At 53.6% G+C, this 104,793-nt stretch overlaps 3 protein-coding genes across 4 annotated transcripts; all 3 read right to left on the bottom strand.

Moving 5' to 3' along the window:
• Nucleotides 1–22,840: 22,840 nt before the first annotated feature.
• On the bottom strand, nucleotides 22,841–63,449 carry DUSP8 (dual specificity phosphatase 8). Of its 2 annotated transcripts, none has more exons than XM_063158664.1 (7): nucleotides 63,389–63,449; nucleotides 49,015–49,408; nucleotides 42,527–42,665; nucleotides 25,903–26,069; nucleotides 24,665–24,824; nucleotides 24,354–24,477; nucleotides 22,841–23,967 (listed from the first exon to the last, which is right to left on the bottom strand). In XM_063158664.1, exons 2-7 carry the CDS (start codon nucleotides 49,243–49,245, stop codon nucleotides 22,875–22,877), a joined length of 1,914 nt encoding a protein of 637 aa, XP_063014734.1. In that variant the 5' UTR covers nucleotides 49,246–49,408; nucleotides 63,389–63,449; the 3' UTR covers nucleotides 22,841–22,874. The 2 variants fall into 2 exon arrangements, with proteins under 2 accessions (XP_063014734.1, XP_063014735.1); XM_063158665.1 differs by lacking the exon at nucleotides 63,389–63,449 and adding an exon at nucleotides 62,930–62,970.
• Nucleotides 63,450–72,288: 8,839 nt separating this feature from the next.
• Nucleotides 72,289–83,317, bottom strand: IFITM10 (interferon induced transmembrane protein 10). Its single transcript, XM_063158663.1, has 3 exons — nucleotides 83,076–83,317; nucleotides 81,621–82,035; nucleotides 72,289–73,173 (listed from the first exon to the last, which is right to left on the bottom strand). The coding sequence occupies exons 1-3, from the start codon at nucleotides 83,183–83,185 to the stop codon at nucleotides 73,024–73,026; spliced, it is 675 nt and encodes a 224-aa protein (XP_063014733.1). The 5' UTR covers nucleotides 83,186–83,317; the 3' UTR covers nucleotides 72,289–73,023.
• Nucleotides 83,318–87,342: 4,025 nt separating this feature from the next.
• Nucleotides 87,343–102,926, bottom strand: CTSD (cathepsin D). The gene is made up of 9 exons (XM_063158661.1): nucleotides 102,727–102,926; nucleotides 102,120–102,276; nucleotides 99,787–99,910; nucleotides 98,069–98,187; nucleotides 94,372–94,571; nucleotides 93,104–93,226; nucleotides 91,798–91,948; nucleotides 90,749–90,847; nucleotides 87,343–90,092 (listed from the first exon to the last, which is right to left on the bottom strand). The coding sequence occupies exons 1-9, from the start codon at nucleotides 102,786–102,788 to the stop codon at nucleotides 89,931–89,933; spliced, it is 1,197 nt and encodes a 398-aa protein (XP_063014731.1). The 5' UTR covers nucleotides 102,789–102,926; the 3' UTR covers nucleotides 87,343–89,930.
• Nucleotides 102,927–104,793: the final 1,867 nt, after the last annotated feature.

Genomic DNA, 104,793 nt, shown 5'->3' with positions numbered 1-104,793 from the left:
GGGATATGCCTATCCCCAGACAGCCCAACACTGCACCATTTGAGATTTACACAACCATAACTTTTAAAAGTAAACCCTTCCCATGCGGTTCGCTGATGCACAGCATTCCCAGAGGCTCCGTGATGTCCTCTCGAGTTCCCCGATCGGCACCTGCTCGGGTGGGCACGGTCACAAGGACAGAGCTGCTGGGGACGAGCCCAGCTTTGACACGTGTATTTGTTAGAACCTGCCTTGGGGGAGACTGCTGGTCATTGCAGCCACCAGTTTTCCAAGGGAAGGACCTGCCTTCAGAGGCTGCAGGAGCCATCCCCTCCTTCCCTGCCCTGCTTCCTCCCCGTGCTGTGCCAGGGGCTCCGAGGGCCCTCCCGGCCCCATGGTGTCCCCAGGGCCCCTCGCCCACAGGCTCCCACCTGTAACCCCACTTTTCGGGGTGCGTGAGTCAGCCCAGCCAGCACACAGGCTCCAAAGACAGCCCCAACAAAGCAGCGTTATCCTGGGGCTAATTCTGCATGGCAAGGGGGTGTCAGTGGGTGACTTAACAAGAATGTTTCTCTGTCATACTTGTTTTGTACCTCTCTGTCTTAAGAGAGTAGAGTTATTTGTATTAAAAACTATATTGTGGTAGAGTTATTTGTGTTAAAAACCATATTGTGGCAGAGTTATTTGTATTTAAAAGCCTATTGTGGTGTAGTTTTGGGGACGGACCTTCCCTTTGAAATCTGCTTTGCACAACACATAACTGCTTTATTTTGCCATTCTCCTATAATGAAACTTCAGCCTGAGAATTATCTGGGTATATGGCAGTGTAACATAAGAACTTGAAAATGTATGTTGCCTGTGTTCCAATGAAGTGTTTCTCTTTAATACATTTTGTCTTCTAATTGGTTTTAGTTTTACTTATTCTTGCATTTAGGAAATGTAGCAGAGGATAGGAAAAAGGTCTTGCAGCAAAACTCCCCATACTTTCCTGAGTGGCTGGGGCAAGGATTTTTTACAGTGTTTAAAATACCAGATCAAACCATCTGCAGAAAATAATTATCCTTTATGCAGACACTCGATCCAGTCATTATCTGCAAACATTTGAGAACAGATGTCCCTCATTTGAATTATGTTTTCTTGTTGCCCTTTGTTATGGGTATTTTTAGCAGGGCATTTGAGGATGAGCTCCATCCAAATTTACTGTGGGATGCATTGTACCAGGAGTAGGGTGTTTAGTCATACGACACATGTTTTAAGATGACTTCTGATACAATGAGTTTGTCATGTCAGATTAGCTGTTTTCCTCCTGATTGTATCAAGGAAAATATACAGCAACTGGCACTAGGAGAACAACTGGTGCAAAAAAAATCAGACAAGGAACATCTATTTCATTTATCTTTTGTATCCTACCTTCCAAGGGCACAAGGCCTTTATCTACATCTCACCTAAGGTGATTATTTTATAATGTTTTTTTTTCTTCTTGACATTACACTTCCATTGACGTTACTGTTTTGTTTGGGGTTTTTTGGTCTGTTTTGTTTTGTTTTTTTTTTTTTTCCTTCTTCCTTCAGCCACTGGAAACTGCAGAAATCCCTCCAGCAGACTGAGCAATTCCCATCCATCCCAGTTCAGCCAGGCCCCTCCGTGAGCAGCTCTGAAGGGCAGAGGATGTGCCAGCCCCAGAGCAGTGCCCGGTGGCTGTCCCACAGCTCCCCTTCCAAGCCCTCCGTAAAATGCATCACAGCAATTATTTATTTGGCAGCAGCGAGCCTGGGAGGCTGCAGGGCTCCTTTGTGCTCAGCCCTGTGCACATGGACAAAGAAAGGGCGCTCCCTGCCCAGGGCTTGTTGGGAGCAGGCCCTGCAGGACATGAGGATAAGGTGCTTAAGCAGCGCTGCTGCCGCATACAGATGTGGTGGGGAGCGCGCAGGATCCGGAGGTTTACAGTGCTTGATGTTGCAGGGGTTTGCATCGACTCTTCCCTGGATTACTGCTCCACAGCTTACTCGTGTCTAACAGGATTTAAAATGTGAGATTATTGACAGGCAGCCTGGGCAGAACGTGTGCCCCGTGGGCTTGTGGGACCTGCACTGTAGGGCTTTTGGCCTGTGGCACATAGCAAGAAATACTGCATTCACCTGCTGCTCTCCTCCTTGTTCTGCCGCTCGTGTCCCCTGGCCTGGCTGGCGAAACAGGAACCAAAAAAGTGCATTCCCTGCTCCTCCTGACCTCCAGGCATAGTGTGGCTTTGTTTCCAGATGTTCCTCAGCAGCACCAGTGCTTTTCAGAATCTGATGGGAGGCTGGAGGGGATCCCATGCAGCCCAGAGCATAGGAGTTGGGGCGGACAAACATCTCACATGAGGATTTGGCAGTTGTGTAAAGCTCTGCAGGGCTCAGTGTAAAAGCCAAAGTACAAGACAGCATGGACCTGAGGGCTGTCCCTGTCTGTGAGAAGGCTCTGTAATGTCTCATAACCCCGAAGAAAGACACGGCAGTCCCAAAAGTGACTCAGCGCTGGCTGAGAGCTGCCTTGAAATAGCAAGTGTGAACATTTACTTCCTTTATTTTGTCCCACAGTTCTCATGACTAGACTGTGTGAAACAGGAGGTTTTATAGCCATCCAGACAACAGCTGTCTTATCTACCTGATTTTCATGTTCCCTTTTAGTCGACTTGCTCTGCCTGTCTGATAATAAAGTGCTACCGTGGAGGGTGAGTGGCTATGAGGAAGTAATCAAGGCACCAGTCTCTTTGCAACTGTCCCTTTACTGCCTCTGATTTGTCACTCCCTCCTGCAGTGGGAATAGTGCAGCGTGCAGGTGGGCAAACACCACCGTGCAGAGCCAGCACCAAGGAGTGGGGGTGAACTTTGCTCCTTTATTGCACCAGAAACACCTGTCCCTCCTTCACCAGCCCGTGCTGGTGTGAGGCTGGGCAGCCTCAGACCTGACACCTCGACATCAGCCTCGCATGTTCCCTCTTCTCTCCCTGCTCTATAGGAATGGAGCAGTGGTCAGTGCTCTATGAGTTTTCCTCCCTTGATCTGAAGCAGTGTCATTCCCATGGAGCTCATCTTACCCTGCACAGCTGAGAGGCCTCAACAGGCAGAGATGTGAACCCATTTGCCGAGCTGAGACATTTCCAGTGGGTGGCAGGGAAGCAGAGCAGGTGATGGCTGCCCTGACACAGAGGGGGTGTGACATTTTTCAGCGAGCTGCAAATCTGCAGCTCCGATCTGGGTGTTCAGCAACAGAGGAGATCCACCCTGTGCAGTGTATCTCCAGGAGATGGGGCAGGCCGATGGGCTTGGGTTCAAAGTGGTTCTGTTTGTGAAGCCCTGAATGTGGTGCTGGCTCTTTAAGTCAAAAACATCCACACACTCCTTCCCTGAGACAAAACCTCTTTGTCCCTGAGCGTGAAACATATTACGGTTCAAATTCCTGCAGAGCCATTAGAAAAAGAAAAGTGTGTGAGTCTGACAGCGTGGGCCTGCCTGCAACTCTGGATATGGTTATTAATCATGCTAGATATTAATAAAAGCATCTCTTCTTGGTTGGAACGTTTGATTTTTTTATATATAAATAAACACTGTGAGTGGTTATAAATATTGATTGCTGCCAGTAATAGTAGGACCTTTTACATATAGTCTTGCAACAAGACAATCAATCTGGCTGAGGATCAGACTGGAAACAATAAATGGCATTTTGGGTCCTAAACTGTCTGGGAAATATAGCTTTTATTCTGATGTCTAAAAGAGAGGTGAAACTTTAGGGAAGAAGGCTGCAAAATCTGCCCTTGGGTGTCTGCATTTCTAGGGATGTTGACTAGGGTTCAGTTGCTCTCTCAAAGTCACAGAAGAACAGAATTATTAGGTATTTCCTCTTTCAGACAACTTAGTGGTTGTCAAAACATGAGACTGGTGGTGACTGGCACTTAATTTTCCCCCCATTAATTAGGTATTACTGTGCAGTGTCTGCCTTTTGCCTCAGCTTCCATATCTGGAAAATGAAAAAAATCCCACTTCCCTCTGCATCAAGTCTTGTGAGAGATGATGTGTAAATGCTCAGAAACCTCCAGTGCTTAGGAGTGCTAAAAATTAGGTGGATTTCTCTGTTCCTTCAAGTGTAGAACACAAGAATTATGCTAAAATGAATTTTAAAGAAGAGGGAGTTCTAGTTTCAGCTGGGAAGCTTGGGAAATGCCACTCGTGGGGTCAGCATGCCTGGGTTGGTCTGCGTGTGTCAGAGAGCTCTGTAAGGGGATGAGCGTGGGTTTCCTTTTGTCCCAGTGCTGGCAATTCTGTGTCATTGTGGACAGGCTGTAGCCAAAGGGACGCTCCCAGCACGCCTGACCAGTACCAGCCCATTTGAACGGCCCCATGGAAAGGGGAAGCAGGAGACACACCCCAGCTCTGTGGTGCTGTTCCTCCCTGCTGATAAGCTCTTCCCTGAACATGTCTTAATCTACTGGAGAAAAGGGCGCAGAGTGAGAAGTGGGACATATATTTTCAAGTTTGGAGAGGGATGTTCACTGTGGGGTTGGGATGTGGGCTACCCATAAGCAAATGGTGTTGCGTGTAACTGGAAGCCAGGGCTTGTCCATCCCCACTGGTTTTGTAGGAAGATGGAGACTGCCGGAAATTGTTTGCATTATTTTCCTAATGCTGCATCCCTCTCACAGATGGCAAAACTCCCTCTAGGCCTCCTCCTTGAAAAAACCCAGCAGGCTGCAAAAAGCCTGCAAGGCTGGTTTTTTTTTTTTTTTAGAGTCCTGGCTGCTTTTAACCACTCCTTGACATTATTTACAAAGGCAAGGAACAACTGTCTGGCACGTCTTGTCCTCTGGTACAACTGCATGGACAGCAGTTCACCAAATAACCTTTGAAGCAGCTCAGAGCCTGCATCACAGTCACATCTCCTGCAGACCGAGGAGACGGGCAGCTCACCTGCGCACACACGCAGGGCTCATCCCGTGCAGGGCAGAGATGCAGCCAAATGCCCAAATGGGAGCAGCTGCATTTGCAAACCACGGGAGGATGGTCAGACTGCGCCAGGATCACACCCAGGCTCCTCTGTGGGTCCTGTGTGCCCGGCTCCGAAGGAGGTGGGTGAGGACGAGCAGTGCTTGGGCACAGCCCGCTGCCCTCTGCCCGCCCTGCCGGGGCTCGGATCCCGCGGGCAGCCTTGGTGCCTGCAGTACAAATGAGGCCTCCAAATGATGGCTGCATTAAAGTGTTCCCAGCCCCCACCGATTACAAAGGGTGCCTGGCAGAACAGGAGTCTGTTTGTCTGCTGCGCTCTGCACAAACAGTCGCCTCTGTAAATACATCTCACATGAGCAATTAGCCCCGACAATAAAGAGGTCCCATCTCTGCTGAGCTGTGCGGGGAAGCTGCTCCTCACCGGGCACCGAAGAGGGCTCAAACAGCAATCCCCCACCTGCTGCCTTCCCTGGGAGACCACGGTGCTGGGTCTGCGGAGCATCCCCTCCATTCTGCTCCAGCCCTCTTGGCCGGGTCTCGGTGCCTTGGCACGACACCCGCCGGTGATGGGACTGCTCTCAAAACAGCCCCTGGGTGATAACCGAGCACCCAGCGGCCTGGGGCTGCACAGGGAGGGGGCACACATTGCTCTCCAGCTCCTCTGGCACCCTGGGGGCAGGGAGAAGTTATTTTAAGGGTGCAGGAAATATTATGCTGTGAAATTGAAGCTGGCTCCCACTGTGCTTGGAAGCCACCCAGCCCAGCTCAGCAGCCATTCTTATCACTGACTAAATGCACTTGTAATGATTTCTCCTTTCCCTCCTTCCTCACGTTACTAGCATTTTTCTCCTCTTTCATCTTGCACAATTAAATATGAAAACCAGCCCAGGAAAAGCACTAATCTGTTGTTAATCATGCATATTTGCAATGCCAGGTAGAGGCCTCGGCTGGACAGCAGGGCTCTCGGTGCCAGGCTCTGGCCATTGCAAAATCCACAGGGAATTATAAGCACCAAAGCCCTGGAAGTCCTGGCCCCACATGCGGAGGGGAGATGTCAGATGTGATGAGCATACTGTGGGCAACGTGCCTTGATGCCTCTTCTTTTTACAGCACACTCTGTGCTAAAAATAAAATAAAATAAAATAAAATAAAATAAAATAAAATAAAATAAAATAAAATAAAATAAAATAAAATAAAATAAAATAAAATAAAATAAAATAAAAGGTAGAGGGAAGAGGCAGGGAGAGGTAGCAATGAGACAGTCACCCCCAGGCATCGCGCAGCCTCCTGCCGGCTAGCTTTCCAAGGAGGGCAAGTCCTGTGTTCCATATACCGCTGTTGTGGAGGGGAAAGGAGCTTTTGCTAATGCTGCTCCCTCTTTAATTTCTAGCCTTGCTGCCTGAAAGCAGTTCGTCCTCTCTAAATCCTTCCGGAAATGAACACGTCCTTTTCTTGGAGCAGAAATTGAAGTGCTCCTATACTGGTCTGGTTGTTCCTGCACTGGTATCACTGGAGTGCAGCTCCAAGAAATAGCCAGTCTTGCAAAACTTGCGCAAAACAAATAACCAACCAGACAAAAATAAACAGAAAAAAACAGTGACACATATCTTGGTTAATTTATTTGAGAATACCGGAATATTTCTGTATCAGTACCAGTAACTGAGGAATTAAGCGCTGTTCCCTGCCCTTGAGGTGGAGCAAGAAGCCAGTGTGATCCCTGGCGGCAGCCTGCTGTCCTCCGGGCTCCACATCCTAAGGAGACTCAATGGCACCATCTGATGGTTGAGAGGAAACACTCATATTCATGAGTGCTCCTCCATTCAAAGTTATTCCCAGTCAGTAACAAGGTTTCTAGCTAGGTGCAGGTGGGTTAGTGGTCTTTCCAGGTGGCGTTGGGAGCGATCCAGGGGCATGGAGAGGTGGGAGAGTTTGGCCTGCATGGGGGCAACACCACCCTCTTCCTCACTTGGCTCCTTCAGGGCTGACGCAAGGGAAACAGCAGCACCTCTGGAGAAGGTTTGTGAGAAACGGGTGACAGTGAGCTTGTAGGGCACAATCACAAAAATGTAGGATGCTGCTGAGGCTCCCCCAAACCAGCACAGAGCAGAGTGCACTGTGCTAGACTGGTGTGCTAGTAGAAACTAAGAAAAAACCCTGCCACAGCAGCCCAGACAGGGGAAAGCTGAGCTGGAGCTGCTGGAGAGGGTTTGGGGTGCATAGATGGCCATGTAAGTCTCTGTTGATGCAGGTGGTTCAGACCAATGGGGATTTGTTTGGTAAGTGCCCTCCATTGATTTTTCTATGTATAGGAAGTGTTGATTTCTCCAGCAAAGGCTGCAAAGGAAGGTCAGGTTTATTCCATGTCTGCTTTGCAGCGTTAGCAGCAGAAGGTGACCTGTCCTCTTTGACTCTGATGACTGCAAGGGCAGTAAGTGCAAGGAGTCAGCTAAATTTGCCCCCTGCTCACAGTAATCTGCTACTACATGAAATCCAGGAGGATTGGGTGACAGGTAAGGGAGCTTTGCCCAGGGCAACTTCCTCAGATTTGTTGGGGTACAATGCTGCCATGAATGAGTCATCACTTAAAACAGATAGCACCATTTGCTTCCTCAGCATGATTTGTGTGTGTGGAACCAGCTGAAACAAGTCCCTGGAGTTTATCTTTGTGGGAGTATGGAAGTACATCCATTGGTCTTTTCATGGGATCAGGCCTGTGTGTCTCATGTGCAAACTGGGGCCACATGAGCAGCTTTTAAAGGAAGACATGAAAACTCCTGTGTTGGGCACGCTGGGGATCTGGCTGAGTGTGGATGTTTCCTCACAGCATCCGCAGGCTCTGTTCTCCACAAACTTACCCAAAAATGAATGACTTCTCTCTGCTAGTCCTAATCCATCTGCAGGGAAAAACCACTACCAAATCCCTGCCAGGTCTGCAGTGGGGGCTATAGCAAGATGTGAGTTTTCCTCCATCTGCAGAGGGTCAGTCCTTCCCACACACTGCCTGCCTGGGCCTGCCTGGTCCAGCACGGGGCAGTTGTTGTCAGCCTGTTGTCAAAGGGAAGTCTGCTTCCTGGGTGGAGCTGATGGATGCAAGGGAAGGCTTGATCTCAATCTGCTTCTGGCAGCCAGCACCAGTGCTAATGCTTTAGATGGCTCATTAGTCATTTCTAGAGTGCACCAAGGCACCTGAAAGTCTTCCTGGGGATGTGGGGAGAGTGAGGCAACACATTTTGTAAGGGGCTGGGCAGCAAGTTGTTTGCATCATACCTAGGAAATCAGCCCAGAGCAGAGATGTGGTTTCTGGCTGTAGCTCCACCAGGTTTTTTTGATGCCCCAGCTGCCCAGCATGGTTCCTCACCCTACCACCTGATTGCTTGGGCAAGGTGAGCCTGAAGGGATGGGAGAAGCAGCCCGAGGGGTGTAGGATTGTCCTTCAGGAGTAGCAGGATGCCACTGAGCTGCTCATTACCATAGGTAATTTCCCCAGAAGACTCAGACCTATCTGCTTGTGCCATCAGTGTGAGCCTGCACAGAGATGCAGTCACCTGTTAACCAGCTGGTCCAAGTCATGCTGGCAGCCCTGAAATATGGAGAGGGTGGAGGGGGCACTTCCATGGACACAGCCCCTTCAGGGAGTCCATGCCATGGATGAGCAGAGACCATGGAGGTTGCATTCCCATGAAAGGCATCAAGCTTTCCCTCCCCTGATCTGCAGCCCTAACCTAGGGGAAATGTCCTCCCCTTCCTCCACTGAGGAAGATGGAGGTGATTAATAAATAAAGCCACACACAGCCAGCCAAAGCAAACAGGCAGTTCTGGCCAGGCTGAATCCCTGGCCCTCTCACTGCAGCTCCTGTTACTTTTCCCTTCACTCTCAGCTTCAAGGTCCCTCAGAAAAGCATTCCTGGAGGTTGCAGAGAAGAAACAAGGAGAGGACAGGCAAAGAGGTTTCCTGAAACCAAAGGGCTGAGGGGGGCATGTAAGAGGCATGGATCAATAGCTGCACTTCTGAGAGCCTCCAGGCTCCCTGGATCAGCAATAATAGCGGGCTGAGCTCATTGCTAATGGCTTTGGTGGCTGAGAGAGCCAAGGGCAGCCTGTCTGCTCTGGAGAAAGCCTTGGTGCTGTCTGTGCCTCTGTCAGCAGCGCTGCCTGGTGCAGGAGGAAGCAGGAGGATCCTTTTTCATTACTTCTCTGTACGTGGATCCTGGTTTTTGGTGAGGAGCGGTATCAAGACTTGGTGCTATCAAAAGAAGAGTAGAACTGGCAAAACCACAGAGGTTATCTGAACTAGATTACTCCCTGCTGTGATCTGAGTTATCTTGCTGCTTGTGTTCCCTTTAATCCATCCTGATATAAAAATACCCCAAGGAAGGATGATTGCCCTGCACAGGGAAGTTATTCCCCTTCCTAAGAGATCTCCATACTGCCACTGCTGCTCTGCCAGGCCCCAGATTGCCTGGCTTTGAAGGAGTTCAAGGTGCACACTTGTGGAACTGGGGTGAAACCAATTACCATCAGGAGCCCAGGGCCTGGTGCAGAAGGCACCAAAGCTTCATGATTCCTGTTTACTGCCTGCTCCTGCTTTGCCTGGCAGGGTTTACCTCCCCTGTGCCAGCCCTGCACCCAGTGCTGCAGCAAGGAGAACCAGGGTAATGTGGGTGATAGGATTTTCAGAGGAATACTGAATTTTCCTTTTTTTCCCCTTTCCTTAGGTTTCCACAGCTAAACAAACTCCTCAGGGATGAAAGCACTTTGGGAGCCCTGAGTGACCCAGAGGACTAATTATGGGGCCAAGGGGGAAGAGGAGAGGGCAGAAAGTTCAGCCATCAGAATGCCATCCTGCTGTGCTGTCTCAGTGACATTACAGCCTCAGCTACAGCCCTCACAGGCACCACTTAGCCAGCCAGTGCCTTCACCCTGATGGAAATTGCACTTCTTCCAGCTCCAGCTTCTCCAAACCCTCTGTGCCCTGCCCTCAGCATGGCGCCCAGGGCTGAACCCACAGCTGTCTGCAGCAGGGGTAAGCACCACAGAGCCCTGAGTGCCTGGGTGTTTCCTCAGGGGCTGCACAACAAAAATATCCTGGTCATCTGTGCCAGTCTGCCCCAGAGGTTTGTAGCAAGTGAGAGGCAAGCATGCCAGGTGCCTGTGGGGAGCATCTTCCGCACATCCTGGCTGTTGCTCCCTGATGGATGCTCTGGTCAGCAATTAACAGGGAAGGCAGAGCAGGGAGAGGCAGCCCTGGCAGCGCTCTGACTCTGTGATGTGCTTTTGCAAGTACAAGCAAGGTCTGAGGAATGTCTCTGCTGGGGGAAGGTTAATGCTGCCTGGCTGGAGACGAGGCAGTCTGGCCCTTGCTCGGGCACCACCAAGTCTGCTGGACAGGGGCTGGGTGGGGGTGCCCAAATGCAGACTGGGCTCAGGGGATGCCAGGCCAAAGCCAAAGCCAAGCCCTGAGACAGGCTGAAGGCAGCAGCGTTCCTGCCCATCCCAGAGTGATGTGCTGAGCCAGAGGGGATTGTTGCTGGGCATTTCTCACCTCCTGAGGTTTGAGGGGACCGCACATGTGTGTCACAGCTGGCACGTGGAATCTGTAAGGCAGTGGTCACTTGTCACTGACCTCTCTAATGAAGGAGACAGGCTGGGATGTCAATAAAAAAAGAGATTTTGGGATGCAGAGGACGGTCTCCTAGAAGTGAACTGCAGCATCTTTTACAGCCATCTGTCCACAGCCCAACAGTTGGTGTCTTGAGTTTATCAGTGCTGCAACCAAATCTGGTCCTCAGTGGGTTCAGAGATGTAAAAGACTTGAACCACATGGTTCAAGGGAATGGAGCAGGACACATGTGGCTCTTAGGAGCACATGGAGCCCTTCCCTTCTCCAGTACCTGATGTAGCCTGGAGATGAGATGGGAGCTGGATACTGCAAACATTAGGGTTGGCACGTTCTTCCCAGCCGTGCTGATGAAGGACAGGTTGCTTGCAGGGGCACTGAACCTCCCCAGCCTTGTTCCTAATGCTCTTAGTTTGCAGCTGTAGGGTGCAAGAGATTCCAGAGCTGAAGTGCAGAGTGGCACCAGCCCTTCCTCAAGTCACAGCCAGCTGGGGGCTCCTGGCCCATCGTGGGCTGTGGCCTTGCAGACATCTTCCCTCTCCAGACCTCTGTCCTGCATGGCTCCAACAGGATGTGTGAGCAGCTGTTTGCCCTCGTCCCTCTTTCCTCTCCTCCTCCTCCTCTTTGTGCCAACACCTGCAGCAGCGCTTCAGCCTTGCCGAAAGGGCACCGAGTGTCGCCCCGACTCTCCTGAGGGACATGCAACGAGGGTAAATCCCTTTCGCTGGTGCGGCACAGACAGAGCTGCGGCGGTGCGAGGGCTCCCAGCAGAGGCCAGCAGAGGCTGCTCGCTCGCCTCGCTGCAGGGCCAGTGCGCGGTGCCTGCGATGGCACAGCCCAGGGACTGCCCTCCCCTCCTCAGCACGGCTCAGGTGCCAGGGAAAGGTGTCCCACAAAGCTTGCTGGAGCTGGCCCCCGTTGCCTCCTCTGACACGGCCTGGCTTTGCTGTGGCCCCAGCTCCCGGCGTGGAGCAGCCCTCGGCAGTGATGGATGCTGTGGGCTGCCATGGGGTCTGTAAGAAAGAACCGAACCGGGCAGGTCGGTCCTGTTCTCCTACAACACCCTTCCCCCAGATGGCCCCAGGGGTTGTTATCGAGGGGAGGTCACTGGGATGGAGGGAGCACACAAATATGTGTTTGCCAGGACATGCAGGATCCCATTTCCAGCCCAAGGTGGATGTTCAGGCTCCCGCTTCCTTCTTCCTGCATCCCTGGCTGCTGCCAGCCTTGACTGAGATGGAGACACCATGTCCTTGTTCCTGTGAGGAACAAGCCCCCAGCTCTCCTGTGCTGGGCTTTGGGGAGAGGCACTGGGAGCCCACTCATCATGGATGGATGGATGGATGGATGGATGGATGGATGGATGGATGGATGGATGGATGGATGTGAAGGCTCCCTTGGGGCCAGCAGTGCAGGATCAGAACCTCAGCATGTGTTATGTGGAGACCCAGGGCATGGTGGTGAGAAGTGCCACAGCCAGAGCCCAAATCCAGACCAGCTGCCCACTGCCATGCAAGGTGGATCCATTTACACCCAACACACCTCTCTCCAGAACACAAACCACACTTGGCTTGGGATACTCAGGTTGTGAGGTTGTGCCTGGTCCCAGGAGGCCCTCTAGGTGCTGTTGAGGCCTCATGAAGCATCTTGGAGCAGAGTGCTGGGATCCCTGATGACAGCAGGGTTGAAGAGTGATGCCATGAAGCAGCAGGATTGGAAAAACTGTAAGAAAAACCTGAACAATGGCAAAAAAGGGAAACTATGGGGCTGAAGCAGCAGAAAGAGAACAAAATGCCATTCCTACAAACCTCCAATTCCTCTGCCAATGCCACGCTTTCCTGATCCCAAGCAGCCATGCCTGTGTCCTCCCTGTGAGGCAGTGCCTTGCAGACACAGATGTGCCCTGCTCAGGATGCAGCTCTGCTCCCAGCACGGCTGGCTGTGACTCACAGGATGCCTCAGGGGAGCAAACCAGATGAGGAAGATGCTGCCTTTTTGTTGTTTGGAAATGAAGCCACTTTTTTTAAAAATTGAGGCCTTTTTTAATTTGCTGAGGTGCTTTGCCCAGTGGGCAGTGACACACTCTGTGGAGAGGAAGGAGGATTGCAATTAGTGTGGGCTGTGGGCAAGACGGGAGCAGCTGGGCCATGCCATGGGCATCTGAGAGGCCAGCTGGATTTGGGCACAGTCACATCCACACTGGTATTCAACACAGATGGTTCCTGCAGGAGAGAATTTTTGTTTTCATTGTCACTCTGGTGCCACAAAATGCAATTTTGGGAGGCATTATCATTTGCCCTGTTCCTGCCAGCACAGCTCCTTCCTGGCAAGGCAGTGAGAAGGAGCAATGCTGGGCTGCCAGTGTGATCTGTAGGGGTTGCAGCATTTTGGGTCAGGGCACACGTATTTAGAGGTAAATCTACAGCAGGAAAACTACATCTCCTTGTGCATGGTGGCTTTATTAAATAGAAATAAATAAAGTATCTTTAAAGGAGACGCAAATGAGAGACACAAACCCCATCCTTGGGGCAATGCAGACAGATGAGTAATGGGGCCCTTTGAGTAAGTGCCTGCCTGGCCAGCTCTGAGTCACTGAGCAAACAGCACCAGCCTGGAGCCAGAGGCAGGGCTATTCTTAGCACTCGCTTGTCAGGAGATGCTGCTGAGGGAGAGCAGGCAGGTTAAGGGGTGTCAGAGGGGGAAAATATTTGATTTCCAGCTAGAAAGCCCTCAAAAGCCAGCCTGAGGCTCAGTTGCAGTAACCCAGACTGGAGATGACAAGAGTGAGGATGAGGAGGGGGACCACTGCCATGCTAGGGAGCACAGGACAAATTTCTCAGGTAGTTGAAGGGAAGTAAAAGGACACCTGGAGGGACAAGTGCATTGCCCAGAGGGAGCTGGAGATTCCTCTGCCTGGGAACTTCTGGCAGCACACATCACCTGCACCACCCTCACCTGCCCCTAACAGCATCTCCCTTTCCCACCTGCCTGGCAAGGTGCCCTTTTGAACCACCTCTTCTCAGGCATCCTGATGTCCCTGCTGCCAGTGGGATTGCATCAGCAGGGAAGGGAGGTGGCAGAGGGGTGCTGCAAAGACCTGGACTCAGTTGCACTTGGGCTCCTTCTAAGTAAAGAATCTCCAGTCATACTGGCTCGAGCTGCTGGCTCAGCCCAGAAGCCTGGAAAATGAAATGACATCATCTGGGTACTGCCGACAGACAATATTTCCACTCAGACACCCAGTGCCTGGGTTTCAGCTGAGGAGTGTGCCCAGGGAACATTGATGGCTTTATGGAACCCCCTAAAGCTGCCCTTCCTCTCTGCAAGAGACCCAGGGAAGCAGCTGACCCTCATTTTGGTCTCCACTTTAACCTGGGGCATCCTAGTGCAGACCCTCTGTGCCCCTGGAGGGACCCCAGTAGCATCTCAGCCTGCTAAGCCTGCCTTGTCCCAATGCCACATGGCTGGCACAACCATCCCATCAACTCCTTTCCCACTCTGGGGTGCTCTGGCCACAGCTGTGGAGGCCACTCCACAGTGACTGGGGGCTGGTGGGATCTATCACACATGGCATCAGGTCTGGGGCTGTTATTCCAGAAGGGGAGGTCACTCTGTGTGGGAATTTTGTGACTTGCTGCAGTCGTGCTCCAATCGATCTGCTCATCAGCCTTGTCAGCACCTTCTGCCATGGAGGGTAGGGTATCTCTCTAACCACCTTGAGAAGGGACATTGAGGACAGGAAGGTAAGCAGCAATACAGAACATCTGCATCCCATGGGTATCCTGCAGGTGAGGACCTGAAGGGACCAGAATTACCCTGTCAGTTGTGGAATTATATTCTGGTGTGTAGGAGAAAGACTGGGAGCAAGAATTGCCCCCCAGCCCCTCCTTCACTCCACAGAGGCTCCAACTCTGCCTTCCTGGGTGGCCTTTGGCAAATAACCTGCTCCATCCTGGCTCCAGGTTTCCTATTTGTACAAGCTGGGATGAGTGGGATTCTTCTCTCATTTCCAGAGCTCTCTGGACCCCCATCTGCAGGGGTACATGGAAAAGGAAAAATTAAGTCCAATAACAATAATTACTTTTCTCCTTCCCATGGGTGTTGTAAGGATTAGCTCATGTTTAGCAAAACCCTCTGTAAGTGCTAAACATTATTAATGTTCTTGGATTGCTCCAGGAGCAAATGTGGCTTTCCAGGGAGTGACGGGGTTTTTTCCTTGGCTGGCACGCAGCTGCAGTGAATTCCTCACAGCCCAAGGAAAGCAGCATCCCATTCCTGTCAGGCTCAGGGTGTAGAAGGGTGTCTACAGCACAGAGCAGTACTCACCTTGTTTTCCATCAGCCTTTGAGAGGTGAAGCCCACCCCTTCTTGCATCAGTGCACAACCAGGAGTACCCTGGAGGAACATGCATCCCACGGAGCCTCTCTGAGTGTGGGGCCCTCATAAGGGCTCATCTCACCAGTGTGGCAAAGGGCATCTCCCAGGCTGCTCCCAGACACACCACGAGGTGGGATAGCCCCTGGAGGGGACATGGGTGCAGCACTGCCTCGAGACCACCCAGCAGCTGAGGCCAGAGACCAGGTCAGAGCCACAGCACAGCTTACGAGTTTGAGCGTCCTGGCTCAAGTAGGGGCGCAAGGGTGGGGGTCAATTCATGCCCCTGGCTGTCCTAAGTGTCCTAACACACAGCAGCTCTGTGCACCAGGAGTATTTATGGTCCTGCTAAGTGTGGAAAAGCAATGCACACCACCTAATGCTGGAAAGCCTGGGGGATATGACAGATAGATTCTCTTTTCCAGGCTCTGGTGCTGGAAAAAGACACCAAGTCCTCACAGGAGAGGAAACTGGCTTGTGACTGGTTCAGCCCTGCCTGACTGCTCCAACAAATGTCCCTCCTGGGGACCCCCAGCTCTCTGGGCAGGGATACAGGGTGCTGAAGCTCCTCCAGCTGCCAGACCCTGTCCCCCTGGCTCTCCTGCCCTGCAGAGCTGGGGCTGACTCTTTGTGACCCCTTCTCCCCGTGCTGACTCAGCCATGCCCCCGAGGTGGGTGGCCACAGCCCCGGGTGGGACTGAAGGTAAAGGCAGTATGGACTGGCAGGCTTTCAAAGAGGCCACAAGCTAAATAAATAGCCAGCAGCCTATTTCAGTGGCTGCTATATTTAGCTCAAGGAACATTTATTTATAGGCTTGGCAGCCTTTCTGAGTCAATAAAAGCCAGAGAGCTGGAAAAAGGACGTTCCTGGGTTTCTCGTTGCAGTAATGGTTTGTGCCGTGCAAACCATGAGGAACAAGAGGAGAGGGGAGGAAGCTGTGCTGGCTGCACACCCATGGGTGCCTCTGCCAGGGGACAGGGCCCCCACACACCTATAGCCCCAGGTAAGAGCAGCTTCACCTGGGTTTCCTCCCACCTGGGTGCTGCTGCCAGTCCCCTGGCACGGAGGGAGTCTCTCTGTGAAACATGAGAGGATTTAATTGTGCCTGTGGAGATAGTGACACAAGACATCAACTCTGGGGACTCTACTGCAGCATTACTCTTCCCCTGGGTAGTGAGTTTGGAAAAACTAAGCCAGGGGCAGGTAAATTGGGAGGGAGATGGGAGCAGTGTTCATGTTTCTCTATTAAATAATTGTCCCTTCCCATGTCACACATGGCAGCAAGTGGTTGAGAGAGGAGGACAAACAGCCTCTCTGGAGCTGCTAGGGGTGTCAGATGCACAGGAGGCCAAGGCTGCACACTGAGCTTCTACCCTAACAGCAGGTGATGGCAGTAGTTTTGTGAAGCTTTACAAAACACCCAGCAGTTGCAGCTGGATAAGGGGAATGCATTTATAAAAGACACAGGGGTTTAGCCCAGCCTGTGGAAAGCAGCTGTGAGGATGGATGTCCCTTCTGCATACACGTCAATAAGTGCTGAGGCTTTCTGGAGCCAGAGCTGCAGGGAGCCTGCTCACGCCTTCTCCTCCCTCCAAAGAAAACCTGCTGCAGGGGGGAGCAGGGAAATGCCTCCACCAGCTTCCACTTGGGCACAGTCCAGTCAAAATGGGGCTGCTGCTTGGCTCCTGCCAGCTGTCCCCTGAGCACAGCGTGGCTCAGTTGGCCATGGGTGAGCAGGGAATGTTTATAGGGTTTTGGGTAGTGCACAGCAAGTGTGTGGCTACATGCTGCTATTATGTCAGGAGCAAGGTGGGAGCAGAGCACAGCTGGGAAGCAAAATAATAATAATGGTAGTAACAATAATAATAAAACCAACAATGGTATATTTCAATGCAAACAGTGCATATCTTTGTGCTCTTTAGCCTGGCGATCTGCACCATTACCTACATGTGTGTCCCCATATGGAGCAGGACTGGGACAGTCCTTTCCATTAGAAAGGGGATGCTTAGCACCTGACTACAGCTTCAGAGCCCCTAGAGTGGCAGTTTGCAGTATGAGTGCCCATGAATGCCCCCATTAAGTTTTATGCCACTACTCTCACGAGCCTTACTTCTGCTTTGAATTAGTTCAGCTGCAGCTTTCAGCTGCTGGGCCCTGTACACACACACGGGTCTGGCTGTGCATCCAGGTCTGTCTGTGTCCAGGTCTGCCTCTATGCCCAGCTCTCCACCAGCTCTAGGCCCCAGCACTGCAACCAAAGGTCCACTGCCCTCCCCAGACTCCCAAAGAGCCCCATCCTGAGGTCTGACCCTCAAAAACCAAGGCTGACACCAGCTGTTAAAACACCTATTCGGGTATTTATTACAACACGTTGTTCCAAAATACAAAAGAAAGGAAAAGAAAGTAGAGGGTAGAAAAGCACTGCTGTTTACAGCCTCTGGTAATAAATAAATAAAGACGAGGCAGGGGCAGAGTCTCTCCCCGGGTCCGACGCCGGCGCTGGCCAAATGGACAGCGAGGAAGGGAGTGTGGTGGGGCTGGAGGCCAGACCCTCTCTTCCATGCTTGGGAGTCCCCAGGTACACCAGGGTGGGTACAGACCCCTCTCTGTGTTGTGCTTGCTGAGGAAGGGTCTGATCCTACAGGGATGAGGAAGGGAGAAGAGGGCCAGTCCCGGCATGGTCGGAGCCTGCCTGCTCCCTCCCTGTCCACGGCTGCTCCAAAGGCAGGTGAGGTAGGAAGGGTGATGCTGGACCGGGACCCCAGCAGAGATCTACCAGGGTCCCCCAAGAGAGGGGTGAGACCTGAGCTCTCTCCTCTCCAGTGTGGTCTCAGAGCAACCTTGGAAATGTGTTCAGCACAGCATGATGAGAAGGACCCCGACCCATGACAAAGTGAAGTCATGACAGAGACAAGAAACTGTGCCTGGGCCACTTGGAGAAGGGCAGTGTTAAACTCCGCAAATGAAAATGACTCTTCATGGGGCTGGCGCAGTACAGGGAGCGTTTTGTACCACAGTGCAGATGGGGGTCCTCTTCCCTTCCCCTAATGTCTCCTCCTACACCTTACAGTCATCTGGAAAGCTCCAGGTTGTACAAGGAGCACAGGCAATGGGTGCAAAAAACCAGCACCAGTGTCTGTCTGCTCATGACACCACGATTTATCAGTGTTTGATAAAGACCACACCAAGGCCCATGCTGGGAGCTATTCCCAGCCTGTCTAAATCCCTCCAGGTACCAGAGGCCTCTCACATGTCTCCCTGTGGCTCTGCCACTGGGCTTGTTCTAGCACTGTCCATGTGTCTTCTCCAGGCTGTGCTGCTCCTGGGCAGGGGAACCACCAGCATGAGGAGGACACTCAAGCCCAGGAAGGCCAGGGGACATGGCTAAAGCAGCAGCCAATGTCCCCGGCTCAGCTGAGCAGGACAGCTTTGCAAAGCAGGTGTGATGCCAGAGCAAGAAGCCCCTGTGGGTGAAGATGCAGCCTGCAGCTGCAGCCAGCTGGAGAAGGTGAGAGGACCATGACCTGGAGGGAGCTGACTCCATGAACTGGATGTCTGGCCAATGCTCCTTAAAGCTTTAAGCTTTTACCATTTAATCCTCTGTTGTTGGTGCCAGTGGGTTCCTGCCCCTTGCAAAGATGGGCAGGAACGTGTATGGGGGAGAGGAGCTGTGGGAAGGGAAGAGTTAAGGGAATGGATCTGCCCCGGGTTTGGGTGCCTTTATATCCTTAGGAAGCACCTCCCTCCAGCTCCTCTGACAAGGGTTTGCCTCCTGAGGCTTGGGGCAGCCAGGAGTCAGCCACAGCCGGGCTGCGGGGAGCAGAGAGAAGGTGAGATGGGGCCTTGCTTTTATTCACAACAGAGAAACAAAGAGCAACATACAAAGAGTAAGAAGCAAAAAAGTACAGAATCATAACCATAATAATCATAATAATAATCATAAATACTCAAATCTATCATTCATAGATTGCAATGACAACACTGATAGCTTATTATCATTAGTATTAAGAATGGGAGGGGAAAGGGGACAGCAGGAGGGGTTTCTGAGGGGCATTGTCTCCTAAGGGGCAGATGTAACGGGGATGGACATCCAAAGAAACAAGCAGACAAAGGGAAGGGCTGGAAAAGCAGCAGGTGCTGGGGGTGCTGCTGCTGAGGCCAGGGACGAGCCTGCTCTGACCCAAGCCTCTGGCTCGGTGTTGCCAACCTGATCACTGCCCTCCTGCCAGCCTTGCTCAGCTGGACAGAGGTGGCCGGGAGGCTCAGCCCTGAGGACAGGCAGAGGCTGGAGGGAAAGGAGCAAAATGTCCTTTCTAGTCTGAAGGAGAGCTGTGATTTGCTCAGTCCTTCATGTGGTGGTAAGTGCAGGCATTGCCATCAGATACTCAGCAGCTTTGTTGGTTCCTCCCTTGAAAGAAGAGACCTTTCCTCTCCTCTGCTCACACTCCCACCTCTGTAGGTCCCTACAAATGAATGCACCCTCATCAGATCGGCATGGAAATGTGATTTTTGGTTCCAGTGAGGCTTTGGGATGGGTCAGCTGGCTGTGACAGCCCACAAAAAAGAATTGGCTGACAGATGATGTGGAGGATTACCACCCAGCACATCCGTCCTCATGACAATTTACAGCTCTCTGACTCATGGACAAAGTGGTTCATTAGACAGAGTTTGATTAAAATAAAAACTAAGTTAATTGCATGCCACTTGGTGACCCTGATGGCTTTGGATCAGGATGGGCAGGAGACACTTGGGCAGGCTGCTCCATCAAGGCTTATTTTCTGGATATAGACTTAAAATATTCTGATGCACATGCCCAATGTGTAAAGGAGAGGGATGAATGCAAAGGCTGCAGAGGTGGGTCATGAATATCTATGATCTACAAATCTTAAAATATACTTATCTTTGTTCTGGTTTCAGAGAAGAGAGGAGTCCACAGTGTGTAAAACCTCAAACAAGTCTCAGAAGCATCCAGGCGATGGCAGAGTGTAGATGACAAAAAGCAAACCACTGCCTCTTTGCAGACATTCAGGGTCTCATTTGCAAAATGCTCCCTCTCCTTCCTGACTTCAGGTCAGCAGCTCCATCTGCTTTTTTGTGCTTGCAACACACTGTGTCACTTAACAGGAGGAATTAGATGGGAGCTTGCTAGTGTTTTGTCTCATCTCCCCACCTGGTTTTGGCCACCTGTTGTCCTTTCTATTACATCTCTTGGGAAGCCATTTAACCTCTCTCCATTGCTCAAAGCTACACCAGCTCCTGCCAGCAACTTGCCTGACCTGAGCTCAGTAAGTCCATGCTGGCACCAACCCTGGAGGACCATGGGATGGGCAGGGACTGAGTGCTACGGGGCAGAGATCAGCAGACAATCACCACTGGCATGCTTGGGAAGAGATGCCACCACTGAGGCCAGAGAAGGGGAAGGAGGACCAGACTCCTTGGACAGGAGGCAGGTGACACTAACACTATGCCCAGCGAGGAGGCACCAGAGGAAGGATGAAGCCTTCTTCTTCTCCCTCCTTGGACTTGACACTGATGCCTACTTAGGACAGCCTGCTGCAAGTGGAGCTCCTGAAATAGCTGCCTGGCTCATGGGGTGGACCTAAATGCCTTCTGGAGTCTAGAAAGGGAGTTTAGGAAATAGTGTCATCACTGCTTCATGATGAGAAGAGAGCAATGTTCAGGTTGGCAACACTGAGCAGGTTTGAGGTGGTTGCTGGAGGCAGTGATGGGTGGTGGTAGGCTTTTCAGGACTGACTCTGAGATCTCTCACTCTCATCCAAAGTGATGTGGGGAGAGGAGCAGGTGGTCCCTGGCTCTCCATCCACCCCCATCCCTCCCTGCCACACTGTGGGGAACCACCCAGGAGCATCTGGGGGTCCCCAGCATCTCACCAAAGAGCTCCATGGAAAAGCAGAAAAACTAAAGCCAGAAGAGAGCAAGGAGTCTCCAGGGAGACTTGCCTCAACTGCAAACACAGAGGTGGCTGAGGAAGCGACGAGCTGAAGCGAGCAGCCCCTCCTCGTGTGATTGCAGCTCCTCACGCCTCTGCTTTATGTTCAGTTTTAAACCTGAGATCATTTGGTTTTGTCACGGGTAGTTTGATTTAAATATAGAAACGAATGACAAGAGGAAGAATAAGGGAAAGGGAGAGAAACCATGTGGACCCAGAAAAGAAAAAGAAAACAACACTCCAAGGATGACACAGGACACAGACATGCACGAACACAGACCCCTGAGGTATCAGCTTTGCAAACTAGTGCGAGACAAAGGAGAAAGCGAAGAGAGCTGCAGGGAGAGATGTGCTTTGCAGTGGAGGCAGCTCAGTGCCTCCAGCTTCAGAAAGCAGCTTCTCAGCAATCCTGACATTGGGGTTTGGGGGCAAGAGCTTGGCCTCCCACCAGATGGGAGGAAGCAGCCGACCATCTCCAAAAATAAGTCACTTGTGCCCCTCCATGTGCTTGCAGAGCTTCATGTCTGGACAGCTTATCATCCGCTGGATGGAGGGGAGCTGGCCTGGAGGGCAACAGGACCGGGAGAGTCCCGGCACCGGCAAACGCGCTGCCCCTGAGTTTCTCAGGTGTGAAACAAAGGATGTGGGAAGCCAAAAGAACTGCCGCCCCCAAAGGCAGAGTGGTGCCCATACCACCCAAGCAAGGTAGCTGAGGTGAGGGGGAGCTGAAGGGCTGGAGCAGGCAGGCAAGAACCTCCCAACAAGAAATCCCAACTACCACCAGCCTCCCATCCCTCCCTCTGCTGTGGCAGCTTCCGACGCCTTCCCCACGCAGCTGGAGGTGACATCCTGCAGCCTTCCATCCACTTCAGGTGACTCCCACCTCTCCCCCTCCAGCAAGGATGGGCAGCCAAAAGGAGGGGAGGGGAGGAGAGGGGGTATGACTGGGATTGCGTGACGGCCAGGATGGGGACAATGCCTAGGACGGGGTGATGGCTGGGACGGTGGTAATGGCTGGGATGGAGATGAGGAGAAACAAACAGAGACCAAGGTGGGAAAAAGAGGCAGCAGCTTCCAGAAGAGTTTTCTGGCTCAGTTTGTGTCATAAGAAGGTTTTATGGTTTGCTCGTTTACTTGTTCATTTCTAGAAAAAGTGCCCAGAAGAGTCTCCTGTCCCCTTGTTGGTATGCCCAGAGAGAAGGGGGGAAATCTATGTTGTGGACATTAACTATAGAAGGAGCCACAGGCCTCAGATATTGCTTAGAAACTCGTATTTCAGATTTAAATACCATACACAGTAAAAATAGAGCTGAAAGTACCGCCCCACATTGTCTGCAAATCATTGCCAGAATGAACAGCTTCAATAAATTAAAAACAAAACAAAAAAATTGAAATATTATTTACGTCTCAATAAAAATTGCAGTAAAACCATTTACCTTTTCTTTTGTGTGTGTGTTTTCGGGTTTTTTTTCTTTATATTATATATAATATATATTTATATATGTATAGGGCTGCTCCAGTGCAGCATTTTTAGGATACTTAGCCAGAGAAACACAGCGGAGCATGCTTAGTGCACCAGGGTGCAGGGAAGGGGCAGCTGTGGTCCCCCCTCCAGGTGCTGTGCCCCATCACCACAGCCAAAACTGCAATCCCTGCCACTTCCCCAACTCTTCCCACTTGAGTTTTAGGCCCGAATTTTGAGTGTGGGGTCTCTGAGGGCTGGGGCGCCCTGGGGATGGGCGGGGAAGGACCAGGGTGAGTGCAGGAGGGACACTAAGCATCCGCCGCTATGTTTCCCGACTCTGGAAAGACTCGTCCACCTTCGCTTCGGTTTCAGCGCTTGCGCTCCCGAAAATGCACGCGCAAGTATAAATACACCCCCGAGCCCACCGCCCCCCTTCCCGCTCCCCCCGGCTTAAATATCCCCCCTCCCCAGCCCCGTCCCAGGTCTCCAGGCACCCCGGATGAGTGTCAGGACACCTCGATGATCTCCATGCTGCCCGAAAAGCTGGACTGTTTGCTGATTTTGCCCAGCTCTTCCCGAGCCCTGCCCTCCGACATGGTCTCCTCGAATTCCATCTGGCAGCTCCTTCGCTTGAATTGCTTCTCGGCGCCGGCCTCCTCATGCCAGCTGTGCCGCCCGTCCCGCGGCTCGGCCCGCGCCTTGTCCCTCAGTCTGATCTCGCAGCCGGCCGCCGCTGCGCCGCAGCCGAACGGCGGCGGGTACGGGCCGGCGCTGGCAAACAGGCCCCCGCCCGTGCTGCCGCCAGCGCTGCCGGAGTCCTTGCCGAAGTACCAGCCAGCCTCGCCCGAGGCAGCGCTGGGGGACTCCAGGTGCGCCCCGCTCCAGGCATTGGTGGCGGCGCCGGGCGCGGCGGGCGGCTGGCCGAGCCGCGGGGGCAGCCCGTCCTCGGCGCCGGGGCTCTTGCGCGTGGCGCAGGTCCCGCCGACGTTGAGGCTGAGCCCGTGGGCCGGCGAGCCCGCTGCGTGCCGGTGCTTCCGCCGCTGCCTCACCTTGGCCTCCAGCAGCAGCTCGGGCCCCGTGGGCCGGTCAGGGCTGTCCGCCCCTGGGGAGAAGGGGCTCAGGCTGCCCGAGCCCGAAGGGCTGTCCAGCTTGCAGAGTTTGGGGGCTTCCCCAGGTCCAGGGGGGCCAGGGGGGTCCTGCCGCAGGCCGGGGGAGTAGGCGGACTTGATGTCCAGGGAGAAGGAGCGCTTCAGGCGGTTGGTGTCCTGGATGCGCTCGGAGGAGAGGTGCAGGCCATTGAGCCCCTGCTGCAAGCTGGTGGGTGACAGGACCTTTGGGGTCCCGCCCTGCCGCTCGGGGTCACTGGTGGGGGACGCCGAGCCGGTGCTCCTCGGCACATCCTCGGCCTTCTCTGAGGTAGGTGTTGGGGGATGCCGGCTGCTCTCAGCCACCTCTGCCGGGTCCTGCTGCGCGTCCCCCTCGCTCCAGTCGCCCTTGGACTTCAGGGCCTTGAGGAGCTTCAGGCTCCTCTCGTACTCCAGGAGCTGGCCCAGGAAGTTGAAGTTTGGCGAGATGGATGGGCGACGGTCCTTAACAAACCTGCCGAGAGGCACAGACAGCCCCGTTGGTGCTTGGTCCTTCAGCGGGCAACCCCTCCTCTCTCAGCCTCTTTAGGGAGAAGAGGCATCATCAAGAACCTTCTGACCAGACCCTCCAAAGAAAAGGATCTTGGGGAATCACGGGGCCTTGAGATGTCTGAGGATTAGAGCTGGGACTGCCTCCCCACTCCCTTTTACCACTCCCAACCATTCCTTGTTGCATGCATTTTATGACGGGAGGTTTGGTTTGGTTTTACTGGGACCCAACCAAGGCAAGACAGAGCTTCAAGGAGCCCTGATCCTCTCCTTCTGGGCTTAGCCTGCTTTCCTTCCCTGGAGTGAAGCATACTGGCATAACCCCCCCAGTACTCTCAGGAGAAAACTCACCTGTAAGCATCATCTGATGACATACCCATGGTCTTCATGATGTAGGCGATGGCAATGGTGGCTGACCGGGAGATCCCAGCCAAGCAGTGCACAATCACCTGGCAGCTGGACACCTTAGCTTTGTCTGGAGCATGGCAGAGGAAACAGAGAGAACAATGATGGTGAGCAAAATGGTTCCAGCCTCCCTCCCCAAGCCCCAGCCCCTTTGTGTGACAGGACAACAGTTGCTGCGAGCAAGACCAGGGAGGACAGAAGAGTTCAGGTTGTGAAGGCTGAGAATTGGAGGGTCTGCAACCATAAGAAAAGCTCACCAATGAATTCAATGGACTTGTCCAGCCAGGGAAGCAGCTTCTCACAGTAGTTGTCATTGACAGGAATGCGCATGAAGTGACTATCACAGATGAAGTCTGGCTTGGGACAGGAGTTGCTGGCATTTAGGACATAGCTTATCCCATTCTGTGTCATCAGGTCCTGGTGGGAAAGAAGCCATCAAATGATCAGCTGAGTTCAGCCCTCACCATGTACTGAAGGTCTGTCTTGCCATGCACACTCCCTGCCTTTTCCCATCCCAACATTTTCTCCCGTGGGTCTCCTAGTGCTGCCTTGGCCTAGTTGATGATAATACAGCAGAGATGAGCTGAAAAGATTGTATCAATTTAGATGACACAGGTTTCAACCTCAGCAGATCTTTATTTTGGTCTAAGTAAAGCGAGCAAGGCCAAAGACACCTGGAAAGGGGTTCCAGAGGGAAAAACCCAACAACCCCAGTATGAGAGAAATAGGAAAATACAAGAAAAAGAAAATAGCAAAAACTCTGTCTGAACGCTGTGAATGTATCAGCTGAGGGAGAAAGGAGACATCGCACCAACAGGGTGGAGTGAGTCCCTGGTAGCACCCTACATTAACCAGTGTGGCCAGAAGATGCTCTATCCATAGACAACTGTGAGGCCTTGTGTGGGCAATGCTTCTCTTCTCCAGCACGTGGCCACATTGTGGGGACAGCAGAAAACAGTTCCAAAACATGGACAAAACCCTCCAAGGAGGTAGGGAGGGAAGAAACCATCAATTTCCGTGCCTGGCATTGGCTGCTCAAGATTTTGGCCCCAGGATTTCAGCCCTGTGTCTCCAGTGGCCCATTCCTGCCCTTCCAGCAGGCTTGATGGAGCCAGTCCAGCTCCCAGGCTCACATTCTTGTCATTTTTTTCTTTCCTTTCCTTCTACTCCCTGCACATAATTTCTCTCTCCCTCCTTTCTGTCTCCAACTCCAGTCTGGTGTCATGGTCTCCCTCCCTCCTTGCCTACCATGGATGAGGACGCCTGGCTGGCTTCCTCATGGCTGCAGTAGGCAGATGCTTGGCAGCACTTTATCTACAATTCCTCTTTCTTTCTTCTCATCATTACTTTTCCTTTAAACAAAATTCCTTCCCTGGTGTGACATCACAGCACAGCCTTTCTGGCACCTTTCAAAGGGCACTTAACACCTTCACCCCTCTGCATGACAGGGGTCCCCAGTGGGACAGGGCAGAGTGTCCCCTCAAGAGGGCTGTACCTTGTTCAGGACATCCTTCTGGGAGCCCAGGTAGAGATGTGGCAGGATGCGCGTGGGGCCAACGTTGGCCACAGGCAAGCACGGCTGGGAGATGCTCATCGGCAGAATGGCAGCTGGCTTCCCCTCACAGAGCCCTGGGAAGCAGGAGGAGAAGGTGGCAAAGCCTCCTGTGGAGAAAATGAGGACATTGAGCTTGGAGCAGTACAGCTGAGGTCATCAGTAGCTGGCATCCCGAGGCCCGGGCTGGGGACAAAGTGGGGACAACCCTGCAGCCCTGAGAACAGAGCCTCCAGGGGCAAGAAGCCACCAGCCACCACCAACCAGTGCACATACATTGTGATGGCCATGACACACACATAGAAAGGAATGGAGAACCAGCTCTGACTTCTCCCTGTCACAGCTGGATATTAATGCACACGTGAGGCATCTCACACCCTCTCCAATGAAGTTGGCTCTTCTCAACTTCATTCAGACAAATAACAGGAAGAGACAGTCCTTTTCTTGGCTCTCTACTATTCTGAGGACAGGATCACCTTCTGATACCAAAATCCATCAGGGCAGGATGACAACAAGCCAACCCACTGAGACACAAAGCTCCTGGGGCCTGGGAGGTCAGCCCAAACCTTTCTGCACTGGCTACACACACATCATGATTTCTGAGAGACACTCCCTCTGCCCAGCCCTGCCAAGCCCATGATTTCTGACACACCATGGTGACATAATGGTACTTGCAGGCCACTGCTGTTTCTCATGCTCTGATCTTGCTGAATGTGGCAGCAAGCAGTGTCCAGTTTACTGAACTGGGCTGTTGGGCAGTCACACTCAGCCTGAGCATCTTGAAACCCAGTGTTGAAAGAAAACCCCCAGCTGAGGTTGCAGTAGCTGGCATGTGACAGCCAGAGGTATTGTCACAGTGTCTGCCATGGTCAAAAGCCTGAGAGCCAGTCCTGAAAGCTTAAGCAGGGCTGCAAGCCTGGCCCTGCTTGCACAGCAGGCAGCAAGGAGAGCTGGAAAACTCCCAGTGCTGTTGCATGTCCTGCACAGTTGCATAAGACCACTGATCCTGATTTGCTCTCACTTGCTGATCCTATACTCCAGGACAGAGCCAGGTCTGGCTGGCAGTGGCCTAATTCCACTCCCCTCCAGCTGAGGACATCTGGGTGGCAGCTTCATGCAATGGAGAGGAGCTTGAGTCATATCTGCCTCAAGTCTCCCTTGAGGTTTTCCCAGTCATGTGAATGAGCAGATGCAGCTTGACATCACCCAAAGGGCAGAGAGGACTTGGGGGCTTGAGTGCCTTTGATTGTCAAAGGGACCAGTATGCTCCCACAAGATCCTTCTGAAAGCCCAAGTCTCCGGACTGAGCGCTCTGAGAATCCCTGGCCCATCTCCACAGCTTAACAAGACCTTTTAACAAGCCAGTCCCTCTCCCCTTTGGAAGCAGGGCAGCCTTGGCATATTCTCAGTTTACCTTCTCCAGCACTTTGGCAACATTTCTGCTGATCCTCCTGGAGCACCCTTCTGGCTGCTGGTGTGGCACCCACACTCTAGAGAGGCATGACTGGTGCTGCAGACAACTCATCTGACATGTTTGTGAGATGAAGGTGATGGAGAAGCCAAAGCAGTGCACAAAATCATGCTCACACCACTTGGGAACATCCAAAGTCCTCCATCACACTCCATCTCAGCACGTCCTGGTGTCAGCTCCCACTGGCCTAAGGAAAAGGCATCATTCAACAAACCTCTTTCCTCCCCTCTGTTTTCTTGTCTGGCAGCTAACACACCTCCCAGCTTTAAAACCCAGTAAAGACAGGAGTAGAGTTAAAGCACCTTATCTTTTCCAGCACTTCTTTTTCTCTTGCTCCCTCCGAAATGACATCACCCCTCAACTGGGACATTAAATCAGAGCAAAAGCAGGAGGCCCAGCACAGGTGTAGCATAGCTCTGGTTACTGCTCATCCCTGCACTGTGGCCCCATTGCCAAGGGCTGTCCATCGCTAGCCAGAGCTCTGCATGGACACACGTGAGCTCCCTGCTTTGCCCCGTGCTGATGCCTGGGGGATGCTGGGGCAGAAACCCTTGGGAAGTGTTTCCTTCAGCTCCCCCTAGAGAAGCCTGCAGCACTTGAGCTTGAGTGGGGCACAGATCTGACCCTGGGCTTGTGTGAAACAATGTGGGAATTTTTCTTGAAGGAACACAACACGTTTTTGGGGAGTAGGGTGCCAGGGATCAGTGCCTGCTCTGGTCCATAGGTGCCCAGCCTCTTGCACTCACTCACATCCATCAGGAGCTACCCAGGGCAGTGGATGGGTCTGTATGGCTCTTTAAGGTGATCTCATAGTTCAAGCAGGTCAGGGCATGCTGCTCTCTGCCCATTGCCTGTGCCCACCACACTCAGCTGGCAGCAGATCCTCTGCCTGGGGGAATCCAGGCAGGAGCTAAGGGGGCTGTGAAGCAGGCAGGGATGTCTGGAGAGTGGCAGCAGCACCCTCAGCTGCAGTGCCTACCTGGGCAGGTTGCCACAACTGGAGGATGCTGGCACCTGAAATGATGCCCATAGCTGAGCTCACTTGTCCTAAGCAAAGCCTCAGCCCAGTGTCTGGGAGTCCAGGCATGCTCCCAGTCCCCCTGTCCTCATCTCCCCCATACTTGCAGCTGCTGAGGGCAGTCTGGGCTTGGGGGAAACCCTAGAGATGGGGCCAGGTACTTGACACCATCCCAACATGGAAGTGACGCTCACCCCACCCTGCAGCGGCTGCTCCCGCGTGCCTTTCATTTTTAGAAAGTGAAGCAGCTCTTCAAACAATCCCAAAGGCAGTGAATGTCCCTGGCTGGGCTCCAACTGATACTTGGGCTTTCCTCCCCTCTATGCCCCAGGCCATGGATCCCAGGTTTTGCTGGCAGAGAGCAGCAGAGCACAATGAGGTGAGGAGCCAGGGTAGCACCAGTTCTAACCTTTCCTCTTTTATTCACAATGCTCAGGCCAGGAGCACCATTTCTCTTGGCACGTGTGGAATTAAGCCTAGGAAGGATTTGTATCTGTCATGGAGTGGGTGTTTGGGGATCTCTGGTTTCTTTTGGATGCTCCCCCACCCTGGTGAGGGCTTGTTGGGTAGGAGCTGGTCCTTGTATGGCACAGCCCAGTGAGCTGCTCCTGGTCCAGCATGGAGGGCTCTCAAAATCATTCTCTGGAAAAAACACTGCCTGCCTCCTACTGCAATTACCTGAGGCAGAAATGATGCCCAGGAAGAGAAGTGGGAACTGGAAGGGAAGGGAACCAGAACAAAAGTGGGGACGCTTTCACTGCTGCTGCTGCTGAAAATGGAGGAAAGAGGAGCCAAGAACCAGCATCAGACCGGTTCTAGGAGGTCTAGAAAGTGAAAATCACCCTCCTGCAAGTGACAATCACACTGATGCACAGGGTGTTGCAGCAACTTAGTGCCAGAAGAGTGCAACAACGGGGAACTTGTATCTCCCTACCCAAGGTTTCACTCACAGGGTGTTGACCACCCTTCCACCTCCTGCTGTGTCCTGCAGAGACCCCTCTGGGCCAGCCCCCAGCCCTGCTCTGCATGGCCCTTCTGTCAAACAGAGGAGAGGGGAAAACACCACAACTTCTCCCCTATCCCCATCTCTGCCAGGCCCTCCCCTCTGCACATTTTCCAGCTGAGCATCTATGATAACCACCAGTGAAACTGGATTTATTGTGAGAACAGATGCTGCAGAGGGAAGGCAAAGAGCCTGGCAATCTCCCCGAGCCTGTCCATCAGGCTGGGGGAAGATGCCAGCAGCATCTTTGAGCAGGCTCCTGTGGTACCTGCACTGCTGCAGCTGTTGGGAGCTGTGTGACTCCTCCCCTCCAGCAGCAAAGGGCACAGGGAGGAGGCTCTGCCCTCTGCCAGGCCCTGCACCAGTGCCTGCCTACGGCTGCAACCAAAGGGAACAAAGACAGGGAAGGAGATTACAAGATGTAAAGACAGAGATGTTGCACTCCTGAGCTGGGACCCTGACACAGCTGGGGAAGTCTCCACTGCCCTGGCTGTCACCTTCAGCTGGTTTCTGGGGACATCCTAGTCATAGCTGGGTCACTGACACCTGTGAGTTGCACTGTGCCCTTCTCTGCCAAGGCTGGACAGCAGTGGTGGTGCAGAGAAGGTGACACAGAGGGTGACAAAGTCCTGGCTAGGGACAGGGATGTGGTGTGGCATTATTTTCTTCTGGTGGTAAGCCTTAGCTTTAGGGATTTACAGTCCATTTACAATCCATGCATGAGATGCTAACAGAGACACTGCTGAGGATAAAAGGAAGGTGTGGGACACATGAAGCATGGACATCCCAGCTCCCTGTTGTTTCCTGTGTCCTTCCCTGCACTGAGGCCATCTTTTTAGGCCGGAGGTGTAAAGTGGAGCTGGGGCTTGAGAAACCTCTTACACCTTGCTCTGATGGCTGCACTCTGCACATTCATCTCCAGCCCCATGGACTCACCACCTCCTTCAGAGGCCTCTGAAAAAACCCAGCAGCTCTGGCCTTAGTGCTGTGTCCCGCTGACAGCAAAAAGCTGCAAAAGAGCTACCCAGGGCACCTGCCTCACCCCAAAACTGCTCTTTAAGAGAGCCACATGCCTCTTGAACACCCCCAGCCCCATGAGTCTCACAGAAGTTCCCCTAGAGACACACTGAGCAGCATGTCCTATTCAGCAGCCTCCTCTATGCATTGCAGGCTCAAAGATCCCCACCAAGATACAAGGAAGAGGTGACATGTCACAACTGCTGTGCCATCAGTTTGTGGTAGCAAGGAGGAGGGGATCCAGAGCTGGAAATCCTCCTGGGCCAGCAGCTGCCACCCCCCACTCCTCACCTCCAGCTGTCACACCGGAAGCTAGAAGGAGACCTGCAGGGCTATTAAAGATGTGTTTTACAGCCCACCCTCATGGCTGCAATAATGAGAGCTGGAGAGCAGCAGCCGGAGCTGTTCAGAGAGCGGCTCCCCAAGCAGCTGCCAGAGGTTTTGCGGCAGCCCACAGCCTCACCAAGGAGTTTCGCGCCCGTGCCTGTGCTGAGACCCTCTGCCCCGCTAGAGCTGCTGGCAGCTGAGGGGGCAGAGGGAGGCCAGGCTCTGCCCAGCTCTCATTAAAATGCCTGTGGTGGCTGGGAGCTGCTGCCAGGGCGGCACGTGGCAAGGAGCAGCGGGGCATGCAAGCGAGCACGCGCCTCGGCTTGCTGCTGGAGCAGCCGCCACGCCGGCATGGCTCCCTCATCACTGCGTTGTCTTGGTGGCCACGGTGGTGCCTGGATACCCCCTCTCCATCAGCCCAGCCCCTCGGGGGACATGCTGCTCCCAGCACTCTGACCCATCCATCCCCAAGTGTTTGTTAAAGCACCTTGCTGAACTGAGGTACAGCAGGAGATGACAAGAGCTGGGGGGACCTGAAAAACCCCAGCCCTCACCTGCTTTATGCTCAGCTTGCTTATGACAATGAGCCTTAGTCCTCGGCCGAGCATCTCTGCCGCAGGTTGAATTGAAGGACAGAAAATGGAGGAGTCTGGCAGGCTGCACATCAGCCCCCAGAGCCGCTGGGAAAATCCCTCTTTGCAAACGCCATCTCCCTGGCTCTCGTGCTGGGAGGGAGCCTGTTGGAGCCGGCAGCTAAACCGGGCGGGATGATGAAACACTGCTTACTGCCACCCTTACTCACTGTGCTCCAGGGAGCTCCGGGGCTTTGTCAGCATTTCCTGCTGCCTGGGATGTGTCTGAATTTTCCCCCTGCCTCCATCCTCACTGTTTCCCCGGGTACTGTAGTCCCCTTTGATTCAGCCCATCCTCCCAGCAATGCCTGATGTGGACACAGCCCATTTGCTTGCGCATCCTTCCCACAAGCCTGGTGAAATCCTGGTGCTCCGCAGCCTGCCCAGCTTGCCCTCTCCTGGCCGATGCTCTTTCGTGTCCCCCCATCTCAATGCATTGGAGAGAGATGTCCAGTTTTCAACCAGTCTCTTTTTCCACTCCCCCAGTCCCGTGCCCAGGTTTTACCATCCCCTCATTTGGCACAAAATTTCATCACCCCACTGTTGGCTCGTTTCTGTTTTTTTTTTTCTCCCAGGCAGTGGGGATGAGAAAGCCGATGAATCAGCCCTATTATGGATTCATGTGCATTCCCTGTTTCCTCAACGGTCACCCCGAACAGCCTCTGTCCATCTGCTGCTACAGTGCCCTGCTGCCTCCCAACCTGTGCCAGCCCCCCATGCCTTGCAGGCTGGTTCCAGAGCCTGCTCCCATTCTCCCAAAGAAACAGAAAACATCTTTAAAAAAATGAAAAGCAGCAGAAAGGAAGCCCTCCGCCTACACAACTACGGACACACTCCTCGAGCTGTTGAGCTTGATTTTCCTCTGGTGACTGTGCCTGCTTTGGACCAGCCTTACTCGTTCTAAGTAAAGAAAAATGTGTCATTTCCAGGAGTGACTTATTACTAATGACACCATCACTGGGTTATGTGCTTCATGCCACAAAAACCTGTCAGGCACTTTTAGCAGCCTCCCATTTTAAGTGGTGATGGAGGGGAAGTTGCTTGATTCAACCCTTCGGTAATCTAGGTCATCCCAGGCTCGGCATATTTTTAAGCTGCTCCAGTTAATATCCCCTTGCTCCGCGTGCCCTTCGCCCTGTCACTGGGGGGTGTAGGCACTGCAAAACCCCTTTCTGAAAGAAACCACCCAAGATGGGCAGGCAGGGCAGCGCCGGGGAAGCGAAATGGCTCCGGCGGGCAGTGCCTGTGTGCGGGCAGCAGCGCAGCGCTCTGAGCCGATGGCCCCTTGTTCTCCGCGCCGTCCTCGCCCGTCCTTGCCCCGAGCCCTCTCCTCTGCCCGGTGCCCCCCCGCCCCCGCAACCGAGGGCGCAGAGATGCTGGCGGCAGATCCTCCTGGCTCCCGCAGCTTTCCCCTTCCCTTCTCCGCTCCGTCCGCGCCCTCGCCCAGCTCGTCCGGACGGCGAAGGGTTCCGGGGAGCCCGGAGCGGTGCCCGCGGCCAGGCGGTCTCACCGGCCCCCGCTCGGGTGCGAGGGCTGCCTAGCGCCGGGGCCGCTGCAGATGCTTCTGCCCGCTGCAGGCAGCCGCTCACCTGCCTGAAGGGGCTGCCCTCTCCGCGCAGCTCCCGAGCCAGCCCGGCCGCCTCCGCCGGCGCTGCGCGCATCGCCCCTAGCTGGGGACCGGCCATGGCTCCGCTCCGCTCCCCTCCGCACGCTCCCCGCTCGCTTCCATCTCCCCGCTCGCCAGCTGCCTGCGCTCTTTGTACGGCCAGCACCGCGCTCCGCTCCCCGCCGGCCGCTCGGCAAAGGCGATCTCCGGCCCCCGGGCAAAGCAGGGCTCCGGCGGCGCAGCCCCCTCTTCCCGCTCCGTCCCCATCGGAAGGAAAGCCGCCGGGCCGGCTGACAAACCTCTCTTGTCCCTGCTCTCCTTCATCCTCCGCACCCTTATTTTCAGCTTCATCTGCCCCTCGCGCATGTCTGTCCAGAACTGGTCCTCGGAGGGAGCAATCATTACATCCACGGGCATCCAGGCAGCTGGGCTGCGGCTCGCGGGGGCACCTCTCACCGTCGCCAAACAACAGCTGGCGGGCAAACAAAATACTAAAAAAACCAAAAAAGCGCCCCTGCAGCAGAGCAATGCCAGCCTCCCCGCGGCTCCAGCCTTCAGGCTGAAAAAATAAAAACCATTAAAAAAAAGCCGAGCGGGGTAGGGGGGCTCGGCGTAGCCCCCTTTCCCCGGCCGCCCCCCTCTTCGCCGCCCGCTGCAGCCCGAGTGAGCTCAGCCCGGGAGCAGCCGCCCCATCCGCCGCCGCGCTCGCTGCGCGCCCGTACCGCGCTCATAGCTAACGGGTCAGGCATGCGGCCGCATTCCTTACTCAGCACACAGACACGCAGCACAACGCCGGGCTGACATATGCTTCGCTCCCCGCTTAAAGGCGCAACCGCGATTTTCTCGCCTGCCCAAAGCCCCCCGCAGCGGGAGAAGGATCGCAGCACCGCGCCGGCTCTGGCCCCGCGCAGCTAATACGGGCACGGCAACGCGGTGGGAGGAAGCTCATGCCCACACCTCATTTTAGCACCTGCCGGGGCGGTGTGCGATCAAACCCCCACAACGAAGGGGGGATGCAGCACCGCACTCCTTCCCGGCTCCCTGCTGCTCCACGTACCGTAAGGGAACCCCACGGCTGCACCCTCTCCCCACAGCGGCTCCTGGCAGGACCAGCGTGCATCCCCTGGGCGAGGTTTAACTCTGAACCCCAGCACCAGCAAGGGCAATGTCATGATCTCAGATTCCCAAGAGGGAAACTGAGTCACAAAAGATTAAATAACTTCTCCAGGGCTCTTTGGTGCAGGGCAGAGCTGGGGACGAGATAGCAGGTCCCTAATGACGAGCTCATCTTGTCCCTTAATGTCTCCACTGAGAGCATCACCCAGGAGGATGCTCATCCTGGAGTGGTCCCAAACAGCTGACGATGAATGGGTCCCAACAGCTGGCAGGAAAAGGGGCTGCTGGCACTGGGCTGCTCACACCTGTGCGTGGCCATGTCAGATGGGGTTATCTGCCCGGTCCCAGCAAAGCAGGACCATGCTCTGGAGGAGATGTACCCTCTGCCAAAGCCTCCTCACGTGCAAAACTCCAGCAAGAGGGGACATGTGGGAATAGCCCTTCCTGGTCTCACCGGGGGTCTATCCATCTCTAGGGGCTTCTGAAGCAGGTGGGGAGTGATGTATTTTCTTCTTTGCATTTGTTCTGCGGGAGAAAATTACTTGTCCCCCGCTTCCCACCCGCAGAACTGCTTAATACATCTCCACACAGCTCCTTACGAGTTTATTGCTCTGAGCCCAGGCCTCCAGAAAATCATTCAGGATTATAGTAAGCGGGGGAGAGAAGGGGGGGCATGTATTGTGCCTTTGAAAATCTGAAGCTTTATGGGCTGAAAAACCCCAGGCTGAGCCATATGTGAGTGACTTCAGTGTTTTTCCTTTGAATGACATCACATGAGATGAGGTCATTGGCATTAACTAAGTGCTGTCTCCTCCCCCCCACCCCGAGCGGAGCCAGCCTCCTAACGAGCCTTGTTGTTGTAACAAATATGGTTTGATTATTATCAGATGTAGGTCAGAGGTTGGATAAAATTCAAAGCGTGCTCCAACTAGGCTGGAAGAGAGAAGCAGCCTTCCCCCACAAGCCGTGCTCGGGAAGTGACGACCACAGCACGTCCCCAGGGGGATCTGTGGTCCCCCACATTTGCCACCACTGTCACTACAAGGGAGGGCGCATGATGCTGGTGGCCAGTGCCAGTGCCTGCCAGGGATGGAGATCCCTCAGTGTCCCACTGCCACTGCCCCAGCAGAGCTCTACCCCTGTTGGTGGGTGATCCACCTGTGACATGCTCCAGTGGCTGTGGGTCTACTGGGGGGCACCTAGTCACTCTTCTGGGGTCACTGGGCAGTGGCAGTGAGCAAGGGGGATGCTGCAGGAAGCATGTAGTGAATTAGGGGGTGCAATACTCAACCTGCCCCTGACCCAGAGATGCGCAAACAAAATTTGCCTTTTCTCACTGCCCGTCTGGTTGTCCATCTCCCTCCATCTCCAAGAGCCCTGGACATAAGTTATTTTGGTAATGCCAGTGTCCTTCATGATATGTTTGGACTGAGACTTCAGTTCAGAGCTCCTGGGAGCACCAGGTGGGAAGCTGGGCATGACACCACCAAGTAGAGCTCAATGCAGGAGGCTTACCAGCGTCCCACACCCCTCAATCCTCAGCAAAAGACAAGCAAGCACAGATAGCCAGCAGCCCCTTTCCTCCTCCAGTGTGAAGCCCAGCCACATGGAGATGCCACCTGCAGCCACCATTCCCCAGGCAGCATCCTCCTCTCTGCTCTCTCTCCATTTCTGCACTCTTCTGCCAAAACCAGTATAGGGTTGGCACCTGGGGCAGGGGGCAGCTGGCAAGCAGAGGGATAAAAGGCAACATCCATAGTGCAGAAATACATTCCATTTATCAGCTGCTGCTCCTTGTCCCTTTTTCCCAGGTGCTCCTCCTGGCCAGGATGTCACCCATCCTGCCTCCAGCCCCTGTTTATCAGACAAGAGGTGCATCACCCAAGGAGAGATGCCCAGCCTAGTCAGCCTCCCTTCACTCTCATTGCCACAGCACTCACTGGAAAAACATCTGCTGCAATGGGTTGCAGAGACTCATGCAATCCTCCTGCAAGAGCAGGGAGCAGGATGAGTCCCTGTCCAGCACCTACACACCCTGTCAGGACAGTGCCTATAGCCTGGCACAAGCCCAGCTGGGCAGGGCCAGCAGTTCCTCTCTCCACCCAGCACTGGGACCTGGTAATAATTGCCAGTGACGACCTTTTGCAAGCATGCAGCACAGGCCCAGGGACAAAGGGGAGGCGGATGAGGGGAGGCAGATTTCTGAAAAGGAAGGAAACTGTAACTGGGCAGTGGCCCCTGCCCATCAGGATCTCTTACTGGGGAAGTTACCTTCCTCCCCTTGACCTTCCAGAAATGAGAAATGAAATTGCATAGCAGTTTTCTAAGGCATAGCAATCAGAGGGCTGCTCTTCCCTACGCCCCTTCTCCTCTGTCCCACTCTGCCTTTGACCCTTTTGCTTGCCTTTTCTGGGTCCAATGGTTAAAAAACACGGCCAGAGGGGGAGGGGAAGCTCCTCAGGGTAATTATAGAATCGGGAAAACAAGTTGTCTGACGACAGCGTTGCTAAACAGGGAGGTTTAGAGCATAGGTCTGGAATACAATCAGCCCTGCACATACGTGACCTGGCTTAACCCCTCCCAGGGATGCAGGCACTGCTCCCGCCGGGCCCAAAGCCTCCCAGGCATCTCCTGCTTGGGCTCAGCATGAGAAGGGGGCACCTTACTCTGCCTCTGTGCCTTGAACTGAGACTGGGAGCACTCTCCAGGGCACCCACCAGGCTGGGTGTCTGAAGCTGGATGCCAGCACCCACTGAAGAGGGGCTAGAGGGCAAGAACACACAGTCCTGCCCTGGCTAAAGTGGTCCCAGATGGCTTTGCTGTAGGAAAGGAAGCAACTCCTCCAGTGATGTTTTGCATGAGAGAAAGGGAGGTTCAGAGAGTTACCTAAACCTCCAGGATTGTAAAAATCACAAACCCTGGTATTCCCATTCGATTTTTTAAAAAATGCCTTTCCCTATCAGCATACTACCTCCAGTCCTCTGAACAGTGATAAGAAAAACATCACCACAGGTAATCCCCATGCACCTCACCACCTACAGCCTGAAGAAAAGATGGATGGAAGCCCCTGCACAGCCCTTCTTACCCTTCTTCCATTCCTGACCATCATGTGGGCAATTTTACGTGAAGAACAACCAGAATCCCCATTCACATTATTTACAAAGCTGGTTCTTCAAAACTCCCAAGTCTGGGAAAAGCAAGAAATTGAGAGTCCTTGGGGAGCTCTTTTTCCTGTCCCATCCCACTTCCATACCCTCCTTATTCATACCCACACTCCTGCCAGCTGAGCATCTGCTTCTTTGGGTTCATCACAGTATGCTGTGGGATAGAGATGGCCACAGGTGGACAGAGGTGCTTGCAGGAGGTTCAGAGACAGTAATCAGACTTGAAGGAAAACCTTGTAGGTACATCTGATGGATTCATGCCAGTAAGTCCCCAAGTGCTCTTAGACATTACAGCCTGAGGGTACCTGAATGTTTGACCCTAATGTTTGACCCTAATGTTTGACCACCTTCAGGCCCATGTACTGAGCAGAGGCTCTGCTGGAGTCAGGGAACAAAACCCACCAGCTAGTGCATTCTGCACATGCTTTGTCTCCAGCAGACACACTGACAGCCCAAACTCAACAGGTGAAATTGTGATGCTGTGCAGAGTGGGTGATGAGGAACGTGACCATCAAATCACCAGGTCCTCCCTTCCCACTCCCATCAGACATCTTGTGACTGATAAACCCTGAGATTTGCTAACCTGGTTAGAGCATCATGCTAGTGACACCCAGGGGTTTGAGGGTTTGATTCCTGTGTGGGTAATTCACTTAGAGTTGGACTTGATACTTGTGGGTCCCTTCCAACTCAGAATATTCTGTGATTCTGTAACCATTGTGTGGGTATTTGGGGTGATTTCTTCCTTAGGTTTTAGTTTATTCTTTTTCCTTACATTGAGTTTATAAAGATACCTCAGTCCTGGTTGTGGATCTTGCTAAGCTTTTATCTTCAGGATATGCCATGACAACCTTTGGATGCACAGGCTGCCATTCCAGCCTCTGAGACCGGACTGAAGGCAAGCCCCCTCTGCTCTGCCCTGCCTCCGCCCTGCTTTCTTTCACACCTGCCTAGCTTGGCTTTTTTCATTCATCTTTTCATTCTCCAGCCCAATATGTTTCAAGAGGAGCAGGCAGCAAGGGAATGTGTAGCTGGCATGTGGCTTCTCACCAACACGACACGAGAAAGCATTACAGAATTTTCAGCCAAGGATGAGCAAAGCCATGTTCAGTCACCCTGATGTTTAACCTCTTTTTAGTGCTGTCCCTATACAGAAAAAAAAAAAAAAGTGTTTTTTCTTTCCTTCTTTCATTTTTCCCCCCTATTTTTTTTCTTAAATTAAAATAATCTATCTCTGAGTCCTTGTTTCTAAAATAATTCCAGCCAGTGCTTCAGTGCTAAACCCACTCATGCCTGGGCAGCCCAAGTCAGCTCCTGCAATGGAAATCCCCTTTCCTTTCTCACTACTTCTTTTTGCCTGCGGCAAAGTCACCTGTCTTTGGTAGATTCCCCAAAATCCCCAAAATCTCAGCCCCCACCCAGATGACTGCAGCCATGCAATTACAACTCTGCAGCCGTGCTGGAGGGCCATGGCACGGCCGGGCTGGAGAGCCTGGGTCACGGCCAGCCTGCTCGCTGAGGAGGATGGCGAGTGAAGGGCTGGGAGGGATTTGTCGCTGATGATATTGTTACATTCTTTCCGAATCCTGGGAGTAAACAGACGCTCCAAATTTAGAAAGAACAGGACTGGAAAATTTAAACATTCCTTGAAGAATTGGTACAAAAGCGGGGGGAGGAGGGGCGCTGAAGATGATCTCACAGGCGCTCCCGAGCCAGATGAAAAGCTCATGACTGGAGCTCAGAACGCAGCTGAGGGGCCTGTTTCAGGTCGGAGTGTGATACCGCAGCGGAGAAGCTCCCCCAGCACATGGAACTGAGCAAAAAGAGCCTCTGTCAGGCAAGGGGGGTGTCCCAAGCCCCGCAGCCCAGGCTGTGGGGCTGCCACTGCAGGCCACTCTGCCATCCTGGTTTTATCTCCAGCTGGCACACGGCTTCCAGCGCGGGAGAGAGGAGCCCGGTGCTCAGCTAAGGACCAGGAGCAGGGACAGGATGGGTGGCTGAGCATCACCTGGACCAGCATCCCAAGCCCTCAGCTGTCGCTTTTAGCCACTGAATAGGAGCAGAAGAAAATCTCCACACTGCCCACTGCAGCTGGACAAATGGAGAGGAGCTGGTGAAGCTCAGCACCCACACCACAGCAGCACACAGGGCTCTGGACAGGCTCCCATAGCAGAGCTGGCACATGGGAGCTGTCAGGGAGCAATGGAGCCAGACTGCTGCTGCTGCTCCTGCTTCATAAGCAGATAATGCCTCTTAATAAAAACCAAGCGGGTGATTACAAGATGGGAAGAATAAGGGGAGGAATTACAAAGGGGAAGAATAAGGGAGGAAAAATATAGCAAAATAAAAAAAAAAGGGGAAAAAAAAAGGAAAAAAAAACCAGAAAAAAAAAAAGCAAAAAAGCAAGGGTTTGTGCTGAAGTAAACAAAGGTTAAAGAACAGTCAGGCTCCTGCAGGAATAGCAGAGCTGGGCTGGGAGGGAGGGGGCATTACGTAATGCAGGAAAAATGTTGGCTCCATTCAGTTTTCCACCACTTCATGTGATGTCAGGAAAACCATATAAATCAACAGTCTTTCTGCTCCCACGGATGGAGGGCAGCAAGCAGCACTATTTATACTTACACAATTAAAAAAAAAAAAAAGAAAAAAGAAGAGAAGCTGATGATTTCCAAGATTGGGAATAATTGACTCAGATTCTTCCCTGCCAGCCACTGGAATCGCTGCTTCTGGGCTGTTAACCCTTGAGGAGTCCCTGGCACCAGTCCTGCCACCCCCAGCTTCCCTGTCCTCACCCATCAGCCTCCATCAGCTGCTTCAAGGGTCAGAAGGTTGCTGGCCTGGAGGTGAGCAGGAACAGCCAAGCCTGGTGTTTGCATGAGATGGGGACATGGAGGCACAGATCCCTGCATCTGTTGGGGCTGAGAGAGCTGAGAGGGGCAGCACAGAGGGGCTCTGCAGGGCTGCCACACTGAACTGGGGATCCTCAGGACAGCTTCCCTGAGGTAACGGCACCCACTGAGGGACAGGCTGAAATGTTCCCAATTTTGGGATTGCCAACTCACTGGGATCACAAAGCACCTCCAAGGAGAACTCAGGCACTTCTTCTGAAACACCAAATGGGTTGGGGCAGGACAAGGGGCTTGAGGCCAGAAGGGACAGACCAAGGGGTTAAACCCCACAAGGGCAAGGGTTCAGAATCAGGCCCACTCACACATCCTGCCCCAGCCCCCCAAGCATTCCAGAGCTGTCTCTACACCAGCCCACTGCTGCCCACAGCACAGGCAGGAGGAAGCTGTGCCTGTCAGCAAGCATGCCCAGCCTCTCCTGGATGCTCTGCACAGCCATTCCAGTCATGGTTTCCATGTGAAACACGCCGCCATGACCCAGTGTTCCACATTTCAGCTCCAGCTTTTCCCCCTGCTGGTGGCCCGTGTTCCACGTGAGGCTGAGGCCCTGCTGCGCTTTTCATTTGAGAGGCTTGAGCTTTGCTTGGTGCCTAGCACACCCACACTCCTGCTTGGGGCTCCTGCAGCCCAGGAGGATGGAGATGGCTGTCCTGATGATGGAGGAGGTGTGTGCCCAAGTGGGGGGCAGCAGGTTTGCTGGCAGAGGTTTGCTGGTGGCATGCTGATGGCTGAGGGGGTGGCACGCTGCTGGAGCGTGCTGTGCATGCAGCTGGGGGGCACTGGCACTATGAGGCTCCCCCAGGCCTTAAGGCAGGAAAAGGCTCCGGGGTTTTCAGGGACACCTCACACAGCCCTGGCCAGCTCCAGGAGCACTCGGTGTGGGGAGCAGGGGTTTGCAGCCAGCCCCCAGCTCTGCTCCTCATCCAGCCCTGGGAAAGGGGTGCCAGGGTGACACCACCAAGGCTATTTCCTGACCCATCCCCATGACTAAGCAGGTTCCTTCCCAGATGCAACTGAATCTATCACTTCCTTCTCCTGCACCACATGCCAAGCTGTGCCCTAGTTTATACCACAGCGACCTTGGAATCGCAGGCACAGCTACTGAGGCAGGCCAGGGACTGCCACAGCCAGCTCAGGGAGGCCTCCTCCAGCACTGGCCTCAGCAGAGCTCCTGCAACCCAGGCCACAATAATTAGCTTGAATATGATTTTGTGTAGTCCCTGCTTGGTTTGTTGGTAGAACCCGGGGCCAGGGGGTTTAATCCTGCTGTTTCTCTGCTCTGTTCTCCCCCTATCACAATGCAGCTGCTCTAAATAAACAGCACTTACCCCTGCCTTGCATGGGCAGGGCGCCCTTAATGCCACTTGCCCGTGCTACCTTCCCCCCACAATTACCCTTCCCCAGCATCTGTCACTCTGTGGGAGTGGCAGTTCCCTGCATCCCTGTGGTGTCCTGGGGCACAGAGGTTGGGACCCTCTGCCTCAGCCCCAAAGCAGTATCCAATGCCCACACATGAGAACAGGCTTGAGGGACAGAGGTGATTCCCATCTCTGTGCTTCTGAGCTCAGTGGGACTGCGGGGCTGCACAGGGCAGTGCCTGCCCACCCATCCATGGGCAGAAAGCTCAAAGGCAGGCATCCATCAGGGCAGATGCCTGGCTGTCCCAGCCAAGGGGAATCAAAGGCATCTTCAGCTCTCCCTCAGGCAGTTCCCTGCCTCTCTCTTCTCTTCTCTGTTGGGCTGGAGCTTTTCATTCATCAGTCACCTGCCTCACTGCAGAAGGGCTGTAATTAGGGCAGCACGTGCCTCCTCCTGCCTGCACATTTTTGCCCAGAGAGCATCATCTCCAGCAGACCCTGACTCACTCAGGGATGACCCTCTGCCCCTGCCATCCTTCTCCTTTCCAGTACATCCGTGGATTTCTTCTCCTGCCCTCCCTTTAACAGCAGCAAGAGGGAGCAGAGTGCCTGAACCGGGTCTGTTCCTTGGCACACTGACCAGGGACGAAGCAACACAGGGATGGGAGAACAAAGGGCAGCTTTTGGATGGCTGGATCCATGCCACCACACCATGTACCCTCCTCTTTCATTCACCCTGGCTGGTGGTGAGATGGACAGTGCAAGGAACGAGGGCATGGGGAAGACCCAGTGATGCCAGCATGGGCTGAGCCTCCTCAGCCTGCATGCAGGGCTGCCTTCCTCCAGCACAGCCACGGGTGGCCAGGGCAGCGGGTGCACATGGACACAGCTCCCTTACTCCAGGCCAAGGGCATGAGTGCCCCTAGAGATGCAGTGGTACCCAGGCTCCTACCTGTGAGGATGGAGACGCTGTGGAAGCAGCTGTCCAGCTTGCCCAGGAGGATGGAGAGGAAGCTGTCAGCAGCCAAGCCAGTGACGTCCCGCGTGCTCTGGTCGTAGACCACCACGTCCTGGTGGTCCTCCGCCTCCACCTGCAGGAGAGCGGCAAAAAACGGGGCATCAGAGAAATGGGCTGAGCACTGGGCATTCCACAGCACTGTGGGAAGCAAAGCTGAATTTAGTGGTCACACAAGCAGGAAATTCCAGCTCCACACCATTTCCACAAGCTGGTTTTGACCACCAAATGGCGTGTCCAGCCAGGCTGGGACTCTGCTCCATGGCTGCAGGTGAATGTGTCAGTAGAGGTGCCCATTGCCACACTCACCAACTACGAGTGCTTTTGAGCATCCTACCCAAAAGAGGGTCACTCCTCCCCATCACCCACCCTTAGCTTACTGTTACTTAACTGCATCCCAGAAATCACCACAACTTCTTCCACCACTTACTCCCCAGCCAACTTTTGCCCCTCAGATACTCCTCCTCAGCTTGGTGTCACAGGTACAGGAACACAGGGATTTGGGAGTGGTTCTGCAGATAGGGGTGCTCCCAACACAACCCTAGTGCTGTGGCTGGAGTCAGTGAGGGCTGGATCAACAGCTCCTCAGGGCTCAGCCTGGGGACACCATGCCACTACACATCACCCCAAACCTGCAGATCACCCCTAAGGGCTGAAGGAAAGGGAAAATCTCTTATATTACTTAGTGGATGTTCCAGGTGATGTGCTTTCTTCCTTTTGTAATGTGTGCTGGGGCCTGCACACTGCAGGGATAAACTGGGAAGAGCAGAAGGAGCTCCTGGGCTGCTCTCATGTGATTTTACATACCACAAACTGCAGCTAGCTGCCCACCACTGCAGGGATAAACTGGGGCAGGTGAGATGGTGGGCTAACCTGCAGGCACGCCTGGTGATGACTGGATTGCAGTGAGAGCACTCAAGGCACAGACAGATACTCCCACACCTACCTGAAGGTCCATGCACCAAAAGGAAATAAAAATCCTCACAGAGGCATAGCTCAGCTCATCTGCTGAAGAGCTGGGTGTAGGGCACACACCTGCCCTGAGAGTACCTGCCCTTCGTGTCGGCAGGGTAAGGCACATCCATCACATCATGGGAGGAGGGGGAGGCAGCAGCAAGCAGGGAAGGAGGGAATGTGTGCAAGCTGCTCTCTTCTCAGCAGCTAGTGCTGGAGCTGCCCATTGGCCACCCTGTGCCAAGCCCTCTCCAAAATGTCTTTAGGAGACCACTTGAACAAGGTACCACTCATGGACACCCTCCTCGTTTTGCTGTCTCACTGCCAAGCCCTATCTCACCACCAGAGCAGATTCACTCGGGGTTGCTGTTATTATTAATGCTGCTTTCCCACCCTGCTGCAGGTGCTTCCCTGCTCAGCAACGTGAGCACCATCCAAATGAAGCTGCAGGGAGCACTGGTTTAGCTGAGCTCATCAGATCTCCGCGCCGCAGCGGAAGGACAGCCCCGCAGCAGCAGGAATCCCCGTCGGGGTGCCACGCACAGCTGTGCTCCAGGAGGGGCTCACAGGACACACCTGTCCCCAGCCCGGCACAGGCACTGCAAGGCAAAACCGGCCCCACGGCTCAGCAGCATGACAGGAGGCATGAAAGGGCAGCAAAAGAGGGAAAAGGACATGGGAATTCTAAAATAAGACACTGAAAAATGACTGGAGCCACCTGAGATAAACCAGATGAGGATCTATTCCAGCATCTTTTCCTCAGCCAATCCTGACGCAGGACTTTTGTGGGAGGTCATCCAAGCACAGCTGGAGGGAAACACGCTGGCTGTCAAGCAGGTTCAGAACGGGGAACCTACCAGTCTTCAGCAGCTGCCTAGCCCTTCAAGGCTCCCTAGCGCATCCCAAAGACCCAGGTCCCACCCTGAAGCCCTATGCCAGCAAAAACATCTTTCCCCAAAAGCACAGTGAGGCAGGAACCACTCTGCAGTGGGGCAGGGGCTCATCCCAGCTGCACAGTACAGGCTGAGGAGGCTGCAGGAGAGATACCAGCTCTGGCTGAGCAGCATTATCCCACAATACGATTTAGTGTTTCCTCCACACGGGCAGGCTTTGTTTGGGCCATTACTGCAGGGTTGCTGCGCGACAGCAGAGATGTGCAACACGGTTTACATCTTATTAAAGTTATAAGGTTTCACTCAATGCAAATGCCAAACAAGTGCTGGCCTCTCATGGCCTGCCTGCAGAAAATAAATACCTGGCTTGCTAGGGTGAGGATACCTGCAGGAAAGTCCTGAGGAGCCCTCATGGAACATACAAGGATGCACTGGCATCCCAGCTCCTCATCACAAAGGGAAATAAGATACAGATGTTTAGTCAAGCACATAGGTCTCCCATTAATCTCATGCCCTCCTGAAACGCCCCATCTATGGCTTTAAACATAGGGAGGCTAAAAGCTAACTGGGCAGAGGAGGATAAAGCTGAAGAGATGCTCCATACTAGATTCCTGCTTCTGCCAGGTGCTGGCATAGGACAGGGACATAGTTGAAAACAGAGGTATTCTTCTGAGAAGCAACACTTTCACGGGGATTGCTGTCATCCCAAAATTGCTGAAGGTACAGTTCAGGTGATGCCTGAACACCAGGCATCACCTTCCAAACAGGGTCCCCACATCCATCTAGCAAGGGACAGGAGGGCCAAGATGAAGCAAGTCTTTTGGCTCCAGATAGATACTGAGTGGGGCTTGCAAACCCATGCACACCTTTGAAAAGCTGCTGGCCCACTCCAGTGCTGGAGGTGCCCCAGAGCAGCTCCCCAAGAACAAACCTCCTCCCTGCTAAAATCCTGGCTGGAGGGATATGACCAGCCAGGAGCCAGGACCAGCAGCTCCAACCAAACCCCAGCTGAGAGCATCGATTCATTCACTGCCTTTGTGCCAAGCCCTGTGCCGCCCATCACTGTCCCCACCCTGGCTGGAGGTAACTCCCACATGGACACCAGTCCCCAGCACTGCGTGGTTAACACAGCTTGGGTCCCAGCTCTGTCTCTCCCCAGCTGCCAAGCAGGGATAATGATGCTCTACAGGTGATCCAGGCTAAGATAAGAGTGAGCTATTATTATTACCCCAATTACTACTGACATCTCAGTCACGTATTGTTTCAAAACACAGTGAATCACCCCACTGAAACAACAGGGCTTCCATCAACATAAAGAGCAGCCAGGCACAAGGCTCAAAAATAAGGCCCAGCTTTCCCTCAAGCAAAACAGCTGCTTGCAGAGCCAAGCTCCTAATGCAAATAAATAAATATTCCCATCACCTGAAGAGACCCTTGTCTTGCCTCAAAGCATGGCTGTAGCTGCTCTGGAGATTGCTCCATTTCAGGAAGGGAGAAGTGGTTGAGAGGTGGACTTTCCAGGGGGATCTTGAAGAAGTAAAATTTTCAACATTTCCCTAAAGAAATGCTAGTGAAAAACCCAAGCAGGAATTTCCCATAACCTCTGCTCTCCAAACTGCACGGAGGAGCTGAATTATTCCAGTTGTTATAGGAATTTATTATTGTGGGAGTTTATTACTGTCAGCACTGGGAGAAGGGTTCAAAACCAGCCAGAAGCAGTTATGTTGGTACCATTTCTGTGTGGAGGGAAATGACTGCAAGAGGAATTGCTGCTGCAGCTTTTCCCAGATTGGGCACCATGGGAAGATGGTCCACACGAGGGCTTGGGGAGCAGTGGCTATGGCAGCTGCCACAATCGTGGGATCATAGGCATAATTCATTGGAAAAAAAAAAGGGATTTTAGATGTCTCTGCTTCTTCTTTCCTCCCAAATGGTCCTTTCCTCTCCAGCTCCAAAAAAAAAAAAAGCCAGGAGCTGCTGTTATCCCACAGCATCACTCCAAACTGCAGCCCACAGAAGCATTGCTAATGGTACCCTTCCTTAACTGCAACATGGAAAAGGAGAGAGTAAGCACTGGGAAAAGCCAATCAGACAAATTCTCCCACTCCCCCCTGCCAGCACGCAGGCAGGAGGAGCGGCGTTGGCGGCCAGGTGGGGTTTGTCCAAATGCTCTGCCCTGCATCAGCCCGTGTCCTTCCCCAGGAGGCGAACACAATCGCTGGGATGGGATGAGCAGGTTCAGCTCTCTTTGCTGGGGATGAGGAGGAGTGGGACGAGGCTCGGGCTCGGGGCTGCCCCGTGGCTGCCCGGGCAGCCCCGCGTCGCTGCCATCCGCCTTTGTCTCGGCAGCCCCGGGAGCAGGAAACAGGAGGAGGGCGGGAGGCCCGTCAGGAGGAATAATGGGGCCGGACAATCGCGCTACTGATGTCACCCTTCCTGCCATCTGCTCCCCAGGCCAGCCGTGCCCCCCGCCCCCAGCACCGCGGAGCCAGGGGCAGAGCAGGGCTGGGGGATGCTGGCCAGCCGAGGCAGAGGAGGCAGGGAAATGACACCGGGTGTCAGAGGTGTAAATCAGCTTCAGCATCCCATTCTGAGGATCTGTGCACCTCGAGGTAGCAGCTCACATTGATTTCTCGGGGTCCCAAAATACAGTCTGACTGAAATGGGAGGTGGGGAGAAGGAAAGAGGGCGAGAAGAGAGCTCATCACCCCAAAATGCAAACACACAAGTGCATGCACAGAAAGGCTTGGAGAGCCCGAGGCACAACCACCCCCCCGCTTTATGCCAGACGAGAATAGGGCAATGATCCCCTCCCAGTATCCCACCCCAGCTTCCCAGGACAAGTGGCTTAACCTCTCAAGGATGTCCTGAAGCTTAATTAATTCCTGAGCTGCATGTGTTGGGAGAGCCAGCAAGCCGTGGCCACGGCAGGAGCTGTGCAGAGCAGCAGCAGCAGTGGGGAAATGCAGCCTCCTGCTCATGGATGTGCCAGGAGGGATTTCAGCCGCATCCAAAAGAAAAGCAGAAAAGGAATTAAAGGCGATGGCAACGCCTCTCTCCTCTTCTCCTAGCATCCCTGGTTACAATCACATCCCCAGCCAGTACGTGGACCACTATGCAATGATCCAGGAGCCGGGAGAAAACGATCCTTCTACACTCCTTCTATGGGGACAGAGCAGGGAATGCCAGGAAGGACCAGCCGGCTCCTTTGGGAGCTCTCTGCTCCACTGCAGCTGGCGAGCCGCAGGTTTGCAGGCGGATGGCATCAGCTGATGTTAACTCTTCCACGCTTCCCCCTTTCCCTATCATCCTCCTCTTCTTCCTCCCCCCTGCGCATCGCTCGCTCTGCCGCGGCTGCCGCTCCACGTGACAGCGGCCACTGCAGAGGTGACCCTCGCCGGGAGGAGGGCGGCCGCCCCGCGCTCCTCGGAGCTTGCGAAAAACTGATTATTCTGCTTTATTCTCCAGGGGATTTAAGAGCAGCTAAAGCCGTTCAGGAATCAGTCTCCGCAATCCCCTCCGAATCGCCCAGCCCCGAGCATCCCCGCAGCAGATTGGCGGGAGGCCGCCCCCCCGCGCCGCCGGTCCCCTTGATCCCGCGGGCTGATGTCACCGCCAGCCAATGCGGACAGCGGTGCCTTCTCGGGGCGGCGGGCCGGGGGGGGACACACGACGCAGATGGCTCCAGCTGGGCCCAGCATTTGATTAATCGCCTGAATTACCTCGCTTTGCCATAAAATTACAAGGCGGCAGCGGGGGAACGGTGGGAGCGAACTGGCAGGGCTGCGATGGCAAACCACCCTTCGGATGGTGAGCCATCCTTGGGCTCGTCCCGTGGCCTCTGCGGGATCCACGGGCACAGCCCCCGGGCACCTTCTCGGCACCCACGGGCACTGCCCTCAGGGAGCATCTTGGCGCCCACGGGCACAGCCCTGGGGCAGCATCTCGGCACCCACGGGCACAGCCCTGGGGCAGCATCTTGGCACCCATGGGCACAGCCCTGGGGCAGCAGCTCAGGAGGGCACGACCCAGCCCTTGGCCCTGCAGGGACACTCGTCACTGCTCCGGCCGGCGCTCCAGCCCAGCTCCGTGGCTCGGAGCCACCTCTATTATTTAACCAGGAGTGATAGAGAGAAGCCTGGGAGAGATAATATGCCATGACACCGGATAAGAGCTTCTGGCGTCACAGGGGAGGAGGATTACATGTCCCTGAATGGAGTTAGAGATGACAGAGGGGAGGGGAAGAGTTTTTAGCAGGGGATTAAGTTTACAGCTCCAGGAAGGCTTTGGGGGGTTGTTTGCTGTCATAAGACAAGTCCTAAAGCTGATATACCTGATAGACTTGCTCGGGGAGGGCTCCTGAAGCAGGGAGCCACTTCAGTGGGTGGGGGCAATGAACAGGTCCCCGAGGACAGCCCTGAGGCCAAATGAGCTCACACTTTAGCTCTCCAAAGGGTGTCAAAGAGATGCTGCAGACACAGCGGTCAAGGGATGGAGGGGAAGGATCCCTTAGGCCAGTGTGCATCCCACAAGAGGGTGTGAGCACCCACCAGGAAAGATGAGGGTCAGATCCCTTACCTTCATCTTGGAGGCAGGCTGGATGAGCTCCGTGATGGAGACCTTGTCCTGCTGCAGCCTTCTCTTGACAAGCTTGGAGCAGCAGATGTTGACGGAGCTGAGGACGTGCCAGGAGTTGTACTCCACGAAGGAGCGGCTGTCGATGACCAGGGTGCCCTCGGCTCCGTTCCTCAGGAGGCTGGCCAGCTTCTTGGGGTCCATCACCTTGCGTGGGAGCCTGTCCCCAGCCATAACGGGCCAGTCCCCTCTATGGCAAGTGGGGAGCAAGGGCTGGAAGGGCAGGGCACCCGTGTCCCCAAGGGGAATGAGCGAGGGCTGAGGGGCAGGCAGGGCAGCACCCGTCCTATTCTCCTCACGCTGCTAATGCCCAGAGTGCCAACTCATTGTGCTGAACCTGGAGAGAGAAGAAAGGAGACAACAACCCATCAGCTAGGCAGGATGATATCTGGGTGTCTTCAGAAGAACCTAGGGGTGCAACAAGCCACACTTTCAAGGTGTGTTCTCCCAGCCTGCTGGCATGTGCAGCCCTAGAGCAGCCCAGACCAGAGGTTTTCTCTTTGTATTTAATAGCCCTCAGCAGAACTTTCTTCCATAAATTTGTCTAATTGCTTTTTGAAGTCATGTCAGCTTTTAATTTAACAGCACAGTGGCCAGTGGCAGGGAGTAGAATGGCTTGCCAGTTACACTGAAGAAGTCCTTCTCCTGGTTTGCTCCAAATCTGCTAAATGATGGCTCCTCTGGGTGAGCCTTACTGCTTCACCAGAAAACACCACATATGCCTGTTCCCTAATCTTCTCCAGAGCTCTTACCACATTTAGACCTAATTTAAGGAGCTTTTCAGGTCAAAGCATCTACAGAGCCACCAGTTACACAGACAGACACCTTTGGCCATGCTGGCCAGCCCTGATGTGCCATGTTTGAGAGCCAGGCACATCAGGGACCTGCACAGGGAAAGATGTCACTCCTTTCCCTGTTTCCAGCCCAACAGCTCCTCACACTCAATTTGCTTTTTCTGACCTCTGCCAAGCCCAGAGCTAATGGTTTCAAAGAAGCAGCTTAGCTCAGCTCTAAGGTTCTGCTGCTGCATGGTAAAAGCTACTTCGGGGCCCATCACAGATACCACCAAACCAGGTTTGCTCACTCATGCTCATCACTTCACACTGGATTTCACCTGCCTGTTTTATCAGAGCCTGCTCACGGGTATTTTTGCCAGCTTGCCTCCTGGCAAGTCAAGAGAAGACAAGAAATCCAGTTGGCCTTTACTCCTGTCTTCAAGAAACAGTCCAGGCATCAAGGCAGAGGTGCTGGGAAGCTGGACTTGGACTGAGATGGCCCCAGAGAACTCTCTGCTTTTCAGCACCTGACTTGCACAGAATTGGAAAGGGGCTTCACAAACAGGAGTACCTGGCATACAAATACCCTGTGTCTCCATCTCAGGAGCTGAGGGGGGTCAGCCTGGTGCTCTCTGAGGTGAAGAACAAGATTCCTCCATGTCCAGCCCACGAGGTCTGCAAGGACAGCAGGCAGGCTGGGGAGCATTCAGCTCAGGGTGGCCTCTTAAGTTTTAATGGAACACGTCACTGCAAGGATGTTTTAATGGCATTAGGTTTTAAAGCCACTGCAGTCATTCAGAAAATAAGCCTGGGCTACTACCCGGCTCCTCCTGTTCTTGCCAGACGGTGTTTTAGAGAGAACCCACAAGCTGCTCCATGGAAGCTTTAACGCATCTGACTTAGGAGGTCTATGAATAACGTGCCTGGAAAGGCCAGCGTAAAGATTTTCATTGACCTCTGCACGGTCAGGATTTGGTCCACGGACCAGAGGAGGCTTACAAGTCACTCTGATCTGAGCAAGCCAGCAGGTCCCATGGGCTCTCACACCTGCAGGCACCTACTGCAATGGCAGCTCAGGATGCAGAAAAGATGCTTGAGTCAGACACGCTGCTGGTGACATGACAGGGACCTCAGTTACCAGCCACCAAACCTGGAGGACACGGCCAGCTTGTAGGAAAAGAATGGAAAGCCACAGAAAGTGAGGATGGGGGTTCCAGCATTGCTCTGGCTCGTGACTCCAGCACTAACAGCCCAAACTTCCCTGGGCTACCAGACCTGCCTCCCAAAGCAGGGGTAGATGTCCCAGGCTTCAGCCTGAGGATCCAAGCTCCCAACAGGAGGCCACATTAGGATGTGCAGTACTTTTCTGCCCTTGTATCACACCCCTGCTGCCTCTGCCAACGTGTTAATACAAATTACGGGAGGGAAAAAAATCCCCTAGAAGCTGAGCTAGTGACAGCCCCTCCTGGCACAAAGCGTTTTGGCAGTCCCGTGGCACTCTGGCACACTGTGCCTGGCCCCACGGAGCTCCTGGCCACAATTCCAATTAGCGCAGCCCCCTCGGCGGGCACCGGGCGGTCCCCCCGCCGCAGGAACCCCGCTCCCCCCTGCTCTCCTCAGGGGGCTTAAAAATTGAAACAGTTCTAATTAGGGGGTCTGAGGGGGAGCGAGGCCGGCTCCTGCTGCGATATGACACACCTCATTACGTCGCTACCGCCTTGCCAGAAGCCCCCCTGCTGTCCCTTGGCTATAGAGCCAGGGCACTCAGAAAGGATGCAAATTAGCCAGCTTTTCCCCTTAGTCTTCCTTTCACACCCCACTCCCCAAATCACTTTCTGCCTCCCTTACCCATCAGGACACCAGGCTGTGAATGTTTTTTGGCTCTTCCAATTACATTGAAGAAAGAAAAAGGGAGTAGAAAGAGCTGACAGACAAAAAAACCCTGGAATAATACAGTGGCAGAGGGATGAGTGAAGCGGGAGGAAGGAGTGATCCAACACTGCAGAGCTCCTCTGGATATAACATGGTATCCAACCTCCAGATAGTGAGCAAGGGCTAAACTTTTGGGGTGTCAAACACAGAAGGTCTGACAGGTGATGAACTTATGACTCTTAAGAGAAACCAAGGCACAAGAGGCCTTCACAAAGTCTGGCAGATGACCGGAAGCTTGGGTGGAAGAGATTGGAGAAGACAAAGGAGGTTTCCCAAGTCAGCTAATAACCCCCCTCGTGCAGAACAACCAGATAAACCTCTGCAGGCACATGTGACACGTCAAACAGGTCCCACTCCCAGCTCCACCCAAAAGATGTGGGGGAAGGCAGGGCAAGGTTGGTCCATTCTGCCCCTTTTTCCTTTACAGGGGATGGAGTTGGCCAGCTCAGTGTGGTCATGGGGAGCTGTAACCTTGGCATCAGAACCAAGACACGAGGACTTCTCTGTGTAGGTTCAGCCAGGTCAAATGCAGAGAAGCAACTTCCCTGACAGCACCTTCAGAGCACCTTGCAGGCTGTGTATGGGATGGTCTCTGAGAAGAACCAGCTGTAATGTCCTCATACCTGGGAAGACCAGAGAAAGAGGGACGATGTCTTTCTGCTTTGCTCAGATGGGTCAGAAGGAAAACTGAGGGAAGAGGCTTAGCCATGGAGCACTGCTAAAGTAAGAGATCTTCTCACCCCAGTGAGAGGAGACCAGGGGAAAAGGTTAACCTGGAACCTAAATTAGGGTTTCAGAAACATAGCTGTGTTCCTCTCTTATCAGTTTATTAAAGCCATCTTAATCTTCTTGAGTGTTCCTGAAGAACATTATCATAATCCTTTAATCCCACCTCTCCCTGGAGTGCCTGTAATGAGGAGATGGGCACATGGCTTAGCTGAATGGGGACAGCAGCAGGAGAGGCCACACTTCAGCTGAGGGACAGAAAGATGGGCAGAGATTAGCAGAGGGCTGGGCCAACTCAATGGGACTCTGTCCCTGGTGTCACCTCCACAGATGCGTGTGTAGGGGAGGGGTGCTGGCCACACGAGTCACAAGCATGGCAGAGGGGCACACAGCATGCCAGTGTTCAGCCTGGCTGTGACCTTCTTCTGGGCAGGCCAGGCAAGAGAGCAAGAAAACCCAGGATACACCTCAGCCTGAGTCTGTCCACGTGGCATGAGAGACCACAGAACTCATCCCTGTGCTGGCCCAACCCAGATGGAGGCCACTTCCCTCAACTGCTCATCTTGCACAAGGCCCCAGCTGAGAGATGTGGTATGGGAAGGGTGCAGATCTGGTTCCTCTTTTACTGGAGACATCAGCTGGAAGGGCAGGCAGCAGGTCTCTACAGCAACCCCAAACCTCACTAACCAGCATGTCCAGTCCTTGCACCAAGCCAGTGCTGAGTCCTGGAGAGCTCCACCCTCCACAGGCAGCCCCACCGAGGAGATGCTCCCCCCACGGCCCCAGGAAGCCAGCCTTGCTGCACATTGTGCCTGTGGGACTGGAGCCACAGCAAGCTCCATGTGATGCTCATCCCAGGAGCACACTCTTCTGGTGGTGTCTCCACCTTGAGTTTACCAAGGGATAAGAGCACCACAGGAAAACATTTGTTTATTTGTCCCCAGTAATCTGAGAGCAGCCACTCCTGAAGAACTGCCACCTCCACCAGGGACTCAGTGGCACTGACCTATGTGATTTGGCTTTTCCCCTTGCAGGCCTGGGGGTTGGGGGAAATATCTGTGCCTTGTGAGCCTGGCCAGGGCTCCTCCATCCATCCAGGTCAGCCCTGCACCAGCCTCATGCTCACTGCTGGGATGTTGGCAGGACCCCACCGGATCCCAGCTCTCCAGACACTTCCTAAGATGCAAACCACAGCGGTTTTTCCAAGCCCCACACCCTTTTTCCATCCTCATCCCTTCATTTCTTTTAAGTGCTTCAGCATTTAGCAAGCTCCCCTCGGCTGGCTCATGCTGTTTGAGGGATTCCTAAATCACAGGACCATTACTAATTATTATTATTATTTTGCAGCAGCAATCAGGGACGCGGGGCTCATTAACAAGTTAGCACCTCTGGTTTCCCTGGAAACCCGCAGCTGCCAGGCAACGGCAGCTCCGGCCCGAGGCGATGCCACTGCAGCGCCCTCAGCTCATTCCCAGAAAGATGCTCGGGTCCTGCACGGGCTGATGAACCCAGCCTCGCCAATGGGATGGGGTTAGGAAACTCCAGGATGTGTCCCCTGCTCCACCCCATCTGCCGGGAACCTCAGCCCTTCTTCCCGATCCTGTTCTGCCACTCACAGCATCACAAACTGCGCAGCGGCTCCTCCCTCCCGGCGAGCCATGCAGGCTTTCTCCAAGGGCGAGGAATTTGGAGCATAATGATTCCCCAGAGTAACAGCGGGACAAAGCTGTCAGGTGCCTGCAGCAGCCGTTTTGGAGGTGATGTAACTGATGACGATTTCTCAGCAGTTACTCAAGGTCCCTTTAAGAGGCAGCACAAAAGGTTTCTCTGCTTGACGATGGAAAAATGGAGTGGTGTGTTTTTTTTTTTCCTTTGCTCTTTAAAGGGAGGCTGGGAAACACCACTAACCACATCCACTAACTCAGACACAGAATCTGCTTGTCCACCTTTCCCTAGTGAATCTCAAGGATGGGGAGGAACGACATCTCCCAAGCCCCACAGTATGAAGATGCAGGGGAGATGGGCAATGACTTTCCTGGTGCCAGTTAAGCCAAGGTGAGATCCTCTGCTATTTCCATACCCCTGCCACCCACATGGCAGACAGAGGACTCCCCCACAGCCTCATCCACACTGATCTTACAGCCCCATCTTGGATCCCTGCTCACCCCAGGCACATTCCTCCTGGGACAAGAGCTCCTGCGCATGCCTCTCCATGCAGAGAACACTTCAGGAAGAAGGGAAAGGGCAGCATTCTCTTTTTCCCACAGCATATCACCCGGAGGCAGCCACTGCACTTTTGCCAGCGTTTCAAGCTCACTGATCTCATGATTTCTTTAATTTTTTCTCCTCCTTTCTACACCGCAGTCTCCTTTCAATTCCTGTAGGCTGGAAGCAGCATGCCAGGGATCCCTGCAAGGAGCTGCATGCAGCCAAACAGCACCCACTCGCCTCCCTGCATCTCCCACTGCCCTCCCCACCTGCACCCTGCGGCCCACAAGGTGTTTTCCACCAGAGGACGTGGCTGAAGGGCCAGGATGTCCTTCAGCAAAGTGCCAGATGGTGCGGTCACACCGGACGAGGGACGTGGCGTGGAGCCACGTGGCAGTGCCGGTGTGGGGCTGCTCAGCCTTGGGTATGTGGCCGGTGGCATGGGACAACTCAGGGACAAAAGGAAAGGGGACAGGCTGTTCCCAGCTTCCAGGGAGTCGTTCCCATGCACCCTCAGCCCACAAGGCAGATCGGCTCTCCTGGCTACACTTAAGACAAGCAAAGGGGTCCTTCATCCTCTCTCACCACATGATGTTGTGCCAGCAGCTTTGGATGGGTTATGACTGCAAATGTAATTGCCTCCCAGCCTGTTTCCACCAAAAAAGTGAAGTTAAGGATTTATAGACTGGCCACTCCCAGAAAAATTTCTGACTGCAGTCATGGTAGTCAATCTGGAGATCCGGTCAGGAAAAGCCAACAGGGACAGCAGGGAAAGGAATTTGGCTGGAGTGTAGGTGACAAGGGCAGTATCTTCTCCTCTTAGACTTGTGCTTTTAGCATGATTTATATGGTTTTCCCCTTTAGTATAAACACAAGCTTTCATTTGAAAGCCTACAAAAGCCAAGACCAAAGGTTATCCATGACCAGCCAGCCATTTCATCACCACCTTTGCCCATGCTGAGGATACTGCTCCCAAGCACGCTGCTTTCTAATACCAAAGCTATCCCATTTCCATTCTCACCCTGCCAAGCTGAGAGCTGGCCACACTCTCAGACCTAAAAGCACCTTCTGCTTTGAGCAGCTTGGCACACATTCACAGAGGACATGTCACAGTGGAGAAGAGAAACCTAGTCCTGCTGATCTTGAAGGGCCTTGCTGCCCACTGCCTGCTATCCCATCATGTACTGCATGACCCCTGAGCCCAGCAGGTTTATCCTGGGGATAAGGTGCTTCCCTGCCTTTTTACAACAAGAGCAGACAGAGGCAGCCCAGAAAGGTATGCAGTGAGATGGTTCTGCAGGGGTCCCAAGGCACTAAACACCATGAATACCTGCTGGGTGCATGTGCAGTTTTCTCCTGGAGAAAGGGTCTCCAGGACCTGGGTCCTATTGTCCCACAACACCCACACACCAAGTGAAAGAAAGCACAGGATTAAACTGTGGCTCTCCAAAGCTGCAGATAAATATAGCATTTCACTTCTTAAGCACAATCCCCAGTGACAGGGACTAGTCCATCTCAGCAGAGAGCTGGGGACAGTCACAGGTGAGGCCAAAGCAAGCACCCAGCACACACAGGGGCAGTCAGTGCCCTGTGCAGTGACTAATGACAGTGGCTAATGCCTCTGCAGTGTCACTGGGCCCCCATATTCAAATGACAAATAGGAGCCCTGCCTCCCTGAAGAACAATGATGTTCCTTTCTGTCGGGCTGTGTGCAGTTTCTGGTGATACCAGTGCAAACTGAGGTGCAGATCCCAGCACAGGTTTGCAGCCAGAAAAAGCCAATGCCCACAGTTATGCCTCCCTATTCCCACAAAACTGTGAATCTCCCTACAAGATCCAGAATTCAATGCAGTTGCAAGGGGCTATGTTGGTTTTCCATGGGATGAGACATTCCCCAGGCCAGCAAATACATTTCACAAGAGCTTTCTGACCTTCATGGCTTCATGGCTTGCTGAATTCTCTATATGCATACAATAGCCAAATTGCTCACAGCTTTGGGATGAATTAGCACGTGCCAGCTCAGGTTCTACTTTCTACCACAGCCCTAACAAGGAGGCACCAGCTCTTGAGTTTGGAGGATTACCTTTCTCTAATAAAAACCACACAAGACAGGCAAAGCCCAAGATAATGCTCCTGCACTGCTCTTCTCCTTTTCCCTTGGGGGCCATGATTCATCACCAGCTGGTTTTGTTCTTAATCTGAGGTGACACAGGGGTGAAACAAAGTGATTTGCAGGTCTTCCTCCATCCTCACCACCGTGTTGAGCCATGGCTTGCTGGCCAGATGCCACAGCTCTTCATGTATGAAATAAATCCTGCAGCCTGGTCTCCTGATTGAGAGCAGGGTATTGCAGCACTTTGTAACATGGGTCTTCTCTCTGCATCCATATTATCACTGCTACTGTGGGTGGCAAACTACATGGACTCATGTGCTGGAGGAAACAGGCAGCAATATTCCCCTCACCAACTCCAGGCAGGTGTTAAGCATGACATATATGTGCACTTTAACCCCAGTTTCAAAAAAAACCCAGAGATGTATCATGACATCCACCCAGAGATTAAACATCCTCCAACTCATCTCCATGCCAGCAGGTCTCACTCAGCCCTGCTTCTGAGCCTGCAAGTGACAGCTGGGGTGATCACACCAAGCCCTGCTCCTCTTGGGCTGGCTGACCCCAGCTAAGACCAGTTCAGACACCCTCACCTTCCCACCTGTGCTGCTGGACTCCAACAGAGCTCACCCTTGTCTTTGCATCAAGTACTGCTGAATGAACCTTGCTCAGGTGCCAGACAAAGAGGCAGCCAAGCTCAAAGCAGAAGGGATTGTGAAGGTGACACAGAATTAACAGGCATCAGCATTCAGCAAGCAAGCGGAGAATGCGTCGATCTATTTTTAATGGTACAATGAGAGTGCTTTACAAAAGGATGTGTCTGGGGAGATTCTGCCCAGTCAGAGATTTGCATTCGGGTTTTTTTGCAGCAGTCAACTTCCCTCGATGTGTGGGAGGCATTTTGTCTCTTCACCACCCCACGGAGCAATTCAGAGGGCCCTGGCTCGGTTTTGGCTGGAGGCTCATCCCTCTGGGTCACCTTCCTGCCCTGCTGCATCCTTCTGACTTTCCACCAGAAGACCTGACGTGATGTGAGCAGCAGGTAAGGTGTACAGGACAGCTCCAGGCTTCCCTGGCTTCTGGGTGCCAGCCCTTCTGAGCCAGTGGGGGCATCTCTGCGAGGTGCCCGGCAGCAGCAGAGTGGTTAACGTGGCTTCTCAGGGCGGGCTCCAGGCAGCAGAGCGGGCACCCTCTCTGCACCAGCCCTGCACTCAGCAGCCTCAAGTGCCGAGCGAGGCTCGGGCTGCGCCCGTCCGCTCCCCACGCAGGGCTGCCGGCCAAGGCAGCGAGGATGGCATGAATAACTGCACTCAAGCACGGCTCGAGGAGGACCCGGCTGCCATTGCAAGCTTGGAAATGAGGGTTGTTAGAGGCAACGCAAGAACAATCAGATGTTGTAGACACTTCTTGGTTGCTTCTTTTCAGCAGAGACGGAGGGACACTCTTTGTCTGGAGGGTCTGGATTTCAATGGGAGATGCGTGATTCACGCAGGCACAGGTTTAATGTGTGGAAAGGGCTTGACTTACTCGATGCAAAAAACCTGCAGTGCCCTAATAGACTGAAATTTCTCCCCGAGCTTCTGCTGCATCAGCTGAATTACCATGTGTTAGCTGTAGACAGCAGAGCTCCTCAGAGAACTAAATCCCCTATTAAAGAGCTGAAAAGCGGGGATGCAGGCACACTGCGCACCTCCGTGGTGCCGGATGAGTAATGCGGGGTGACAGAGACGGACCGGAAAGACGCACTGCATCATTAGCAGGGCTGGAGGACGTGGTGGGGGACAGCATGCCAGGGTCATGCTGTCACTGGAGCCTCCATGCAGGATCAAAGCAGTGGTCCACCTCATTCATGTCCCCTCACCAGCATTGCCTAATAACAGGTATCCTACAAAAGCCTGGGAGAAGCAGGGTGGTGGGTATTTATGGACTAGTCATGCAATAATTTAGGCTTAAAGGGACCTCAGCGGTTCAGCTGGTCCAACCCCTCTCTCCCTTAAAGGAGAACAAGCATCAACACCAGAACGGGTTGTCTTGCCCTTCTGTTGCCAAATGTCTTGTTCCCAGTCATCAGTGGACTCAGAAATAATGCCCCCCATAATGCAAAAACCCTACACAGAGAGCCTCTTTTGCAAACTGCTAGAGGACCTTGAAGGACTCGGGAGAAATTCCTGAAGAATCCACAGTCTCTGACCAAAGAAAAGGCTTTATTTAAAGAGAATATAGTAAAAGCAGACAAGACATATATGCACATATTAGGGAACCATGAGCGCTTTCCACACACAAAAAACAACATGGAAAAAGGCATAAAAGGAGTGTGAAGAAAAGAGGAAATCTAAGAAGGATTTCCAGCCCCAGATAGGTCCCTAAGAGTCTCCTAAGTTTAGGCTTAGTGCACACAGCCCCTACATTTCTGTCCTGTAATTGCTCCCTGTTTACAACAGGAGACTCTATGTACTGGATCAGCTTCCAGTGAACACCTCCAGATTCTCCTCTGAACCCAGCCTGTGCTACCACTTCACCTTTTTTCTGAAATGCTGATCCTTCCATGACACCATGCAAACAATACTCATTGCTTTGGGCAACTGGAGATCCAAAGCACCAGAACCAACCCCACAGAAGCCCTGGGCAAAGCAAGGAAAGAAGCCTCCTGCACATCAGCCCAGATTAACTTGTCCAGCTGGGCCTAGAAAGCCTCAGAGGAAGAGCCAAACAGCAGAGAAGTGGAGCTGGCCATCCTACAGGAGTCACGGCAGTCGGCAGCACAGTCTGAGCAGGGCTCTGTGCTGTGCACAGTACCCCAGTGTAGCCCACCTTTACTCTTAATCTCCTTTCTTGAAGGGAGATTGTTGAGAACCAAAGGAGTGTCTTGGACAGCATGGACCCAAGGGTTTGGGGCAAAAAGTCTAGAAACATCTCTAGGAAGAGAAAGAGATGTTTTCCTCTCTATGAAGTCATGCTAAAGAGGAGACAGGGTGACCAAGGCACTGACCACGACCAGAGCTTGGTATGTTCCACCATGGTCTCAGCTGCTGGCCCACTTCTGGCACAACAACTGTGCCATGGGGATGGGACACATGTCATGGTCTCCCCCTCCATCAGATGAGCAAGCAAAGCCATCACTGGGGTGCACTACACCGCTCACTGCCCCTGCAGGAACCTGCTCTACCACTGATCACACCACATGCCCTGCCTGGCTTTGACAGCAGCCCTGACACCAGCAGTGCACAGCATCCTGGCACGGACAGTTTTCACCCTCCCTCACACTCCCCTGGCTGCCTTATAATCCTGAAGTACACCCAGGTCTCCTGAGCAAGCTTGAGAAAATCTTGAGCACAGAGCTTGTTTAGCTTCTTATCTGATGAATGCTCCCAGGCCACTCATCTCCCTTCCAATTACGTCAGGCGCTCCTTCCCACTGGCATCAGGCGGGACAGGTGTATCTTCAGAGAAGAAATGTAAGGCTTGAAAAACAGGTTTTAAAACCCAGAGGGCATGGGGATGCAGAGGAGTGTCAAAGCTTTCCCCACAGTATGACTGCATTGCCGCTCTGGCTGCAGGAGTTTCTCTGCATAGCAGCAAGGAAAAGAGTGCAGGGAGACCCAGAGACCGTGAGCACCTGGGAATTTCTGCAACCACCTCCCCCTTAACGCTGCCATTAAACACATGGCAGAGGGTAAAACAGGCTACAGACTCTCCCTGGCTGTCCTGCTGGGAGAGAGGGGTCAGCAGCCACAAGCTCCTTCTCTTCATCGCCTCCTTCTCCACCAGATTCAGTTTGCTGGCACAGTTTCAGTATGATGGCAGTGTCCTATGAGCCTGCACCATAAATCAGGGCTGCCAAATGCTGGAGCACCTCCTTTTCCTCCTCCCATTCTGGATAGTGTGAACATGCTCTGCACCTGACTGTGCCCAGGGCTTTGGGAGCTGAGCTGTGCACCACAGAAATGAACCTCTGATCCCCAAGAAAAGCCTTGTTTAAATGCAAGGAAGCAAATCCAAAGAGGAAAAACCCTCATCCCCCACGCAGATTACAGCAGCTGATGCAGAGGTAAGGGGTAGGGATGGAATGGGGACTCACTCATACTCATGCCAAGAGAAGTCACTTCACAAATCCAGAGGCACAATGGGTTTCCAGCCTTTTGGGGGGTTTCCAGCCTGTGGAGATTCCCTAGGGGAGGACAGGGTTGCACAGGAGAGAAGAGAGTTTTCTCCCACCTCTTAAGATCCAATTTGGCAGCATAGGACAGACACTACTGCCTAGTCCTACCCAGCCCTCGGGGGTGTTTTTGTAGTAAAAGTGACATTGCGTTTAATATTAGGTGAATATAAGCTCTCCAAAGGTTCAGTGGCTTTCTCAGTGAGGTGCCTGGCACCCAGCAAAAGCACACTGCAGACAAACATGGTGCAGTATTTGCAGGAATAATCTCCATGCAGAATCCCCAGTGGATGCTCCTAAGGACTCTGACACTTTGCTCAGCTCTCCCAAGCTTAGCTGAGGATAGACTTTAAAGAACAATGCTAGATCCAGGTTCTCCTTGCCTTATGTCTAAGCAAGGACAACTGAAAGCCACGGGAGGACAGTCTGTTGGGTTAGAAGACTTTTGGTGTGAGCTGCTGGCATCTCTGCTTGGAAACCTTCCAGCCTCAGGTTTGAGCCTCTCAATTGTGCTGCCAATAGACCAAGGGCAGGAATATCTGCGTGCTGCCATTGCAAAGAGGCATGTGGGCATCCCTGTGCTGCTCACACTCGCGCCTGTCTACTCTTGTCCCAGCCATTTAGACAATCCTGCACATCCAGGCTCTGCCACTGTGGCTGTGCCATGCAAAATTTGGGATGAGACACCGGCAAAGTCCTTGAGGGTGTTTTGAAATCCCAAATACGCTATGGCCAGGAGGATTTTCCTGGTGGCACAGCTTATTTCGTTTCCTGTTACAAGGGAAATCATAGAAGCGAGTGCAGGAACCGCCATGCAGACCCAAACCCCAACAAACCTCTTCTGCAGAGAGAGTTCTCCCGGCACAGCCGCCCTCCGACAGCGCCAGCAGAGCACACAGAGGCAGGGCCAGACCCAAAAGCACCGACTCCTCCCGAAAACAAAGCTCCCCACAGCCGCCTTTGGGCGCAGGCAGCCGTGCCCCCAGCCCTTGCCTCAGCGCAGGGGGATGAGACAATGCAAGCCAATGTCAAACACCGCTCCACGGGCAAGCTGCTCTCAAGGTTATCATGGCCCCTGCACTGCCAGGTGCAATCCTCAGCGCTACCTGCTTGGATATCCTCGCCCTTTCCTGCGGGAGAGGGCTCTGCCTTACTCCCCCAAATCACAGGGAGATGGAACCTCTGGCAACCATTCCCAACACATTTGTCATCGCCAGCTGCTTGGGACAGGGATGGTGTCTCCTACATATGCTTATGCAGCACCCAGCTCCCAGCAGGGAGCTGTGGATAGCTACCGCAATCCGAGGGATAAACGCATCCATGCCTAGAAAAATCCAAATATCCCTATCAGAACAGCACTGCACCGCGTTCCTCCTTCCAACGAAACCGCAAATTACTGACCTGTGCACAGAGCTCCCCCAATGCAAGCTGAAGCACTGACATCAGCTTTTGCTGTTGCTCAGGAATTTAATTCTGGGGGAGGAGAAAAGGGAGGGGGGAGCAGGAAGGAGAAGGAACTTATTTATCAATAAGGGAAATAAACAGGAATCTTTAAAAACAAACAACGCTCAGCACAGAAAGCAACATTTGCCACTATATAATGACTGAGCGTGTGTGGGGGGTGATCAATCGGTCCAGGCACATTAGGGGAGGTGCAGAGGATTTTTATAAACGAGCAGCTTAACTCGTTAATCGCGAGCAGCGCCTTTGGAGCCGCAGCAACGAAGTCTTGCATGAAAACCCCCGCTGCTGAACACATGCCGGCTTCGTTTAAACGCCAAGGACACAGGGCGACACTCCAACCTCTTTCATCATCAGAAAAACCACAGCGCTGTTAACACCGCTTCCCCAAACACCAGCCCTCAGCCCCGCCAGAAAGCCCCTCCACCCGCGACCCCCGGCCCGGCAGGACAGCGGCAATTCCCCGGAGCTTCCCGAGCCCCCTCCTCACCTGCACCACGGCCGCCCGGCAAGCGCGCACCGCCGAGGCAGGGTGGGATTTCCAGCGCCCCCCCGCCCGAAAACAAGCGCAGCATCCCCGACATGCGCGGCCGCGGAGCGCCAGCCCACCCCCCCCCCCCCCCCCCCAGCCCCCGCTTCTTTCCCCAATCCCCGCCGTGGGGCTGCTCCCTTCCCAGCCCCGGCGCTTCACACGCATCGTTCTCGCTCGCACCGGAGCCGTTCCAGCGCTCACGGCCGCGAAGCGCTGTTCCAGTGCACACACACGCACACGCACATACACCGGCACATGCTGCCGCGCTGCCCGCCGCCTCAGGGCGCGATGCCGGCTCCGCTCCCCACACTGCGCGGCCGCCCCGCACCGCCCCCCGCGCCCCCTCCCCGCCTGCCCCGGGGCGCAGGGCCCCGTCCCGCACGGCCACGGCGCGGACGCGGCGGGACGCGCACTGACCCGGCGCGGCGGGCTCGGCGGCCGCCCCGCTCCGCTCCGCGGGCTGTCCGCTGGCGCGGCCGCTGCCGGCGCCGCAGGGCCCGCATGCCCTGAGGGGCGGGCGGGGGGGGCCCGCTCCGCGCTGCTCCGCGCTGCTCCGCGCCGCTCCGCGCGCCGCCGGGAATGCGCCGGCGATGAGGTCATGCCTCGGGAGCGAGCGGGGGGGGGACGGGGGAAAGGAAAAAAAAAAAAAAAAAAAAAAAGAAGGGGAAAAAAAAAAGAGACAGCGTTGACGTCACCCGCAGCCAATCAGCGCGGGCGGCGCAGGGCAGGGTGACGTCAGCCCCGCGGGCGCGGAGCGGCGCGCAGGGAGCGGGCGCTGCGCCCCGGGGCCGGCGCCGCTGAGGGCTCGGGGGCCGGGCAGAGCGGCCCGGGCTCTAACCGGGGGCACCCGCCAGCCTGGGACACCCCCGAGCCGCGCCGCACCTGGCAGAGAGCGCGCTGCCGTGCGGTTCTGGGTCACGGATGGTTCCCGGGCTGCCTGGCGCTGCGAGGCTGAGCCGAGAGGGGTCCCGCAGCTGGGCCACCCCTGCCGCCTGTCACCCCTCTGCCTGCTGAGCTGGAGCAGCCGGGACCTGCGGGGCGCCCCACGGGACTCATCCACCATGGGGTGCCCAAGCTGCAGAAGGACAGGCGTAGGGACAGTGCGGTCTTGGAGAGCGGCATGGTGAAGTGTGACCGAAAAGCAGGAGGAGTCTGACCCACGGGTCAGTTTCTGGATGGATGGAGTGGGCTCCATCCCCATCCTGGAGCTCAGGGCTCCCCATCCTGCTGCGGATTCACCAAAGAACTGGCCTGGTTACACAGCAGGGGCTTTTTTCTGCCCTTGGCCCTGGCGTGGCAGCTCCAGCTTAGAGAGGGATTAGGGTTTAGAAGCTTAGGGTTTGCTGGTGCTTAGGAAATGAAGGGAACCTTCCTCCCTGCCGATACGGATGCCGGATGTTTTAAAATTAACTCTCATGTCTCCAGACACGCGGCCGGCAGCTTGCTCAGGAACGTCGAGCTCCCACAGTAACTGGCGGCAAAATCTTTCCCAGAAATGTCATTTCTCATAAAGCACCAGAGGTATAAAACCCGGGGATGCTAAAAAGTCTCGCTCTCCCCATTGCATAAGCAACGCTGAGTTCATGCCCTTCTCCTAAGCGCAGAAAATCAGCTCACCCAAAGCTGTCAGCAGGGAAACTTTTACAAAATGAGGGATATTCTACCTAAACTCATGGGTTGCAGCCCAGTTATCATAATCAGTGGCAAGATGCTGGGGTAGCACGGGCACTTGCTTCTTTAGTGGCATGAGAACACTTGGTCCTGGTGGGAGCTGGAGCAGCAGCATGACCGGCATGGCTGGAACAGAGCCTTTCCTGCTGGTTTTCCTGCCCAGATCCCTCCTTGTGGCCATGCAAAGCACCCAGATGGAGAAAACCAGAGAAAACCTGGGGAAAACCTTCTCTTGCCTCAGCTTTGGACTGTTTCCTCCCCTACCCAACACCCCTTTTCTGGAGCAAAAAAAGAGGGGAAAGGAAAAAAGAGGGGGAAAGGAATGAGCCTGAAAATCCCAAAGCTTCCTCATAAAAGCTGTTATCTAGGCAGAGAGCCATGAGCTCACAAAACCTGCTGAAGGAAGAGGATTTAAACAGTTTATTTTCCAAACTCCAGTTAAAATCAGTGTTTCCAATACTGGACCTGGCACATCACAGATGAGCTGTCAGGAAGATTGTTCCCTGTCTGTCCAGTGGCATGGCACAGGGGAGGAGAGTGGGAAGCAGATGTAAGAAGTATGTCGAGTTTGGAGCAGGCAAGGGATGGGGAGGTGATGAGGATGGAGTGTCCTGAGGGACACCCTTGAACTGTACATTCCAGCAAGGGACCAAGCTGAGCTCCCTCTTGAGCCTTCATCCCTGGCAACCTCTCCCCAGCTAATCCATGGGCGCCTCTGCTGCATCCCTGGCTGATGCGGACACAGGAGATTTGCCCCACACAAAATCCCCACTGGCAGCAAACAGGAGGAGCAGCTCCAGCGGGGCTGGGGACCAGTGGGACACGGGTTCTCACGGCGACAGGAGTGGCTCCAGCCCACGAGCCTGCATCTCTCCCACGCCCACCGCTTCTGCGAGAGGCGCTGCCGCCAAGCGCCTGGTGGGGAGAAACCAAAACAAATGATTCACTGCTGCTAAACTGCTCCCGGGATCGCAGGGGCCGGGAGCAGGCGTCAACTGAGGCTTGCAAAACCTACCTGCCTCCCAAAGCTGGGAGCTAACCCTGTTTGGATCCCAGTCCTGCCCAACCTGATATTCTGGCGTTTGGGTGCGGGCCCACGGCTGCATGGAAGTGGGCAGCCAGCCCGAGCGAGGGCAGCGCTGCGAGCACACCTGGTCAGCTCTGCATGGCTCGGGTCATCCCTATCACCCCTGTTTTCCCCAGGGGAAATTAAGCTGGGAGAGCCAGGGCAATGCTGTAATGGTCAGGCAGGCAGAACAAAGCAGGCTCGTCTCTAAGCTCCATCCACCAGATGTGAATCTATTGTCTCAGCCCCAGGGCCATCACACCCCCCTCTCGTCACAGCCATCACCAGCTGAGCAAAAATTACACAGCAAGGTGCTTATGGATAAAGGAAAGCACTCCGTTTCAGGTAAAGCACTTAAAAAATAATTCACCCCACTCGGGTTTTTCCTCTCTCCCAGATTTCAGGCACATCCAAAGATAGATTGCATCCCAGCTACGTGTTTCAAATGCAAGTTATGCTTGTACACGCAATAGTTCTTGCTAAAACGTTTTCCAGGCCCCCTAATTGCCATGGCAGGCCAAGTGCAGAAGAGTGCAGCAGAGCCTTCTGCATGCATCCTGCAGGGATTAAAATTGGAACCTGATCATGAAGGAAACTAAAACTAGTAAAAAGGAGTTGCTGCCAAACCAACTTTCTTATCCATCAAAAAAAGAGAGACTTTTGTCAACTTGCAATTTCTTTAAATGGCCAAATAATACTTTTTTAACCTATCCTAGTTATTTAGATGCAGTTGCTTGCACCACTGGCTGAGCCAGCATCCCATCACCCTCGCTCAGCAGGGCTGGCTGTGGCACTGTGTTCCCATTGCAGGGGGTATTGGCACCTCAATACTGTGCTGATAGCTGAGGCCAGAGTCAGCCCTGGGGCTGGCACGGCTCTGCTTCTTCCAGCCTTGGTGGGTTCCAGCACGTGCTTGCGTGTCACCCTTGCTGTGACGTCCTTGAGTGGGGCACAGGGTGGTGCTGGAGGAAGGGACTTGTCAGGCTTTGTATCACCTTGCTCTGTTCTGTAAAGAAATGTGTTGACTGTGAACTCCACGTCGACTTTGAGAAGGGCATCACTCCTTTCTTTGGTGCCTGTCCATGCTCTCCCAGCTCTCCCACCTCGTGTCTGGGATGGACACACAGATCCCTGTGCACGCCACCTTCTTCCTGCAAAGCCCCAAATGGTGTCACTCAGTGAAGAGAGCTGACACGCTTGAGCAGCAAAAGACACTTACAGCATCACCAGGCAGGTGTGTTTCTCACACAGGGGCTGCCCTGGATCTGTCTCCATTTTCCCAACAGGAGAATCTGCCTGTGTGCAGCGTGGCCCAGCCCTGGCAGCGTGCAGGGCAGTGTGTGCACGGCACAGGAGCAGCTCCCGTGCAATTAATCGCAGAAGGAGCGGGCTGGAGGGCTGCATGCTGTGCCATTCAGCTCAGCACATGCTGCAGAAGCATTCATTCTGTAGCTCTGACTGTGCCACAAGGCACTCCTGACAAAGGGGAAAAGGAAAAGTAAATCATCATACAGTGAATAAAGTCCCTCTGATTCCCTCTGGCCCGGCACACTGGAGGAAAGCTGGGCAGGAGCGTGGAGATGTGCCAAACTCGGGGCACGGCTGCTGCGTGCTGGCACGATGGGTCAAAGTCAGGGCATGGGAGGGGTGCAGGAGCAGGACCTTTGCACTGGCATGAGGCTGTCACAACAGAGGAGCTGCTTTGCAGTAGCACTCTCAGGTGCAGGAAGCATTCCTGCTCCTTTGCCCCCAGTGCTGAAATGGAGTGCCATGTTGGCCCACATTAAGACTTGCCATGGGTAGTGAGGGTGGGCGAGGGGCTTAGATGTGCTTAGAAGCTGTCTGGGGTCATATTCACTTCTTTGAAGGCAGAGGGGAAAGGACAAGAGAGAGGATAGGGACAAGGGAATGGAAGAGAAACCAAATGGTTTCATTTTAATGTATCCAAATCTTAAACAATAATCACTGCCCAGTGCTCTGGGACAAGGCAGAGTCTTTCTTCTTTGTGAGTTGGAGACAGGAAAAACATTACCCTGGGCCAGAAGGCAGCATGGAGCTAGGCTCCATGCAAGGGTCTGTCAGCTCCAGACCCTTTCTCTGTGCCTCTGTGCTAGTTTTTGTTAGGCTGCTCACCAGTTGCTAGGGTTTTTTTTGTTTTGCTTCAATCATTTTCACTGATGAGAGCATCTGCTGCCATCTGTGCCTCCCCCTCCTCCTCCCGGCAGGGCTGTGCACCGCCGTGGTCTGCCTGCAGAGCCAGGCGCTCTTCAGTGTCCAACCTGTGCACGGATGAGGGCATGGACAGGAGGGAAGGGGCAACTCCATCAGTGGCCAGCTCTCCCGCTGTGTTTGCCAGCCATAGCTGGGCACTCCTGCAGTTGTACCCATCACAGGACACCCACAGTGCCAAGAACCTGGTGGCTCTAAGCAAGGCTGCAGTTCTGCCTTTGAGAAGCCATCAACCTATGGGACAGTGTTGGAGGGGGAAAAGGGGGTGAAAGGGCTTTGGTAAGGTCACCCAGGACATCAGCACATGGCTGGGAAGGGAAGTGATTGTTGCTACTCTGCCTCCTGGCCCATGGAGCGCCTGGGAAGCAGGGCTGTGATGCTACAGCATAGTCAGCTTTGCTGGAGGATTACACACCCCAGAGCAGAATAGAGGTTGCCATTTGCATCTCTCTCTGACAGTTAATTTGGGTATCCAGGCCGATGGCTGCTCCAGGCCTGACTCACCGTGCTCTGCCTGGCAGCTCATCCCAGGCAGAGGAACCGGTGGGTGTCAACACTGGTCCGGGAGGTCCTTACCTGAATGAGCTCCATCTCATGTTTATTACTAAAGGAGAAATGTGGGTCGTGTTTTCCAGCCAAACCCCAACCAGTTCACCCCAGCTAGGACTCGTGCTGCTGTCTGCACACTGGCTTGGTGGCCCTTGTGCCCAGGAGGGATCCCCGAGGCCGGCGTGGCAGCGGGGGCAGAGGCTCGGCCGGGCACCGAGGCTCGCGTAGGCACGGCAGGGTTTGCTCCCGCCCTGCCTGGCTCCCGGCCACCCTTCCCTGCCAGCGTGGAGGGTGAGTGTGCCCCGTGCCCGTGCCTGACGCACACCTCCCGGCTGGCACGGAGGGCACATCCCTGCGGAGGGACGGGGACCCGCTCTGGCTGCTTTTAGGAGCCGCCCTGAGTTCACAGCTGCTTCCTGCACAGTCCAGCGCTAGCCCGGGGCTGGGGCTGTTGCCTGGGGGGTCCCGGAGAAGCGTGGATGGACCCGTGCTCCTTGCTAGGGCACGGCTCCCGGCGATGGGCGGTGCTGCCGGCGGCGTGCAGCCGCGGTGCGAGAGAGCCCTCTGCCTGCGGGCCGCAGCCCGGCAGCCCCGGCCCGGCCCGGACGCCCCGCTCCCTGCCCGGCACCTCCTCCTGGCTGCTGGCGCTGCCCCCAGGGCCCCCCCGCAGCCATCCATCGCGGGGCTGAACGAGCCCCGGCCCCAAGCATCTCCTCTCCGGACGAGGTGACCCTCACCAGCCTCGCTGGCCTTTCCCCAATCTCACCCCTTTGAACGCCTTTCAGCAGCAAGGGACACAAAACCAGCACAGGTGTTTTAGGCACAATTGCACGATGTCGCCTAACAGGCAACAATCGCTCCCCCCGAGCTCAACAAAAACCAAAAAGCAATCCTCATCAAGCTGTCAGGCTCCCGAAGGAGCACAATTAAATCTTTAAATGGCAACGTGGCCGTCAGTTCTTCTCAAAAGATGCTTCTCAAGCTGCGTTCGGCTGTTCCTCCCTTCCACCCCCTCCTCACAGTTTTCCTTCCCGCCGCGGAGCGCAACAGAGGCTGCGGCTTCGCAGCCAAAAAAAAGTGCGATTTGGAGAGCGCGGAGCGGCGTTGAGAGTGGCAGAAGTGAAAAGGCAGAGAAGCAGCTCCTGAAAGCCTGCCTTCTGCCGCGGCGGGTGTCAGCCTTGGCAAAACTCGAACTTCCAGAATTTTCTTGCAAAATTAAAAAAAAAAAAAAAAAAAAAAAAAAGGCAATTAGAGGACCTATCGGATTTGGCTGCTGCTTTTCTTTCCCTTGTTCCCTCAAAATCAAAAAAGTCCTTTCTTTCACTTAACAGCACAGTTGGTGCAATCTGGGATGTACTTGCCTGACAGTATATGGGGATGTAGTTTTGCTGCCTCAATTTGGGGTTCCCTGACACTGACAAGATGAGAAATGAATGCTGAATACCTTGATGTTGCTTCACTTGGAAGACCCATGCATGAATAATTTTTTTTTTCTCCCCAAAAAGATTGGAAATGTACAGGTCCCCCTTATTTGCCTCATTTTGGAGGTGCTTTCCTTCTGCCGTGGGTTTGGAGGGACTCCATTAAAGGGGAGACACTAAGAGAGAGGAAGGGAGAGCAGAGGAGTTTTGCTGCCCCATGGCCCAGAACTGCAGGTGGAGCCGAGGCCAGGGCTGTGGTGGAGCTGAGCATGATGCTGAGCATCCTTCTTGCTACCCTGTTCTTGTCCATGGTGTGTCTGGGTGCACCTCCAACCTCTGCAGCAATTTCACCTCCTACAACAAGGGTAACAAACAATAAACATGATGGCTGCTAATAGTAACCATCCCTCTCCATCCCCGATGGGTTACAGATGCAAAAAGTGCTGCTGAGTCAGTTCAATATTCCCCCTGGTTCATTAAACCAGCATCCATTTTCCTGCAGATAAGACAGTCCGTCAGGGGAAGGGATGATGATAACTCATTTGTCACACTTGTTAAATGTAGAAAAGGCTGGCTTTGGGTCACTTCCAGTTTTGTGTCAGTTCTGCCTTTATCTGAACAGCCCCATGCCTGCACGCCAAGCAGGGCGGCTCTCTCCTGTGTAGCTCAGGAGGTGGGGACAGTGGCATTGTCCCTGCAAGATTTCCTACAGCTGGGGGTGGCCTCTGAGTGCAAAAGCACTTGCAATGTGGCTGATATGAGTCCCAGCTCATGGGAAGGAATGCACTCATTATTGCAAGAGATGCCACTGGTCCCACAGGGATCTGAACCTGCAGCTGAACCCCTGGCGCTGCACACAGTGTGACCCTGTCAGAGTTATCCCCCGAGCCCCCCCAGCTGCACTTGTGTTTGAGCTGCAGAGCTTGAGGTGTGATGGGGAGGGATATCAAACCAAGGCCTCAGACACAGCCAACGTGAGCTTGGTGCAGGTACAGGGGGAGGGAAAGGGGAAACAGCTTCATCTGTGCCTCTCCTCACCTTGGAGCATCCTGGGATGCCTGGTCTGGGCCGTGCCTGAGGTAGCACTGTCCCAGTGGATTTAATGTGCCAGTTCAGGGTGGTGCAATGTGAGTCATTTTGGCTGTACCCTCTTTGGGGGCATTGCCATTGCCAGGTCACCTCCTTCCTCAGCCTGGGACGAGGACTGGCTACAGCCCATACATATGTTAGGATGGAAACGTCTACAGCCATGACCCCTCAGGTATTGCTACAGGGAAGGCAGCAAAAAGTAACCAAGAGAGGCTGGGAAGAGTACTGACCTCTGAATGAGGGATCATAGAGCTGTTCATGGCTGAGATACTTTCAGTGCATCATACACTGCACTGTCATCTGAAACTTCACTGCCAAACAGATCCCTGGTTGATCTGGTGTGGAAATGCTCTCCAGTGAGTGGGAGGCAGGGAGGACTGCAGCTCTTTCTGCCCATAGCTCCCCTGATAAATGAAGCCTGGGACAGGGTGAAGGTGTGGAGACCTAGACAGGAAGAAGGTGGCATCTCATGATGCTTTCAGGGAAGCATCTTCATGATCTGTCCCCACATCTCACTATGGCACAGCCCAGAGACAGCCTGCTGATTAAACCATGCACTCAGCAGATGATGAAGTGTCCCATGACAGCCTGTCTGCATTCCCCATCTCTTGCTTCACCTCTGCTTTCAGGGTGGGTGCAAAGGTGGATCCTGATGCCTTCTCCCAACTCCATGGCTGGTCTGCAGTGATTGCTGCCCCTTGGCACGAGGTCATCTTACAGCTGGAAAAAGATGAGGCAGCTGTGGCATATGAGATGAGATGAAGGGTCAGAGGGGCTGATAGGCTGTATTTTAGTCCTGGTCTTTTCATTCATTTATGGGTGTTTTCAAGGCAGGGTGTGCTGATTTGCAGCGTGACAGGCAGCTGCAGGCAGTATTGGGCAGGGCTCTGAGCTCCTGCCTGTTTCAGTGGCAAACACACGTTCTCTCCGAAATCTGCCTCTTCATAATGACCCTGGGAAGTGCTGCAGTAGCAGCAGGGTCAGACTGCAGTGATTTATTTCCCTCTTCAGCGTTGTTCCTAGCAGGGGAGGGGGCCCTGCCTGCTTGGCTGCCTCTGCCTGCTTGCCATAGATCTTCCAGCCAGGAGTCACCGAGGTCTCCGCTCTTCAATCTGGGGCTGCGCTCTCCTTCACGGCTGCGTGCGGCCCCGACCTGCAGCAGCATCCCTCACTCACTCCTGCTTTAAATCTCTCCAGCAGCTGCTGGGGACATTAGCATTTTCTCTTGCCAGCCCACAGAGACCAGGAGACCAGCCCTGCTAAGGAAGGAATTAACCCAGCAGCATCACATATCAGAGGTATCTTTTTATTGATTGTTTACAGAAATACAGTAGCACTCCAATTAGGTGGTGTAGGCGAGTTCTCCAGAGGGTGCCTTCCTTCTCAGCACTGCTGGGAGATCCCAAGGAGAAACCTGCCCTTTAACACTTTGGGGTTTCTCTGGAGGCTTTGGGGCTCCCCAGCATAAACTTCCTAACACCTTCAGCTCTCCAGGGGTTGGGAGTTGTTTGAACCAGTGGATGAAATTCAAGAGAAAAAAAGAGGAAAAGAAACCCCCACAGGCTGGGGGTGGTGGGGCGGTCTGAACACACCTGATATGTTGTAAGCCAGCCCTGCCATGATCCCCATCCATCACTGCATGTGTCTCCAGCTCCACAGGACCCCACTGCTTCCCAGAGCTCAGCTGTCTGCCACTAAGTGTGCGTAGCTCTGGGCTTTGCACGCTCTTTTCACACAGCTTGTTGGCCATAAAACAAATATTTCTTGGTCTATTTTTCTTCCTGTACATGTGTAAGAGTGAGACCCTTTCCTTCAGCTGTTCACATACCATTTCAGGGCAAGAAAGGTATGCTCAGCTGGGCTGATAAATTAATTTAACATTTATTTATGTATTAATTGACTTTTTTTTTCTTTTTTTGGCAATCAAGGTGTAGTGGTTGGCTTGTTTTGTGTGTCCTTGCTACAAGAAACTGCAGACACTTCTGGCATAGAGGCATTTTGGCGGCAGCAGCTGCTGTTGGCCTCACTCAGTAGTCAGTGAGAGGGTATCGCAGGAAGATGAAGATAAGGATGATGCAGAAGGTGGCCAGGGCTGAGCTGGTGATGTTAAAAAGCCGGGCTGTCTTGGCATCTTCAACTGCTCCATTTAAGTCATTGAGGAGTTTCTTATCCCGGACCTGAGACAAAAAGATAATTAAATAAAGGAATTGCAACATGTATGAAAGGCGTGACTTGTTTCAAGCAACAGCCACAAAACCCAGTGCACCTGTACGTGGTTACCTGTACAGGTGCACTGTGAGGGCTGGGCTGGGCCTCCGTGTTTGAGCACTTGGGGTGCCATAAAACACCCTGAGGTCAGGTTTGCACCCCATCTCTGCTATGGGTTGAGCTTGTGAAGCCAAGCACTGTAATACTTGTGGGCTGGAGATTCTTGCAAGCAGAGAGAACCTGAAAGAGTGACCCGTGGCTCTTACCAACCAGGCAAACCAGGGCCCCACAGTCCCCGGAGTAGGGCAGTGTCATTTGGAGCCTGAACGTGCAGAAAGGAACTGAGATGCCATTGTACCCCCCAGGCACACAGGCACTAAAGCACACTTCCTTCCCACCAAGTCACAGCTCCCTGGCCCTGCAGTGCCAGGCTGGGCCCACCCAGCCCACCAGGGTGCAGGTCTGGTGTGCATCGCTGTGCCTCCATCTGCACTGAGGGGCCGAGCGGATGAAAGCTGGCACAGCATCCTACTGCAGCTCCAGGGCTGTGCATGAGCCTCCAGCATATTAAGTAGTCCTGGGTTAATGAGTTCCCTTCCTTTTGCAGGTCTTATGCGGATTGTGTAGCATCTCTGCCACAGGCAGCTTTCCATTCCGACAGCACAGTCTGCTCCCTTCATTATCCTGCAGCTTTTATGGGATTTTATGGGCTTTCCTTGAGACAGCTCTGCAGCGAGAGATGATTGTGCATGTCCATGTCACTGGCCTGTCCCCACCTCTGCCAGGCTGCCAGGCAGTGCATGGCACTGCCAGCAGCAAAGCCACTAGCGGGCATTGCCGATGCACCAGCGACAGCATTAGCAGGCAGCAGATGGCACTGCAAGGCAGCAGATGACACTGCCAGGCAGCAATGGCATTAGCAGGCAGCATGTGGCACTGCCAGGCAGTGGATGGCACTGCCAGGAGGCAGAAGGCATAGCCAGGCAGCACATGGCACTGTAGGGAAATGATGGCATTGCACAGCAGCAGATGGCACAGCTAGGCAATGATGCTATGAGCAGGCAGAGGTGGCACTACGAGGCAGCAATGGCACAGCCAGGCAGTGATGGCACAGCCAGGCAGGCAGCGATGGCACAGCCAGGCAGCTGATGGCACTGTCCACCAGCAGCAGCTCTGCAGTTGGATCCCAGCAGAGGAGGGCTCAGACTCCGCTGTTTCCTAGCTGGGATATGTCCCTGTCCCCAGGCTGCCCCTTCAGCCAGCACTCAGCACACTCTGGCAGCTGGAGCCACAAGAATGAACAAAAGGACCTGGACAAAAGGACCAGGACACTTGACCCCTCATCCATCTCTAGTATCCAAGCAGGGTGCCCAGGGTGTGGCAGGGCCTGCCCCCCTGCCCTCTCTTGGGTAGGGGTTGTGGGGACTGGGGCTGTGAGCCTTGGCCTGCCCTGTTGCCAGCAGTGAGAGCCCCACTGGGCGCTGCTAGCTGGGCACCAGATGTGGGTGGCAAGCTGCAAAAACCAGCACCAGAGTCAGACCGAGGAATATTAAAAGGCTTTTATCGATTAGGAGCTTTCCAAAAAGACACTGCAACAGATTCAGACCACATCTTACAGACTTTTCTCTCTTCCTCCTGCAGTGCTTACCTGCAGGGCTGTCCTGAAAGCCTTCTGCTAGACATGGTGAAGGGCTGCTGTACCCCTTGTTCTCACTGACATGTGCTGGTTCATGGGTCCTCCAAAACTGCATTTCAGACCCTCAAGCAACATTCCTCCTCTCCATCACACCACTGAGGACCTCTCTGCACAAGCAACCCCTGATCTTCTGAACTGTGGGTAGGGAAGCTGCTGTTTCCATGAGATCCACAGGATCTGGTGCTGGCAGGCACACAGGCAAAAAGAAGGAGCCTACTTTTCATACTTGTATTAAATCAAACTGTGCCACGTCCTCAGCCTGTGATGTGCCCTGCTCATTGGAGCCCAGAGCGGAGCTGGGGCCATTGCCCTGCTGTGGAGTGCTCAGCTCAGCATCCTTCTGGGATTGGGAAGAGGGACAGTCACAAACTGCATGTGTCTTTGGGGCACACTTGGCTGGAGCTCTCAGCAGAGGAGATGATCTCTGGGAAAGCATCAAGCCGGCAGTCTGGGAGCCCACGTGCCTTTCTGTGTCAGCTGAATGTCCGGGATGACTCACATTTGAAATTATTCAGTAAGTTTAACATCCTCCCAAAAACCCCTGGGCTCAGCAGCAGCAGACATTTGGCACCTCCTCACGCACTGGGGAGAAGCCCCAGAGGTGCTGGATTCGGGCCAGAAATCCCGCTTGCCGCTCCCAGCAGACTCTTTGAAGCTCTCACACGCTTTCCTCCTCCCAGCGGTGGGGCTGCCTCAGGCAAAACCGACATGGAGCAAATGCCTTTTGCCCCTTCCTGCACCGTGTGCCGGTGCTCTGTGCCGCAGGCACGCTGGCCTTTGCTGTCAGTGCTCGCTGTCAGACGGAGCTGGCTCCAGCAGACCGGCACGGCCGGCACACCGAGCTCTGCAGCCCTCCCGCAGCCGAGCCGCTCCACCTTTGCGAGGCCGGTTCCTCTTGGCCCCAGGAGCCGTCTCCTGCTCCTCACCTCCCGTTCCTCCTCTCCCTGGCGTGCCCTACAACCCTCATTTCCAGGCTCAGCCTTCTCCAGCGCTCCCAGCAGCCTCTCCCAGCAGCATCCCCACCTGGCACCGGCTCACACTCGTGACTGGTGTTTCATCCCTTTCCCACGACACGCTTCAGCAGCAGCTCTCCTGGCCTTTCCCACGGCTCTCCCTGTGGCCCTGCTCCTGTCATGCCGCTGCTGCTGTGGCGAGGGTTGCCTGGGGCTGCCTCTCCCCAGTGACACCATTTCCCCACAGTTCCTTTCTTTTATCCCTTCTATCTCTTCCCTTTCCTGTTGTTAGAGTCCAAACGATGGCTGCCTTTGACTCCTGCCAAAGGGCACCTGGCTGCCTCCTCTCCCTCCACCTCCAGCTGGTTCCACCCACACACTCCTGCTAACCCCTGTGGCTTCAGTGGTCACCCTCATGGAAATCATCCCTGATTGCCCATAATCATTTACACTGAAATGGAGCCTCTCAGCACCAGAGAAGTGCAAGGGCCCCCATGGCATAAAAGTGCAATGAGAAGGAGTTTCTCCTTGCACACCACTCACAGCTCCAGCCTCCCACATCTCTACAGGGCAGCCTTGCCTCCTCCTGCATGGCTTTGCACCCTCAGATGCTTCCAGATGTCCCTCTTTAATGTCCTGCTGTGGCAACTGAGCCAGGCTCTGGAGGAGCTCTCCTGGAGAGCAGATAAATGTTTCAGCTCCTTGCCTGCTTTGTCCTTAAGGAGATGCCGGTGTCTGTCTTATAGCCCAGCTTCAGCTTTTCCTATTTTCATGCTCCTGTGGCCACCATCATCATAATGTGCTGGCAGCTGGTGCACAAGCTTCTGGGAGCCCTGGAAGCCGATTCTTTCCATAGCCAGAGAGATGAAGTATAGTGAGGGACAGGTCCTCAAGGTCACAAGGCTGAACCCTCACCCAGACCAAGGTGTGGTATTTTCTTAGCCACAGGCTCTTCTCATCATCCCTTTGACCCTTCTCTCTTGCCTAAAACTAGATGGTGACTTTTGGCCCTGCTTTGCACTGAGATGACTGGAGTGTGAGGATAATTACATCTGCTGACTGGGGTTTCCCTGGGCATCTCTAAGCACTATGTGATGGCATCCTTGGAAATCCCCCTTGGACAAGGCAGAGCTCACCTCTGATCCAGGCAGGCAACTTACACAATTTCTTCATCCATGCCTATCCTTATGTGAAACACAGCCAGCTTTTGTGCTCTAACATGCAAACCTTTCTCCTCTCCTTTGCCACCAACAAAAGGTGGCGTGGCCTTTCCATCCATCCATCCATCCATCCATCCATCCATCCATCCATCCATCCATCCATCCATCCATCCATCCATCCCTATTTGCCTGTCACCTCCCTGCTGCTCACCTTACCTTCCAATATCTCCATCTCACGGTGTCCTCCCACACCTCCAGCATGTCAGTGCCCAAGGGTTCTTTCTCTCCTCCCTCTCCTCACCGTCCTCTGCTCTTTGTTTCCTTGGGGTTTTACATTCTGCTTCCTCTCCAAGGGCTCCCCTTGGCTCCTAGCACCCCATTCCCTCCCCCAGCAGTCACCTCCCCTCTCTCAGCCCCTCTCATTTTTGGGAGCAGCAAACTTGCTGCTCTAGTGAAAAGTGCTGCCTCAGCTTGCAGAAGGAGACAAATGGTTTATTGATAACGAGTCTAATGAGGCTGTTTTTAAGGCAGCCTGGAAGTCCACAGCTGGTTGTCAGTAAACCCATTTCTGTGCAGAGCTCCATGTCCCTGCACAGAAGGAGCTCTGGAGGCGATCCTTGGATTTATTTGCTCTGTGAATTGCTCAAGAGCTCTCCAGCCCACGTGCCTCCACCACAGTGGCACTGGCATCACGGGACTGTCACCCCTGCCTTTCACCCACGTCCATAAACCATTGCTCCTTCCACAAAGCAGGATGAGAGCCTGCCTGAGAGGCTGGGTGAGGCAGCCTCTCAGGGTTAATAAATAGCTGTGGATTTGTGCTTCCACTCGAAACAAGGAAGATCAACAAGTGGCAAGAGAGGAGGGCAAACAGTCATGCCCACAGCTGTGTGCTAAGGGCTGGGCAGAGAGTGGGCTAGAGAGCTTGGCATATTTCCATGACCTCAAGGGACAAGAAAACTCTGCAAGCAGTGCTGTGGGCTGCTGGTGAGGCTTAAAAAGCCAGCAAGGTTCCTTGGCATCTTCATCTCTATCGAGCCACAGCGAGGCATCCACACTGCAGCTCATCTCAGATCCCAGCTCCTCTGATCTACTGCCTCGTGGCACAATGGGTACAGAGGACTTGGCTCACCCCAGCAGTCTCCAGAGACAAAGCTCTGAACAACTGAAGTGAGATCTCCTGCCACCAGGCACTGATGCATCATTCATTATCACTTGGAGCTGGGAAAGGGGAAGGGAGGGAGCTGCTGAATATCAGACCACAACATTTGCTTCTGATCAAAATCAACTGAATCCAGAGCGTTGGTGTTGGAGTGATACTTTTATCTGTGCTGGGCTGGGGTTAGGGTTACTCTAGGGCTTTTCTAACTTCCTTGTTGATCTTTCCTCCCCCAGCATGCAGCACACATGATTAGATGCAAGTGCCTTGCTTGCACTCTGGGAGGCTGACCTTGAGAAGCCTGGCGTGCTGGAAATGACCCCTGGAGGGATCCATGAGTGTGTGTGACCCCACTGTAGCCCAGCAAGCTGTGTTTGCTGAGGATCTGGCCTGCTATGGGGGTAAATAAAGATGAGGCATGCTGCCACACTCCTGTTCAGAGGGCCTGGCTGTGACGCCTGCCACACACAGAATGTGGCTGGTATGTCACAGTTTCTGCCCCCACCTGAGAACATGTGTTTCTTTCTTCACAAATTCTTTGGTGCTGGGGTGGGGGTTTTTGACATTTTTAGTAAATGGTTGTCACCATGAAATAGCATTTCCCTGCAGAAAGAGATCTAGAAGGCTGTAGCTAGCATGCAAAAGGCCAGGCAGACATGCCCGTTTTCCCAGATGTGGCTGAAACCAATAAAATAGGGCATGAGGAAGGAGATAGCTTCACAGTAATATTCAAGTGTACCAAGGATATATCTGTCTTCCAGAGTGGGCATTATGCTGCTGAAACCAGAGGAAATGCTAGGGTGTGCTAAGATATACACTGAAACATCTCATGGACTTGGGTCACAAAGGAGATACTGCTTTATTAACAGCATGAATCTGTCAGAAGCAAGTGACCTTTATGACAGGGAATTGAAAATACTATTTCTGATAATGAAAACGATAATTCCTGAAGTTGCTAGATGTTTCGGTTATTTAAAGGAAGTGTAAAAGCTAGGTGTAATCCCAAAGCGTAACCCCAGGAACCACTTAATGGTATCAGTGCACTGGTGGCTCTTGAGGAAACCTGTGTTCCACTGGCTGAGGGCTCTGTGTCAGGGGTCCCAGAAGAGGCTCAGGGAGAGGAAGGTGCAGCTTCATTCTTCTTCCTACTGCCCCTTAGTCAGTCCCTAGAAAGGCCAGACTTGAGTGCCTACTGCTCAAATGCCCTTACATGTAATTGCAGAGGAACAAGATAGTTCCCTGTTTAAAGGGACATCTGGTCCTAGGGCATTTCTTGCTCCTGTTTTCTCTGAACTTTTGGGAAAAACATTACTGACAGTAAAAGAGAAGAAAAAATGTTTCTGGAGAAATAACCATAACACCCAGCCTGGCTAGGGTGCTGTGAAGATCGCTGTGGGTAAGGAACACAGCTGCCTTTCTGAACATCCCAGTCTCCCCCAGGACAGACCTGCTACTGCCCCAGCATCTGCATTGCCTCTCACCACCCACCCCAAGAGCAGCTCATGAGAGCACTCGGCATCCCTTCAGCCACTTGCTAGCTTTGTCCTCTGCCTCTGAGGGACATTTTGTTTCTATTTTCCCCCTGCCACAGAGTCACAGCCACTGGGGAGCTCCAAAACCAGAGCAGAGTTATTTCTACCCGCTCAGCGTTGCCTCTGTTTGGGTACCGCAGTTACATCCCATCAGCTACTGCCTTCTCAGCCCAAAAACCAAGGCTGGTTTTTGACAGCCATCTTCTATTCTCTTTTCTCTGATTTGGAGCAAATTTCCCCATTTGCCTTCCCTCTCCACTGCCTCTTTTTTTTCATGCTTCTAGGTCTTTGCATACAGATGCCCACACCTGTGTCCCAGTGCAAGGCCCCAGGTTACTTCTGGGCTTTGCCCTTCCTTCCGTCCCATGTCAAGGATAGTGAAGGGTCTAGCTTCTAAAACCTCTGTGGGTGGCAGACACCACTCTACCTTGTCACCAGGGGATGGGTGAGCCCTGTTCTCAGGCTGTCCTGCCCTCACTGCTGCAGCAGCAAGGAAACACATGTACCCAGACACTCATGGTAGCCTCTTCCACAGGCAAGATGTCAATTGCTAAAGGCAAATACAGACAAGGAAAGGCTTAAAAAAAAACAAGGAGGAAGCCAGCGTTTTCTTCCCTTGCTGGATCAAGGTGTGGGGGGTGTTAAGGGACTTGCTCCCCCTACTCATACTAGCCTGCTGCTGGCTGGATTAGCCCTTTGCTTGTGGTGATGCTTTGCCCCAGGATGATTTAAGTTATTATGTGCCTCGCCCAGGCAGCAGCAGAGCCTCCTGCAAAGCAATGGATGAGAGCTCACCTCCCATCTTGGGAATGAGAAACTGAGGCAGGCACCACCAGGCCAGTGCTCGGTGAGCCCAAGACAGAGGGCCGCAGGGAGCCTTTCTGATGGAGACCCTGACAGTGCTGGGAGCAGCCTCCTTGCAGGGCTGGGTGCTCACAGTGCAGCTCACAGGAGCTGTATGGGGTTAATTGATCTGCTTCTGTGACGAAGCCTGTCTGCACCCTGCCTTCCTCTAAATGCTGCCTGCCAAAACAAATCAGCCAGCTCCTCTCCGGGCCACCCAGCCGCCCCGGGCTCTCTGCACATCCATTCAGTTAGTTTTGCATCTGGCAGGCAGGGAAGGGGAGGGCAGCCCAGGCCCCTCTCTCCTGGCAGCTGCCAAGGTGCTGCCTGTTTGCCAGGCACCATTCCTGCCGGGCTGCTCTCCCCTGCAGCTATCAGGAATAATAACCTGGTCCCATTCCCATCATGGGCTGTGCTCCATGCCATCGCCCTCTCCAACAACACAGCTCTCTATGCCCCCAGCCCGACACTGTGGGAAGCCCCCTGCACTCCCTTCCACCTTCTCACCATTCCCATGATGCTGGCAGGTCTCCAGGCCTTGTTTTGGGATTTACAGGACTTGGGGTGGGGGAAGCTGACCATGAGTTCTGGTGTTTTAATTACGGAGAGGGCAAGAAAGAAACAGGCAGGATTGCTGTGCACTTTGTAAGCTTCTTACCCCCTGCAACTTGCCAGCTGACGGCTGATCCTGGCCAGCTGCTTTTACTGTTCCTGCCTGACCATCCAATGCTGCTGGGTCCTATCCTGATGATCTCTAACAGCCAGGATCCCAAATAAAGGACCTAGTGCCGGCGTGCCTGCAGGTGCAGCATGAGCCAAAGCAACCCTGTGTTGCCTGCCTGTCACCCTGCACCGCGGTACAGAGGAGCCTCTGAGGGTACTTGGAGCAAGTGAAAGCACCTCTTCCCCACCTGAAGTAACATCCCAGGCGCCTCAGCTCTTCCCATCCCCATCCCCACTGTCTGCAGCCTCTCATTGGGGTGGCAAACTGGGGTTTCACATCAGGCACAACCCCCGAACGCTTCCCCCCTGCCCGGTCACCCCGCACCCCGAGCCCGGCGCTCAGCACTCACTTTCAATGAATAGGCCAAGGCGATGAAGCCGAGGCAGCAGAAGTTGAGGTATACAAAGTTGAAGATGGACCAGAGATAGTAGTCGTTCACCTCGGTGGTGTCGGGGTAGATTTCGATGACGGTGGTGGGGTTGGTCATCGTCTTCTTCTCCACCGAGTGCTTGCACGGGACCGCTGGCCGCAGGCTGTCCCCTTTGCAGCTCTTGCTCTCCATGAGATAAACGGCAGAAGAGGGAGACAGGACGGGCGAAGCTTGCCGGAGAGCCGGGGGCTTGGCGATGCAGGCGAAGCAGCCCTGCGGGGGGCCCTGCGGGGGTCTCGGGGTCCAGGCCACCCCCTCAAAGGGGCATGGCGGGCCCAGGGGGGGGTCCTGTGTCCTCTCCGTGGTGGCTGCCGCGGCGTCACCGCGCTCTGCCCTGGCAAAGCCAAAAACCCCCCGTCAAAAATGGGGGTGAGGGGATGGAGAGGCCGGGGGCAGGGGGAAAAGAGAAAGGGGGGAAGGAGCAGAGAAGGGGAGACGTGGGGGAAAGGCAGGAGAGACAGAGACGGACCGGGAGAGCGAGGAGAGAGCAGGGAGAGGAGTGAGGGAGTGGGCAGAGGAGAGAGGGAGGAGAGTAGGGCAGGCAGGAGAGGGAGGAGGGAGCACCGCTACACCCGGGGACCACGACGCCGCCGCCTCGGCGCGGAGCTGCCGCCGGCCGCGGCCCCGGGCGGGGGCAGAGGCGCGGGCAGGGCGGGCAGCATCCCTCCCTCCATCCCTCCCTCCCTCCCTCCATCCCTCCCCTGTGCCACGGCTCCCCCCGCCGCTGCCCGCTGGCCTGCGTGACCCGCCTTCCAGCCACCACCGGGGAAACCATCCTTTTTTAAAAAGGAGACAAATAAAAGCAGAAAGAAACACTCGGGAGGCGCCGGGGGGCTGCGAGGGAGTTGCCAGCCGGCCGCGCTGCAGCCCCCCGCATCCCTCCCCGCCCGCCTGTCTGTCGGTCTATCGGGGCCTTCTCCTTTCTGTCCCATGCCGGGATGGGAGCCGGTGGCTCGCTGCGGGCGGAGCGGGTCTCCCGGTGCGGCAGAGCAGCCCGCCCCTCCGCCCTGCCTCCCTCCCTCCTTCCTTAGGGGGGGTGGGCATTTTGGGGGGGGATTTTTTTTCCCTGAGTCCTAGTCTTTACGGTGATTCCATTTCCCGGTTCCTTCCACCTGCCAGCAGGTTTCCCATACCCACCTCCCTCCACCTTTTTTTTTTTTTTTTTTTTTTTTTTTAAGGGTATCGTGGCTGAGGAGGTGGAGGAGAGGAGGAGGGGAAGAGGGGATGAAGACAGAGGATGGGGAAGGGGGATATTAGAAGAAGTTCCCCTCCACCCTAGCTTTGCAAATAGGAGAGACTAGTCCACCTCTGGCTGCCCGTCCGTCCGTCCATCGGTCTCCTCCGAAGGCATCAGGAGGAGCGAGGGATACTCACAAGGAGGGATGCGGGGAGTCGCTGCATATCCGGCTCAGCACTGCCTCCGGCTCGGCTTCCTCGGCGCTGGAGTTGAGGGAGGAGGGGAGGGCGGGGAGGGGGGCACCCATGGACCAGGGATGGGCAGGGAGGGAGTCAGGGGATGGCAAGGTCAACCTGCAGCCCCTGTCTCCCCCCGAACATGCTTCGCGCAGGAGAGCTCCTCTGTGTCTCAGCCCTTCTCCTCGTGTCCCCCCCACTGGGACGTCACCTCCTGCTTGGAGCATCCTGGTAGCGCCCCGCTGGAGAAGGGCACCTCCTGGGCCCCGGCCGAGCGGCTTCCCCGGGCAGCAGAGGGGGATGCTCGGCCCTGCTCCCCCCGGTGTCACCCACAGAGACATTTGCTGCGGGGACTCGCTGCAGCCTTGTTTGCGGGCTCACCGCTATGGACCTGGGTGAAAAACTACAATAAGTGTGGCAGGAGTGCGTGGGGACGAGCGGAATTAACAAGGGGAGGTGGTGGTGATGCAATGCTGTGGGGAAAAACGGGCTCTGGTGGTGAGGGGATGAATGGAAAGGGGATAAATCCCGTGTGTGAGGTAATAGATCCCGCTGGCATGGAGCAAATCCCAGCGCAGGCAGGGGTGGGAGCACTCCGGCAGCAGGATGCACGGCATGGGGCTGCTTTAGGGGAGGGGGTGGGGGTGTCACCAAGGCTGGCCGAGCCCGGGAGGATTTGGCTGTGCCCAGGAGAAGGGATGTGCTTGCTACCTCCCATTGCTAACACTCTGGAAGCTGCTCGGAATCCCAGCTCTAGGGTGCTGCAGTAGAGTCCCCCCAGGGACGTGATGATGGACAGCAGCTGGTGGCGTGCAGGGACAGCTTGCAGGTCATTCAGGAGGATGCACAGGGAGGGTGAGGACACAAGGACACGCTGTGTCACCCCACAGTGACATAGCCTGGCGCAGGTGGCCCTGCTGCAGCAGGCAGTTCAGCTGTGGTGCTGGGGAAGGGGAGCAGAGAAATCAGTCCTCAGAATACTGGAAATGGAGTGGGTAGAACAAAAGTTCATGTGAGCAGAAACTGCAAGGGAAGGGAAATCCTCTGGAAAAGCCTTAAGCCTACCCACAAAGTGCTGAGCTAAGAAAAAAGGATGGTAATTCACTCAGCTCGTCACAGGCAGGTTTGGCTCCAGTGTAGGGCACCCACCCTGTGTTCATCCCTGTGGGTTGGTCTGATGTGGGGCAACTTCTTGCACATCCAAAGGTCTCTGAGACTGGAGGAGGTCCAGTTTCCATGAGACCAACTTAATCCTTCTGAAGCCTGCATTGGTTAAAAAAGGACAAATTGCCCTCTGGTTCAGGATTTATCGCTGCTGGAGTGGTGGTGTGTCCTGCCAAAGTAAAGAAGGTTTTATTACTGCTACGGCTGCCTGTGATGAGATCCAGATCTCTCCCCAAGAAGCTGCAAAGAAACAGAGGCAGTGCTAGGGTGAGAGTGATGCTCCTGTGGGATTAAGAGGTTTGCAGGAGAGGCAGAGCCATGGCCAGCTGTCGTCAGCTTTTCTAGAGGGCTTGGACAAACTCAGCTGTGCAGAGCATCCTCCTCCCTGCAGGCTCAGGAGGAACAATGAAATCCCATGGATGCAGACTGGAGCTACTGATGAGCCTGCTGTTTGTTTGTCTGTGGAAAGTTCTGTGGGTAAGGCTGCTCCTCTTCTTAATGTCAGGAAGGGATGGAGGGTGAGCAGAGAAAAAGGTCAGAGAAGGTTTGGAGCAGGCAAGAGGAGGCAGCAGGGTGGTGTAGGGAGATGTGAGATCAACAAGAGACAGTTACATACCCTGGTATGAACGGGACTGAAAGGTCAGGGAGGTTGAATGGCTGCTTCTCCTCTTCTCCAGGTATCAGGTCATCCCTACAGTTTGCAGAGCACTTTTTGGTCTTTGGGTGACTGATTCATCATCTTCCTCAATGTTAAGTGTGAGTGGTGAGAGGTTTATCACGTGGACCACAGTGGCATATGTGCAGCATCACTGGTTCAACAACCATTCATGTGACCTCAAGGAACTGACATAAAAAATGGAAGGAATAAAACCCCTCAATATTCTACATTATTTTGACCCTCCTCCAATTTTCTGAGCATCTTCAAAGGTCATGCATGCATGCCCTCAACCATATGGTCTAGGACTACTTTCCTTTCAAATAAAAGGTGGGGTGAGTATGAATAATTGCCTGCATTGCTGTGGCATCAAGGCTGGCTTCCCCTTGTGCTAAGCACGGGACAAACAGAACAGAAGGATGCTTGCTGCCCCAAAGCAATTCTCACATAATCACATTAGAGACATGTGGGCTGTAGCATCATCAAATGCTGTAAGACCTGTGAGAAAATCTCCTGTCTCAAATCCTACTCAAGCTCTTCAGAAGCCATTAGCAGAACCTAACCTTGCTTTTTTATTTCTGAAGGAAAAAGTCCACAGCCTCCTGAATGCTCCTTTCCTTATTACCCCTATAAAATTGCTCAGTGGTTGCTAAGTTCCATAAACAGGCAGCCTGAGACTCTGAGGGGTAAATCCAATCTTCCCACTCTCCCTTGATCTCTGTCTCCCGTTCTCTGAGCTTTCATTCTGCACTCCACTTCTCTTCCCTCCCAAAGAAACCTAAAAATAAACAAATCCAAGAAAGAGCGGAAAAAGGAAAAGCCATCAGCCCCCAAAACGATGTGCTTAGTCATTCATGGTGAGTAAAAATAGTTTCCCAAATGAACAAATTGCTGAGCCAACCAGATGAGCAAGTCATCTCCATAAATGAGGGGTCTCATCTTCCCTCTCCTTGGGCAGGAAAAGGAAGCCACTGGTTTAATGGGCTTTTGGTAAAGCCCAGAAATGGAGAAGGATCTGGCCCATGAAGACAGCCCTGGGGGTCAGTACCACGCCCCCTACTACTTAAGGGGACATGTAATGAAACATTTGATGGTTTTTTGCACCGATGGAGACATTCAATGAAGAGTGAAATACCAAATTGTCATGTGCATGGAGTTCTGCAGAGATGGTGCAGTAAACAGGGGAGCTGAAGTAAACCTGAGGATTTTCTGGGCAAGATAGTGTGGGGCTGCATTCAGGCTGCTCCTGGGGCAGGGTGTGTGCTTTGGTCCCTGCTGGAAAAGCATGGGTGGGCAATTCCAGCTCTTGGCTTCTCCTGCTCTTGGCCAAGATCAAGGCTGTGATTGCTCCCACTGGGATGTAATGTTCTGTACACAAGGCATGATTGGAGACTTAGGCAGAATCCCCCCAGCAGAAATAGGGCCCTCATATTCCTGTCAATAAATATTTGGCAGCAGATGACTTGTTCTCCCCTTGGGCTATTGAGGAACAGTAGGCTGCATGATTTGTTTTCAGGATCCAGCCAGCCCTTTTGGGTTAAATCCATCTCTTTAACATAGGGGAACAGCTGATTGGGGAATTTAGGCATCCTGGGAGAACAGAGGCTCAGGACGTGCCAGGAGGGAAATCAGCTAAGCTGTGTGCTTAGATCTGTGCTCAGAAGATGGGATGGGACTTGGCTGCATCCATCTTGCTTATGTAGATGATGCTTTTTTCAAAGTAGGGATTAGCTCTTATCTTCCACCTGGCACATGGGGCCTTCATTCCGCTTCAGTCTCCAGCTCCCATACAGCAGAGCTGGGACTAAAAATTACACAGCTAGGCAAGAGGGATGGATTTTTCCTACATTGTTGAAAAAACCCTACACCATGTTCATCACTGGGCTACAGGACTTCCCCAGACTTCACACCTTAGCTGATTTTAGGCCAAACTTAGAAATGAAGTTCTGCTTTGGCTGCTGCAGGACTACTCCAAATCCTAAACAGGAACTTGTTCTAATCCTAAGCAGGAGCTTGTTCTAACGGGTCCAGATGATCAGGGGACAGCTTGATTCCCTGCAAATGGACTACCCTTGGCAATACTCAGCTGGGAAGGTGTGGCCCCAGGAGAAGGCTGTAGGCTAGCAGGGACACTGGGAATGCTCGCTGCCCCAGGGGGGCTGCGCCAGGCAGGTGGCATTTTCATGTCACCTTGCAGAGGTTATGTTTTAATCCATTGAAAATGACAAATCCAACAAGGTCCTAGCATGTTTCCTTATCAGAGAGAAGGGGAGACACCCTTCTGAAACACACAGGAGTCCACACAAGAGTGCAATCAGATGTCCAGGGACAATAGGTCAGGGAGATACAGTCTCTGCACACCCACAAAATTTGTCATCTCAAACCGCAAAAGAATGACCACTCTCAGAGTTAATGGGGAAAATACTGTATTTTCTGTTCAATTTTCTGTGAAGAGACAATTCTGACAGCAAAATAATTTTTAAAAACCAGTCACACGATTAGAGATGGGTTTAAAAATGCAAATAACATAACAGGGGGAAGAGACCTATTCAGGGAAGACTGCAGTGAACTGGTCCTCCAGCCTATCCTAGTGTGTCACTCAGAGCATCACTCTGGGCCATGCTTTCCCAGGCAGCTGCCTCCTGCCTGCTGACAGACCCGGCCCCCGGGAGTCACTGTGCTGGGACCACGCCCAGCACAGCCACGGCCCAAGGGCTCCATCTGGGGCTGTGCTGCACATCCCACTTCAATCTGATCCTGAACATGTTCAAAAGCCACTGCCAGGTCCATGTCAAGCTTCCACCTCACATCAGGTGTGATGTGTTCAGCAGGTACCCAAGAGGCCAACTCTGTCTTCCCATGCTGAAGAAATCCTGGGGCTGGGAAGGGATGTAGCAGAACTTGGAGGAGCTTGGAGCACTTAACTGGTGTGAAACTGAAGATCTCTGGAGAGGTGCTGAATATTTGCTAATTTTGGAGCAGCTACTGAAGATTTTTTTTTTTTGGTAACATGCTACTGTTTTCTGACCAGTCTTAAACAGATGTCCTTTGGTGTCCAGATGCAGAGCTCCAGGTGAAGATTATGAGGAGGCAGAAGGAAGCTTTGGGGAGCAGCATTTGTCACATCTGGGGTTGTAGGGCACAAAGCATGTGTCCCATGTGTGCCTATGCCTGTCCCCACTGTCTATGCCAGACCCCCCAAGGAGAAGCATGGTTATAATGCCAAACTTATTCCACTGGGCAAAACTGTCTATTCACTCACTGCCCAAAGACCTTTCTCAAGAAATTTCTTGGCCCCACTGCTACTGCTGGCAGGATTATGAGTAAATTTTGGGTAGGCAGGATTTTGCCATCTGTTTAGCTTGGTTTGAGGTCATGGCCGCCACGGATCTTATCTTTCTGCCACTCCAAGCTTTGTTCCTTATCTGCTACCACTCCCTTCAGGACCTGATCCAGCACACTGGGAAAATGAAGAGAGTCTTTTACTCCCAGCTTAGGGCCTCGGATTCTTGGCAGGCTCTCTTCTGCTTTCCAGTACTGCTTAAAACTAATTTTATCATGCTCCCAGCTCCACCAGTATCTGCCTACCAGTGCCAGCCCAGCAAGGGGCTCCGCATGCGCAGACCCCGGCTCTCTGGGAGGATCTGTGTGCACAGCTAAATCAGCCAAATCCAAAGCAGGATTGTGCCTCATTCTCTCTGCAACACAGCTGGACCTGAACAGACCTCAACAGCATTAGTGAAGTGGAAAGCAGGTACAGAGGGTGTTAAAGGCAGTTGGATTTTGGGACAGGGCAGCAGGGAAAGCGATTGTAAGTCCAGCAGCTACCATGGCATCCTCCTGCCCAGGAGGTTTGCTGGTTCTGCCAACTGTCTCTTGAGTTTTGGGCAGTGCCAAATGCTGTGAATCATGTTTCCAAAAGCTCTTATGTGGCTGACAAAGACAGATTTTACCACAATGATTTCAGCTTGTAGATCACTTAGTTGCTTCAGGAAACATTATTCTCAACTCACTGGCTGTGGTTGAAGCTGGGAAGATCTGCTGTTTGGGGAACCTGGGAGGTCACTAAACTCAAGAGAACTTGTGCCACATGACTTTGCTCAGCAGAAGGCTGGACCTTCATGGCCCTGAATTCAAGTTACCTCTATTATAACCTATCTTGACCCCCTTAATATTCATACTGACTGAAAAGTCCCACTGCCTAGAGCCCCCCTACAAACCCATGTCCCATTATGTCAGGGATGTGGACACTATGCCTCCCAACCCTCTCACTAATGCCATCACTAAACAAAACACACCACCACAGCCCTCAGGCTCTGAAACTCGCCCTCTGGGCACATTACCATGCTTCCCCATCGCTGTAGCCCAGGACATGCTCTCCTAGGACCAAACCTAGCACAAACTCCTTGAGAAATGACCTACTGGTTACTGCCTCAACCTCCAAGGAGGGGTCAGAAAGACAGATTCTCCCAGGCCATCCACTCCCCCACTTCACGAGTGAAAAAGCAGTAAGAACTGATGTGCAGGACAGCCTTCCCTCGTCCCTCTCCCCCAGCACAGAAGACCAAACCCAAGAGATGTAGCACAGCCTCTCTGCACAAACAGATGTGCCAGGGGCTGGCTTCAGCCAGCTGCTCCCCTTCCCCCCAGGAAGGACCCCAGTGCTGGGAGATGTGAGAGGGCCTTGTTTAGCTGTGAGAATCATTCTCAAAAAGAACTACTGGAAGACCTAGCAGTAAAGCAAGGGACTACTCCAGCTGGAGTTATCAGCTAGAGACCTCCCAGCACCACTTACTCAGAGTGGAAAAAGTAGCTAGCAGGGCACTAATGACTATTTTCCATGTAATTTTAAATCTAGTTCTGTTTCTTTTTCCTTTTTTTTTTTTTTTCTTTCTCCTTTCCACTCACTGGATTTCTAATACTGGTAACCTTTCTCTACAGCTCCCATGTGTGTGTGTTTAAGTGTGTGTGTGGCAGAGGCAGTGGGGGGCAGCTGTTTAGGCACTTGTGGCAAAGCCAACACGGTTGTTGTCACGGTCAAAGGCAGAGTAGTAGGGTCCAATAAAGACATCTCCCAGGATCCAGAGTGGGCCCCCGGGGGGTGGGATGTCCAGGCCTGAAAAGCCACTCATGCAGATAGTCTCTCCTTGTGCAGTCATCTAAAAAGAAGAGTGAGAGCTTCAATTTAAGCAGGCCATTCCCTTTCTTCAACCTTGCAGGCTTGGCAAGAACATCTGCAAGGCTGCCTTCGCTTCAGCCTCTCCCAGACTGAGATCCACAGATTGCCAAAGTGACCTCCAACCCACCACTTCCACAACTGCAAACCCAGCTCTCCCTCCCTTAGGCACAAAAGCATCAAGCAAAGCTGCACGTGGCCATAAACCTCCCAGCCCACACAGCTCTGAATTAGAGCCACTGGTGAAGGGCTGCACAAGATGGTCCTTGTGAGTTCATTCAGACAGCTTAAATGACAGGCTGATGGCCTCTGCTATAATAAGGCTGGCCTCATGGCACCAGAATACAGCAGAAAAGAGCTAAATGTTTGTTGGAAGTGATGCAACAGCTTGCCTCCCCTACCTTAACCATCATGCTATTCCTCACGAGCACTATGCAGGGTGTCTTATTCCTGTGAGACTTTGATGAAGTTAGGTGGATCCATCTGCAGTACCACCACCCTGACACCCCAACCTTTCAGATTTTTTCCTGAGCACCAGCTCCAGCGCTGTTCTGGCTGCTCTTGTGTTTTGTTGCAGTGGAAGCAAAAGCCAGGCCTTGGGGAAGAAGCATAAGGCTGGAAAAATCTGCCTGGACATACCTTGAGGACATACTGGTCTCCTGAGAGGTTGAAGGACTTCCCTCCTATTTTCATTGAGATGACAGGCAGCGTTGGCACTTTTTCACAGGGGACCATGTACTGAAATTGCAACAGTAAAGGTTTTAGATGGGACCTCCCACACTCTCCCAAAGTCTTCCTTGAGCAGAGTCACATCTTTGCTGTGGTTTTCCCTAAAACCAGCTCAGCTCAGAGTGCAGAAGCTTGAGCTGGGATAAGCAGGCTGCTCCCTGCCTAGGGCTCCAAGTCGAGGGGCAAGAGGGCTTTATGGATAGGCATGGAGCCAAGGGATGTTGGATTCAGCTTTTGGCTCTTTAGGACTCTGCTGAGTCCTAGGGTGCCACAGCTGATGTGGCATGGCTGGGTGTTTTTACCAGAGGAGAGGCAGCTGTGTCTCAGTACACAGACAAAACCAGTTTCACAGACAATGGCAAGCCTTGAGGATGATGGCAGGTCTAAGCCAACTATTGCTGCAGCTTTGGGTCTCTGACACTAAAGAAAAGCCCCACAAATGCTCATGGCTCTGATTTGGGAGAGCTTTCAGAACAGGCAATTTTTTTCTACAGGGTCTTTATAATCCATATTCTTCCACAATTTTAGGGAGGGAAAAGTCTTGTGAGATTAGCTTTGATGGTTGAAAACTTTCATACAAAGGGTTGCCATTTGCATGAAATATTCTTTAATTAAAGTGTCTCTGGACTCATACTAATGTGAATCCTTCGTCTCAGCTGCACCTCAGATCCCTTCTCTTCCACCATCCAGAGATGGGTGGCAGAAGTGACTCAAAGATTTCCAAAGTTCATGGGACCTGGGCTTTCTACCCTGAGCATGAGTAGGGCAGTGCATGCTGCCCAGGGTGAAGAGATGAAGGGGTCTCTGCTGTGCCAGTGGCTTTTCCAGGAGCATAGCCTGGGAACTAAGATGAGAGGGAGCAGAAGACTAGGGTCCCAACAAGCATTTGGGTACAAAGTAGGGTGCAAGCATAGGTGCTGTTATGGCCATAGACACCCACATTTTCAGCCCGGCCTCACCTCGCCCTTTATGAGTGGTTTTGCACCAATGGCCTGCTGTATCTTCTTCACTTCTTTGGTGGGGCCAGTGATGAGTGAAGTTCCTGTGTCCACGATGGCCTCACAGCCCCCCTCACACACGCTTAGCCCATTGGCAACACCCACATCCACCCTGGGGAGAGATGCCCAGACATTAGACAACCCTTAAAGGCCTCCCAGAGAAGGCTGCAGGAAGCAGTATGCAGGCAAGCAAGGGAGGGCTGTAAGAGACACCCATCCAGGAAGGACAGATGTTCAGAAACACTGATGCAGCACCAACTCAACGCACAGACCCCCTGGCTCTCTCTTGTCTGCTCGTGACTGAGCAGGTGCCTTGAAGTGTAACTGCATTTCTGCAGAGAGCCTGGATGCTGCCTTGTACCCTGCCTGCTACCAGCACTCCAGAGCTAGTGTCACAGCTAATGGACATGGGAGAGAGCTAAGGACAATGAATTATGGACTTTTACAGTACTGTGCTACTGCAGGAAAAAAAGGGTTAAAGGGTGCTGTGACAGCCATGGGCAAGGGAAGGGTGCAGAGAAAAGGCAAGCCAGGAGCTGCCTGGCCTCCTCGCCCGCATTGCATTTCACAGCAGTGCAGAAAGACAAAGCCTTCTCGCCAAGGGTCTGCCATACTCTGCCAACACTGCAGCTCTGGGGGAAAATGAGAACTCAAACGCCGCGCTGGGGAGGGATGCAATTCCCAGGAAAAGGACACACTCTGATCACAGGGCACTTTTAAGTTCCCATCACGTGGGAGAGCTCAGAATAGACCGTGGGGCTGGCGGCCGTCAGCTCAGCCCGCTCTCCTCCCCTGTGCCTCCAACAATGCGCGCTGATTGCTGCGCCGTGCCCTTCAGTCAAGGGCTGCCTTCCTGAGGCCTCATCCTGCTCCTCCGGAGCTGTGTGCAGGACAGCCATGCAGCTCAGGCCTTGCCGAGAGCTCAGCACAACTGGGGCTTCATCTATGGGGCTCGCCCTGCCTGCAAGGAGCACACACTGGCATTCTTCTCTGCTTTGCAGGGATGCAGCAGGCATCCTTTCAAAGGTCACGGGTCAGGGCACAAACAAGAGGAAAGGATTTTGCGGAACATCTCCTTATGGCTTCTGCCTTTTGTCTCCTTCCAGCGACAAACAATCCAACCCTAGGGTGGGATTTAATCTGCTTTTTTTGGTGTGGATGTGTTGCAGGGACGATTCCTTTTCGAGGAGGGTCTCACTGAAGCCTCAGGCATGTGCTGTCAGTACATGTGACCCCCTGCACGCAGTCAGGTTGATGGGGAACTTACGAGTCCATGTGGATCTGCCAGTAGGCCTTGCGTGTCACATTAAACCAGCTGAACTCGCCCTTGTAGTACTTGGGGTCGGTCCCTCCCAGGACCATCTCGCCGCCAGGTTCACCAGAGGGATCTCTGAAAAACAACACCCAAACCTGTGAACATCAAGGGCAGGGTGAGAACAACCTGCTTCAACGCCTCCCAAAACACCTGCTGGGGTGTTTAGAGGTGAAGCACAGCATTAACAGTACTGGAAACAGATAAATTATGTCATGCTATGTTCTATCAATATAAGGACAGGTACTGTGAAACAGGCTGGGATGGGGAAATGGAAATATTTTGGCCCAGCTAAAGCATCCCGCAGCTTTTCACCTGGTACTTTCTCACAGAAACCTGAAGAAACTCATGGCAGGGAAGGGGGATGGCAAAGGGGAACTAGGCACTGACACAGGGACTTCCTGAATCAGCTTGTAAAAAGTGCCTGTGCAGGGCTGGACACAGCTGATGCAGGGTTAGGTTATCTGCACTCAACTCTGCCAACCAACAGCCTTGAAGTGAATTGTCTCAAGGTTACCATCAGATAAGAGCTCACTGCTGAGCAGATGGGAAGAAATATGGTGATGGGGGAGGGCTGGTGCTTGAATGGCCAGCAGCAGCCCTCTCTGCCCTAGGCGTGCTACTTTTTGGGCTGAAGCAGTTCAGAGTCACTGCGGTGGTGCCAGAAAAGTGATGGGGGTCCTGTGGGGAGCAGCAGTGGGTGGGAAGGTGCTGGCAGCTGCAGAGGAGGATCTCCCAGGGTGGTGAGAGAGCACTGGCCCCTCATTAGTGATGACTGATGGGGGGCACCTTTGCTGAGGAGGTGACATGGTGGTGACCACCTGGCTTACGGACTCTGGCAGCAGACTAGGGCTGTTCACCTCTATAAAGGGGACTGCCCTAATATTAATCTCATTAACACAGCCCTGCTTATTTCTATTTCTCTTTCCTCTGGAAACATCCTCTGTCTATTCATCAGTTAAGAAATCTGGTCAGAGATCCACCCAGCTTTTTATCAGTAAAAGAATTGCATTTCTACTTCCTTCTCCTTACTTCAGAGCAGCAAACATAAGAGATTTTGGCCTGACTACTCCTGCAAGCAGAACTTGCTGTGACTTCCTCAACTGGGAAGTGCTGTCCAGAGTGTAAAACAGCAGATGACAAGAGGATGCTACTGGAAAACAGAGGAAAGCCCACTGGGCTTGCCCTTGCAACCAGGGGTGTGCCACCAAACCCAACACTACCTGTTCAGGTAGAAAGAGAACATATTTTTCTCGACCAGCTTCTGTTTCATGACGTTATCGAAGAAAGGCTCGGCGCCTTCCACAGAGATCTTTGGGAATGCCAGGCCCAGGATGCCATCAAACTTGGCAGCGATGAATGTCATGCCTGGCTGCTTTGTGGCCTCCCCAAAGGTCTGATCCAGGATGTTCAAGTCACCAAGCTGTGGGGAGATGGGGAGGGAAGGGAAAAGCAGACTGTAAAGAAAACTGACTCAGGAGACCTGGGTGGTAACAGACCCTCACTGAACACAGGCTGTAGCACATCCCCCAGTGTGCTGCCACACTCCTGCCTGCTTCCACCACTGCATTTGTAGGCAGCTGCAGAAACCACTCTTGTCAGGGGAAGAGACTGGCAACTCTGGCTCAGTGGAACCTCCCAAATCCCTGCAAAGCCCAGCATACTTTAAAGAAGAATCCCTTTAGCCTTTTGCAGTGTCCCAGCACTGGCCTTGCTGTTCTGCAGCCCCTCCTCTTTCCACAGAGGACCCATATCCATTTGTCCCTCCTCCACTTCCTCCTCTATCACTTACTTCATCATTTCCTCCCAGTCTGAAAAGCTCTTGTGCTGTTCCTTTTATCTTCTTCCCCACTCTGGACATCTTCTAAGTCATCTGTGTATCCTACCTCCTTGAGTGCTGCACACATCCTCGGTTGGGAGCACAAATCCCTCCCATCTCTGCCCACAATCCCTGTGATCTCCCCTACATAAGAAACATCCCCAGGACATTGCTGAATCTCTTGGAAGAGCCACCAGCCTGCAGAGACCTCCCGTGAAAGCGGAGAAGACCCAGACAAGAAAGTGAGGTTGAGCATGAAGCACGAAAATAGCAAGCAGAGTACTGAGAATTCAAAGGTCATCTCCCTTGCCGGCCATGAGAAGGACTGGCATTCCCCACTGGAAAGCTGAAACGCTTTCCAAGGGCAGATCCCCAGAAAGAAGATGATCAGAGAAAGGAGGATAGCTCTGCTGATGGGGAGCAGGATGCATCTGCTGGCTTCTGGCTCTAGCAGTTCAGGAGGCTTGTGAGCTTCTGGCTGACCAGAGGCAATTTTAGCATCCACACTAGGACAATTTCAGCCTCTCAGCCTGCAGCTAGCAGCCCTGTAGTGAGCCAGGCTGGACTGACAAGCTGGCCTCTCCTACCTGATGGCAGATAACGATCCCTGTAAATTACTAATATGCCCCCAGGGTTAGACAGCACAAGGCTGGGACAGCAGTGCTGCCTTTAATGGTATTGGAGGACTGCACTAGGAAAGGGCGATCGAGCCTTGCGAAAGCTGAAAGCCACAGGGCAGGATGTGGGGGGAGCGCGCACAGCAACGCATCCGCTCGCCAGCGCCTGCCCCACTTGTACAGCCCGGGCTCACAAAAGCCACCCCTTGGCACCACTGATCCCCAGCGGCTCAGAGAGTTCAGTGAAGCTTCTGCTTACAGTAAAATGCAATGGACTGATAACACTGAGTGTCAGGTGTGTCGGGATATTGCTCTGCTTGCACATCCCAAGGGGGAGGCAGATTTCTGCCCAGTCATGGATATTCTCAACAGACCCTGCCTGCACTTGGTCCACAGCAGGGCTGAAACACAAGACCATCTTTAGCAGAGTGCTCCTGCCAGGTCACAGATCCTTTGTCTCTGTCTCTTGGCTGGCTCTTGCCCTGAAACTGAGCAACCAAAAACCATGACCAGTGGATAGCTGCGTGGTGGCCACCCTCCAGCACTTTGCAGATGGGTGTCAGCACTCCACAGCTTGCCTGGCCTCCTTGTTGGTGGCCTCAGCCAGTAGTTAAGCACTGGATGGCAAAGGCAGACCAACAAGTAAGGGCCTCTAAGGCACAGCCTGGCACCAGGGCTTGGGATGTAGAGGCACAAGGGAGAGGCAAGGAAAGTAATCTGTGCAGTGTATCTGCACTGCAGTCATGAGAGAGACACTGTGCCCCATGGCCAGCTAAGTTTCCTCTGCTGTCCTTGAAGGACATCCCAAGGTTGGGCTGTGACAAAGAGATGAGATGTCTGAGCAGCAGAGGGCTGGCTGAACCTGCTGCTCTTTGGAGAGCAAGCAGCCCTGCAGAGTGTGGAGCTACAGGGCATTGCTCCTCCACAGAATGAGAGAGGATGTTTGACATGAGCTCATCACCCTCTCAAAAAACCATTAGGGCTGAGGGACTCTGGACTACCTGCCAACAAGCATCTTTTGGTCAGATGTCAGGGCTACCAGAGGTTGCTGTGGCTGCTTCCACCCGCCAGAATGGCTGGAGCCAGGAGGATCACCCTGAAGGTTATTTCAATGTCTTTCTTTCAAGACTATACCTGACTGGGAGCTTGCCTACAACATGCAGAGGATGCATCCATGTGTCCAAGCAGAAGGTCCCTGACCCTCAGTCACCCCTGCTCCTGCCTATTACAAGTGGGACATTGCTCAGCTCCATGGAAGAGGTTTCTCTTCTTGCAGACAGAAACCAAACGGTACAAGCTGTGCTGTCTGACAAGAGGCATCCCCACTTCCCAAATAAACTGAGGCACAAAAGCCTTCCTCTCAGCTGCTGGGAAATGGAGAACTAATCAGCAAACAGGGACTAGGGTGACAATTACAAACCAAAAAAAAGAGAAAAAATGGCAATCTTCTTTCTGACTCATTTCAGCCCTTGCATTAAGCCCACACTTTCTAAGGACAATGAAGTTTGCTGTTTGCCTTAGAGGCATACAGCATAGAGGCAACAGCTGATGCTTCCAGGCTAGCCTGAAATCTTCATGCTGTAAGAATTGGCTAAAGAGTGCATCCTGCAAGAGTCACACACTTTAAGCTTCTCCTGGATACATTTTGATTCTGATGAAATTGGTAAACCAATACTTTTCAGCTGAACCTAAATAGAAACCTCCAAATCCCCAGATTTATGTGCTTATTCAAAACTTTTGCTTTGTTTCTCCCCCCCCTGCAAAGCAAACATATGCTCTTATCCCTGCCAGGAGAGCAAGTAATCTGAGAGCACATGCACCCCTGACGTTTGGCAGCTGGCAAACTCTCCCAAGCATCTGTACCTGGGAGGAAGTCATGAAAGGCACTTGTCCTTCACAGGACAGAAAGCTCAGGCTTTGCTTGCTGAAAAGCAAACTGTGAAGCAACCACCACACAGGTAACTCAAGCTGCACACTGACTACCCCCAGGGTGTTACCCAGCCTTTATAAGCATATGCACCAGTTCATGACGTGAGACCAGGATGGGGCAGTAAAGAGACCTTTCCTGGTCTGTGTTTGGGCAGCTGCCCATGTGGGCATCCACTAATGTGGGGATATCGGCCAAGAACAAGCTGGGCACCACCAGCAGTCCATGCAGTGGTGTTGGAATATGCTTGGGCTGGTAAATTTTTGGGGTCACCAGGAAAAGCTATGGAGGGATGGCCAGAGACGATGTTTGGAGGGGCACCATGTGAGCAGTCCCCACTCCAAGCCTGTTGACCTGCAGATTAACACCTTCTCCCTTCTCAGCCTGCCATGGTTATTGCTACCTTAACAGACATCATTACCATGTCATTTCAAAGGACTTGGAAACACAGCACTGAAGGATGTTTTATAAGAGTAGGACACTCAAGAAAGGAGATCCACTGAAATCGAACGGCTCCGAGCTCTCTGCTGAAAGCAGTCTGGGCAGTCGTGACTCACCGTGACCACGTCTTGGCTGAGGTACCCGGAAAGGCTCCCTGTCCCATAGTGGATGGCAAACTTGGTGCCGTTCTTCACATAGGTGCTGGATTTAGAAGAGTCATACTTGTGGTGCACCACTGCAGTTGGGAAAGGGGACACAAGGGGACACACAGCATTAGTGCTCCTCTATACCTACGGTTCCCCACAACCTAACCCCACACCATCCAGTTTATCCAGACAAATGGACACTCAATGATGAGAAGATGGGCCTGAACCCAGGGTTTGCCAAGCCCAGATTGCTTAACAAAGCATTTCCAGTGTCTGGGGAATTAGGTGGGCAGATCCAATTCAGGCTGTTAAATCCGATTTGGCCACTGGGTATTAAAAGCCTAGAGGTTATGTGGTTGGTGTGGTGTGTTAGTCAGCAGAGCAAAATGTATCCCTCCACATGCCATGGAGAACCAGGGTGGCTTTAAATATAGCCTGCTCGGGGCAGGAACATTTTCACCTCATGGACTTATGCATTTCTTTTACTAGGAGTAGCTGGAAATTTTTCAAAAATTGTTTTTAGTACAGGAAGAACTCAAAATATCCCTTTATTTTCAGAGAAGGGCTTTTCCCTAGCCTAAGCTGCTTTTCCCCTTGGCTGGGTTGGGAGCTGTAGGATATCCCTGGTTTTATGGGCAGGCAGATTCTGCCTCCCCAGACTCCTCCCAAGTCACGAGCTGGCCAGCGCAGTCCCATGGCTGGCTGCTGAGGGTGCAGACAGCAGCTGAGGATGAACCAGCTGAGCCCTGCACAAAGTGACAGAGCTACACAAGGAGTTTCCCAGCTAGGCTGTCTGGGTCCCAGTTTGAATTCCAGTCTGGCAGGAGGTTAAGCCCCTTGTATATTCATAAAATGAGCCCTTTGGTCCCAGCACCTCCCAAAGCACTGCCTTGAGAAACCATCTCCCTGCTACAAATCAGGAACCCCCTAGGCATACCAGGTCTGAACCTCACCACCCTGTCAGCGTCCTAAATCTTGTTTCACATATGCAAAGGGAAGGTGTCTGTACAAGAAGTCCAAATTTCCACTCTACTCCCAATGAGCACTGTGGAATGCCTTTCATGGTTGCAGTTGTTGACTCCACAGGTTTCTCCACTTTGCTAAAGCAGCACAACCAGCGGCTTTTGAATGGCATTTTGCCATAGCCAGGTTTGACATCTTCAGCTGTGGAAGTTTACTGCATAGGAATGCCACAGAATAAAAAAAAAGCTTGCAGTCCCTAAGACATTCTCATTTCATTGTGCCTACCTGGCTCTCGTTAATTATAACTCCATAAACATGCACACACATGCTCTGTGCAGCAATAAACCAGAAACTAGGACAGTTTGTATCAGATCTGGCAAGAGGCTGACTTAAAAAAGTCAGCCTTGCGCAATGGGATAACAGCAGCATTGGTCTATAATTTGGGGAGAAACATCACAGCCGATGATGCTGCTCCCCTGCTGTAGGGCTGAAGCTGTTGGAGAAGATTTGGCCCTGTATAGGGGTTACTTGGAAAACAAAAAACCCGGGAAAGGACTAATGAAGGAAGCTGGGATTGTATTTCCAGCTCTCACCCCAAAAAGCCCATCAGCCTCTGGCAAGTCCTTTCACGCTGCTGCCTCAGTTTCTCCATTTGCAATGCAAGGCTCTGCATTTTGCAGGGAAGGAGAAGCTGATTAGCAGCTTCTGGCACCCGTGACACTTACTGCAGGCGATGTCCAGTAGGGAACAGTGCACGGATGGCACCCAGAGGTTGGAGGAGCCAGTGTCAAAGATCACGGTGAAATTCTGGGGGGGTGTTCCGATACCGATCACACCGAAATACTGGGCCTGCAAAGCAGAAGGGAACCATGAGCAGAGGCAGCTGGCTGAAAGCAGGGATTAGAGATCAAAAAATCTCTTAGGGTTGCATAGAGGATCAGCTTCCTATCTAGACATTGCCCTCCTCTTGGTTTTGGCATCGATGGGTTCCCAGCCTTTTTCCTCTGGAAGGGTGGTTCCCCTTCAGCGTTCATTACAGCGGGTGTGAAAAGGATAAATTGAGGACAAGTGGGATGGGCGTGTGCGGGGGAGGACATTTGGGGCACGGAGACAGAGAAGAAGAGAAGGGGGAAGGTCTGCAGGCTAGCAGTTCACTACAAGGATGAGAAAAAATGATGGAAGGAAGCCAAGCAAAACACCTGCGTTATTGAAAAGCTGAAACTGGCTGGGAAGCTGCTTTGCTCGTGGCTTTGCGGAGAAACTGTGGGCTGCAGAAAGCAGCAGCACTGCCCACTGCAGGTGGAGGTACAGCTGCTGGGGGTTTTGGTGCTTGCTGGTGAGCTCTGGGAATGGGGGGGAATAAACAAATGCTCAGTCTCAACAAGTGGAAGACTGGAGGAGTGGTGGGAGCAAAGAGCATGAGCAGCACCACCAGAGATGGATTTAGACCTCCAGGGTGAAAGACTGGGAGAAGTCCCTGTAGCACAGGTATCTGATGGATACACCTTTGCTCTAAGACTACATTTTTGCTGGGACTGGAAGAAACCTGAATGGCTGAGTTCTTGGCAAAGTATCCCTCTCTCCACATAGGTGAGGATGAATGGAGAATGCTAGGCAAGTGCTATATGGACTCATTTTTCCCCAGTCCTCCCAAACAAGCAGGGAACTGCGTCCTGCCTGGTGAGCACCTGGTTCAGGGTTCTGGAGAGAAGGCTGGAGAAGTAAGGGAAGTCAGCCAGTAGCCTTTCCAAACCCCACGTGTACTTAATAAAGAGGGGGGGAAAGGGGGGAAGGGAAGAAAACAGGATTATCAAAGCTGTTCACCTCCTGTGCGCTCAGTTTGCAAGGCTTGCTCACTAATTAACAATCCATTGCAACATTGCAATTAGCCATAATGGGGAGGCAGCACTTGCTTCCAGTGGTTCTGTAATTATTGCTGGGGCTTGAAAATTAACCCCCGGTACAGTGGCTCTGTTTGTCACACACACAGACCCATGAAGGGTCCCAGGGCAGGAAGCACACAAGGCAGCCTAGTGGGGTTTGTCCCAAGAATTCATTTGGCAGCAAAAGTATTCTCAGCCAGGCTGGGAGGGACGCAGCAGTCCTTTATCTGCCACCACAGGTTGGATTGGTGCCTGTGTGACAAGGGAAAACAGTGCTGCCCTGAGTGGCGGTCTGAGCCAGTGGCTGCAAGAGACAGCACCGTGACACAACCGCTCGCCCTGGCTTTCAACACTGCCAACTGAAACACCGGTGGCCCTTCCCAGGACAGCACGGCGCTGGCTGGGTGACAAGAGCTGCTGGGGAAGGGCAGCAGGGGAACATACGCTGAATTAATGCCCAAATACCTGGGCCCAGGTTTATTCTGCCAGCCAATGCTCATATCCTACTCTGCCCGGTAAGGAACCCTGAAATAGTAAACCCCACACGTGTCTGGCAGCAGGGCAAGGGCAAACTTCATGCCCTTTATCTGGCTTCTCTTTCCGCCACCACCCAGCTCGCTTTGCTCCTTAAGTTGCTGACAAGAAAGTAGAGATAAAGGCTTTTCCCAGGGCAGTGCAAAAGATGAAGGATAGTGAGAGGAAGGGTCCTGCATCCCCAGGACCATAGTAAGCTAGCATCCTCAAGGAGTGGAGCATGATTTTTATGCCCCTGTCTTGTCAAAAATAGAGTCCAAAAGGCCAGAAGATGATAGGAAGGATTGTAAGTGAGCAGGCCCCTATTTATGATTGTTAATTAGTGACAAAGGGGAAAGGAAATAGGTCACAAACTGCAAAGCTCCTGCTTGGGTGGCAGTGGGTTGTTTGTTATTGTTATAATTACTAGTATTAGTATTTTTAGTTTAGTAATAATGGGAAGCACCTTCTGGTACCCACTCACTAAGCCACGGGGATGCGTTAATCTGTCCTAGAGGATCAACATCTCTCCCTCCTTTGCCTTCCCGGCTGGTGGGAGGCCGGCATGTCTCACCCTCCCTGGGATGGGTACACCTACAAGTGACACTGTGCTGGGGTCCGCTGCAGTGCAGGGGATGGTCTGCAGGGGGGTTGTTACTCACATCCATGTAGTTCTTCAAAATCTCCGGAGTGGGTTTACCCGCCTCGGCAAAGCCCAACTTGTACTTGATGGACTCGGTGATGGCATTCATATCTGGGATCTCACTGCCCGCCTCTTTCAGGATCCGCCGCATGGAAGGGAACTTGGTCAGGGGGATCCTGTGTGGGGACGGCAAACACACACCTGTTAAAGGGGGTGTGCAGGGCAGGGATACCTAGGGAAAGGGGGCAGCAGGGCTCCACTCAAAACAGGGGACGCGCCAGTACGAGGTGGGTGAGGTTTGGGCTCCTGCCAGCGCCTTATGCCAGATGCCCCTCGCCGCGCTGCGTCCAGTGTTTTTCCCAAAGCCAGGGGATAGCGGGAAAGGCCGGCGGGCTGCCAGAGAGTCACCAGATGTACGGGAAGCTGGGGCAAGGCCCCTCCATGCGCAAGATGGGGGGGATGTTCCGAACCTTCCCCTCCCTCCCCGATGGAGGGGGAGCCACCCGCTATGGAGGGCTGCGAGAGGATCTCGGAGGGCACCGCTGCAGCAGCACCGGGGGTGCTTCTCCCATGTCCCCCGCCAACCCGGGGGGCTCAGCAGCCCCTGAGGAACCCCCTCCGCTTACCTGATGAGGGCGGCGCAGGACCCGGCCAGGGCGAGCAGCAGGAGGAGGCCGCGGGGGCCCATGGCGGCGATGGCGCTGCTGGCGGCGGTGGTGAGGGGTCAGAGGCTGGAGGTCCCGACGCTGAGAGGCCGCGACGCCGCTCCCGCTGTCCGTCCCTGTTTTTGTAGGCAGAGCGGCCCCTCTCCACGGATTTCTGGAGTCAGCTGACAGTCTAAAATTGCAACCAGCGGCGTCACGTGAGGGCGGGCCGGGGCGGGGAGCGGGGATCGGCCGCGGGGCCGGGGGCGCCGCCTCACGGCTCCCCCCGGGCTGACCCCCGGCGCCTCGGGCCGTGACTCAGCCCCCGGGAAAGGGGAATAAACACCGTGAAATCAGTCACGAGATGCCTGCCCGGCCGCGCGTGCCCCGTTCTGGACTGCCTTTAGCTTCCTTCTGCTGGGCTGGTTTTTTTTGGTTCTTTCCAGGTTATCTGGCGTTTTTTCTCCCTGGGCAGTGGAGAGGGAGGATGCGGGACACACGCACAGCCCCAGGCAGCAGACCCCCAGTTCCTCGCGGGGCTCGGCTGCTCAGGGATCTCGGCCACTCTGCCGCCCGCTGTCACCGCTGTGCAGGGTTCAGGGTGTCACTGTGCACCCCTGCCCAGAGGGCCCTGGCAGCTCCCCAGCCCCATATTTCTCCCTGGCCTCAGGACATCTCCACTTTGGGGCACTCATCCTTCCAATCCCTCTGAGCTGGGTGTTTCTGGAGCAGATGGGCATATCCTAGGCCACAGCGTTTTTGGGAAGCACAGTGGGGGCCCGGGAGGGGATCTCAAGCCATATCTGCCACCCCTCAAAATGCACTGTGGTGGTACTGTGCAACCTGCAGCCACTGAGAATGATGCTGGTGCAGGGCAGAGCCTGGGGGGACACCGGCCACCAGCCCTCCCTGAGGTCTGCCCCTTCCTCAAAACGCAGACTGAGTACTGGGATGGGCTCTTCACCACCACCGGAGTGTCGTAACGGGGCTCAGAGGTGCCACGCCACCAACTCAGGAGGCCACAGCTAATCTCTGCCCAGTTTGCCACGACAGAGCTCCTACAGAGCCACGAGACTTGCTAGAAAAACAATAAAAATTAAATTGGATTTACAGACATTTTCCCTTCTAAGTCCTGAGGGCTGGAGTGACTTGTTTTCTGTTCTTGCTTGTGCCTAGTTGTGGGGATGGGAAAGCAGCAGCCTGTGGGACGAGCTGGGCACTGCTGGAGTGGGGGACCCCTAGCTTTGTGATGAGGTTCCTGTCCCTCTCCCGTCATATTAGTGTTCATGAAACTTCTGTAAAATTGCTGTGTCATGTCACTGGCACCTCACTTGCACCAACTCCTTCCCACACTCTGTCCCTAAGCCTCTTCCATCCTCCCATGGCCTCACACAGGACCCTGCTGCCCTGGGTGCATGCTACCCCCCCCAACTGTGATCCATCCCAAACATTTTAGAGGGCATTTCTACACTGGGCTGTATCTTGTCCCACGAGCTCTCCAAATTGCCCCATCTTGGTCAAGCTGATGAGCTTCAGGAAACCTGCTGCCTGCCTGTGGGGCACAGCTGCCATTGGGATGAGGATTTCTGGAGCGATCGCTGGAGGCATTGGTTGAACCTGGTGGGTCCCGTTATTTTGGCCAGCACCTGCTTCCCTCCTGCCCCTGCGGGTGTGTGGTCAAGCTGAGTGCCACTGACCATGAGTCAGCACAAAGCATTGCCCTCCCGGCCCCGAGGCACTGCGTGACTCAGCAAAATCCCGTGTGGCTCATTCGGGCAAGGGGCCAAGGCATAGCGGGTCTGCAGCACCGGCAGCCTGACCCCAGAGGCATCTCTGCTGCTGCTGCTGCTGCTGCTGCTGAGGGCTCCGGCTCACGGTCTCCTCATCCCCCTGGATGCTTGTGGCTAGGAGTGGGTCAGACATAAACCTGCCCCACTGTGGCCCCATCCAAGCAAACCCACCCTCACAAAGGGCTCTAAACCCCTTTACAAATGTGCTTTGCAGACAAAAAGGACAGCCCTGACGCCAGGCCCAGGCCTCCCTTATGTC

This window comes from Melospiza melodia, chromosome 6 (genome assembly GCF_035770615.1).
Source record: "Melospiza melodia melodia isolate bMelMel2 chromosome 6, bMelMel2.pri, whole genome shotgun sequence".
NCBI classification, from domain to species: Eukaryota; Metazoa; Chordata; class Aves; order Passeriformes; family Passerellidae; genus Melospiza; species Melospiza melodia.
The sequence above is the reverse complement of the archived record's forward strand: the minus strand, read 5'-3'. Positions and strand labels throughout refer to the sequence as shown.

Excerpts from the sequence above, each read along its gene's own strand:
- CTSD (XM_063158661.1), bottom strand. The coding sequence starts at position 102,788 with ATGGGCCCCCGCGGCCTCCTCCTGCTGCTCGCCCTGGCCGGGTCCTGC. Across the intron at positions 93,227-94,371 it reads TTCTCTTTCTACCTGAACAG|AGATCCCTCTGGTGAACCTG; the intron begins GTAGTGTTGGGT and ends GTTGTTTTTCAG. Across the intron at positions 91,949-93,103 it reads TGGCAGATCCACATGGACTC|GGTGGATGTGGGTGTTGCCA; the intron begins GTAAGTTCCCCA and ends ATCTCTCCCCAG.
- DUSP8 (XM_063158664.1), bottom strand. The coding sequence starts at position 49,245 with ATGGCTGGGGACAGGCTCCCACGCAAGGTGATGGACCCCAAGAAGCTG. Across the intron at positions 24,825-25,902 it reads AGAAGGATGTCCTGAACAAG|GACCTGATGACACAGAATGG; the intron begins GTACAGCCCTCT and ends CTTTCCCACCAG. Across the intron at positions 24,478-24,664 it reads CAAGTCCATTGAATTCATTG|ACAAAGCTAAGGTGTCCAGC; the intron begins GTGAGCTTTTCT and ends GCCATGCTCCAG.
- IFITM10 (XM_063158663.1), bottom strand. The coding sequence starts at position 83,185 with ATGGGTGCCCCCCTCCCCGCCCTCCCCTCCTCCCTCAACTCCAGCGCC. Across the intron at positions 82,036-83,075 it reads GACTCCCCGCATCCCTCCTT|GGCAGAGCGCGGTGACGCCG; the intron begins GTGAGTATCCCT and ends TGGCTTTGCCAG. Across the intron at positions 73,174-81,620 it reads CCTTGGCCTATTCATTGAAA|GTCCGGGATAAGAAACTCCT; the intron begins GTGAGTGCTGAG and ends TTTTTGTCTCAG.